The 144,179-nt window shown below is 43.2% G+C and overlaps 18 non-coding genes across 18 annotated transcripts; 16 read left to right on the top strand and 2 right to left on the bottom strand.

Moving 5' to 3' along the window:
* The first annotated feature begins 6,728 nt into the window (after positions 1-6,728).
* On the top strand, positions 6,729-6,801 carry TRNAV-CAC (transfer RNA valine (anticodon CAC)). The gene has a single exon. It is a non-coding gene; the product is annotated as a tRNA-Val (tRNA).
* Positions 6,802-39,945: 33,144 nt separating this feature from the next.
* TRNAV-UAC (transfer RNA valine (anticodon UAC)) lies at positions 39,946-40,018 on the top strand. The gene has a single exon. It is a non-coding gene; the product is annotated as a tRNA-Val (tRNA).
* A 1,652-nt stretch (positions 40,019-41,670) lies between these two features.
* TRNAA-AGC (transfer RNA alanine (anticodon AGC)) lies at positions 41,671-41,743 on the top strand. Its single transcript has one exon. It is a non-coding gene; the product is annotated as a tRNA-Ala (tRNA).
* Positions 41,744-59,541: 17,798 nt separating this feature from the next.
* Positions 59,542-59,614, top strand: TRNAV-UAC (transfer RNA valine (anticodon UAC)). The gene has a single exon. It is a non-coding gene; the product is annotated as a tRNA-Val (tRNA).
* Positions 59,615-60,279: 665 nt separating this feature from the next.
* Positions 60,280-60,352, top strand: TRNAF-AAA (transfer RNA phenylalanine (anticodon AAA)). The gene has a single exon. It is a non-coding gene; the product is annotated as a tRNA-Phe (tRNA).
* A 1,404-nt stretch (positions 60,353-61,756) lies between these two features.
* Positions 61,757-61,829, top strand: TRNAV-AAC (transfer RNA valine (anticodon AAC)). The gene has a single exon. It is a non-coding gene; the product is annotated as a tRNA-Val (tRNA).
* Positions 61,830-67,688: 5,859 nt separating this feature from the next.
* TRNAV-UAC (transfer RNA valine (anticodon UAC)) lies at positions 67,689-67,761 on the top strand. Its single transcript has one exon. It is a non-coding gene; the product is annotated as a tRNA-Val (tRNA).
* Positions 67,762-68,177: 416 nt separating this feature from the next.
* On the top strand, positions 68,178-68,250 carry TRNAV-AAC (transfer RNA valine (anticodon AAC)). Its single transcript has one exon. It is a non-coding gene; the product is annotated as a tRNA-Val (tRNA).
* A 1,406-nt stretch (positions 68,251-69,656) lies between these two features.
* On the top strand, positions 69,657-69,729 carry TRNAV-AAC (transfer RNA valine (anticodon AAC)). Its single transcript has one exon. It is a non-coding gene; the product is annotated as a tRNA-Val (tRNA).
* Positions 69,730-74,838: 5,109 nt separating this feature from the next.
* TRNAV-AAC (transfer RNA valine (anticodon AAC)) lies at positions 74,839-74,911 on the top strand. Its single transcript has one exon. It is a non-coding gene; the product is annotated as a tRNA-Val (tRNA).
* Positions 74,912-82,069: 7,158 nt separating this feature from the next.
* TRNAV-AAC (transfer RNA valine (anticodon AAC)) lies at positions 82,070-82,142 on the top strand. The gene has a single exon. It is a non-coding gene; the product is annotated as a tRNA-Val (tRNA).
* A 916-nt stretch (positions 82,143-83,058) lies between these two features.
* On the top strand, positions 83,059-83,131 carry TRNAV-UAC (transfer RNA valine (anticodon UAC)). The gene has a single exon. It is a non-coding gene; the product is annotated as a tRNA-Val (tRNA).
* Positions 83,132-84,784: 1,653 nt separating this feature from the next.
* On the top strand, positions 84,785-84,857 carry TRNAI-UAU (transfer RNA isoleucine (anticodon UAU)). Its single transcript has one exon. It is a non-coding gene; the product is annotated as a tRNA-Ile (tRNA).
* Positions 84,858-97,669: 12,812 nt separating this feature from the next.
* Positions 97,670-97,742, top strand: TRNAV-AAC (transfer RNA valine (anticodon AAC)). The gene has a single exon. It is a non-coding gene; the product is annotated as a tRNA-Val (tRNA).
* Positions 97,743-99,011: 1,269 nt separating this feature from the next.
* Positions 99,012-99,084, top strand: TRNAV-AAC (transfer RNA valine (anticodon AAC)). Its single transcript has one exon. It is a non-coding gene; the product is annotated as a tRNA-Val (tRNA).
* Positions 99,085-109,797: 10,713 nt separating this feature from the next.
* Positions 109,798-109,870, top strand: TRNAL-CAA (transfer RNA leucine (anticodon CAA)). Its single transcript has one exon. It is a non-coding gene; the product is annotated as a tRNA-Leu (tRNA).
* An 18,192-nt stretch (positions 109,871-128,062) lies between these two features.
* TRNAV-CAC (transfer RNA valine (anticodon CAC)) lies at positions 128,063-128,135 on the bottom strand. The gene has a single exon. It is a non-coding gene; the product is annotated as a tRNA-Val (tRNA).
* Positions 128,136-129,050: 915 nt separating this feature from the next.
* Positions 129,051-129,123, bottom strand: TRNAV-UAC (transfer RNA valine (anticodon UAC)). The gene has a single exon. It is a non-coding gene; the product is annotated as a tRNA-Val (tRNA).
* Between the last annotated feature and the right edge of the window lie 15,056 nt (positions 129,124-144,179).

The raw sequence follows: 144,179 nt of genomic DNA, 5'->3' as shown, positions 1-144,179 counted from the left end.
CATGACTTGTTCATCTTGGTTCTTTTAGAAACACAGCGAGGGGACTCCAACCACAGTCTCCCTCGTTGCCACTCACTGGGCCACACACACCCCACTTGACTGGCATCGGTTGAGCCCCCTTTTGAAAAATAAAAAGATGCTTTGCATGAAGCACTCTCAAAAATACGCGTGCCTTTCCCGTCCCCTGGCTGACCCCGGGGAAGAAAAGTCCTCTGAGAGCCATGACTTGTTCATCTTGGTTCTTTTAGAAACACAGCGAGGGGACTCCAACCACAGTCTCCCTCGTTGCCACTCACTGGGCCACACACACCCCACTTGACTGGCATCGGTTGAGCCCCCTTTTGAAAAAGAAAAAGATGCTTTGCATGAAGCACTCTCAAAAATACGCGTGCCTTTCCCGTCCCCTGGCTGACCCCGGGGAAGAAAAGTCCTCTGAGAGCCATGACTTGTTCATCTTGGTTCTTTTAGAAACACAGCGAGGGGACTCCAACCACAGTCTCCCTCGTTGCCACTCACTGGGCCACACACACCCCACTTGACTGGCATCGGTTGAGCCCCCTTTTGAAAAAGAAAAAGATGCTTTGCATGAAGCACTCTCAAAAATACGCGTGCCTTTCCCGTCCCCTGGCTGACCCCGGGGAAGAAAAGTCCTCTGAGAGCCATGACTTGTTCATCTTGGTTCTTTTAGAAACACAGCGAGGGGACTCCAACCACAGTCTCCCTCGTTGCCACTCACTGGGCCACACACACCCCACTTGACTGGCATCGGTTGAGCCCCCTTTTGAAAAAGAAAAAGATGCTTTGCATGAAGCACTCTCAAAAATACGCGTGCCTTTCCCGTCCCCTGGCTGACCCCGGGGAAGAAAAGTCCTCTGAGAGCCATGACTTGTTCATCTTGGTTCTTTTAGAAACACAGCGAGGGGACTCCAACCACAGTCTCCCTCGTTGCCACTCACTGGGCCACACACACCCCACTTGACTGGCATCGGTTGAGCCCCCTTTTGAAAAAGAAAAAGATGCTTTGCATGAAGCACTCTCAAAAATACGCGTGCCTTTCCCGTCCCCTGGCTGACCCCGGGGAAGAAAAGTCCTCTGAGAGCCATGACTTGTTCATCTTGGTTCTTTTAGAAACACAGCGAGGGGACTCCAACCACAGTCTCCCTCGTTGCCACTCACTGGGCCACACACACCCCACTTGACTGGCATCGGTTGAGCCCCCTTTTGAAAAAGAAAAAGATGCTTTGCATGAAGCACTCTCAAAAATACGCGTGCCTTTCCCGTCCCCTGGCTGACCCCGGGGAAGAAAAGTCCTCTGAGAGCCATGACTTGTTCATCTTGGTTCTTTTAGAAACACAGCGAGGGGACTCCAACCACAGTCTCCCTCGTTGCCACTCACTGGGCCACACACACCCCACTTGACTGGCATCGGTTGAGCCCCCTTTTGAAAAAGAAAAAGATGCTTTGCATGAAGCACTCTCAAAAATACGCGTGCCTTTCCCGTCCCCTGGCTGACCCCGGGGAAGAAAAGTCCTCTGAGAGCCATGACTTGTTCATCTTGGTTCTTTTAGAAACACAGCGAGGAGACTCCAACCACAGTCTCCCTCGTTGCCACTCACTGGGCCACACACACCCCACTTGACTGGCATCGGTTGAGCCCCCTTTTGAAAAAGAAAAAGATGCTTTGCATGAAGCACTCTCAAAAATACGCGTGCCTTTCCCGTCCCCTGGCTGACCCCGGGGAAGAAAAGTCCTCTGAGAGCCATGACTTGTTCATCTTGGTTCTTTTAGAAACACAGCGAGGGGACTCCAACCACAGTCTCCCTCGTTGCCACTCACTGGGCCACACACACCCCACTTGACTGGCATCGGTTGAGCCCCCTTTTGAAAAAGAAAAAGATGCTTTGCATGAAGCACTCTCAAAAATACGCGTGCCTTTCCCGTCCCCTGGCTGACCCCGGGGAAGAAAAGTCCTCTGAGAGCCATGACTTGTTCATCTTGGTTCTTTTAGAAACACAGCGAGGGGACTCCAACCACAGTCTCCCTCGTTGCCACTCACTGGGCCACACACACCCCACTTGACTGGCATCGGTTGAGCCCCCTTTTGAAAAAGAAAAAGATGCTTTGCATGAAGCACTCTCAAAAATACGCGTGCCTTTCCCGTCCCCTGGCTGACCCCGGGGAAGAAAAGTCCTCTGAGAGCCATGACTTGTTCATCTTGGTTCTTTTAGAAACACAGCGAGGGGACTCCAACCACAGTCTCCCTCGTTGCCACTCACTGGGCCACACACACCCCACTTGACTGGCATCGGTTGAGCCCCCTTTTGAAAAAGAAAAAGATGCTTTGCATGAAGCACTCTCAAAAATACGCGTGCCTTTCCTGTCCCCTGGCTGACCCCGGGGAAGAAAAGTCCTCTGAGAGCCATGACTTGTTCATCTTGGTTCTTTTAGAAACACAGCGAGGGGACTCCAACCACAGTCTCCCTCGTTGCCACTCACTGGGCCACACACACCCCACTTGACTGGCATCGGTTGAGCCCCCTTTTGAAAAAGAAAAAGATGCTTTGCATGAAGCACTCTCAAAAATACGCGTGCCTTTCCCGTCCCCTGGCTGACCCCGGGGAAGAAAAGTCCTTTGAGAGCCATGACTTGTTCATCTTGGTTCTTTTAGAAACACAGCGAGGGGACTCCAACCACAGTCTCCCTCGTTGCCACTCACTGGGCCACACACACCCCACTTGACTGGCATCGGTTGAGCCCCCTTTTGAAAAAGAAAAAGATGCTTTGCATGAAGCACTCTCAAAAATACGCGTGCCTTTCCCGTCCCCTGGCTGACCCCGGGGAAGAAAAGTCCTCTGAGAGCCATGACTTGTTCATCTTGGTTCTTTTAGAAACACAGCGAGGGGACTCCAACCACAGTCTCCCTCGTTGCCACTCACTGGGCCACACACACCCCACTTGACTGGCATCGGTTGAGCCCCCTTTTGAAAAAGAAAAAGATGCTTTGCATGAAGCACTCTCAAAAATACGCGTGCCTTTCCCGTCCCCTGGCTGACCCCGGGGAAGAAAAGTCCTCTGAGAGCCATGACTTGTTCATCTTGGTTCTTTTAGAAACACAGCGAGGGGACTCCAACCACAGTCTCCCTCGTTGCCACTCACTGGGCCACACACACCCCACTTGACTGGCATCGGTTGAGCCCCCTTTTGAAAAAGAAAAAGATGCTTTGCATGAAGCACTCTCAAAAATACGCGTGCCTTTCCCGTCCCCTGGCTGACCCCGGGGAAGAAAAGTCCTCTGAGAGCCATGACTTGTTCATCTTGGTTCTTTTAGAAACACAGCGAGGGGACTCCAACCACAGTCTCCCTCGTTGCCACTCACTGGGCCACACACACCCCACTTGACTGGCATCGGTTGAGCCCCCTTTTGAAAAAGAAAAAGATGCTTTGCATGAAGCACTCTCAAAAATACGCGTGCCTTTCCCGTCCCCTGGCTGACCCCGGGGAAGAAAAGTCCTCTGAGAGCCATGACTTGTTCATCTTGGTTCTTTTAGAAACACAGCGAGGGGACTCCAACCACAGTCTCCCTCGTTGCCACTCACTGGGCCACACACACCCCACTTGACTGGCATCGGTTGAGCCCCCTTTTGAAAAAGAAAAAGATGCTTTGCATGAAGCACTCTCAAAAATACGCGTGCCTTTCCCGTCCCCTGGCTGACCCCGGGGAAGAAAAGTCCTCTGAGAGCCATGACTTGTTCATCTTGGTTCTTTTAGAAACACAGCGAGGGGACTCCAACCACAGTCTCCCTCGTTGCCACTCACTGGGCCACACACACCCCACTTGACTGGCATCGGTTGAGCCCCCTTTTGAAAAAGAAAAAGATGCTTTGCATGAAGCACTCTCAAAAATACGCGTGCCTTTCCCGTCCCCTGGCTGACCCCGGGGAAGAAAAGTCCTCTGAGAGCCATGACTTGTTCATCTTGGTTCTTTTAGAAACACAGCGAGGGGACTCCAACCACAGTCTCCCTCGTTGCCACTCACTGGGCCACACACACCCCACTTGACTGGCATCGGTTGAGCCCCCTTTTGAAAAAGAAAAAGATGCTTTGCATGAAGCACTCTCAAAAATACGCGTGCCTTTCCCATCCCCTGGCTGACCCCGGGGAAGAAAAGTCCTCTGAGAGCCATGACTTGTTCATCTTGGTTCTTTTAGAAACACAGCGAGGGGACTCCAACCACAGTCTCCCTCGTTGCCACTCACTGGGCCACACACACCCCACTTGACTGGCATCGGTTGAGCCCCCTTTTGAAAAAGAAAAAGATGCTTTGCATGAAGCACTCTCAAAAATACGCGTGCCTTTCCCGTCCCCTGGCTGACCCCGGGGAAGAAAAGTCCTCTGAGAGCCATGACTTGTTCATCTTGGTTCTTTTAGAAACACAGCGAGGGGACTCCAACCACAGTCTCCCTCGTTGCCACTCACTGGGCCACACACACCCCACTTGACTGGCATCGGTTGAGCCCCCTTTTGAAAAAGAAAAAGATGCTTTGCATGAAGCACTCTCAAAAATACGCGTGCCTTTCCCGTCCCCTGGCTGACCCCGGGGAAGAAAAGTCCTCTGAGAGCCATGTCCACATTGTCAGTGGACAGACACGTGTGCTTATCTGCCAGCAGACCCACAGCAGCACTGAAGACAAGTTCCGAGAGAACGCTGGCTGCAGGACACGACAAGATCCCCAAGACGTACTTGGCGAGCTCAGGCAATTTATCAAGATTGGAAGCCAAGAATGAGCAGGGCTCAAGTTGCACAATAATGGCATGTTTCCTTGCATATACTCATATATCTGTGTGTCCTCCTCTTTTTCCTTGTCCAGCTCTTTTGTTTTCGCATGAGTATATGTCCTTGTCACTTTCCCATGTGTTGTGAGTTGTTTGTGACCTTTTGGACACCTTTGAGGGTGTTTTCTAGGTGTTTTTCTGTGTTTGTGATTGCCTGCCATTGTTTCCTATGCAGTTCGAGTTCGGTTCGTCGAACCGAACTCGAACAGGAGGTCCGTTCGGCGAACCAACCTCGAGCCGAACCGCGACCGGTTCGCTCATCTCTAGTCACCACCCCTCCTTGGTCTGATGAAGGGTTATACTAACAAGACCTGAAAGGTGCGTTATCTTGCTTCTGAGGGGGATCTTTTGGTCTCTGGCTCCGGCACTTATCTGGCACTTTATATCATTGCTGGTGAGCGGTGTTTACATTTTTTTAGCCACTGGTATATATCATTGTTTGCATATACTGACAAACCCAGTGTGCTGTATAACTTTATCTTATCTTGCACACCAGCTATTGTTCTCTGGTATCACCTGGCATGCTGGTGAGCAGTGTTGCATATATTTAGCTACTGATATGTATCATTGCTTGCATATACTGACAAACCCAGTGTGCTGTATAACTTTATCTTATCTTGCACACCAGCTATTGTTCTCTGGTATCACCTGGCATGTAACTTTGTATTTTTTGCCATCTGTGCTGTATACTTGTTGTCTTATGTATTCTACTTGCCTTGTTAATTCTGATTAACTCTTTATGTGCCAAGGTGCCCTCTGTTGTTGCACCTATATGTATTTTTCTGTGCTACATCTAAAAACTGTTTTTTATGATGTAATAAAATTTGTCATTCTCTTTTGCATTTCAACCACATCTGCTCTCCTGTTTCTTTTGCATTATGAAAATCCTGTATGTTTCAAAATATATAGTTCCCATAAATACAAAAGCAAAAGACCAAACTATGGAGAAAAAAGTAACACATTCAATATAAACTTCAATTTAAGCAAAATCCCTTTGTAGGAATAAAACTGGTAAAATATGTAATACAAATTGTAAATGTTTCATTAACCAAAAATACTTTCCTTCAGCAATAAAAAGGCCCCGTCAGTCACAATTCTGCTCTGCTAGCCAATACACAGTAACATTTCTTCAGGTTTCACAGTGTAGTGGTCATCACGTCTGCATCACACGCAGAAGGTACTGGGTTCAATCCCCAGTAAAAACAAGCTGTTTTTGCTGTTGAAGTATTTTGCTATCAACCTGTAATATATGAAATTCTTGGTTTTGTTGCCAACTGTTAATATATTTTGGCTTCCCTCACCAAGAGAACTATGATTTTGGGTTTCTAATTTATTGACCATTTTAGCAGAAAACATAATCCCATATTATAAAAATCCTGTTTGTTTCAAAATATATAGTTCCTTTAAATACAAAAGCAAACGACTAAAAAATGTAGAAAAAAGTAACACATTCAATGTAAACTTCCATTTAAGCAAAATCTTTTTGTAGGAATAAAACTGGTAAAATATGTAATAACAATTGTAAATGTTTCATTAACCAATGGGACGTTTTGGCTTCCATCACCAACAGAGCTACGAATTTGTTTTTTTTTTCCCTGGTGGTCAAAACTCGTCTCTAATTGCCATTACTTTGCAGGATTTCAAAGGTTTCATAGTGTAGTGGTCATCACGTCTGCTTAACACGCAGAAGGTCCTGCGTTCAATCCCCAGTAAAACCAATCTGTTCTTGGTGTTGAAATAATACCCAATTAAACTACAATATATGAAGTTCTTGGCTTTGTTGCCGAATAACGGGATGTTTTAGCTTCCATCACCAACAGAGCTACAAATTTGTTTTTTTTTTCCCTGGCGGTCAAAACTCGTCTCTAATTGCCATTACTTTGCAGGATTTCAAAGGTTTCATAGTGTAGTGGTCATCACGTCTGCTTCACACGCAGAAGGTCCTGGGTTCAATCCCCAGTGAAACCAATCTGTTCTTAGTATTGAAATAATACGCTATCCAACTACAATATATGAAGTTCTCGGCTTTGTTGCCGAATGACGGGATGTTTTGGCTTCCATCACAAACAGAACTACAAATTATTTTTTTTTTTCCCCTGGCGGTCAAAACTCGTCTCTAAATGCCATTACTTTGCAGGATTTCACAGTTTTCATAGTGGAGTGGTCATACATCTACTTCACACGCAGAAGGTCCTGGGTTCAATCCCCAGTAAAAACAAGCCGTTTTCGCTGTTGAAGTAATTTGCTATCAACCTGTAATATTTGAAATTCTTGGTTTTGTTGCCAACTGATAATATATTTTGGCTTCCATCACCAAGAGAACTACGATTTTGAGTTTCTTTTTTATTGACCATTTTAGCAGAAAACATAATCCCATATTATAAAAATCCTGTTTGTTTCAAAATATATAGTTCCTTTAAATACAAAAGCAAACGACTAAACGATGTAGAAAAAAGTAACACATTCAATGTAAACTTTAGTGATGAGCGAGCATGCTTGTTACTACTCGGTATTCGCACGAGTATCACTGTACTCGGGCTACTCGGCGGGGACCGAGTAATCTCGCGATACTCGTGCTGTACTCGTGGTCTTCATCCCTGCATGTTGGCGCTCTTTTGAGAGCCAGCCCTCATGCAGGGATTGGCTGGCAGACCACTGCAATGCCACAGCCCTGTTAGTTGTGGAATTGCAGTGATTGGCCGGCCCGCACAGCGTGACCGAGCCTTTATACCGGCCGGCGCGCTGTGCTCTGCTCACAGCTATCCAGACAGTCAGTGCAGGGAGAGTGTCGCTGCTTCAGGGAAAGGTTTGCGGCCCTTTATAGTTAGTTCCGGAGCAGGGCTGCAAACAGTGTGACCAGAAGTCCTTCTCAGGACTATTCTAGTTGTATACAGGCTTTCAAGGTATAGCCAGGTCGGAGTACAGTAGCAGAGTCCTTCTCAGGACTATTGTTGCTATATACAGGCAGGGTATAGCCAGGTCGGAATACAGGCTAGTGACCAGAAGAGTCCTTGTCAGGACTATTGTAGCAGTATACAGGCAGGCAGGCAGGCAGGGTATATAGCCATTCCTAGCGGTGACCGTATACCAGCCTTCATCATATCTGGGGCTGGTGTACACAGTCTAAAACAGTCCAGATAGTGTCAGACTTCTCAGTAATTGTCGCTCCTAAAAACCTGTTAGGTTCTTATTGCGTCCATGCTTGCATTTAAAAACCGCACGTGTGTGCCTGTCGGTGGCAGCGTACAGGTGCACGTTTTGCACAAACTATTATATAACGCACAAGTCTAGTGAATAATACACGTCAGTCAGCAGTGGCTGATAGTGTCAGACTTCTCAGTAATTGTCGCTCCTAAAAACCTGTTAGGTTCTTATTGCGTCCATGCTTGCATTTAAAAACCGCACGTGTGTGCCTGTCGGTGGCAGCATACAGGTGCACGTTTTGCACAAACTATTATATAACGCACAAGTCTAGTGTATAATACACGTCAGTCAGCAGTGGCTGATAGTGTCAGACTTCTCAGTAATTGTCGCTCCTAAAAACCTGTTAGGTTCTTATTGCGTCCATGCTTGCATTTAAAAACCGCACGTGTGTGCCTGTCGGTGGCAGCGTACAGGTGCACGTTTTGCACAAACTATTATATAACGCACAAGTCTAGTGTATAATACACGTCAGTCAGCAGTGGCTGATAGTGTCAGACTTCTCAGTAATTGTCGCTCCTAAAAACCTGTTAGGTTCTTATTGCGTCCATGCTTGCATTTAAAAACCGCACGTGTGTGCCTGTCGGTGGCAGCGTACAGGTGCACGTTTTGCACAAACTATTATATAACGCACAAGTCTAGTGAATAATACACGTCAGTCAGCAGTGGCTGATAGTGTCAGACTTCTCAGTAATTGTCGCTCCTAAAAACCTGTTAGGTTCTTATTGCGTCCATGCTTGCATTTAAAAACCGCACGTGTGTGCCTGTCGGTGGCAGCGTACAGGTGCACGTTTTGCACAAACTATTATATAACGCACAAGTCTAGTGTATAATACACGTCAGTCAGCAGTGGCTGATAGTGTCAGACTTCTCAGTAATTGTCGCTCCTAAAAACCTGTTAGGTTCTTATTGCGTCCATGCTTGCATTTAAAAACCGCACGTGTGTGCCTGTCGGTGGCAGCGTACAGGTGCACGTTTTGCACAAACTATTATATAACGCACAAGTCTAGTGTATAATACACGTCAGTCAGCAGTGGCTGATAGTGTCAGACTTCTAAGTAATTGTCGCTCCTAAAAACCTTTTAGGTTCTTATTGCGTCCATGCTTGCATTTAAAAAACACACGTGTGTGCCTGTCGGTGGCAGCGTACAGGTGCACGTTTTGCACAAACTATTATATAACGCACAAGTCTAGTGTATAATACACGTCAGTCAGCAGTGGCTGATAGTGTCAGACTTCTCAGTAATTGTCGCTCCTAAAAACCTGTTAGGTTCTTATTGCGTCCATGCTTGCATTTAAAAACCGCACGTGTGTGCCTGTCGGTGGCAGCGTACAGGTGCACGTTTTGCACAAACTATTATATAACGCACAAGTCTAGTGTATAATACACGTCAGTCAGCAGTGGCTGATAGTGTCAGACTTCTCAGTAATTGTCGCTCCTAAAAACCTGTTAGGTTCTTATTGCGTCCATGCTTGCATTTAAAAACCGCACGTGTGTGCCTGTCGGTGGCAGCGTCAGGCTCCACATTGTCCCTGGATAGAGATGTGCATAAGGGCCTCAAAACATTGTTCTCATTGCAAAGGAGCGGGTCTCCTGTCGTTGTAATGTCCATTCTGAAAGAATGGTCGAAAAAATTTACCACTGGGGGTATACCAGAAACAACGGTTTAACTATTGTAACGGTCATCATGATGGCGCATGAGGAGAAGGAGGAGCAGTCCAGCGATTAGCCAAAGTCCAGAAGTGTGTACCCATGGGTGAGTGTAGGTACATGGCAAACTTTAAATTCTGCTCTCATTTGCTGTTGGTGTGGTGAAGTCTGGCCCAATCCAACCCTTGTTCATCTTGATCAGAGTCAGCCTGTCAGCATTTACAGTTGACAGGCGGGTGCGTTTATCTGTAATGATTCCACCTGCGGCACTAAAAACACGCTCTGACAAAACGCTAGCGGCAGGGCAGGCCAGGACTTCCAAGGCGTAGAGAGCCAATTCATGCCACGTGTCCAGCTTGGATACCCATTAATTGTAAGGCACAGAGGAATGTCGGAGTACAGTTGTTTGATCTGCAAGGTACTCCTTGAGCATCTGGGCAAACTTAGGATTTTTTGTGGCACTACCCCGCACCTCAGGGGCTGTGGTATGTGAGGGCCTGAGAAAACTGTCCCACATCTTAAAGACTGTTCCCCTACCTCTGGCAGATTGGACTTTTGCCCCTCTCGGCTGTACGCCTTGGTTGTCCACTGATTCCTGACCTATGCCGCTAGCGTTTTGTGAGGGGAATGCTTTGCCTACTTCCGTGACTATGGCCTTCTGGAACTGCTGCATTTTGCCTGACCTCTTCGACTCGGGAATAAGAGACATAAAGTTCTCCTTGTAGCGTGGGTCTAACAGTGTTACCAACCAGTAATGATTGTCGGCAAAGATGTTCTTAACGCGAGGGTCACGAGACAGGCAGCTTACCATAAAGTCAGCCATGTGTGCCAGACTCTTAACAGCCATCACTTCAGTATCCTGACCAACACGATGACTGAACATGCTGTCCTCCTCCTCCTCCTCCTCCTCATCTACCCTGTCCTCTGGCCAGCCACGCTGAACCGAGGATATGACTGCATGTCATATCCTCAATTTGGCCAGAGAGTTGCTCCATGTCTTCATCCTCCTCCTCGTCATAGTCCTCCACTGCACGTTGTGATGAGACGAGGCTGTGCTGTGTGTTATCACCCACACCCACTACTGTTTCTTGCTCAAACTCATCGCGCTCCGCCTGAAATGCATCATAGTTGTTTTTTGAGCAGAGACCATTTTAGAAGGCAGAGAAGCGGTATGGTGACGCTAATAATGTCGTCATCGCCGCTCACCATCTTGGTGGAGTCCTCAAACTTTTGGCGGATGGTACATAGGTCGGACATCCATCTCCACTCCTCAGGTGTTATGTGTGGAGTTTGACCCATTTCCTGACGGCTTAGGTAATGCAGGTACTCAACAACTGCCCTCTTCTGCTCACATATCATGACCAACATGTGCAGAGTTGAATTCCAACGCGTGGGGACATCACACACCAGTCTGTGAGCCGGAAGATGCAAATGGTGCTGAAAGCCGGCAAGGCCGGCTGAAGCAGTAGGTGACTTTCGAAAATGTACAGACAGGCGGCGAACTTTTACCAGCAGATCAGACAGCTCTGGGTATGACTTTAGAAAACGCTGAACCACAAGGTTGAGCACATGGGCCACGAATGGAACATGTGTCAGCTGGCCTCGCCTCAAAGCCGCCACCAGGTTCCGGCCATTGTCACACACAACCTTTCCTGGCTTTAGGTTCAGAGGTGTGAGCCAGTGATCTGCCTGCTGTTTCAGAGCTGTCCACACCTCTTCTGCATTGTGGGGTTTGTCACCTATGCAGATTAGCTTCAGCACAGCCTGTTGCTGCTTCGCCGAGGCAGTGCTGCAGTGCTTCTGTGTCGCCCTGGACAAGCCAGGGGCCACAGAGCACAACACTTACACACCCCACACTCCCTGCAGGCATATCATAGTCAAAACACAAAATCCTTGTTGCCTTCCCCAGGGGCTGTTGTCCACACCAGGGGGTGGAGCCAGGCGGTTGGTCTCCACCCACCAAGGAGGAGGGAAAACACAGGCAGTGAGAGTTAAGCTAAGGAAGTGGAAGGAGGAAAGTAGTAGAGAGGAGAAAAGTGACAGCAAAGAGCCTGAAGTTGGTCCGGGTGTGTGGCCCGGACAGGACAGCAAGGTTGGCAGGATGTGGTGACCGTCTGCAGTGGAGGCCGATTGGAATCTGCCGTAAGGACCGTGGACGGGTGGTGACCCGGCCGTACCGGACCGGTATACAAAGAGAAGACAGCACCATTGGCAGGGGCCTTTCGGATCCCGGCAAGGCTTGGTGTCGCCGTGAATTTGCCAAATCCGTTAGTGAAGGGGACCTCAGGGTTTCCAAACAGCCAAGTCATGATAGAAGGCAACCGTCCAACTGTGAAGGGGAGACACCGCCACCGCCAAGGGCAACCGTCTCCCAGGGCCAGCGCCTGTGGGCAAAAGGGGCTCCTCCGGCCCATATCCAGGTCGGGGAACGGGTTACCGGTGGGAAACCATCACTACCAACACTGAACTTAGGTGCAGGGAGAGACAGTCATCACTAACCTGCAGGGAGGAACAACCGCAGCCGTCCGAGGGACCCGTCCATCCAGCCACTTGTTTTACCGTGAACTGTGTCATCATCATTGGGCTGAGTGAGTACCTCCGTGCCGTGCGGCACAGCGCTGCCCCTGCGACCCTGCACCTCATCAGGCCCCGCTACCCGCCTGTCATCCATCTCTACCCCATCACCGGGCCCCGGGACAACCAACCCCCCTACCCACGGAGGGGAGAAATAACAACAAAGCTGCTCCCTGTCACAGGCTCCCGGGATCCCCGTCCAGAGCAGCGGTGGTGTCCACACAATCACCACAACCGTGGGTGGCGTCACGGAAAATATCCCCAAAACCCAAACCACCCCTTTTCACTCACGGGCGAGGAGCGCCGCTCGAGCCTCCGGGATCCGGCCATCGCTCGAGCCACCGAGCAGCAGCAGCCGTAGAGCAGCGGCAGCCGGACCCGAGCAGTGGGAGAGCGCAGCGTCCCCTCCTCCGCCCGCGACAATTCCAGCTTGGGACTGGTGTGGAGGGTAAAGTGGATGAGGATGCACAGGAGGAGGAGGAGGCTGAGGAGCATGACATTCCGGAGCTGTAGAGTGTGGGTGAAACCCTGACTGAGGTAGGGCCTGCAAAACTTGGTGTGTGAAGGACGTGTTCCGTCCCTCGCTCAGACTGGGTCCCAGCTTCCACAATATTAACCCAGTGTGACGTCAACGAGATGTAGCGGCCTTGCCCACATGCACTTGTCCACGTGCCTGTGGTTAGGTGGACTTTGGGTGAAACAGCGTTGTTCAGGGCACGTGTGATGTTTTGTGACACGTGGTTATGCAATGCGGGGACGGCACACCGGGAGAAATAGTGGCGGCTGGGGACCAAGTAACGTGGGACAGCTGCCACCATCAGGTCGCGGAATGCTTCTGTCTCAACCAGCCTAAAAGGCAACATTTCCAGCGCAAGCAGTCGCGAAATGTTAGCATTTAGAAGTGTGGCATGTGGGGCGTTGGCAGTGTATTTGCGCCTGCGTTCAAAGGTTTGCTGAATGGATAACTGAACGCTGCGCTGGGACAAGGACGTGCTTGATGATGGTGTTATTTCTGCGTGGGCAACTGCAGGTGCAGGGCCGGAGGAGGCTTGTTCGCGGGCAGCATGGACAGGGGATTGGCTCGCATGCACAACAAGCGAAGATGTAGCAGTGACATCAGCAAGCACTGCTCCTCGACTCTGTTGTACATCCCACAAAGTCGGGTGCTTGGCTGACATGTGCCTGATCATTCTGGTGGTGGTCAGGCTGCTAGTTTTGGTACCCTTGCTGATGCTGGCACGGCAGGTGTTGCAAATGGCCTTTTTAGAATCATCTGGAGCCAACTTAAAAAACTGCCAGACTCGGGAAGACCTAACATTTGTACAGGCACCTTGTGTCGTGTTGTTCCGGGGAACAGTTGCCTGACGTCTGCCTGGGGCCACCACCCTGCTTCTTACTGCCTGTTGGGATGCTACGCCTCCCTCCCCCTGTGCACTGCTGTCCTCGCTCTGCATATCCTCCTGCCAGGTTGGGTCAGTTACTGGATCATCCACCACGTCGTCTTCCTCTTCCGCACCCTGCTCCTCCTGACTTCCTGACAATTGTGTCTCATCATCTTCCACCCCTTGTTGAGACACGTTGCCAACTTCGTGAGAACGTGGCTGCTCAAATATTTGGGCATCTGTACATACAATCTCGTCATGGCCCACTTCAACAGGAGCTGGCGAGAGGCCAGAATGTGTGAATGGAAACGTGAACGAACAGCTCTTCCGAGTGTCCAAGTGTGGGATCAGTAATGTCCGTGGACGTGTACTCGGCCTGGTGGTAGGAAGGAGGATCAGGTTCTAAAATGTGCGGTGCAGTATCACGGCTACTGACACTTGACCGTGTGGAAGACAGAGTGTTTGTGGTGGTGCCAATCTGACTGGAAGCATTATTCGCTATCCAACTAACAACCTGTTGACACTGGTCTTGGTTCAAGAGCGGTGTACTGCTGCGGTCCCCAAGAATTTGGGACAGGACGTGCGAGCGAGTAGATGTGGCCCTTTGTTGTGGCGAAATTAGAGCTTGCACACGACCTCGGTTTCTGCCTGCACCACCATCACGTCCACTTCCTTGTTCGTTGCCAACGCCCTTGCGCATTTTGCAATGCTGTGCTGATGTGTATTCACTAGACTTGTGCGTTATATCCAAGTTTTTGCAAAACGCACACAAGTGCAGCGGAAAGCTGCCACCAACAGGCACACACGTGCGGTTTTTAAATGCAAGCACGGAGGCACTAAGAACCTAACAGGTCTCTATCCAGGGACAACGTGGAGCCTCCCAATTTTTGGCTGCCCTGCCTAAGGGCTATACTACAATAGACCCACTTCCTTACAATGGGCACTTCATGTTTACAGGCCCTCATGCACGTCTCTATCCAGGGACAACGTGGAGCCTCCCAATTTTTGGCTGCCCTGCCAAAGGGCTATACTACAATAGACCCACTTCCTTACAATGGGCACTTCAGGTTTACAGGCCCTCATGCACGTCTCTATGCAGGGGCATTGGTGAACCTCACAATTTTGGACTGCCCTGGCAAAGGAAAATACTACAAAGACTCACTTCCTCAAAATGGGCACATTAGACTCAAGAGGCCTTCATGTACGTCTCTTCTCAGGGACATCGGAGTGCCACACAATGTTTTACGTAAAATCTTTCATGTATTAATCTCAAAAAGTAACATACACCAGCTCTATCTCACTATTGGGTATGTGCCCTTAACATTTCTGCCATGAAAAATCATTTTGGGGTCATTTTGGAAGGTTTTCTGATGAGTCCGTAAAAATGGCGTAAAACGCGGACAAAATTGTTCACAGCTGTGACTTTTGAGTGATAAATGCTTCAAGATGTCTTCCCCATGCTGTTGCCATGTCATTTGAGCACTCTTCTGAGACGTTTGTGACATTTTTAGGGTTTCTCCATGCTGCCGGGGGTCATTTCACAAAAATACTCGGGTCTCCCATAGGATAACATTGGGCTCGGTGCTCGGGCCGAGTACAAGAGTATCTTGGGATGCTCGGCCCGAGCCTCGAGCACCCGAGCTTTTTAGTACTCGCTCATCACTAGAGTTGAGCGCGGTTCGTGGTTCGTGGTTCTCCAGTTCTAGGCTCGAGTGATTTTGGGGCCTGTTCTAGATCGAACTAGAACTCGAGCTTTTTGCAAAAGCTCGATAGTTCTAGAAACGTTCGAGAACGGTTCTAGCAGCAAAAAAACAGCTAAATCCTAGCTTGGTTTCTGCTGTAATAGTGTAAGTCACTCTGTGAATCACACTATTATGACATTTCAGTGTATAGTGTGCGTGAACAGCGCCTTCAGATCACTGCTGTTTCTATAATGGCGATCGCCATTTTTTTTTTTTTTTTTTTCTTGTCTTCCTTCCCTAAGCGCGCGCGTCTTGTGGGGCGGGCCAGCATGTCAGCCAATCCCAGACACACACACAGCTAAGTGGACTTTGAGCCAGAGAAGCAACTGCATGTGTGATAGGATGTCCATGTCACATGTCCCTGCATTATAAAACCGGACATTTTCTTCCAGGACGCCATTATCTGCCTTCTGCATCTTTGGTGTCAGACATCACTGTCGCAGCTTCGTCCTCCTGAGTCCTATCGCCGATACAGCTGTATGCGCTGCATACACAGCGTTAGACAGCTTAGGGAGAGCACTTTATAGCAGTCCTTTTAAGGGCTCGAACCGGCAGGGTCAGAGAGCCATAGGTGACAGGTCCCGAAAACAGCGCCAGCGTCTGTGTAGCCAAGGTCAGGGATTTCCTCCCTGCATTTCACCATTAGGAGGGAATAGAAAGGCAGGCTTCCATTCCTCTACTCAGAGCACCACAATCCTGCCACTGTACCCTCCTGTCCTCTGCACACTCCAACTCATTATAACTAAGCCATTATACTAGCAAACACTCAGTGTACCTAGTGGCATCCTAAACGTGGCTATTGGACTTTGCTATCGTCCCACTAGTGCAAAGATATTTGCAGAGCACGTCTGCCTGCATTGCACACTCCAACTTTTTTAAACTAAGCAATTTTATTAGCAAACACTCAGTGTACCTAGTGGCATCCTATACGTGGCTATTGGACTTTGCTATAGTCCCACTAGTGCAAAGACATTTGCAGAGCACGTCTGCCTGCATTGCACACTCCAACTTTTTTAAACTAAGCCATTATACTAGCAAACACTCAGTGTACCTAGTGGCATCCTAAACGTGGCTATTGGACTTTGCTATAGTCCCACTAGTGCAAAGACATTTGCAGAGCACGTCTGCCTGCATTGCACACTCCAACTTTTTTAAACTAAGCCATTATACTAGCAAACACTCAGTGTACCTAGTGGCATCCTAAACGTGGCTATTGGACTTTGCTATAGTCCCACTAGTGCAAAGACATTTGCAGAGCACGTCTGCCTGCATTGCAGACTCCAACTCTTTTTAACTAAGCCATTATACTAGCAAACAGTCAGTGTACCTAGTGGCATCCTAAACGTGGCTATTGGACTTTGCTATAGTCCCACTAGTGCAAAGACATTTGCAGAGCACGTCTGCCTGCATTGCAGACTCCAACTCTTTTTAACTAAGCCATTATACTAGCAAACAGTCAGTGTACCTAGTGGCATCCTAAACGTGGCTATTGTACTTTTGTCTATTCACACTATTGGAACGATATTTGCAGCACGTCTGCCTGCATTGCACACTCAAACTTTTTTAAACTCAGCCATTATACTAGCAAACACTCAGTGTACCTACTGGCATCCTAAACGTGGCTATTGTACTTTTGTCTATTCACACTATTGGAACGATATTTGCAGCACGTCTGCCTGCATTGCACACTCAAACTTTTTTAAACTCAGCCATTATACTAGCAAACACTCAGTGTACCTAGTGGCATCCTAAACGTGGCTATTGTACTTTTGTCTATTCACACTATTGGAACGATATTTGCAGCACGTCTGCCTGCATTGCACACTCAAACTTTTTTAAACTCAGCCATTATACTAGCAAACACTCAGTGTACCTACTGGCATCCTAAACGTGGCTATTGTACTTTTGTCTATTCACACTATTGGAACGATATTTGCAGCACGTCTGCCTGCATTGCACACTCAAACTTTTTTAAACTCAGCCATTATACTAGCAAACACTCAGTGTACCTAGTGGCATCCTAAACGTGGCTATTGTACTTTTGTCTATTCACACTATTGGAACGATATTTGCAGCACGTCTGCCTGCATTCCACACTCAAACTTTTTTAAATTCAGCCATTATACTAGCAAACACTCAGTGTACCTACTGGCATCCTAAACGTGGCTATTGGACTTTTGTCTATTCACACTACTGCAAATCTATGTGCAGCACCTCTGCATGACAACCTCCTGCTCTGTTTTTAATAAGCTATAATGATAGCACAAAATACTGCCATTTAGTGGCATCATAGAACTGGCTGTTTTATTCCATTAGTGCCCCACTGGTGACAAGCTATTTCTAGCACCTCTACATCACACCCTCATGCACATTTTGCTACGCTAATGTTATAGCAAACTCATGGAATTCATTGCTGCATTTCATAATTCGGAGGGATAGAAAGTCAGGCTTCCTTTAGCTTTTCCTTCTGTTCATAGACAGCATCTCCAAGAGCAATTTCCCCTCCACGTCTAAGTGTGGAGAGGCAGCTAGTGTGCATGCGTGTGCCGATGTACCCCAGCTGCAGCATAATTACAGTGTTTTGCGTAGTGAGTATGCTCAGCCTGACTGTGTTATTCCTGACGCTAAGTCTTCTTTTCGGGATACAGCGCATGCTCCCACACTAAGTGTGAAAAGCCTCTTTGCACAGGTGCTTGCATTCCGTGCCGGGTCTAAGTCCTGTTTTGTGCCTAGACACCATGCTAAAGCTGATAGTCTTTTTTCAGAGACTGTATTTCATGCTACTGAGCATGCTCAGGCACTTCCTGCATCAGAGACTAGGTCCGGTAATGAACTCTTTGGCCCTGGCCCTGATGTGGGGGTCCCATATAGACCACAGGGCATCAGGTGTCCTCCCAAATGGCTTGCAGAGGCCCACACCTATGACTTGTCACCGCATTATTGATGGTCAGACGATGACTGGTGAGGTGTTTGGGTCATGGCAGCCATGAGGTCATCATTGAAGTTGCGTTTCCAAATAGGACGCTAGTTATGCCACTCATGACGTGTCACTCTACTTTTGTCTCCAGGAGGTGCATTGTGGTTCACCCTGGTTTGGGGCGGACCCAGGTTATAAAAGGGGCTGGAGCCAACAAGGAGGTGCGCAGTCTTCTATTATGCTCCGAAAGAGCACACCTCCATGTGTTGAACCCATTGCGGCTTTAGGCCAGAGGTAGGCAGGGATAGGGTGGTGGATGCAGGCCACCACCACAGTTGGTAACGCAGAACGGTTAAGACCAGCTCCTGTCCTACCAGTCCTGCTTGTGCAGCCCAGTGGCATTAACAGGCCTGCTGCTGCTGATGCGCCTGCTGTCCACAGGTGTGGCCCCTACGCACACGGTCAGCGTACTCAATGGCCCCTGTGTTGTTAACAGGGAGTTCCTGGGCTGGGTGGGCATGTGGACCCTGTGACGCTAACAGGGCTCACAGTCTCCAGATCCGAATGGCGTCTAACTCGTTTCAGGCTACTATTAGTTTCATAGCCACACAGCTCTGTATCCTCCACCAAACCTTCCAGTTGCCAACCTCTCCTTTTCCAACTGGGAGCACGGTGGACACTGACTGCTGATGGGGATATATACCTTTCTCTTTCTTTTCTTATTAATTTTCGTTATATAGCGGTCACAGATTAAATACCACTTTATCCAAATCTGCCAGTCCCACTGTAACAGATGGTGTTTCTTCAGCAAATGTTACTGTTGCTTAACCACCAAATCCACGGACCAAAACTTTTTTCCCCTTTCCAACACACCTGTTCCCCTTTCCAACAGCATCTGTCCTTTTTAAACTCATTTTGGGATATGACCAAAAGTGCAACTGTGCAGGGACACCGTACTCAACGCCATCTCAGCACAGCAGCCATCCCTCGGTCCCTTCGATGTGGACAAGTAAAAGACCATTTCCTCCTATCCATGACAAAGCGTTGAGATTCACTCTGTGCAGCACTGGTGTTTAGTGGAAAAGTAGATCTAAGATTGCGTACCACATTCTGCAGATACTCCTGTATACGTGCGTCCATTTCTATGGCAGGAATTAGTTCGCCAAATTTTGTCTTGTACCGGGGATCTAACAGTGTGGCAACCCAGTATTCAGGATTACTTCAAATTCATACAATCCGAGGGTCATGTAGGTAGTGCAGCAAGAAGGCGCTCATGTGTCTTGTGCATCCAGGAGGACCAAGTCCTTAGTGTGTTGGTGGCAGAGATTTGAGAATCGTGCATCCTTCCTCTGCCCTCTCCCCACAACCTCGCACAACCGAAATGTGAGCAAGCTCTCACTCATCTGCTGAGTCTTCCATGCCCATCGCCAGTTCGTCCTCCATTTCTTCATGGGCTCCTGCACTTTCATCAACACTTTTTGCTGATACTATGCGCCCTTGTTAATCCCTCTCCCTCACCATGACTGCCGCATAGGTGCCGCTGACCATCTGGACCTCGTAGATCTTGTTATCCCTTCCGCATATGACTCCTCCTGTACTTCCTCCCCTTCCTCTTGTCCCAACACCTGACTCCGAATAATAATTACAGTGTGCTCCATCATGTAGATGACCAGAATTGTCACGCTGAGAATGACATTGCCAGTGCAAAACATCTTCGTCGACATTTGTGAACTGTGTAGCAGGGTGCATAGGTCCTTGATCTGACACCACTCCAGCAGCGTGATCTGCACCACCTCTTGATCAAGTTATCCCAGGATATATGTCATACCGTATTTCAGCAGGGCTCTGCGGTGCTGCCACACATGCTGCAACATGTGCAGATTCCAATTCCTGCGTGTCGGAACATCGCATTTCCGGCGTTTAACTGCCAGACCCTAAGACTTCCGGAGTGATGAAAGTTGTTGAGCTGCTATGTGCGCACGATGGAAGTGAGCACATAGCGAGCGTGCCCGCTGCACAAGGCCATGTAGGCCGTGATGGTGTTTTAAAAATTGCTGGAGAATTCGGTTCAACACATGAGCCATACAAGGCACGTGTGTCACATTGCCCTGAGGATGGCCCGCAGCCAGGTTTGCATCATTGCCGCACACGGCTGTTAAGTCACCAACGGAGTCCGCTCCGTCAATTTGTACTCCGGTCGCCAGGTGACAACGTGTTCCTTTCATGAATAGTGCTGATGATGGGAGAGGAGTCGATGCCAGCGGCGCAGGTGGATGCAGGTTATGCTCACCCACTGGGCTGCATTACCTTGACAGATGCAGAATCTCTGGCTGAATGTAGCTGGTGGGTATCTCACAGATGAAATACCATCATTCAGCTACAACCAATGGGAAGACACCACACCCTTTTTTATGCCCATCCTGTCTGCAGACCACTGCCAGACATAGCTATGAACCTCTGGTTAATTTTACCCCCAGTTCAGTTTTAGGATTTTGTGTGCTTGTTACCTGACTACTTTTCCTGCTTGCTGTTTATGTACCTTGTTGGCCGATCCGCATTTCACCTCTGCTTGTTTTCTGATTAAGTCCTGGCCGTCCCATTGTGTTCCTGTTCCTCAATTAATGTTTTGACCCTGCCTGACTACTATTCTCTGGAATAGCGGTGTGACTCACATTTCCCATACATTTCAAAGTAAAACTTTGACCGCCTGATGGCATTGAGCTCTGCTGCCAGCATAGTAAGGAGGTGTGTGGTAGTCCTTGTGCGCAGTTGCAAGGAAGGGTGGCCTGACCACACAGGGTTTGCGCCAAGGTGGAGGACCCACATGAGGTTGAAGAGGCTGAAGCAGTGTATTAACTTCTACATACAGAAGAAGGATTGAAACAACTCGTGGGGACGGCAAGACTTGTACAGCAGACCCTTCTCCATCTCTCACCATAGTTTGCCAGTGCCCAGTCAGTGACATGTAATGACCCTGTCTATGCTTACTTGTCCAAGTATCTGTGTTGAAATGCACCCTGTCGCACACAGAGTTTCTCAAGGAAGTGGTGATGTTGTGTGCGACATGCTGGTGTAGCGCGGGCATGCTTTTCTTGGAGAAGCAGTGGTGATTGGGCATCTGGTACTGGGGCACAGCGACAGACATAAGGTCTGTAAAATCCTGTGTGTCCACTAGGCGTAAAGGCAGCATTTCGGTAGCCAACAGCTTACAGAGGGATAGAGTCAACCACTTAGCTTTGTCATGGGTCGCAGTAAGTGGCCTTTTATTTGACCACATCTGAGGGACAGAGATCTGGCTGCTGTCTGTAGACGGTGTTGAGTAGGGTGTCCCTGGAAAAATGCAGGTTTGTGAGGAAAGTGCAGGCGGAGACATGATGTTGCCTTCATCTTGCCTTCAGATCTGTTCATCTTGTATCATTTTTAAAAAACACAGCAAGCAAGGGTTACTCCAAGCGGAGTCTACCTTTTTTCCAAAAATTGGGCACACAGACACCCCATCAGTGGCAGCACTTGTGCCCTAGTTGCAAACAGGATGTTTTGATTTGCATCAAGCACATTCAAAAATACGCCATAATTAACCATCCCCAGCATGACACCGGGGTAGGTAGATAAAGTCTTTGCTGAACCATGACTTGGTCATCTTGGCTCCTTTTAAAAACAATGTAAGCAAGGGTTACTCAAAGCGGAGCCTCCCTTTTTTCCAAAAATTGTGCCCCACACACACCCACCCATTCAGTGGCAGCAGTTGTGCCATAGTTGTACACTTCACAGCTAGATTTGCATCAAGCACATTCCAAATCCACAAGCATTTACTCTCCCCAGGATGACACAGGGGTTGTAAATTCCTTCTGGATCCATGACTTGTTAATTTGGATGAACGTCAGTCTGTCCACATTGTCACTGGACAGACGCGTGCGCTTATCTGTCAGCACACACCCAGCAGCACCGAAGACACGTTCAGAGACAACGCTGGCAGCTGGACACGACAAAATCTCCAAGGCGTAACTGAATAGCTCTGGCCATTTTTCTAGATTTGAAGCCCAAAATGAGCAAGGCTCTATTTGCAAAGTCATGGCATCGATGTTCATTTGTAGATACTCCTGTATCATCCTCTCCAGCCGTTGACTATGTGTCAGACTTGTTGTCTCTGGTGGCCTTGCAAAGGAGGGTCTAAAAAAATTATGAAAAGATTCCATTAAATTGCTGTTACCAGCACCAGATACGGTCCTACTGGTACGTGTAGACTGTTGAAGCTGACGAGACCGTCCCATGTTTGTCAAGTTACAACTGGGAGATTCCCTCCCTGCACCTGCACGGTTGTTTGGTGGAAAAGCGGATCTAAGATCGAGTAACAGCTTCTGCTGATACTCCTGCATAAGTGCGTACCTTTCTATGGCTGGAATTATGTCACAAAATTTGGACTTGTACCGGGGATCTAATAGTGTGGCAAGCCAGTAGTCATCATCACTTCTAATTTTGACAATATGAGGGTCATGTTGGAGGTAGTGCAACAAGAAGGCACTCATGTGTCTTGCGCAGCCATGCGGACCAAGTCCACGCTGTGTTTGTGGCATAGAGGTGCTACCCGTTCTTTCTTCCTCTGACATCTCCCCCCAACCTCTTTCAACTGAAATTTGACCAAGGTCTCCCTCATCTGCTGAGTCTTCCATGTCCATGGACAGTTCATCCTCCATATCTTCATGTCCTCCTGCACCTTCCTCAACATCTCGCCTGCTACCATGCGCCCTTGTTGATCCCTGTCCCCCATGGTCCCATGCCTGCCGCGTTGGTGATGATGAACGTCTGGACCTTGGTGATGTTGTTGTATCTTGCGCATATGAATCCTCCTGTAGTTCCTCCCCTTCCTGTTGTCCCACCCCCTGACTCCGAATAGTGTTTAGCGTGTGCTCCAGCATGTAAATGACTGGAATCGTCATGCTGATAATGGCATTGTCAGCGCTAAACATATTCGTCGCCATGTCGAAACTGTGCAGAAGGGTGCATAGGTCCTTGATCTGAGACCACTCCATCAGGGTGATCTGCCCCACCTCTGCATCTCGTTGGCCCAGGCTATACGTCATGACGTATTGCACCAGGGCTCTGCGGTGCTGCCACAGTCGCTGTAACATGTGGAGAGTTGAATTCCAGCGTGTCGCCACATCGCATTTCAGGCGATGAACCGGCAGGCCGAAAGACTTCTGGAGCGATGCAAGTCGCTCAGCTGCGGCGCTTGAACGGCGGAAGTGAGCAGACAGTTTTCGTGCCCTGTTCAGAAGGCCATCTAGGCCGGGATAGTGTGTTAAAAATTGCTGGACGACAAGGTTCAACACGTGAGCCATACAAGGTACGTGTGTCACCTTGCCCAGGGGAAGGGCCGCACCCAGGTTTGCAGCATTGTCGCACACGGCCTTACCAGGCTGCAGGTTGAGTGGAGACAACCATTTATTAAACTCGGACCGCAGAGCTGACCACAACTCCTCAGCTGTGTGACTCTTATTCCCAAGACATGTCAAGCTAAAGACCGCCTGATGCCGTTGCGCTCTGCTGCCAGCATAGTAATGAGGGGTGCGTGATTCCTTCTGCGCAGTGAGAACGCTGGTGGCCTGACCAGGCAGGCTTGGGGCGGAGGTGGAGGACCCAGATGAGGTGGAGGATGCAGAAGCAGTGGCGGAACTTGGACAGACAGAGGATTGACACACAAGTCGTGGGGACGGCAAGACTTGTGCAGCAGACCCTTCACCATCTATCACCATAGTTACCCAGTGCCCAGTCAGCGACATGTAACGTCCCTGTCCATGCTTACTGGTCCAAGTATCGGTGGTGAAATGCACCCGTTCACACACAGAGTTTCTCAAGGAAGCGGTGATGTTGTGTGCGACATGCTGGTGTAGCGCGGGCACACCTTTCTTAGAGAAGTAGTGGCGACTAGGCATCTGGTACTGGGGCACAGCGACAGACATAAGGTCTCTAAAATCCTGTGTGTCCACTAGGCGGAAAGGCAGCATTTCGGTAGCCAACAGCTTACAGAGGGATAGAGTCAACCTCTTAGCTTTGTCATGGGTCGCAGGAAGTGGCCTTTTATTTGACCACATCTGAGGGACAGAGATCTGGCTGCTGTGTGTAGACGGTGTTGAGTAGGGTGTCCCTGGAAAAATGCAGGTTTGTGAGGAAAGTGCAGGCGGAGACATGATGTTGCCTTCATCCAACGTTGGTGCTATCGATGTTTGAGAGAGCTGTACACAATCACTTGTTTCCCCTTCCAAACCAACTGACGATCTACCAAGCAAACTGCCTGTTGCGGTTACAGTGGTGGAAGTTGTGGGTGGAAAAACAGGTGTGACAGCTGTCCCCACAGTCCTAGAAGATGACGAGCGCGCGGATGCACTGGAAGGGGCAGGCGGTGGATGGTTGGCTCCGCTAGGCCGCATTGCAGCACGGTGAGCTTCCCACCAGGCCATATGATATTTATTCATGTGACGATTCATGGAAGAAGTTGTCAAACTGCTGAGGTTTTGACCTCTAGTAAGATAACCATGCCAAATGTTACAGATCACATAATTTGGGCGATCTTTTTTTATGTCAAAAAAGGACCAGGCTAAGCAAGGCTTAGAGGCCATGCGACCTGTTGATCCACCCCGAATAATGCTCAGAGGCAGAGTGGTGGCTGAGGATGCAGTTGTAGACGTGCTACCAGTGCTCCGACTGTGTCCAGGAAGGCGCAAGGTTACTTCGACGTCGGTTGCATCCTCCTCCACCGCCTCTGTTGACCTCCTCGAGTGTCTGACTGTGGGTTGACAGTAGGTGGGATCTAGAACTTAATCATCAATTGTTGTGTTTGCACTCCCCTCCCCCTCAGACCGAGCATCTTCTTGCCCTGACCGAATATTTAAGTTGTCATCCCAATCGGGTATCTGTGTCTCATCTTCATCAGTATGTTCCTCATTGTCTATAACCACAGTTGTTGGAAAGGCAGCATTTTGGTAGCCAACAGTTTGCAGATGATGAAAGTCAACCTCCAAGCCATGTCATGACCTTCTAAAAGCATGTAAAACACAGAGAGGGGACTCCAACCACAGTCTCCCTCGTTTCCACTAACTGGGCCACACACACCCCACTTGACTGGCATCGGTTGACCCCCCCTTTTGAAAAAGAAAAAGATGCTTTGCATGAAGCACTCTCAAAAATACGCGTGCCTTTCCCGTCCCCTGGCTGACCCAGGGGAAGAAAAGTCCTCTGAGAGCCATGACTTGTTCATCTTGGTTCTTTTAGAGACACAGCAAGGGGACTCCAACCACAGTCTCCCTCGTTTCCACTAACTGGGCCACACACACCCCACTTGACTGGCATCGGTTGACCCCCCCTTTTGAAAAAGAAAAAGATGCTTTGCATGAAGCACTCTCAAAAATACGCGTGCCTTTCCCGTCCCCTGGCTGACCCAGGGGAAGAAAAGTCCTCTGAGAGCCATGACTTGTTCATCTTGGTTTTTTTAGAGACACAGCAAGGGGACTCCAACCACAGTCTCCCTCGTTTCCACTAACTGGGCCACACACACCCCACTTGACTGGCATCGGTTGACCCCCCCTTTTGAAAAAGAAAAAGATGCTTTGCATGAGCACTCTCAAAAATACGCGTGCCTTTCCCGTCCCCTGGCTGACCCAGGGGAAGAAAAGTCCTCTGAGAGCCATGACTTGTTCATCTTGGTTCTTTTAGAGACACAGCGAGGGGACTCCAACCACAGTCTCCCTCGTTTCCACTAACTGGGCCACACACACCCCACTTGACTGGCATCGGTTGACCCCCCCTTTTGAAAAAGAAAAAGATGCTTTGCATGAAGCACTCTCAAAAATACGCGTGCCTTTCCCGTCCCCTGGCTGACCCAGGGGAAGAAAAGTCATCTGAGAGCCATGACTTGTTCATCTTGGTTCTTTTAGAGACACAGCAAGGGGACTCCAACCACAGTCTCCCTCGTTTCCAATAACTGGGCCACACACACCCCACTTGACTGGCATCGGTTGACCCCCCCTTTTGAAAAAGAAAAAGATGCTTTGCATGAAGCACTCTCAAAAATACGCGTGCCTTTCCCGTCCCCTGGCTGACCCAGGGGAAGAAAAGTCCTCTGAGAGCCATGACTTGTTCATCTTGGTTCTTTTAGAGACACAGCGAGGGGACTCCAACCACAGTCTCCCTCGTTTCCACTAACTGGGCCACACACACCCCACTTGACTGGCATCGGTTGAGCCCCCTTTTGAAAAAGAAAAAGATGCTTTGCATGAAGCACTCTCAAAAATACGCGTGCCTTTCCTGTCCCCTGGCTGACCCAGGGGAAGAAAAGTCCTCTGAGAGCCATGACTTGTTCATCTTGGTTCTTTTAGAGACACAGCGAGGGGACTCCAACCACAGTCTCCCTCGTTTCCACTAATTGGGCCACACACCCCCCACTTGACTGGCATCAGTTGATCCCCTATAGAATGTAAGCCCGCAAGGGTAGGGCCCTCTTCCCTCTGTACTAGTCTGTCTACTGTAACTTGTATATGTATTTTGTATGTAACCCCCTTCGCATGTACAGCACCATGGAATTAATGGTGCTCTATAAATAAATAATCCCCCTTTTCAAAATGAAAAAGATGCTTTGCATGAAGCACTCTCAAAAATACGCGTGCCTTTCCCGTCCCCTGGCTGACCCAGGGGAAGAAAAGTCCTCTGAGAGCCATGTCCACATTGTCAGTGGACAGACATGTGTGCTTATCTGCCAGCAGACCCCCAGCAGCACTGAAGACAGGTTCCGAGAGAACGCTGGCTGCAGGACACAACAAGATCCCCAAGGCGTACGTGGCGAGCTCAGGCAATTTATCAAGATTGGAAGCCTAAAATGAGCAGGGCTCAAGTTGCACAATAATGGAATCGATGTTTCCTTGCATATACTCATATATCTGTGTGTCCTCCTCTTTTTCCTTGTCCTGCTCTTTTGTTTTCACATGAGTATATGTCCTTGTCACTTTCCCATGTGTTGTGAGTTGTTTGTCACCTTTTGGACACCTTTGAGGGTGTTTTCTAGGTGTTTTTCTGTGTTTGTGATTGCCTGCCATTGTTTCCTATGCAGTTCGAGTTCGGTTCGTCAAACGTTCGACGAACCGAACTTGAACGGGACCTCCGTTCGGCGAACCGACCTCGAGCCGAACCGGGACCGGTTCGCTCAGGTCTAGTCCTGGGTTCAATCCCCAGTGAAACCCATGTGTTCTTGGTGTTGAAATAATCCCCTATCAACCTGCAGTATATAAAGTTCTTGTCTTTGTTGCCGAATAACGGGATGTTTTAGCTTCCATCACCAACAGAGCTACGAATTTGTTTTTTTTTCCCCTGGCGGTCAAATCTCGTCTCTAATTGCCATTACTTTGCAGGATTTCAAAGGTTTCATAGTGTAGTGGATTTAAGCTAAATCCCTTTGTAGGAATAAAACTGGTAAAATATGTAATAACTAGAGATGAGCGAACTGGTCCCGGTTCGGCTCGAGGCGGTTCGCCGAACGGAGGTCCCGTTCGAGTTCAGTTCGTCGAACGTTCGACGAACCGAACTCGAACGTATAGGCTATAATGGGAGGCAATCACAAACATATAAAAATGCATGATAAATGTACACAAACAGTTAATAAACATTGCCATAACACTTACCGGTCCCCGCGATCCCTTCTGCACTCTGTCTCCTGCCGCTATTCCATCCGATGATCGCTGAATCCTCCCGGCGACCGGCACTGCCAGCAGAGATGCAGGACCTATCGTGACGTCAAAATAGCCATGTGACCAGTCACGTGGCTATTATCTCATTGGCTACAGACTGGTCACATGACTATGACACGTCATGTAGGACCTGCGAGTGCATCTCTCCGGTACACGGTGCACAAATGTGTATCGCCGTGTACCGGCGACATGCTCTACCACACGGTCGACTCCCCGTTCCGTTAGGGACCGGCTGACACAGCCGGTCATTAACGGAGATCACCGTTGCCATAGCAACGCAGTTAGCGGTGACGTCACCGCTAACCGCGGCTCCGAGAGCACCATTGCTATGGTAACGCGTCTGTCAGCGGTACCGCTGTTACCGCTGACAGCCAGCACTGATCACTCACGGAGTGAAGGCTGCACGATTGTAGTGAGCATTGTAGTGAGGATGAGGTTCCCCAGCCCCAAGTGATGAGCTGGTGCACATCATCCTTCCTCACTACAATCGTCACTACTACTACACTAGAAAGAAGACAGAAGAGCAGGATCGTGGAGGGCTGACAGGGGGTAATAAAGATGGAGTCTCTAATGTGTCTGTGTATTTATTTCTATTAAAGTATTTTTTCTCAGTGTGGTGTTTTTTTTTAACCCTTTATTGGAGATTCTTAATGACCGGGTCAAACGTGCCTGACATTAAGAATCTCTGGCTTAATACTGGCTAGTAAAACAAAGCCAGTATTAACTCATGATTACCCAACAAGCCACCCGGCTCCAGGGCTGTTGGAAGAGTTGGATACAGCGCCAGATGATGGCGCTTCTATGAGAGCGCCATTTTCTGGGACGGCTGCGGACTGAAATCCGCAGCAGAGGCGCCCAGAAACCTCGGGTTAGCCTGTGCTGCGGATTCCAATCCCCAGCTGCCTAGTTGTACCCGGCTGGACACAAAAATGGGGCGAAGCCCACGTCATTTGTTTTTTAATTATTTCATGAAATAAGTGAAATAATTAAAAAAAAACGGGTTTCCCTATATTTTTGGTTCCCAGCCGGGTACAAATAGGCAACTGGGGGTTGGAGGCAGCCCGTGGCTGCCTGCTGTACCTGGCAAGCATACAAAAATATGGCGAAGCCCACGTCATTTTTTTGGTGGGCAAAAAATTCTGCATACAGTCCTGGATGGAGTATGCAGAAGTTTTTTGCCCCCTGAAAAAATTATGTGGGCTTCGCCATATTTTTGTATGCTAGCCAGGTACAGCAGGCAGGTACAGCTGCCCCCAACCCCCAGTTGCCTATTTGTACCCGGCTGGGAACCAAAAATAAAGGGAAGCCCTTTTTTTATTATTTCATGAATTTCACAACTAGGCAGCTGGGGATTGGAATCCGCAGCACAGGTTGGCCTGAGCTTTCTGGGCCCCACTGCTGCGAATTGCAGTCTGCAGCCGCCTCAGAAAATGGCATTTTCATAAAAGCGCCATCTTCTGGCGCTGTATCCAACTCTTCCAGCACCTGCCTGCTATACCTGGCTAGCATACAAAAATATGGCGAAGCTCACGTCCTTTTTTTGTAGTTTTTTGGCAAAAAAAATAAAAAATGCTTCCCTGGATTTTCCAATGCCATTGAAGGTAACATCAAGCAGTGGGGGTTAGCAGCCAGTAGCTGCTTGGATTACCCTTAGCTAGCAATACAAAAAATGCAGCAGGAGCCCATATATATTTTTTTTAATTATTTATTTAAATAACTAAAAACAAAATGGGCTTCCCTGTATTTTGATTGCTGGACATCACAGTGCTGTAAAAATAAATATTTAAAAAAATGACGTAGCGCTCCGCGGTATTTTTGATTCTCAGCGCAGATAAAGCAGACAGCTATGGGTTGCCACCCCCATCTGCCTGCCGTTACCTTGTTTGGCAATCAAAATACAGGGAAGCACATTAATTTTTTCTATTTAAAAAATAGTTAAAAAAAAAATGACGTTGGGTCCCCCCATTTTTGATAGCCAGCTAGGGTAAAGCAGACGGCTGTAGCCTGAAAACCACAGCTGGCAGCTTTACCGTGGTTGGGGATCCAATGTGGAGGTCCCCTCCGGCTCTTTTTTATAATTATTTTATAAATATTAATAATTACACAATAAAAGTAGGGTCCCCCCCAAATTGGATCACCAGCCAAGGTAAAGCGGACAGCTGTGGTCTGGTATTCTCAGGGTGGGAAGGTCCATAGTTATTGGGCCTTCACAGCCTAAAAATAGCAGGCCGCAGGCACCCCAGACGTGGCGCATCCACTAGATGCGCCAATCCTGGCGCTTCACCCCAGCTCATCCCGTGCCCTGGTGCAGTGGCAAACGGGGTAATAAATCGGGTTGATACTAGCTGTAAAGTCACCTGAGATCAAGCCCAGCAGTTTGTGATGTCATGGCGTCTATTAGATACCCAACATCATAAACTGTCAGTACTAACAAAAAAAAAAAATCGACAAAAGAAATTTATTTGAAAAAACAGTCCCCAAAACATTTCCTCTTTCACCAATTTATTGTAAGAAAAAAAATAAAGGGGTCCCACGACGACTCTGGACCGTCTAGAATATGGGGGGAGACACTCAGGGAACGTATCCCCCATTTTCTAGGAGTGCGGACCCTTCATGTGAGGAGTGTGGGTGCAATGAATCTGCACTCACTCTTCTCGTGTCCACAGCAGCAGAGTCCATGTCGTAATGGTTGCTACCAAAGCTGCAATGCCCTGCTCATGAGGTAAGGGCATGCCTAATCAGGAGAACTACTGTAGAGGAAGCTCTGCTCACTGGTATATAGGTGCTCAGAGGTAATAATAGATAAAATTAGTGCGTAACCTCGGCACTCTAAATCTCCCAGACTAAGTCAGTAAGTCACAACGGATAGTAATGCAAAATCACTCTTTATTGGTCCGTATTAAGAAAAACATTTTTTTTCATAAGCATATATGTTTTTGTCCAAAACAAGTTACAAATGACGTTTCGGCCTGAGCCTTCGTCAGATTGGACTTATCTGCATGTAATCATGAAAAATGACAATATTCAGTATCACATAAGAGTGAGAGAACAATAACATAAACTCGAACAATGTAGAGGTACAATTGGGATGCAGCAAAAAAATTGCAACACAGCAAGAAATGAAACACATGATACAAATGTCATAATACAGTACAAGGACAATATAGTAATGACAAATATGGGGTCAGAGTAGGCTTAGACAGCTCTGGTACGAAAGAGATGTCAATCATAAAGTAACATGTGCAGTAGGTGTAGAGCTACAGTATGCGCGGCAGAGCTAATGGGTAGACCGACCATAGAAAAAGTAGAGAAAAAGTGGAGAAAAAATGTAGAAAAAGTGGAGAAAAAGTGGAGAAAAAGTGGAAAAAACAATGGAGAAAACAATGGAGAAAAAGTGGAGAAAACAATGGAGAAAAAAGTGGAGAAAAAAGTGGAGAAAAAAGTGGAGAAAAAGTGGAGCACCCTTTGGTGCCTTTCATGTGGCACTAAGGGGTGCTTAGCTTTGTATTTAGCCAAAAAAATGAAAACAAAAATGACGTAGGATTCCCCCTAGTTTTGTAGCCAGCTAGGGTAAAGCAGACGGCTGCAGACCACAGCTGGCAACCTCACCTTGGCTGGTAATCCAAAACTGAGGGCACCCCACGCTGTTATTTTAAATTAAATAAATAATTTAAAAAAAAAAACACGTAGGGGTCCCCCCAAAATTGGATCACCAGCCAAGGTAAAGCAGACAGCTGGGGCCTGATATTCTCAGACTAGGGAGGTCCATGGTTATTGGACTCTCCCCAGCCTAAAAATAGCAGGCCGCAGCCGCCCCAGAAGTGGCGCATCCATTAGATGCGCCAATCCTGGTGCTTCGCCCCAGCTCATCCCGCGCCCTGGTGCGGTGGCAAACGGGGTAATATATGGGGTTAATACCAGATGTGTAAGTCACCTGGCATCAAGCCCTGGGGTTGGTGAGGTCAGGCGTCTATCAGATACCCGACATCACCAACCCAGTCAGTAATAAAAAAAAATAGACGACAAACACATTTTTATTTGAAAAAACACTCCCCAAAACATTCCCTCTTTAACCAATTTATTAGAATGAAAAACAAATCCAGGTCTGCTGTAATCCAAGGGGTTGCCATGACGATCCACACTGTCCCAGTCAATGAAGAGCAGGATGTTCCCCATTGGCTGGGAGAGCAATGCAGTGACCTGAGCTAACATCAATGGGTCAGCCCAGGTCACTGCAGGGGATGACAAGTGCTGCTGTCAGCGAGGTACATTACCTGCACTGATCTCCAGCACACTGACAGCCCCTGTCACTGAGTTCAATGACCGGCGCCTTCACAGCAAGTCTCGCGAGAGGTCCGTGACGTCACCGCTAGTCAGTCTCGGGTCGGAAGCGAGAGGTGATGTGACAAGCGGCGGCCATGGAGGACAGTGACAGCGCTGAGGTCGGGATGGCGGGACTTCATCACCGCAGGTAAGCCGAGCGGGACCGTGTGTGTGTGTGTATGTGTATGTGTACGTGTGTGTGTATGTGAGTGTGTGTATGTGAGTGTGTACATGCCGCGGGCAGGAGGGGGCGGAGCGAGCTGAGCGGGGAAGTGTGGGCTTCCTGCACGTAACTAGGATAAATATCGGGTTACTAACCAAAGCGCTTTGCTTGGATACCCGATGTTTATCTTGGTTACCAGCTTCTGGCAGGCTGCCAGCGATGGCTCCTGCACACTGTAGCTGTAAAAAGCCCTGCTTTTTGCTGCTAGAACCGTTCTCAAACGTTTCTAGAACTACCGAGCTTTTGCAAAAAAGCTCGAGTTCTAGTTCGATCTAGAACACCCCCAAAAATCACTCGAGCCCCGAACTGGAGAACCTCGAACCACGAACCGCGCTCAACTCTAGTAATAACAAATGTAAATGTGTCATTAACCAAAAATACTTTCCTTCAGCAATAAAGAGGCCCCGTCAGTCACAATTCTGCTCTGCTAGCCAATACACAGTAACTTTCCATCAGGTTTCATAGAGTAGTGGTCATCACGTCTGTTTAACACGCAGAAGGTCCTGCGTTCAATCCCCAGTAAAACCAATCTGTTCTTGGTGTTGAAATAATACCCAATTAAACTACAATATATGAAGTTCTTGGCTTTGTTGCCGAATGATGGGATGTTTTGGCTTCCATCACCAACAGAGCTACGAATTTCTTTTTTTTTTCCCTGGCGGTCAAAACTCGTCTCTAATTGCCATTACTTTGCAGGCTTTCAAAGGTTTCATAGTGTAGTGGAAATCACGTCTGCTTTACGCGCAGAAGGCCTAGGTTCAATCCCCAGTGAAACCCATGTGTTCTTGGTGTTGAAATAATATCCCATCAACCTGCAATCTATAAAGTTCTTGGCTTTGTTGCTGAATAACAGGATGTTTTAGCTTTAATCAACAACAGAGCTACGAATTTGTTTTGTTTCCCCTGGCGGTCAAAACTCGTCTATAATTGCCATTACTGTGCAGGATTTCAAAGGTTTCATAGTGTAGTTTTCATCACGTCTGCTTCACACGCAGAAGGTCCTGGGTTCAATCCCCAGTAAAAACAAGCCGTTTTCGCTGTTGAATTAATATGCTATACACCTGTAATATATGAAATTCTTGGTTTTGTTGCCACTGATAATATATTTTGGCTTCCATCACCAAAAGAACTACGATTTTGGGTTTCTTTTTTATTGACCATTTTAGCAGAAAACATAATCCCATATTATAAAAATCCTGTTTGTTTCAAAATATATAGTTCCTTTAAATACAAAAGCAAACGACTAAACTATGTAAAAAAAAGTAACACATTCAATGTAAACTTCCATTTAAGCAAAATCCCTTTGTAGGAATAAAACTGGTAAAATATGTAATAAAAATTGTAAATATTTCATTAACCAAAAATACTTTCCTTCAGCAATAAAAAGGCCCCGTCAGTCACAATTCTGCTCTGCTAGCCAATACACAGTAACTTTCCATCAGGTTTCATAGAGTAGTGGTCATCACGTCTGCTTAACACGCAGAAGGTCCTGCGTTCAATCCCCAGTAAAACCAATCTGTTCTTGGTGTTGAAATAATACCCAATTAAACTACAATATATAAAGTTCTTGGCTTTGTTGCCGAATAACGGGATGTTTTAGCTTCCATCACCAACAGAGGTACGAATTTGCTTTTTTTCCCCTGGCGGTCAAAACTCGTCTCTAATTGCCATTACTTTGTAGGATTTCAAAGGTTTCATAGTGTAGTTTTCATCACGTCTGCTTCACACGCAGAAGGTCCTGGGTTCAATCCCCAGTAAAAACAAGCCGTTTTCGCTGTTGAATTAATATGCTATACACCTGTAATATATGAAATTCTTGGTTTTGTTGCCACTGATAATATATTTTGGCTTCCATCATCAAAAGAACTACGATTTTGGGTTTCTTTTTTATTGACCATTTTAGCAGAAAACATAATCCCATATTATAAAAATCCTGTTTGTTTCAAAATATATAATTCCTTTAAATACAAAAGCAAACGACTAAACTATGTAAAAAAAAAGTAACACATTCAATGTAAAATTCCATTTAAGCAAAATCCCTTTGAAGGAATAAAACTGGTAAAATATGTAATAAAAATTGTAAATATTTCATTAACCAAAAATACTTTCCTTCAGCAATAAAAAGGCCCCGTCAGTCACAATTCTGCTCTGCTAGCCAATACACAGTAACTTTCCATCAAGTTTCATAGAGTAGTGGTCATCACGTCTGCTTAACACGCAGAAGGTCCTGCGTTCAATCCCCAGTAAAACCAATCTGTTCTTGGTGTTGAAATAATACCCAATTAAACTACAATATATAAAGTTCTTGGCTTTGTTGCCGAATAACGGGATGTTTTAGCTTCCATCACCAACAGAGGTACGAATTTGCTTTTTTTCCCCTGGCGGTCAAAACTCGTCTCTAATTGCCATAACTTTGCAGGATTACAAAAATTTCATAGTGTAGTGGTCATCACGTCTGCTTCACACGCAGAAGGTCCTGGGTTCAATCCCCAGTGAAACCAATCTGTTTTTGGTGTTGAAGTAATTTCCTATCGACTTGTAATATGTGAAATTCTTGGTTTCATTGCCAAATGACAATACATTTTGGCTTCCATCACAAAGAGAACTACGATTTTGGGTTTCTTTTTTATTGACCATTTTAGCAGAAAACATAATCCCATATTATAAAATTCCTGTTTGTTTCAAAATATATAGTTCCTTTAAATACAAAAGCAAACAAGTAAACTATGGAGAAAAAAGTAACACATTCAATATAAACTTCAATTTAAGCAAAATCCCTTTCTAGGAATAAAACTGGTAAAATATGTAATAATAATTGTAAATGTTTCATTAACCAAAAATACTTTCCTTCATCAATAAAATGGCCCCGTCAGTCACAATTCTGCTCTGCTAGCCAATACACAGTAACTTTTCGTCAGGTTTCATAGTGTAGTGGTCATCACGTCTGCTTAACATGCAGAAGGTCCTGGGCTCAATCCCCAGTGAAACCAATCTGTTCTTAGTGTTGAAATAATATGCTATCCAACTACAATATATGAAGTTCTCGGCTTTGTTGCCGAATGACGGTATGTTTTGGCTTCCATCACCAACAGAGCTACGAATTTGTTTTTTTTTTTCCCTGGCGGTCAAAACTCGTCTCTAATTGCCATTATTTTGCAGGATTTCAAAGGTCTCATAGTGTAGTGGTCATCACGTCTGCTTCACACGCAGAAAGTCCTGGGTTCAATCCCCAGTGAAACCAATCTGTTTTTGGTGTTGAAGTAATTTCCTATCGACTTGTAATATGTGAAATTCTTGGTTTCGTTGCCAAATGACAATACATTTTGGCTTCCATCACAAAGAGAACTACGATTTTGGGTTTCTTTTTTATTGATTATTTTAGCAGAAAACATAATCCCATATTATAAAAATGCTATTTGTTTCAAAATATATAGTTCCCATAAATACAAAAGCAAAAGACCAAACTATGGAGAAAAAAGTAACACATTCAATATAAACTTCAATTTAAGCAAAATCCCTTTGTAGGAATAAAACTGGTAAAATATGTAATAATAATTGTAAATGTTTCATTAACCAAAAATACTTTCCTTCAGCAATAAAAAGGCCCCGTCAGTCACAATTCTGCTCTGCTAGCCAATACACAGTAACTTTTCGTCAGGTTTCTTAGTGTAGTGGTCATCATTTCTGCTTAACACGCAGAAGGTCCTGGGTTCAATCCCAAGTGAAACCAATCTGTTCTTAGTGTTGAAATAATACGCTATCCAACTCCAATATATGAAGTTCTCGGCTTTGTTGCCGAATGACGGGGTGTTTTGGCTTCCATCACAAACAGAACTACAAATTATTTTATTTTTTTCCCCTGGCGGTCAAAACTCGTCTCTAAATGCCATTACTTTGCAGGATTTCACAGGTTTCATAGTGGAGTCGTCATCACGTCTACTGCACACGCAGAAGGTCCTGGGTTCAATCCCCAGTAAAAACAAGCCGTTTTCGCTGTTGAAGTAATTTGCTATCAACCTGTAACATGTGAAATTCTTTGTTTTGTTGCCAACTGATAATATATTTTGGCTTCCATCACCAAGAGAACTACGAATTTGGGTTTCTTTTTTATTGACCATTTTAGCAGAAAACATAATCCCATATTATAAAAATCCTGTTTGTTTCAAAATATATAGTTCCTTTAAATACAAAAGCAAACAACTAAACTATGTGGAAAAAAGTAACACATTCAATGTAAACTTCCTTTTAAGCAAAATCCCTTTGTAGGAATAAAACTGGTAAAATATGTAATAAAAATTGTAAATGTTTCATTAACCAAAAATACTTTCCTTCAGCAATAAAAAGGCCTCGTCAGTCACAATTCTGCTCTGCTAACCAATACACAGTAACTTTCCATCTGGTTTCATAGAGTAGTGGTCATCACGTCTGCTTAACAGGCAGAAAGTTCTGCGTTCAATCCCCAGTAAAACCAATCTGTTCTTGGTGTTGAAATAATACTTGATTAAACTACAAAATATGAAGTTCTGGGCTTTGTTGCCGAATGATGGTATGTTTTGGCTTCCATCCCCAACAGAGCTACGAATTTGTTTTTTTTTTCCCTGGCGGTCAAAACTCGTCTCTAATTGCCATTACTTTGCAGGCTTTCAAAGGTTTCATAGTGTAGTGGAAATCACATCTGCTTTACACGCAGAAGGTCCTGGATTCAATCCCCAGTGAAACCCATGTGTTCTTGGTGTTGAAATAATCCCCTATCGACCTGCAGTATATAAAGTTCTTGGCTTTGTTGCCGAATAACGGGATGTTTTAGCTTCCATCACCAACAGAGCTACGAATTTGTTTTTTTTCCCCTGGTGGTCAAAACTCGTCTCTAATTGCCATTACTTTTCAGGATTTCACAGGTTTCATAGTGTAGTGGTCATCACGTCTGCTTCACACACAGAAGGTCCTGGGTTCAATCCCCAGTGAAACCAATCTGTTTTTGGTGTTGAAGTAATTTCCTATCGACTTGTAATATGTGAAATTCTTGGTTTCGTTGCCAAATGACAATACATTTTGGCTTCCATCACAAAGAGAACTACGATTTTGGGTTTCTTTTTTATTGACCATTTTAGCAGAAAACATAATCCCATATTATAAAAATCCTATTTGTTTCAAAATATATAGTTCCCATAAATACAAAAGCAAAAGACCAAACTATGGAGAAAAAAGTAACACATTCAATATAAACTTCAATTTAAGCAAAATCCCTTTGTAGGAATAAAACTGGTAAAATATGTAATAATAATTGTAATTGTTTCATTAACCAAAAATACTTTCCTTCTGCAATAAAAAGGCCCCGTCAGTCACAATTCTGCTCTGCTAGCCAATACACAGTTACTTTTTGTCAGGTTTCATAGTGTAGTGGTCATCACGTCTGCTTAACACGCAGAAGGTCCTGGGTTCAATCACCAGTGAAACAAATCTGTTCTTAGTGGTGAAATAATATGCTATCCAACTACAATATATGACGTTCTCGGCTTTGTTGCCGAATGATGGGATGTTTTGGCTTCCATCACAAACAGAACTACAAATTATTGTTTTTTTCCCTTGGCGGTCAAAACTCGTCTCTAAATGCCATGACTTTGCAGGATTTCACAGGTTTCATAGTGGAGTCGTCATCACGTCTACTTCACACGCAGAAGGTCCTGGGTTCAATCCCCAGTAAAATCAAGCCGTTTTCACTGTTGAAGTAATTTGCTATCAACCTGTAACATATGAAATTCTTTGTTTTGTTGCCAACTGATAATATATTTTGGCTTCCATCACCAAGAGAACTACGATTTTGGGTTTCTTTTTTATTGACCATTTTAGCAGAAAACATAATCCCATATTATAAAAATCCTGTTTGTTTCAAAATATATAGTTCTTTTAAATACAACAGCAAACAACTAAACTATGTGGAAAAAAGTAACACATTCAATGTAAACTTCCTTTTAAGCAAAATCCCTTTGTAGGAATAAAACTGGTAAAATATGTAATAAAAATTGTAAATGTTTCATTAACCAAAAATACTTTCCTTCAGCAATAAAAAGGCCCCGTCAGTCACAATTCTGCTCTGCTAGCCAATACACAGTAACTTTCCATCAGGTTTCATAGAGTAGTGGTCATCGCATCTGCTTAACACGCAGAAGGTCCTGCGTTCAATCCACAGTAAAACCAATCTGTTCTTGGTGTTGAAATAATACTCAATTAAACTACAATATATGAAGTTCTTGGCTTTGTTGCTGAATGATGGGATGTTTTGCCTTCCATCCCCAACAGAGCTACGAATTTGTTTTTTTTTTCCCTGGCGGTCAAAACTCGTCTCTAATTGCCATTACTTTGCAGGCTTTCAAAGGTTTCATAGTTTAGTAGAAATCACGTCTGCTTTACATGCAGAAGGTCCTGGGTAAAATCCCCAGTGAAACCCATGTGTTCTTGGTGTTGAAATAATACGCTATCCAACTCCAATATATGAAGTTCTCGGCTTTGTTGCCGAATGACGGGATGTTTTGGCTTCCATCACAAACAGAACTACAAATTATTTTTTTTTTTCCCCTGGCGGTCAAAACTCGTCTCTAAATGCCATTACTTTGCAGGATTTCACAGGTTTCATAGTGGAGTGGTCATCACGTCTACTTCACACGCAGAAGGTCCTGGGTTCAATCCCCAGTAAAAACAAGCCGTTTTCGCTGTTGAAGTAATTTTCTATCAACCTGTAATATATGAAATTCTTGGTTTTATTGCCAACTGATAATATATTTTGGCTTCCCTCACCAAGAGAACTACGATTTTGGGTTTCTTTTTTATTGACCATTTTAGCAGAAAACATAATCCCATATTATAAAAATCCTGTTTGTTTCAAAATATATAGTTCCTTTAAATACAAAAGCAAACAACTAAACTATGTGGAAAAAAGTAACACATTCAATGTAAACTTCCTTTTAAGCAAAATCCCTTTGTAGGAATAAAACTGGTAAAATATGTAATAAAAATTGTAAATGTTTCATTAACCAAAAATACTTTCCTTCAGCAATAAAAAGGCCCCGTCAGTCACAATTCTGCTCTGCTAGCCAATACACAGTAACTTTCCATCAGGTTTCATAGAGTAGTGGTCATCACATCTGCATAACACGTAGAAGGTCCTGCGTTCAATCCCCAGTAAAACCAATCTGTTCTTGGTGTTGAAATAATACTCAATTAAACTACAATATATGAAGTTCTTGGCTTTGTTGCCGAATGATGGGATGTTTTGGCTTCCATCCCCAACAGAGCTACGAATTTGTTTTTTTTTTCCCTGGCGGTCAAAACTCGTCTCTAATTGCCATTACTTTGCAGGCTTTCAAAGGTTTCATAGTGTAGTGGTCATCACGTCTGCTTTACACGCAGAAGGTCCTGGGTTCAATCCCCAGTGAAACCCATGTGTTCTTGGTGTTGAAATAATCCCCTATCAACCTGCAGTATATAAAGTTCTTGGCTTTGTTGCTGAATAACGGGATGTTTTAGCTTCCATCACCAACAGAGCTACAAATTTGTTTTTTTTTCCCCTGGCGGTCAAAACTCGTCTCTAATTGCCATTACTTTGCAGGATTTCAAAGGTTTCATAGTGTAGTGGTCATCACACCTGCTTCACACGCAGAAGGTCCTGGGTTCAATCCCCAGTGAAACCAATCTGTTTTTGGTGTTGAAGTAATTTCCTATCGACTTGTAATATGTGAAATTCTTGATTTCGTTGCCAAATGACAATACATTTTGGCTTCCATCACAAAGAGAACTACGATTTTGGGTTTCTTTTTTATTAACCATTTTAGCAGAAAACATAATTCCATATTATAAAAATCCTATTTGTTTCAAAATATATAGTTTACATAAATACTAAAGCAAAAGACCAAACTATGTAGAAAAAAGTAACACATTCAATATAAACTTCAATTTAAGCAAAATCCTTTTGTAGGAATAAAACTGGTAAAATATGTAATAATATTTGTAAATGTTTCATTAACCAAAAATACTTTCCTTCAGCAATAAAAAGGCCCCGTCAGTCACAATTCTGCTCTGCTAGCGAATACACAGTAACTTATCATCAGGTTTCATAGTGTAGTGGTCATCACGTCTGCTTAACACGCAGAAGGTCCTGCGTTCAATCCCCAGTAAAACCAATCTGTTCTTGGTGTTGAAATAATACTCAGTTAATCTACGATATATGAAGTTCTTGGCTTTGTTGCCGAATAACGGGATGTTTTAGCTTCCATCACCAACAGAGCTACGAATTTGTTTTTTTTCCCTGGCGGTCAAAACTCGTCTCTAATTGCCATTACTTTGCAGGCTTTCAAAGGTTTCATAGTGTAGTGGAATTCACGTCTGCTTTACACGCAGAAGGTCCTGGGTTCAATCCCCAGTAAAACCCATGTTTTCTTGGTGTTGAAATAATCCCCTATCAACCTGCAGTATATAAAGTTCTTGGCTTTGTTGCTGAATAACGGGATGTTTTAGCTTCCATCACCAACAGAGCTACGAATTTGTTTTTTTTCCCCTGGCGGTCAAAACTCGTCTCTAGTTGCCATTATTTTGCAGGATTTCAAAGGTTTCATAGTGTAGTGGTCATCACGTCTGCTTCACACGCAGAAAGTCCTGGGTTCAATCCCCAGTGAAACCAATCTGTTTTTGGTGTTGAAGTAATTTCCTATCGACTTGTAATATGTGAAATTCTTGGTTTCGTTGCCAAATGACAATACATTTTGGCTTCCATCACAAAGAGAACTACGATTTTGGGTTTCTTTTTTATTGACCATTTTAGCAGAAAACATAATCCCATATTATAAAAATCCTATTTGTTTCAAAATATATAGTTCCCATAAATACAAAAGCAAAAGACCAAACTATGGAGAAAAAAGTAACACATTCAATATAAACTTCAATTTAAGCAAAATCCCTTTGTAGGAATAAAACTGGTAAAATATGTAATAATAATTGTAAATGTTTCATTAACAAAAAATACTTTCCTTTAGCAATAAAAAGGCCCCGTCAGTCACAATTCTTCTCTGCTAGCCAATACACAGTAACTTTTCGTCAGGTTTCATAGTGTAGTGGTCATCACGTCTGCTTAGCATGCAGAAAGTGCTGGGTTCAATCCCCAGTGAAACCAATCTGTTCTTAGTGTTGAAATATTACGCTATCCAACTACAATATATGAAGTTCTCGGCATTGTTGCCGAATGACGGTATGTTTTGGCTTCCATCACAAACAGAACTACAAATTATTTTATTTTTTTCCCCTGGCGGTCAAAACTCGTCTCTAAATGCCATTACTTTGCAGGATTTCACAGGTTTCATAGTGGAGTGGTCATCACGTCTACTTCACACGCAGAAGGTCCTGGGTTCAATCCCCAGTAGAGTTGAGCGCGGTTCGTGGTTCGTGGTTCTCCAGTTCTAGGCTCGAGTGATTTTGGGGCATGTTCTAGATCGAACTAGAACTCGAGCTTTTTGCAAAAGCTCGATAGTTCTAGAAACGTTCGAAAACGGTTCTAGCAGCAAAAAAACAGCTAAATCCTAGCTTGGTTTCTGCTGTAATAGTGTAAGTCACTCTGTGAATCACACTATTATGACATTTCAGGGTATAGTGTGCGTGAACAGCGCCTTCAGATCACTGCTGTTTGTATAATGGCGATCGCCATTTTTTTTTTTTTTCTTGTCTTCCTTCCCTAAGCGCGCGCGTCTTGTGGGGCGGGCCAGCATGTCAGCCAATCCCAGACACACACACAGCTAAGTGGACTTTGAGCCAGAGAAGCAACGGCATGTGTGATAGGATGTCCATGTCACATGTCCCTGCATTATAAAACCGGACATTTTTTTCCAGGACGGCATTATCTGCCTTCTGCGTCTTTGGTGTCAGACATCACTGTCGCAGCTCCGTCCTTCTGAGTCCTATAGCCGATACAGCTGTATGCGCTGCATACACAGCGTTAGACAGCATAGGGAGAGCACTTTATAGCAGTCCTTTTAAGGGCTCAAACCAGCAGGGTCAGAGTTAAGGTGACAGGTCCTGAAAACAGCGCCAGCGTCTGTGCAGCCAAGGTCAGGGATTTCCTCCCTGCATTTCACCATTAGGAGGGAATAGAAAGGCAGGCTTCCATTCCACTACCCAGAGCACCAAAATCCTGCCACTGTACCCTCTTGTCCTCTGCACACTCCAACTCATAACTAAGCCATTATACTAGCAAACACTCAGTGTACCTAGTGGCATCCTATCTGTGGCTATTGGACTTTGCTATAGTCCCACTAGTGCAAAGACATTTGCAGAGCGCGTCTGCCTGCATTGCACACTCCAACTTTTTTAAACTAAGCAATTTTACTAGCAAACACTCAGTGTACCTAGTGGCATCCTAAACGTGGCTATTGGACTTTGCTATAGTCCCACTAGTGCAAAGACATTTGCAGAGCACGTCTGCCTGCATTGCACACTCCAACTTTTTTAAACTAAGCCATTATACTAGCAAACACTCAGTGTACCTAGTGGCATCCTAAACGTGGCTATTGGACTTTGCTATAGTCCCACTAGTGCAAAGACATTTGCAGAGCACGTCTGCCTGCATTGCACACTCAAACTTTTTTAAACTAAGCAATTTTACTAGCAAACACTCAGTGTACCTAGTGGCATTCTAAACATGGCTATTGGACTTTGCTATAGTCCCACTAGTGCAAAGACATTTGCAGAGCACGTCTGCCTGCATTGCACACTCAAACTTTTTTAAACTAAGCAATTTTACTAGCAAACACTCAGTGTACCTAGTGGCATCCTAAACGTGGCTATTGGACTTTGCTATAGTCCCACTAGTGCAAAGACATTTGCAGAGCACGTCTGCCTGCATTGCACACTCAAACTTTTTTAAACTAAGCAATTTTACTAGCTAACACTCAGTGTACCTAGTGGCATCCTAAACGTGGCTATTGGACTTTGCTATAGTCCCACTAGTGCAAAGACATTTGCAGAGCACGTCTGCCTTCATTGCACACTCAAACTTTTTTAAACTCAGCCATTATACAAGCAAACACTCAGTGTACCTAGTGGCATCCTAAACGTGGCTATTGTACTTTTGTCTATTCACACTATTGTAAACATATTTGCAGCATGTCTGCCTGCATTGCACACTCAAACTTTTTTAAACTAAGCAATATTACTAGCAAACACTCAGTGTACCTAGTGGCATCCTAAACGTGGCTATTGGACTTTGCTATAGTCCCACTAGTGCAAAGACATTTGCAGAGCACGTCTGCCTGCATTGCACACTCAAACTTTTTTAAACTCAACCATTATACTAGCAAACACTCAGTGTACCTAGTGGCATCCTAAACGTGGCTATTGTACTTTTGTCTATTCACACTATTGTAAACATATTTGCAGCATGTCTGCCTGCATTGCACACTCTAACTTTTTTAAACTCAGCCATTATACTAGCAAACACTCAGTGTACCTAGTGGTATCCTAAACGTGGCTATTGTACTTTTGTCAATTCACAGTATTGGAACGTTATTTGCAGCACATCTGCCTGCATTGCACACTCAAACTTTTTTAAACTCAGCCATTATACTAGCAAACACTCAGTGTACCTAGTTGTATCCTAAACGTGGCTATTGTACTTTTGTCTATTCACAGTATTGGAACGTTATTTGCAGCACATCTGCCTGCATTGCACACTCAAACTTTTTTAAACTCAGCCATTATACTAGCAAACACTCAGTGTACCTAGTTGTATCCTAAATGTGGCTATTGTACTTTTGTCTATTCACAGTATTGGAACGTTATTTGCAGCACGTCTGCCTGCATTGCACACTCAAACTTTTTTAAACTCAGCCATTATACTAGCAAACACTCAGTGTACCTAGTTTTATCCTATTCGTGGCTATTGTACTTTTGTCTATTCACAGTATTGGAACGTTATTTGCAGCACGTCTGCCTGCATTGCACACTCAAACTTTTTTAAACTCAGCCATTATACTAGCAAACACTCAGTGTACCTAGTTGTATCCTAAACGTGGCTATTGTACTTTTGTCTATTCACAGTATTGGAACGATATTTGCAGCACGTCTGCCTGCATTGCTCACTCTAACTTTTTTAAACTCAGCCATTATACTAGCAAACACTCAGTGTACCTAGTTGTATCCTAAACGTGGCTATTGTACTTTTGTCAATTCACAGTATTGGAACGTTATTTGCAGCACATCTGCCTGCATTGCACACTTAAACTTTTTTAAACTCAGCCATTATACTAGCAAACACTCAGTGTACCTAGTTGTATCCTAAACGTGGCTATTGTACTTTTGTCTATTCACAGTATTGGAACGATATTTGCAGCACGTCTGCCTGCATTGCACACTCTAACTTTTTTAAACTCAGCCATTATACTAGCAAACACTCAGTGTACCTAGTTGTATCCTAAACGTGGCTATTGTACTTTTGTCAATTCACAGTATTGGAACGTTATTTGCAGCACATCTGCCTGCATTGCACACTCAAACTTTTTTAAACTCAGCCATTATACTAGCAAACACTCAGTGTACCTAGTTGTATCCTAAACGTGGCTATTGTACTTTTGTCTATTCACAGTATTGGAACGTTATTTGCAGCACATCTGCCTGCATTGCACACTCAAACTTTTTTAAACTCAGCCATTATACTAGCAAACACTCAGTGTACCTAGTTGTATCCTAAACGTGGCTATTGTACTTTTGTCTATTCACAGTATTGGAACGTTATTTGCAGCACGTCTGCCTGCATTGCACACTCAAACTTTTTTAAACTCAGCCATTATACTAGCAAACACTCAGTGTACCTAGTTGTATCCTAAACGTGGCTATTGTACTTTTGTCTATTCACAGTATTGGAACGATATTTGCAGCACGTCTGCCTGCATTGCACACTCTAACATTTTTAAACTCAGCCATTATACTAGCAAACACTCAGTGTACCTAGTTGTATCCTAAACGTGGCTATTGTACTTTTGTCAATTCACAGTATTGGAACGTTATTTGCAGCACATCTGCCTGCATTGCATACTTAAACTTTTTTAAACTCAGCCATTATACTAGCAAACACTCAGTGTACCTAGTTGTATCCTAAACGTGGCTATTGTACTTTTGTCTATTCACAGTATTGGAACGATATTTGCAGCACGTCTGCCTGCATTGCACACTCTAACTTTTTTAAACTCAGCCATTATACTAGCAAACACTCAGTGTACCTAGTTGTATCCTAAACGTGGCTATTGTACTTTTGTCAATTCACAGTATTGGAACGTTATTTTCAGCACATCTGCCTGCATTGCACACTCAAACTTTTTTAAACTCAGCCATTATACTAGCAAACACTCAGTGTATCTAGTTGTATCCTAAACGTGACCTATTGTACTTTTGTCAATTCACAGTATTGGAACGTTATTTGCAGCACATCTGCCTGCATTGCACACTCAAACTTTTTTAAACTCAGCCATTATACTAGCAAACACTCAGTGTACCTAGTTGTATCCTAAACGTGGCTATTGTACTTTTGTCTATTCACAGTATTGGAACGTTATTTGCAGCACGTCTGCCTGCATTGCACACTCAAACTTTTTTAAACTCAGCCATTATACTAGCAAACACTCAGTGTACCTAGTTGTATCCTAAACGTGGCTATTGTACTTTTGTCTATTCACAGTATTGGAACGATATTTGCAGCACGTCTGCCTGCATTGCACACTCTAACTTTTTTAAACTCAGCCATTATACTAGCAAACACTCAGTGTACCTAGTTGTATTCTAAACGTGGCTATTGTACTTTTGTCAATTCACAGTATTGGAACGGTATTTGCAGCACGTCTGCCTGCATTGCACACTCTAACTTTTTTAAACTCAGCCATTATACTAGCAAACACTCAGTGTACCTAGTTGTATCCTAAACGTGGCTATTGTACTTTTGTCAATTCACAGTATTGGAACGTTATTTGCAGCACATCTGCCTGCATTGCACACTCAAACTTTTTTAAACTCAGCCATTATACTAGCAAACACTCACTATACCTAGTTGTATCCTAAACGTGGCTATTGTACTTTTGTCAATTCACAGTATTGGAACGTTATTTGCAGCACATCTGCCTGCATTGCACACTCAAACTTTTTTAAACTCAGCCATTATACTAGCAAACACTCAGTGTACCTAGTTGTATCCTAAACGTGGCTATTGTACTTTTGTCTATTCACAGTATTGGAACGATATTTGCAGCACGTCTGCCTGCATTGCACACTCTAACTTTTTTAAACTCAGCCATTATACTAGCAAACACTCAGTGTACCTAGTTGTATCCTAAACGTGGCTATTGTACTTTTGTCAATTCACAGTATTGGAACGTTATTTGCAGCACATCTGCCTGCATTGCACACTCAAACTTTTTTAAACTCAGCCATTATACTAGCAAACACTCAGTGTACCTAGTTGTATCCTAAACGTGGCTATTGTACTTTTGTCTATTCACAGTATTGGAACGATATTTGCAGCACGTCTGCCTGCATTGCACACTCTAACTTTTTTAAACTCAGCCATTATACTAGCAAACACTCAGTGTACCTAGTTGTATCCTAAACGTGGCTATTGTACTTTTGTCAATTCACAGTATTGGAACGTTATTTGCAGCACATCTGCCTGCATTGCACACTCAAACTTTTTTAAACTCAGCCATTATACTAGCAAACACTCACTGTACCTAGTTGTATCCTAAACGTGGCTATTGTACTTTTGTCAATTCACAGTATTGGAACGATATTTGCAGCACGTCTGCCTGCATTGCACACTCTAACTTTTTTAAACTCAGCCATTATACTAGCAAACACTCAGTGTACCTAGTTGTATCCTAAACGTGGCTATTGTACTTTTGTCTATTCACACTACTGCAAATCTATGTGCAGCACCTCTGCATGACAACCTCCTGCTCTGTTTTTAATAAGCTATAATGATAGCACAAAATACTGCCATTTAGTGGCATCATAAAACTGGCTGTTGTATTCCATTAGTGCCCCACTTGTGACAAGCAATTTCTAGCACCTCTACATCACACCCTCATGCACATTTTGCTACGCTAATGTTATAGCAAACTCATGGAATTCATTGCTGCATTTCATAATTCGGAGGGATAGAATGTCAGGCTTCCTTTAGCTTTTCCTTCTGTTCATAGACAGCATCTCCAAGACAAATTTCCCCTCCACGTCTAAGTGTGGAGAGGCAGCGAGTGCGCAAGCGTGTGCCGATGTACCCCAGCTGCAGCCTAATTACAGTGTTTCGCGTAGTGAGTATGCTCAGCCTGACTGTGTTATTCCTGACGCTAAGTCTTCTTTTCGGGATACAGCGCATGCTCCCACACTAAGTGTGAAAAGCCTCTTTGCACAGGTGCTTGCATTCCGTGCCGGGTCTAAGTCCTGTTTTGTGCCTAGACACCATGCTAAAGCTGATAGTCTTTTTTCAGAGACTGCATTTCATGCTACTGAGCATGCTCAGGCACTTCCTGCATCAGAGACTAGGTCCGGTAATGAACTCTTTGGCCCTGGCACTGATGTGGGGGTCCCATATAGACCACAGGGCATCAGGTGTCCTCCCAAATGGCTTGCAGAGGCCCACACCTATGACTTGTCACCGCATTATTGATGGTCAGACGATGACTGGTGAGGTGTTTGGGTCATGGCAGCCATGAGGTCATCATTGAAGTTGCGTTTCCAAATAGGACGCTAGTTATGCCACTCATGACGTGTCACTCTACTTTTGTCTCCAGGAGGTGCATTGTGGTTCACCCTGGTTTGGGGCGGACCCAGGTTATAAAAGGGGCTGGAGCCAACAAGGAGGTGCGCAGTCTTCTATTATGCTCCGAAAGAGCACACCTCCATGTGTTGAACCCATTGCGGCTTTAGGCCAGAGGTAGGCAGGGATAGGGTGGTGGATGCAGGCCACCACCACAGTTGGTAACGCAGAACGGTTAAGACCAGCTCCTGTCCTAACAGTCCTGCTTGTGCAGCCCAGTGGCATTAACAGGCCTGCTGCTGCTGATGCACCTGCTGTCCACAGGTGTGGCCCCTACGCACACGGTCAGCGTACTCAATGGCCCCTGTGTTGTTAACAGGGAGTTCCTGGGCTGGGTGGGCATGTGGACCCTGTGACGCTAACAGGGCTCCCAGTCTCCAGATCCGAATGGCGTCTAACTCGGTTCAGGCTACTATTAGTTTCATAGCCACACAGCTCTGTATCCTCCACCAAAACTTCAAGTTGCCAACCTCTCCTTTTCCAACTGGGAGCACGGTGGACACTGACTGCTGATGGGGATATATACCTTTGTCTTTCTTTTCTTATTAATTTTCGTTATATAGCGGTCACAGATTATATACCACTTTATCCAAATCTGCCAGTCCCACTGTAACAGATGTTGTTTCTTCAGCAAATGTTACAGTTGCTTAACCACCAAATCCACGGACCAAAACTTTTTTCCCCTTTCCAACACACCTGTTCCCCTTTCCAACAGCATCTGTCCTTTTTCAACTCATTTTGGGATATGACCAAAAGTGCAACTGTGCAGGGACACCGTACTCAACGCCATCTCAGCACAGCAGCCATCCCTCGGTCCCTCCGATGTGGACAAGTAAAAGACCATTTCCTCCTATCCATGACAAAGCGTTGAGATTCACTCTGTGCAGCACTGGTGTTTAGTGGAAAAGTAGATCTAAGATTGCGTACCACATTCTGCAGATACTCCTGTATACGTGCGTCTATTTCTATGGCAGGAATTAGTTCGCCAAATTTTGTCTTGTACCGGGGATCTAACAGTGTGGCAACCCAGTATTCAGGATTACTTCAAATTCATACAATCCGAGGGTTATGTAGGTAGTGCAGCAAGAAGGCGCTCATGTGTCTTGTGCATCCAGGAGGACCAAGTCCTTGGTGTGTTGGTGGCAGAGAGGTGAGAATCGTGCATCCTTCCTCTGCCCTCTACCCACAACCTCGCACAACCGAAATGTGAGCAAGCTCTCACTCATCTGCTGAGTCTTCCATGCCCATCGCCAGTTCGTCCTCCATTTCTTCATGGGCTCCTGCACTTTCATCAACACTTTTTGCTGATACTATGCGCCCTTGTTAATCCCTCTCCCTCACCATGACTGCCGCCTAGGTGCCGCTGACCATCTGGACCTCGTAGATCTTGTTATCCCTTCCGCATATGACTCCTCCTGTACTTCCTCCCCTTCCTCTTGTCCCAACACCTGACTCCGAATAATAATTACAGTGTGCTCCATCATGTAGATGACCAGAATTGTCACGCTGAGAATGACATTGCCAGTGCTAAACATCTTCGTCGACATTTGTGAACTGTGTAGCAGGGTGCATAGGTCCTTGATCTGACACCACTCCAGCAGCGTGATCTGCACCACCTCTTGATCAAGTTATCCCAGGCTATATGTCATACCGTATTTCAGCAGGGCTCTGCGGTGCTGCCACACACGCTGCAACATGTGCAGATTCAAATTCCTGCGTGTGGGCACATCGCAATTCAGGCGTTTAACCACCAGACCTAAAGACTTCTGTAGCGACGAAAGTTGTTGAGCTGCTGTGTACGCACGATGGAAGTGAGCAGATAGCGAGCGTGCACGCTGCACAAGGCCATGTAGGCCGTGATGGTGTTTTAAAAATTGCTGGAGAATTAGGTTCAACACGTGAGCCATACAAGGCACGTGTGTCACATTGCCCTGACGATGGCCCGCAGCCAGGTTTGCATCATTGCCGCACACGGCTGTTAAGTCACCAACAGAGTCCGCTCCGTCAATTTGTACTACGGTCGCCAGGTTACAACGTGTTCCTTTCATGAATAGTGCTGATGATGGGAGAGGAGTCGATGCCAGCGGCGCAGGTGGACGCAGGTTATGCTCACCCACTGGGCTGCATTACCTTGACAGATGCAGAATCTCTGGCTGAATGTAGCTGGTGGGTATCTCACAGATGAAATACCATCATTCAGCTACAACCAATGGGAAGACACCACACCCTTTTTTATGCCCATCCTGTCTGCAGACCACTGCCAGACATAGCTATGAACCTCTGGTTAATTTTACCCCCAGTTCAGTTTTATGATTTTGTGTGCTTGTTACCTGACTACTTTTCCTGCTTGCTGTTTATGTACCTTGTTGGCCGATCCGCATTTCACCTCTGCTTGTTTTCTGATTAAGTCCTGGCCGTCCCATTCTGTTCCTGTTCCTCAATTAATGTTTTGACCCTGCCTGACTCCTATTCTCTGGAATAGCGGTGTGACTCACATTTCCCATACATTTCAAAGTAAAACTTTGACCGCCTGATGGCATTGAGCTCTGCTGCCAGCATAGTAAGGAGGTGTGTGGTAGTCCTTGTGCGCAGTTGCTTGGAAGGGTGGCCTGACCACACAGGGTTTGCGCCAAGGTGGAGGACTCACACGAGGTTGAAGAGGCAGAAGCAGTGTATTAACTTCTACATACAGAACAAGGATTGAAACAACTCGTGGGGACGGCAAGACTTGTACAGCAGACCCTTCTCCATCTCTCACCATAGTTTGCCAGTGCCCAGTCAGCGACATGTAACCCTATCCATGCTTACTGGTCCAAGTATCGGTGGTGAAATGCACCTGTTCACACACAGAGTTTCTCAAGGAAGCGGTGATGTTGTGTGCGACATGCTGGTGTAGCGCAGGCACACCTTTCTTAGAGAAGTAGTGGCGACTGGGCATTTGGTACTGGGGCACAGTGACAGACATAAGGTCTCTAAAATCCTGTGTGTCCACCATGCGGAAAGGCAGCATTTCCGTAGCCAAGAGCTTACAGAGGGATAAAGTAAACCTCTTAGCTTTGTCATGGGTCGCAGGAAATGGCCTTTTATTTGTCCACATCTGAGGGACAGAGATCTGGCTGCTGTCTGTAGACGGTGTTGAGTAGGGTGTCCCTTGAAAAATGCAGGTTTGTGAGGAAAGTGCAGGCGGAGACATGATGTTGCCTTCATCTTGCCTTCAGATTTGTTCATCTTGTATCATTTTTAAAAAACACAGCAAGCAAGGGTTACTCCAAGCGGAGCCTCCCTTTTTTCCAAAAATTGTGCCCCACACACACCCACCCATTCAGTGGCAGCACTTGTGACCTAGTTGCAAACAGGATGTTTTGATTTGCATCAAGCACATTCCAAATCCACAAGCATTTACTCTCCCCAGGATGACACAGGGGTAGTAAATTCCTTGTGGATCCATGACTTGTTCATTTTGATGAACGTCAGTCTGTCCACATTGTCACTGGACAGACGCGTGCGCTTATCTGTCAGCACACACCCAGCAGCACTGAAGACATGTTCAGAGACAACGCTGGCAGCTGGACACGACAAAATCTTCAAGGCGTAACTGAAGAGCTCTGGACATTTTTCTAGATTTGAAGCCCAAAAGGAGCAAGGCTCCATTTGAAAAGTCATTGCATCGATGTTCATTTGGAGATACTCCTGTATCATCCTCTCCATCCGTTGACTATGTGTCAGACTTGTTGTCTCTGGTGGCCTTGCAAAGGAGGGTCTAAAAAAATTATTAAAAGATTCCATAAAATTGCTGTTACCAGCAACAGATCCGGTCCTACTGGTACGGGTAGGCTGTTGAAGATGACGAGGCCGTCCCATGTTTGTCAAGTTACAACTGGAAGAATCATGCCCTTCACCTGCACGGTTGTTTGGTGGAAAAGCCGAGCTAAGATCGAGTAACAGCTTCTGCTGATACTCCTGCATACGTGCGTCCCTTTCTATGGGTGGAATTATGTCACAAAATTTGGACTTGTACCGGGGATCTAATAGTGTGGCAAGCTAGTAGTCATCATCACTTCTAATTTTGACAATACGAGGGTCATGTTGGAGGTAGTGCAACAAGAAGGCACTCATGTGTCTTGCGCAGCCATGCGGACCAAGTCCACGCTGTGTTTGTGGCATAGAGGTGCTAACCGTTCTTTCTTCCTCTGACATCTCCACCCAACCTCTTTCAACCGAAATTTGACCAAGCTCCCCCACATCTGCTGAGTCTTCCATGTCCATGGACAGTTCCTCCTCCATATCTTCATGTCCTCCTGCACCTTCCTCAACATCTCGCCTGCTACCATGCGCCCTTGTTGATCCCTGTCCCCCATGGTCCCATGCCTGCCGCGTTGGTGATGATGAACGTCTGGACCTTGGTGATGTTGTTGTGTCTTGCGCATATGAATCCTCCTGTAGTTCCTCCCCTTCCTGTTGTCCCACCCCCTGACTCCGAATAGTGTTTAGCGTGTGCTCCAGCATGTAAATGACTGGAATCGTCATGATGATAATGGCATTGTCAGCGCTAAACATATTCGTCGCCATGTCGAAACTGTGCAGAAGGGTGCATAGGTCCTTGATCTGAGATCACTCCATCAGGGTGATCTGCCCCACCTCTGCATCTCGTTGGCCCAGGCTATACGTCATGACGTATTGCACCATGGCTCTGCGGTGCTGCCACAGTCGCTGTAACATGTGGAGAGTTGAATTCCAGCGTGTCGCCACATCGCATTTCAGGCGATGAACCGGCAGGCCGAAAGACTTCTGGAGCGATGCAAGTCCCTCAGCTGCGGCGCTTGAACGGCGGAAGTGAGCAGACAGTTTTCGTGCCCTGTTCAGAAGGCCATCTAGGCCGGGATAGTGTGTTAAAAATTGCTGGACGACAAGGTTCAACACGTGAGCCATACAAGGTACGTGTGTCACCTTGCCCAGGCGAAGGGCCGCACCCAGGTTTGCAGCATTGTCGCACACGGCCTTACCAGGCTGCAGGTTGAGTGGAGACAACCATTTATTAAACTCGGACCGCAGAGCTGACCACAACTCCTCAGCTGTGTGACTCTTATTCCCAAGACATGTCAAGCTAAAGACCGCCTGATGCCGTTGCGCTCTGCTGCCAGCATAGTAATGAGGGTTGCGTGATTCCTTCTGCGCAGTGAGAACGCTGGTGGCCTGACCAGGCAGGCTTGGGGCGGAGGTGGAGGACCCAGATGAGGTGGAGGATGCAGAAGCAGTGGCGGAACTTGGACAGACAGAGGATTGACACACAAGTCGTGGGGACGGCAAGACTTGTGCAGCAGACCCTTCACCATCTATCACCATAGTTACCCAGTGGCCAGTCAGCGACATGTAACGTCCCTGTCCATGCTTACTGGTCCAAGTATCGGTGGTGAAATGCACCCGTTCACACACCCAGTTTCTCAAGGAAGCGGTGATGTTGTGTGTGACATGCTGGTGTAGCGCGGGCACACCTTTCTTAGAGAAGTAGTGGCGACTAGGCATCTGGTACTGGGGCACAGCGACAGACATAAGGTCTCTAAAATCCTGTGTGTCCACTAGGCGGAAAGGCAGCATTTCGGTAGCCAACAGCTTACAGAGGGATAGAGTCAACCTCTTAGCTTTGTCATGGGTCGCAGGAAGTGGCCTTTTATTTGACCACATCTGAGGGACAGAGATCTGGCTGCTGTGTGTAGACGGTGTTGAGTAGGGTGTCCCTTGAAAAATGCAGGTTTGTGAGGAAATTGCAGGCGGAGACATGATGTTGCCTTCATCCAACGTTGGTGCTATCGATGTTTGAGAGAGCTGTACACAATCACTTGTTTCCCCTTCCAAACCAACTGACGACCTACCAAGCAAACTGCCTGTTGCGGTTACAGTGGTGGAAGTTGTGGGTGGAAAAACAGGTGTGACAGCTGTCCCCACAGTCCTAGAAGATGACGAGCGCGCGGATGCACTGGAAGGGGCAGGCGGTGGATGGTTGGCTCCGCTAGGCCGCATTGCAGCACGGTGAGCTTCCCACCAGGCCATATGATATTTATTCATGTGACGATTCATGGAAGAAGTTGTCAAACTGCTGAGGTTTTGACCTCTAGTAAGATAACCATGCCAAATGTTACAGATCACATAATTTGGGCGATCTTTTTTTATGTCAAAAAAGGACCAGGCTAGGCAAGGCTTAGAGGCCATGCGACCTGTTGATCCACCCCGAATAATGCTCAGAGGCAGAGTGGTGGCTGAGGATGCAGTTGTAGACGTGCTACCAGTGCTCCGACTGTGTCCAGGAAGGCGCAAGGTTACTTCGACGTCGGTTGCATCCTCCTCCACCGCCTCTGTTGACCTCCTCGAGTGTCTGACTGTGGGTTGACAGTAGGTGGGATCTAGGACTTCATCATCAATTGTTGTGTTTGCACTCCCCTCCCCCTCAGACCGAGCCTCTTCTTGCCCTGACCGAATATTTAAGTTGTCATCCCAATCGGGTATCTGAGTCTCATCTTCATCAGTATGTTCCTCATTGTCTATAACCACAGTTGTTGGAAAGGCAGCATTTTGTTAGCCAACAGTTTGCAGATGATGAAAGTCAACCTCCAAGCCATGTCATGCCCTTCTAAAAGCATGTAAAACACAGCGAGGGGACTCCAACCACAGTCTCCCTCGTTTCCACTAACTGGGCCACACACACCCCACTTGACTGACATCAATTGAGCCCCCTTTTGAAAAAGAAAAAGATTTTTTGCATGAAGCACTCTCAAAAATACACGTGCCTTTCCCGTCCCCTGGCTGACCCAGGGGAAGAAAAGTCCTCTGAGAGCCATGACTTGTTCATCTTGGTTCTTTTACAAACACAGCGAGGGGACTCCAACCACAGTCTCCCTCGTTGCCACTAACTGGGCCACACACACCCCACTTGACTGGCATCGGTTGACCCCCCCTTTTGAAAAAGAAAAAGATGCTTTGCATGAAGCACTCTCAAAAATACGCGTGCCTTTCCCGTCCCCTGGCTGACCCAGGGGAAGAAAAGTCCTCTGAGAGCCATGATTTGTTCATTTTGGGTCTTTTAGAAACACAGCGAGGGGACTCCAACCACAGTCTCCCTCGTTTCCACTAACTGGGCCACACACACCCCACTTGACTGACATCAGTTGAGCCCCCTTTTGAAAAAGAAAAAGATGCTTTGCATGAAGCACTCTCAAAAATACACGTGCCTTTCCCGTCCCATGGCTGACCCAGGGGAAGAAAAGTCCTCTGAGAGCCATGACTTGTTCTTCTTGGTTCTTTTAGAAACACAGCGAGGGGACTCCAACCACAGTCTCCCTCGTTTCCACTAACTGGGCCACACACACCCCACTTGACTGGCATCGGTTGACCCCCCCTTTTGAAAAAGAAAAAGATGCTTTGCATGAAGCACTCTCAAAAATACGCGTGCCTTTCCCGTCCCCTGGCTGACCCAGGGGAAGAAAAGTCCTCTGAGAGCCATGATTTGTTCATTTTGGGTCTTTTAGAAACACAGCGAGGGGACTCCAACCACAGTCTCCCTCGTTTCCACTAACTGGGCCACACACACCCCACTTGACTGACATCAGTTGAGCCCCCTTTTGAAAAAGAAAAAGATGCTTTGCATGAAGCACTCTCAAAAATACACGTGCCTTTCCCGTCCCCTGGCTGACCCAGGGGAAGAAAAGTCCTCTGAGAGCCATGACTTGTTCATCTTGGTTCTGTTAGAAACACAGCGAGGGGACTCCAACCACAGTCTCCCTCGTTTCCACTAACTGGGCCACACACACCCCACTTGACTGACATCAGTTGAGCCCCCTTTTGAAAAAGAAAAAGATGCTTTGCATGAAGCACTCTCAAAAATACACGTGCCTTTCCCGTCCCCTGGCTGACCCAGGGGAAGAAAAGTCCTCTGAGAGCCATGACTTGTTCATCTTGGTTCTTTTAGAAACACAGCGAGGGGACTCCAACCACAGTCTCCCTCGTTGCCACTAACTGGGCCACACACACCCCACTTGACTGGCATCGGTTGACCCCCCCTTTTGAAAAAGAAAAAGATGCTTTGCATGAAGCACTCTCAAAAATACACGTGCCTTTCCCGTCCCCTGGCTGACCCAGGGGAAGAAAAGTCCTCTGAGAGCCATGATTTGTTCATTTTGGGTCTTTTAGAAACACAGCGAGGGGACTCCAACCACAGTCTCCCTCGTTTCCACTAACTGGGCCACACACACCCCACTTGACTGACATCAGTTGAGCCCCCTTTTGAAAAAGAAAAAGATGCTTTGCATGAAGCACTCTCAAAAATACACGTGCCTTTCCCGTCCCCTGGCTGACCCAGGGGAAGAAAAGTCCTCTGAGAGCCATGACTTGTTCATCTTGGTTCTTTTAGAAACACAGCGAGGGGACTCCAACCACAGTCTCCCTCGTTGCCACTAACTGGGCCACACACACCCCACTTGACTGGCATCGGTTGACCCCCCCTTTTGAAAAAGAAAAAGATGCTTTGCATGAAGCACTCTCAAAAATACACGTGCCTTTCCCGTCCCCTGGCTGACCCAGGGGAAGAAAAGTCCTCTGAGAGCCATGACTTGTTCATCTTGGTTCTTTTAGAAACACAGCGAGGGGACTCCAACCACAGTCTCCCTCGTTGCCACTAACTGGGCCACACACACCCCACTTGACTGGCATCGGTTGACCCCCCCTTTTGAAAAAGAAAAAGATGCTTTGCATGAAGCACTCTCAAAAATACACGTGCCTTTCCCGTCCCCTGGCTGACCCAGGGGAAGAAAAGTCCTCTGAGAGCCATGATTTGTTCATTTTGGGTCTTTTAGAAACACAGCGAGGGGACTCCAACCACAGTCTCCCTCGTTTCCACTAACTGGGCCACATACACCCCACTTGACTGACATCAGTTGAGCCCCCTTTTGAAAAAGAAAAAGATGCTTTGCATGAAGCACTCTCAAAAATACATGTGCCTTTCCCGTCCCCTGGCTGACCCAGGGAAAGAAAAGTCCTCTGAGAGCCATGACTTGTTCATCTTGGTTCTTTTAGAAACACAGCGAGGGGACTCCAACCACAGTCTCCCTCGTTGCCACTAACTGGGCCACACACACCCCACTTGACTGGCATCGGTTGACCCCCCTTTTGAAAAAGAAAAAGATGCTTTGCATGAAGCACTCTCAAAAATACGCGTGCCTTTCCCGTCCCCTGGCTGACCCAGGGGAAGAAAAGTCCTCTGAGAGCCATGACTTGTTCATCTTGGTTCTTTTAGAAACACAGCGAGGGGACTCCAACCACAGTCTCCCTCATTGCCACTAACTGGGCCACACACACCCCACTTGACTGGCATCGGTTGACCCCCCCTTTTGAAAAAGAAAAAGATGCTTTGCATGAAGCACTCTCAAAAATACACGTGCCTTTCCCGTCCCCTGGCTGACCCAGGGGAAGAAAAGTCCTCTGATAGCCATGATTTGTTCATTTTGGGTCTTTTAGAAACACAGCGAGGGGACTCCAACCACAGTCTCCCTCGTTTCCACTAACTGGGCCACACACACCCCACTTGACTGACATCAGTTGAGCCCCCTTTTGAAAAAGAAAAAGATGCTTTGCATGAAGCACTCTCAAAAATACACGTGCCTTTCCCGTCCCCTGGCTGACCCAGGGGAAGAAAAGTCCTCTGAGAGCCATGTCCACATTGTCAGTGGACAGACACGTGTGCTTATCTGCCAGCAGACCCCCAGCAGCACTGAAGACAGGTTCCGAGAGAACGCTGGCTGCAGGACACGACAAGATCCCCAAGACGTACGTGGCGAGCTCAGGCAATTTATCAAGATTGGAAGCCTAAAATGAGCAGGGCTCAAGTTGCACAATAATGGAATCGATGTTTCCTTGCATATACTCATATATCTGTGTGTCCTCCTCTTTTTCCTTGTCCAGCTCATTTGTTTTCACATGAGTATATGTCCTTGTCACTTTCCCATGTGTTGTGAGTTGTTTGTGACCTATTGGACACCTTTGAGGGTGTTTTCTAGGTGTTTTTCTGTGTTTGTGATTGCCTCCCATTGTTTCCTATTGGCTCGAGTTCGGTTCGTCGAACGTTCGACGAGCCGAACTCGAACGGGAGCTCCGTTCGACGAACCGACCTCGAGCCGAACCGGGACCGGTTCGCTCATCTCTAATCCCCAGTGAAACCAATCTGTTCTTAGTGTTGAAATAATACGCTATCCAACTACAATATATGAAGTTCTCGGCTTTGTTGCCGAATGACGGGATGTTTTGGCTTCCATCACAAACAGAACTACAAATTATTTTTTTTTTTCCCCTAGCGGTCAAAACTCGTCTCTAAATGCCATTACTTTGCAGGATTTCACAGGTTTCATAGTGGAGTCGTCATCACGTCTACTTCACACGCAGAAGCTCTTGGGTTCAATCCCCAGTAAAAACAAGCTGTTTTCGCTGTTGAAGTAATTTGCTATCAACCTGTAACATATGAAATTCTTTTTTTTATTGCCAACTGATAATATATTTTGGCTTCCATCACCAAGAGAACTACGATTTTGGGTTTCTTTTTTATTGACCATTTTAGCAGAAAACATAATCCCATATTATAAAAATCCTATTTGTTTCAAAATATATAGTTCCTTTCAATACCAAAGCAAACAACTAAACTATGTGGAAAAAAGTAACACATTCAATGTAAACTTCCTTTTAAGCAAAATCCCTTTGTAGGAATAAAACTGGTAAAATATGTAATAAAAATTGTAAATGTTTCATTAACCAAAAATACTTTCCTTCAGCAATAAAAAGGCCCCGTCAGTCACAATTCTTCTCTGCTAGCCAATACACAGTAACTTTCCATCAGGTTTCATAGAGTAGTGGTCATCATGTCTGCTTAACATGCAGAAGGTCCTGCGTTCAATCCCCAGTAAAACCAATCTCTTCTTGGTGTTGAAATAATACTCAATTAAACTACAATATATGAAGTTCTTGGCTTTGTTGCCGAATGATGGGATGTTTTGGCTTCCATCCCCAACAGAGCTACGAATTTGTTTTTTTTTTTCCCTGGCGGTTAAAACTCGTCTCTAATTGCCATTACTTTGCAGGCTTTCAAAGGTTTCATAGTGTAGTGGAAATCATGTCTGCTTTACACGCAGAAGGTCCTGGGTTCAATCCCCAGTGAAACCCATGTGTTTTTGGTGTTGAAATAATCCCCTATCAACCTGCAGTATATAAAGCTCTTGGCTTTGTTGCCGAATAACGGGATGTTTTAGCTTCCATCACCAACAGAGCTACGAATTTGTTTTTTTTCCCCTGGCAGTCAAAACTCATCTCTAATTGCCATTACTTTGCAGGATTTCAAAGGTTTCATAGTGTAGTGGTCATCACGTCTGCTTCACACGCAGAAGATCCTGAGTTCAATCCCCAGTGAAACCAATCTGTTTTTGGTGTTGAAGTAATTTCCTATCGACTTGTAATATGTAAAATTCTTGGTTTTGTTGCCAAATGACAATACATTTTGGCTTCCATCACAAAGAGAACTACGATTTTGGGTTTCTTTTTTATTGACAATTTTAGTAGAAAACATAATCCCATATTATAAAAATCCTATTTGTTTCAAAATATATAGTTCCCATAAAAACAAAAGCAAAAGACCAAACTATGGAGAAAAAAGTAACACATTCAATATAAACTTCAATTTAAGCAAAATCCCTTTGTAGGAATAAAACTGGTAAAATATGTAATAATAATTGTAAATGTTTCATTAACCAAAAATACTTTCCTTCAGCAATAAAAAGGCCCCGTCAGTCACAATTCTGCTCTGCTAGCCAATACACAGTAAATTTTTGTCAGGTTTCATAGTGTAGTGGCCATCACGTCTGCTTAAAATGCAGAAGGTCCTGGGTTCAATCCCCAGTGAAACCAATCTGTTCGTAGTGTTGAAATAATACGCTATCCAGCTACAATATATGACGTTCTCGGCTTTGTTGCCGAATGACGGGATGTTTTGGCTTCCATCACAAACAGAACTACAAATTATTTTTTTTTTTCCCCTAGCGGTCAAAACTCGTCTCTAAATGCCATTACTTTGCAGGATTTCACAGGTTTCATAGTGGAGTCGTCATCACGTCTACTTCACACGCAGAAGGTCTTGGGTTCAATCCCCAGTAAAAACAAGCTGTTTTCGCTGTTGAAGTAATTTGCTATCAACCTGTAACATATGAAATTCTTTGTTTTATTGCCAACTGATAATATATTTTGGCTTCCATCACCAAGAGAACTACGATTTTGGGTTTCTTTTTTATTGACCATTTTAGCAGAAAACATAATCCCATATTATAAAAATCCTGTTTGTTTCAAAATATATAGTTCCTTTTAATACCAAAGCAAACAACTAAACTATGTGGAAAAAAGTAACACATTCAATGTAAACTTCCTTTTAAGCAAAATCCCTTTGTAGGAATAAAACTGGTAAAATATGTAATAAAAATTGTAAATGTTTCATTAACCAAAAATACTTTCCTTCAGCAATAAAAAGGCCCCGTCAGTCACAATTCTGCTCTGCTAGCCAATACACAGTAACTTTCCATCAGGTTTCATAGAGTAGTGGTCATCCCGTCTGCTTAACATGCAGAAGGTCCTGCGTTCAATCCCCAGTAAAACCAATCCGTTCTTGGTGTTGAAATAATACTCAATTAAACTACAATATATGATGTTCTTGGCTTTGTTGCCGAATAACGGGATGTTTTAGCTTCCATCACCAACAGAGCTACGAATTTGTTTTTTTTCCCCTGGCAGTCAAAACTCATCTCTAATTGCCATTACTTTGCAGGATTTCAAAGGTTTCATAGTGTAGTGGTCATCACGTCTGCTTCACACGCAGAAGGTCCTGGGTTTAATCCCCAGTGAAACCAATCTGTTTTGGTGTTGAAGTAATTTCCTATCGACTTGTAATATGTGAAATTCTTGGTTTTGTTGCCAAATGACAATACATTTTGGCTTCCATCACAAAGAGAACTACGATTTTGGGTTTCTTTTTTATTGACAATTTTAGCAGAAAACATAATCCCATATTATAAAAATCCTATTTGTTTCAAAATATATAGTTCCCATAAATACAAAAGCAAAAGACCAAACTATGGAGAAAAAAGTAACACATTCAATATAAACTTCAATTTAAGCAAAATCCCTTTGTAGGAATAAAACTGGTAAAATATGTAATAATAATTGTAAATGTTTCATTAACCAAAAATACTTTCCTTCAGCAATAAAAAGGCCCCGTCAGTCACAATTCTGCTCTACTAGCCAATACACAGTAACTTTTTGTCAGGTTTCATAGTGTAGTGGCCATCACGTCTGCTTAACATGCAGAAGGTCCTGGGTTCAATCCCCAGTGAAACCAATCTGTTCTTAGTGTTGAAATAATACGCTATCCAGCTACAATATATGACGTTCTCGTCTTTGTTGCCGAATGACGGGATGTTTTGGCTTCCATCACAAACAGAACTGCAAATTATTTTTTTTTTCCCCTGGCGGTCAAAACTCGTCTCTAAATGCCATTACTTTGCAGGATTTCACAGGTTTCATAGTGGGGTCATCATCACGTCTGCTTCACATGCAGAAGGTCCTGGGTTCAATCCCCATTAAAAACAAGCCGTTATCGCTGTTGAAGTAATTTGCTATCAACCTGTAATATTTGAAATTCTTGATTTTGTTGCCAACTGATAATATATTTTGGCTTCCATCACCAAGAGATCTACGATTTTGGGTTTCTTTTTTATTGACCATTTTAGCAGAAAACATAATCCCATATTATAAAAATCCTGTTTGTTTCAAAATATATAGTTCCTTTAAATACAAAAGCAAACGACTAAACTATGTAGAAAAACAGTAACACATTCATTGTAAACTTCCATTTAAGCAAAATTCCTTAGTAGGAATAAAACTGGTAAAATATGTAATAACAATTGTAAATGTTTCATTAACCAAAAATACTTTCCTTCAGCAATAAAAAGGCCCCATCAGTCACAATTCTGCTCTGCTAGCCAATACACAGTAACTTTCCATCAGGTTTCATAGAGTAGTGGTCATCACGTCTGCTTAACACGCAGAAGGTCCTGTGTTCAATCCCCAGTGAAACCAATCTGTTCTTAGTGTTGAAATAATACCCAATTAAACTACAATATATGAAGTTCTTGGCTTTGTTGCCGAATGATGGGATGTTTTGGCTTCCATCACCAACAGAGCTACGAATTTGTTTTTTTTTTTTCCCTGGCGGTCAAAACTCGTCTCTAATTGCCATTACTTTGCAGGCTTTCAAAGGATTCATAGTGTAGTGGAAATCACGTTTGCTTTACACGCAGAAGCCCCTGGGTTCAATCCCCAGTGAAACCCATGTGTTCTTGGTGTTGAAATAATATCCTATCAACCTGCAATCTATAAAGTTCTTGGCTTTGTTGCCGAAACACGGGATGTTTTAGCTTCCATCACCAACAGAGCTACAAATTTGTTTTTTTTACCCTGGCGGTCAAAACTCGTCTGTAATTGCCATTACTTTGCAGGTTTTCAAAGGTTTCATAGTGTAGTTTTCATCACGTCTGCTTCACACGCAGAAGGCCACTGGGTTCAATCCCCAGTAAAAACAAGCCGTTTTCGCTGTTGAATTAATATGCTATACACCTGTAATATATGAAATTCTTGGTTTTGTTGCCAACTGATAATATATTTTGGCTTCCATCACCAAAAGAACTACGATTTTGGGTTTCATTTTTATTGACCATTTTAGCAGAAAACATAATCTTATATTATAAAAATCCTGTTTGTTTCAAAATATATAGTTCCTTTAAATACAAAAGCAAACGACTAAACTATGTAGAAAAAAGTAACACATTCAATGTAAACTTCCATTTAAGCAAAATCCCTTTGCAGGAATAAAACTGGTAAAATATGTAATAAAAATTGTAAATGTTTCATTAACCAAAAATACTTTCCTTCAGCAAAAAAAAGGCCCGTCAGTCACAATTCTGCTCTGCTAGCCAATACACAGTAACTTTACATCAGGTTTCATAGAGTAGTGGTCATCACGTCTGCTTAACACGCTGAAGGTCCTGTGTTCAATCCCCAGTAAAACCAATCTGTTCTTGGTGTTGAAATAATACCCAATTAAACTACAATATATGAAGTTCTTGGCTTTGTTGCCGAATGATGGGATGTTTTGGCTTCCATCACCAACAGAGCTACGAATTTGTTTCTTTTTTCCCCTGGCGGTCAAAACTCGTCTCTAACTGCCATTACTTTGCAGGATTTCAAAGGTTTCATAGTGTAGTTTTTATCACGTCTGCTTCACACGCAGAAGGTCCTGGGTTTAATCCCCAGTGAAACCAATCTGTTTTGGTGTTGAAGTAATTTCCTATCGACTTGTAATATGTGAAATTCTTGGTTTCGTTGCCAAATGACAATACATTTTGGCTTCCATCACAAAGAGAACTACGATTTTGGGTTTCTTTTTTATTGACCATTTTAGCAGAAAACATAATCCCAAATTATAAAAATCCTATTTGTTTTAAAATATATAGTTCACATAAATACAAAAGCAAACGACTAAACTATGTAGAAAAAATAACACATGCAATGTAAACTTCAATTTAAGCAAAATCCCTTTGTAGGAATAAAACTGGTAAAATATGTAATAATAATTGTAAATGTTTCATTAACCAAAAATACTTTCCTTCAGCAATTAAAAGGCCCCGTCAGTCACAATTCTGCTCTGCTAGCCAAAACACAGTAACTTACCATCAGGTTTCAAAGTGTAGTGCTCATAACGTCTGCTAAACACGCAGAAGGTCCTAGGTTGAATCCCCAGTAAAACCTATCTGTTCATGGTGTTGAAATAAAACCCTATCAACCTGCAGTATATGATGTTCTTGGCTTTGTTGCCGAATGACCGGATGTTTTAGCTTACATCACCAACAGAGCTACAAATTTGTTTTTTTTCCCCTGGCGGTCAAAACTCGTCTCTAATTGCCATTACTTTGCAGGATTTCAAAGGTTTCATAGTGTAGTGGTCATCACGTCTGCTTCACACGCAGAAGGTCTTGGGTTCAATCCCCAGTGAAACCCATGTGTTCATGGTGTTGTAATAATTCCATATCAACCTGCAATATATAAAGTTCTTGGCTTTGTTGCCGAATAATGGGATGTTTTAGCTTCCATCACCAACAGAGCTACGAATTTGTTTTTTTTCCACCTGGCGGTCAAAACTCGTCTCTAATTGCCATTACTTTGCAGGATTTCAAAGGTTTCATAGTGTAGTGTTCATCACGTCTGCTTCACACGCAGAAGGTCCTGGGTTCAATCCCCAGTGAAACAAATCTGTTTTTGGTGTTGATGTAATTTCCTATTGACTTGTAATATGTGAAATTCTTGGTTTCGTTGCCAAATGACAATACATTTTGGCTTCCATCACCAAGAGAACTTCAATTTTGGGTTTCTTTTTTATTGACCATTTTAGCAGAAAACATAATCCCGTATTATAAAAATCCTATTTGTTTTAAAATATATAGTTCCCATAAATACAAAAGCAAACGACTAAACTATGTAGAAAAAAGTAACACATTCAATGTAAACTTCAATTTAAGCAAAATCCCTTTGTAGGAATAAAACTGGTAAAATATATAATAAAAATTGTAAATGTTTCATTAACCAAAAATACTTTCCTTCAGCAATAAAAAGGACCCATCAGTCACAATTCTGCTCTGCTATCCAATACACAGTAACTTTCCATCAGGTTTCATAGTGTAGTGCTCATCACGTCTGCTTAACACGCAGAAGGTCCTAGGTTGAATCCCCAGGAAAACAAATCTGTTCATGGTGTTGAAATAAAACCCTATCAACCCGCAGTATATGATGTTCTTGGCTTTGTTGCCGAATGACGGGATGTTTTGGCTTCCATCACCAACAGAGCTACAAATTTGTTTTTTTTCCCCTGGCGGTCAAAACTCGTCTCTAATTGCCATTTCTTGGCAGAATTCCAAAGGTTTCATAGTGTAGTGGTCATCACGTCTGCTTCACATGCAGAAGGTTCTGGGTTCAATCCCCATTAAAAACAAACCGTTATCGCTGTTGAAGTAATTTGCTATCAACCTGTAATATATGAAATTCTTGGTTTTGTTGCCAACTGATATTATATTTTGGCTTCCATCACCAAGAGAACTACGATTTTGGGTTTCTTTTTTATTGACCATTTTAGCAGAAAACATAATCCCATATTATAAAAATCCTGTTTGTTTCAAAATATATAGTTCCTTTAAATACAAAAGCAAACGACTAAACTATGTAGAAAAAAGTAACACATTCATTGTAAACTTCCATTTAAGCAAAATTCCTTAGTAGGAATAAAACTGGTAAAATATGTAATAACAATTGTAAATGTTTCATTAACCAAAAATACTATCCTTCAGCAATAAAAAGGCCCCGTCAGTTACAATTCTGCTCTGCTAGCCAATACACAGTAACTTTCCATCAGGTTTCATAGAGTAGTGGTCATCATGTCTGCTTAACACGCAGAAGGTCCTGCGTTCAATCCCCAGTGAAACCAATCTGTTCTTGGTGTTGAAATAATACCCAATTAAACTACAATATATGAAGGTCTTGGCTTTGTTGCCGAATGATGGGATGTTTTGGCTTCCATCACCAACAGAGCTACGAATTTGTTTTTTTTTTTCCCTGGCGGTCAAAACTCGTCTCTAATTGCCATTACTTTGCAGGCTTTCAAAGGTTTCATAGTGTAGTGGAAATCACGTTTGCTTTACACGCAGAAGGCCCTGGGTTCAATCCCCAGTGAAATCCATGTGTTCTTGGTGTTGAAATAATATCCTATCAACCTGCAATCTATAAAGTTGTTGGCTTTGTTGCTGAATAACGGGATGTTTTAGCTTCCATCACCAACAGAGCTACAAATTTGTTTTTTTTTCCCTGGCGGTCAAAACTCGTCTGTAATTGCCATTACTTTGCAGGATTTCAAAGGTTTCATAGTGTAGTTTTCATCACGTCTGCTTCACACGCAGAAGGCCACTGGGTTCAATCCCCAGTAAAAACAAGCCGTTTTCGCTGTTGAATTAATATGCTATACACCTGTAATATATGAAATTCTTGGTTTTGTTGCCAACTGATAATATATTTTGGCTTCCATCACCAAAAGAACTACGATTTTGGGTTTCTTTTTTATTGACCATTTTAGCAGAAAACATAATCCCATATTATAAAAATCCTGTTTGTTTCAAAATATATAGTTCCTTTAAATACAAAAGCAAACGACTAAACTATGTAGAAAATAGTAACACATTCAATGTAAACTTCCATTTAAGCAAAATCCCTTTGTAGGAATAAAACTGGTAAAATATGTAATAAAAATTGTAAATGTTTCTTTAACCAAAAATACTTTCCTTCAGAAATAAAAAAGGCCCGTCAGTCACAATTCTGCTCTGCTAGCCAATACACAGTAACTTACCATCAGGTTTCAAAGTGTAGTGCTCATAACGTCTGCTTAACACGCAGAAGGTCCTAGGTTGAATCCTTAGTAAAACCTATCTGTTCATGGTGTTGAAATAAAACCCTATCAACCTGCAGTATATGATGTTCTTGGCTTTGTTGCCGAATGACCGGATGTTTTAGCTTACATCACCAACAGAGCTACAAATTTGTTTTTTTTCCCCTGGCGGTCAAAACTCGTCTCTAATTGCCGTTACTTTGCAGGCTTTCAAAGGTTTCATAGTGTAGTAGAAATCACATCTGCTTTACACGCAGACGGTCCTGGGTTCAATCCCCAGTGAAACCCATGTGTTCTTGGTGTTGAAATAATCCCCTATCAACCTGCAGTATATAAATTTCTTGGCTTTGTTGCCGAATAACGGGATGTTTTAGCTTCCATCACCAACAGAGCTACGAATTTGTTTTTTTTCCCCTGGCGGTCAAAACTCGTCTCTAATTGCCATTACTTTGCAGGATTTCAAAGGTTTCATAGTGTAGTGGAAATTACGTCTGCTTTACACGCAGTAGGTCCTGGGTTCAATCCCCAGTAAAACCAATCTGTTCTTGGTGTTGAAATAATTCTCAATTAAACTACAATATATGAAGTTCTTGGCTTTGTTGCCGAATGATGGGATGTTTTGGCTTCCATCCCCAAAAGAGCTACGAATTTGTTTTTTTTTTCCCTGGCGGTCAAAACTCGTCTCTAATTGCCATTACTTTGCAGGTTTTCAAAGGTTTCATAGTGTAGTGGAAATCACATCTGCTTTACACGCAGAAGGTCCTGGGTTCAATCCCCAGTGAAACCGAACTGTTTTTGGTGTTGAAGTAATTTCCTATCGACTTGTAATATGTGAAATTCTTAGTTTCGTTGCCAAATGACAATACATTTTGGCTTCCATCACAAAGAGAACTACGATTTTGGGTTTCTTTTTTTTTGACCATTTTAGCAGAAAACATAATCCCATATTATAAAAATCCTATTTGTTTCAAAATATATAGTTCCCATAAATACAAAAGCAAAAGACCAAACTATGGAGAAAAAAGTAACACATTAAATATAAACTTCAATTTAAGCAAAATCCCTTTCTAGGAATAAAACTGGTAAAATATGTAATAATAATTGTAAATGTTTCATTAACCAAAAATACTTTCCTTCAGCAATAAAAAGGCCCCGTCAGTCACAATTCTGCTCTGCTAGCCAATACACAGTAACTTTTCGTCAGGTTTCATAGTGTAGTGGTCATCACGTCTGCTTAACACGCAGAAGGTCCTGGGTTCAATCCCCAGTGAAACCAATCTGTTCTTAGTGTTGAAATAATACGCTATCCAACTACAATATATGAAGTTCTCGGCATTGTTGCCGAATGACGGTATGTTTTGGCTTCCATCACAAACAGAACTACAAATTATTTTTTTTTTTTTCCCCTGGCTGTCAAAACTCGTCTCTAATTGCCATTACTTTGCAGGATTTCACAGGTTTCATAGTGGAGTGGTCATCACGTCTACTTCACATGCAGAAGGTTCTGGGTTCAATCCCCAGTAAAAACAAGCCGTTTTCCCTGTTGAAGTCATTTGCTATCAACCTGTAATATATGAAATTCTTGCTTTTGTTGCCAACTGATAATATATTTTGGCTTCCCTCACCAAGAGAACTACGATTTTGGGTTTCTTTTTTATTGACCATTTTAGCAGAAAACATAATCCCATATTATAAAAATCCTGTTTGTTTCAAAATATATAGTTCCTTTTAATACCAAAGCAAACAACTAAACTATGTGGAAAAAAGTAACACATTCAATGTAAACTTCCTTTTAAGCAAAATCCCTTTGTAGGAATAAAACTGGTAAAATATGTAATAAAAATTGTAAATGTTTCATTAACCAAAAATACTTTCCTTCAGCAATAAAAAGGCCCCGTCAGTCACAATTCTGCTCTGCTAGCCAATACACAGTAACTTTCCATCAGGTTTCATAGAGTAGTGGTCATCCCGTCTGCTTAACATGCAGAAGGTCCTGCGTTCAATCCCCAGTAAAACCAATCCGTTCTTGGTGTTGAAATAATACTCAATTAAACTACAATATATGATTTTCTTGGCTTTGTTGCCGAAAAACGGGATGTTTTAGCTTCCATCACCAACAGAGCTACGAATTTGTTTTTTTTCCCCTGGCAGTCAAAACTCATCTCTAATTGCCATTACTTTGCAGGATTTCAAAGGTTTCATAGTGTAGTGGTCATCACGTCTGCTTCACACGCAGAAGGTCCTGGGTTTAATCCCCAGTGAAACCAATCTGTTTTGGTGTTGAAGTAATTTCCTATTGACTTGTAATATGTGAAATTCTTGGTTTTGTTGCCAAATGACAATACATTTTGGCTTCCATCACAAAGAGAACTACGATTTTGGGTTTCTTTTTTATTGACAATTTTAGCAGAAAACATAATCCCATATTATAAAAATCCTATTTGTTTCAAAATATATAGTTCCCATAAATACAAAAGCAAAAGACCAAACTATGGAGAAAAAAGTAACACATTCAATATAAACTTCAATTTAAGCAAAATCCCTTTGTAGGAATAAAACTGGTAAAATATGTAATAATAATTGTAAATGTTTCATTAACCAAAAATACTTTCCTTCAGCAATAAAAAGGCCCCGTCAGTCACAATTCTGCTCTACTAGCCAATACACAGTAACTTTTTGTCAGGTTTCATAGTGTAGTGGCCATCACGTCTGCTTAACATGCAGAAGGTCCTGGGTTCAATCCCCAGTGAAACCAATCTGTTCTTAGTGTTGAAATAATACGCTATCCAGCTACAATATATGACGTTCTCGTCTTTGTTGCCGAATGACGGGATGTTTTGGCTTCCATCACAAACAGAACTGCAAATTATTTTTTTTTTCCCCTGGCGGTCAAAACTCGTCTCTAAATGCCATTACTTTGCAGGATTTCACAGGTTTCATAGTGGGGTCATCATCACGTCTGCTTCACATGCAGAAGGTCCTGGGTTCAATCCCCATTAAAAACAAGCCGTTATCGCTGTTGTAGTAATTTGCTATCAACCTGTAATATTTGAAATTCTTGATTTTGTTGCCAACTGATAATATATTTTGGCTTCCATCACCAAGAGATCTACGATTTTGGGTTTCTTTTTTATTGACCATTTTAGCAGAAAACATAATCCCATATTATAAAAATCCTGTTTGTTTCAAAATATATAGTTCCTTTAAATACAAAAGCAAACGACTAAACTATGTAGAAAAAAGTAACACATTCATTGTAAACTTCCATTTAAGCAAAATTCCTTAGTAGGAATAAAACTGGTAAAATATGTAATAACAATTGTAAATGTTTCATTAACCAAAAATACTTTCCTTCAGCAATAAAAAGGCCCCGTCAGTCACAATTCTGCTCTGCTAGCCAATACACAGTAACTTTCCATCAGGTTTCATAGAGTAGTGGTCATCACGTCTGCTTAACACGCAGAAGGTCCTGTGTTCAATCCCCAGTGAAACCAATCTGTTCTTAGTGTTGAAATAATACCCAATTAAACTACAATATATGAAGTTCTTGGCTTTGTTGCCGAATGATGGGATGTTTTGGCTTCCATCACCAACAGAGCTACGAATTTGTTTTTTTTTTTTCCCTGGCGGTCAAAACTCGTCTCTAATTGCCATTACTTTGCAGGCTTTCAAAGGTTTCATAGTGTAGTGGAAATCACGTTTGCTTTACACGCAGAAGCCCCTGGGTTCAATCCCCAGTGAAACCCATGTGTTCTTGGTGTTGAAATAATATCCTATCAACCTGCAATCTATAAAGTTCTTGGCTTTGTTGCCGAAACACGGGATGTTTTAGCTTCCATCACCAACAGAGCTACAAATTTGTTTTTTTTACCCTGGCGGTCAAAACTCGTCTGTAATTGCCATTACTTTGCAGGTTTTCAAAGGTTTCATAGTGTAGTTTTCATCACGTCTGCTTCACACGCAGAAGGCCACTGGGTTCAATCCCCAGTAAAAACAAGCCGTTTTCGCTGTTGAATTAATATGCTATACACCTGTAATATATGAAATTCTTGGTTTTGTTGCCAACTGATAATATATTTTGGCTTCCATCACCAAAAGAACTACGATTTTGGGTTTCATTTTTATTGACCATTTTAGCAGAAAACATAATCTTATATTATAAAAATCCTGTTTGTTTCAAAATATATAGTTCCTTTAAATACAAAAGCAAACGACTAAACTATGTAGAAAAAAGTAACACATTCAATGTAAACTTCCATTTAAGCAAAATCCCTTTGTAGGAATAAAACTGGTAAAATATGTAATAAAAATTGTAAATGTTTCATTAACCAAAAATACTTTCCTTCAGCAAAAAAAAGGCCCGTCAGTCACAATTCTGCTCTGCTAGCCAATACACAGTAACTTTACATCAGGTTTCATAGAGTAGTGGTCATCACGTCTGCTTAACACGCTGAAGGTCCTGTGTTCAATCCCCAGTAAAACCAATCTGTTCTTGGTGTTGAAATAATACCCAATTAAACTACAATATATGAAGTTCTTGGCTTTGTTGCCGAATGATGGGATGTTTTGGCTTCCATCACCAACAGAGCTACGAATTTGTTTCTTTTTTCCCCTGGCGGTCAAAACTCGTCTCTAACTGCCATTACTTTGCAGGATTTCAAAGGTTTCATAGTGTAGTTTTTATCACGTCTGCTTCACACGCAGAAGGTCCTGGGTTTAATCCCCAGTGAAACCAATCTGTTTTGGTGTTGAAGTAATTTCCTATCGACTTGTAATATGTGAAATTCTTGGTTTCGTTGCCAAATGACAATACATTTTGGCTTCCATCACAAAGAGAACTACGATTTTGGGTTTCTTTTTTATTGACCATTTTAGCAGAAAACATAATCCCAAATTATAAAAATCCTATTTGTTTTAAAATATATAGTTCACATAAATACAAAAGCAAACGACTAAACTATGTAGAAAAAATAACACATGCAATGTAAACTTCAATTTAAGCAAAATCCCTTTGTAGGAATAAAACTGGTAAAATATGTAATAATAATTGTAAATGTTTCATTAACCAAAAATACTTTCCTTCAGCAATTAAAAGGCCCCGTCAGTCACAATTCTGCTCTGCTAGCCAAAACACAGTAACTTACCATCAGGTTTCAAAGTGTAGTGCTCATAACGTCTGCTAAACACGCAGAAGGTCCTAGGTTGAATCCCCAGTAAAACCTATCTGTTCATGGTGTTGAAATAAAGCCCTATCAACCTGCAGTATATGATGTTCTTGGCTTTGTTGCCGAATGACCGGATGTTTTAGCTTACATCACCAACAGAGCTACAAATTTGTTTTTTTTCCCCTGGCGGTCAAAACTCGTCTCTAATTGCCATTACTTTGCAGGATTTCAAAGGTTTCATAGTGTAGTGGTCATCACGTCTGCTTCACACGCAGAAGGTCTTGGGTTCAATCCCCAGTGAAACCCATGTGTTCATGGTGTTGTAATAATTCCATATCAACCTGCAATATATAAAGTTCTTGGCTTTGTTGCCGAATAATGGGATGTTTTAGCTTCCATCACCAACAGAGCTACGAATTTGTTTTTTTTCCACCTGGCGGTCAAAACTCGTCTCTAATTGCCATTACTTTGCAGGATTTCAAAGGTTTCATAGTGTAGTGTTCATCACGTCTGCTTCACACGCAGAAGGTCCTGGGTTCAATCCCCAGTGAAACAAATCTGTTTTTGGTGTTGATGTAATTTCCTATTGACTTGTAATATGTGAAATTCTTGGTTTCGTTGCCAAATGACAATACATTTTGGCTTCCATCACCAAGAGAACTTCAATTTTGGGTTTCTTTTTTATTGACCATTTTAGCAGAAAACATAATCCCGTATTATAAAAATCCTATTTGTTTTAAAATATATAGTTCCCATAAATACAAAAGCAAACGACTAAACTATGTAGAAAAAAGTAACACATTCAATGTAAACTTCAATTTAAGCAAAATCCCTTTGTAGGAATAAAACTGGTAAAATATATAATAAAAATTGTAAATGTTTCATTAACCAAAAATACTTTCCTTCAGCAATAAAAAGGACCCATCAGTCACAATTCTGCTCTGCTATCCAATACACAGTAACTTTCCATCAGGTTTCATAGTGTAGTGCTCATCACGTCTGCTTAACACGCAGAAGGTCCTAGGTTGAATCCCCAGGAAAACAAATCTGTTCATGGTGTTGAAATAAAACCCTATCAACCCGCAGTATATGATGTTCTTGGCTTTGTTGCCGAATGACGGGATGTTTTGGCTTCCATCACCAACAGAGCTACAAATTTGTTTTTTTTCCCCTGGCGGTCAAAACTCGTCTCTAATTGCCATTTCTTTACAGAATTCCAAAGGTTTCATAGTGTAGTGGTCATCACGTCTGCTTCACATGCAGAAGGTTCTGGGTTCAATCCCCATTAAAAACAAACCGTTATCGCTGTTGAAGTAATTTGCTATCAACCTGTAATATATGAAATTCTTGGTTTTGTTGCCAACTGATATTATATTTTGGCTTCCATCACCAAGAGAACTACGATTTTGGGTTTCTTTTTTATTGACCATTTTAGCAGAAAACATAATCCCATATTATAAAAATCCTGTTTGTTTCAAAATATATAGTTCCTTTAAATACAAAAGCAAACGACTAAACTATGTAGAAAAAAGTAACACATTCATTGTAAACTTCCATTTAAGCAAAATTCCTTAGTAGGAATAAAACTGGTAAAATATGTAATAACAATTGTAAATGTTTCATTAACCAAAAATACTTTCCTTCAGCAATAAAAAGGCCCCGTCAGTTACAATTCTGCTCTGCTAGCCAATACACAGTAACTTACCATCAGGTTTCATAGAGTAGTGGTCATCATGTCTGCTTAACATGCAGAAGGTCCTGCGTTCAATCCCCAGTGAAACCAATCTGTTCTTGGTGTTGAAATAATACCCAATTAAACTACAATATATGAAGGTCTTGGCTTTGTTGCCGAATGATGGGATGTTTTGGCTTCCATCACCAACAGAGCTACGAATTTGTTTTTTTTTTTCCCTGGCGGTCAAAACTCGTCTCTAATTGCCATTACTTTGCAGGCTTTCAAAGGTTTCATAGTGTAGTGGAAATCACGTTTGCTTTACACGCAGAAGGCCCTGGGTTCAATCCCCAGTGAAATCCATGTGTTCTTGGTGTTGAAATAATATCCTATCAACCTGCAATCTATAAAGTTGTTGGCTTTGTTGCTGAATAACGGGATGTTTTAGCTTCCATCACCAACAGAGCTACAAATTTGTTTTTTTTTCCCTGGCGGTCAAAACTCGTCTGTAATTGCCATTACTTTGCAGGATTTCAAAGGTTTCATAGTGTAGTGGAAATTACGTCTGCTTTACACGCAGTAGGTCCTGGGTTCAATCCCCAATAAAACCAATCTGTTCTTGGTGTTGAAGTAAATTCCTATCGACTTGTAATATGTGAAATTCTTAGTTTCGTTGCCAAATGACAATACATTTTGGCTTCCATCACAAAGAGAACTACGATTTTGGGTTTCTTTTTTATTGACCATTTTAGCAGAAAACATAATCCCATATTATAAAAATCCTATTTGTTTCAAAATATATAGTTCCCATAAATACAAAAGCAAAAGACCAAACTATGGAGAAAAAAGTAACACATTAAATATAAACTTCAATTTAAGCAAAATCCCTTTCTAGGAATAAAACTGGTAAAATATGTAATAATAATTGTAAATGTTTCATTAACCAAAAATACTTTCCTTCAGCAATAAAAAGGCCCCGTCAGTCACAATTCTGCTCTGCTAGCCAATACACAGTAACTTTTCGTCAGGTTTCATAGTGTAGTGGTCATCACGTCTGCTTAACACGCAGAAGGTCCTGGGTTCAATCCCCAGTGAAACCAATCTGTTCTTAGTGTTGAAATAATACGCTATCCAACTACAATATATGAAGTTCTCGGCATTGTTGCCGAATGACGGTATGTTTTGGCTTCCATCACAAACAGAACTACAAATTATTTTTTTTTTTTCCCCTGGCTGTCAAAACTCGTCTCTAATTGCCATTACTTTGCAGGATTTCACAGGTTTCATAGTGGAGTGGTCATCACGTCTACTTCACATGCAGAAGGTTCTGGGTTCAATCCCCAGTAAAAACAAGCCGTTTTCCCTGTTGAAGTCATTTGCTATCAACCTGTAATATATGAAATTCTTGCTTTTGTTGCCAACTGATAATATATTTTGGCTTCCCTCACCAAGAGAACTACGATTTTGGGTTTCTTTTTTATTGACCATTTTAGCAGAAAACATAATCCCATATTATAAAAATCCTGTTTGTTTCAAAATATATAGTTCCTTTAAATACAAAAGCAAACAACTAAACTATGTGGAAAAAAGTAACACATTCAATGTAAACTTCCTTTTAAGCAAAATCCCTTTGTAGGAATAAAACTGGCAAAAATATGTAATAAAAATTGTAAATGTTTCATTAACCAAAAATACTTTCCTTCAGCAATAAAAAGGCCCCGTCAGTCACAATTCTGCTCTGCTAGCCAATACACAGTAACTTTCCATCAGGATTCATAGAGTAGTGGTCATCACGTCTGCTTAACTCGCAGAAGGTCCTGCGTTCAATCCCCAGTAAAACCAATCTGTTCTTGGAGTTGAAATAATACTAAATTAAACTACTATATATGAAGTTCTTGGCTTTGTTGCCGAATGACCAGATGTTTTGGCTTCCATCCCCAACAGAGCTACGAATTTGGTTTTTTTTTCCCTGGCGGTCAAAACTCATCTCTAATTGCCATTACTTTGCAGGCTTTCAAAGGTTTCATAGTGTAGTGGAAATCACGTCTGCTTTACACACAGAAGGTCCTGGGTTCAATCCCCAGTGAAACCCATGTGTTCTTGGTGTTGAAATAATCCCCTATCAACCTGCAGTATATAAATTTCTTGGCTTTGTTGCCGAATAACGGGATGTTTTAGCTTCCATCACCAACAGAGCTACGAATTTGTTTTTTTTCCCCTGGCGGTCAAAACTCGTCTCTAATTGCCATTACTTTGCAGGATTTCAAAAGTTTCATAGTGTAGTGGTCATCACGTCTGCTTCACACGCAGAAGGTCCTGGGTTCAATCCCCAGTGAAACCAATCTGTTTTTGGTGTTGAAGTAATTTCCTATCGACATGTAATATGTGAAATTCTTGGTTTCGTTGCCAAATGACAATACATTTTGGCTTCCATCACAAAGAGAACTACGATTTTGGGTTTCTTTTTTATTGACCATTTTAGCAGAAATCATAATCCCATATTATAAAAATCCTATTTGTTTCAAAATATATAGTTCCCATAAATACAAAAGCAAAAGACCAAACTATGGAGAAAAACGTAACACATTCAATATAAACTTCAATTTAAGCAAAATCCCTTTGTAGGAATAAAACTGGTAAAATATGTAATAATAATTGTAAATGTTTCATTAACCAAAAATACTTTCCTTCAGCAATAAAAAGGCCCCGTCAGTCACAATTCTGCTCTGCTAGCCAATACACAGTAACTTATCGTCACGTTTCATAATGTAGTGGTCATCACGTCTGCTTAACACGCAGAAGGTCCTGGGTTCAATCCCCAGGGAAACCAATCTGTGCTTAGTGTTGAAAAAATAATACGCTATCCAACTACAATATATGAAGTTATCGGCATTGTTGCCGAATGACGGTATGTTTTTGCTTCCATCACAAACAGAACTACAAATTATTATTTTTTTTTCCCCTGGCGGTCAAAACTCGTCTCTAAATGCCATTACTTAGTTGGCTACAAAACTAGGGGGAACCCTACGTCATTTTCTTTTCATTGTTTTGGCTGAATACAAAGCTAAGCACCCCTTAGTGCCACATGAAAGGCACCAAAGGGTGCTCCACTTTTTCTCCACTTTTTCTCCACTTCTCCACTTTTTCTCCACTTTTTCTCCACTTTTTATCCATTTTTTTCTCCACTTTTTCTCCATTTTTTTCTCCACTTTTTCTCCATTTTTTTCTCCACTTTTTCTCTACTTTTTCTCCATTTTTTCTCCACTTTTTCTCCGTTCTTTATGTATTAGTCGGTCTACCCATTAGCTCTGCCATGCATACTGTAGCTCTACACCTACTGCACATGTTACTTTATGATTGACATCTTTTTCGTACCAGAGCTGTCTAAGCCTACTCTGACCCCATATTTGTCATTACTATATTGTCCTTGTACTGTATTATGACATTTGTATCATGTGTTTCATTTCTTGCTGTGTTGCAATTTTTTTGCTGCATCCCAATTGTACCTCTACATTGTTCGAGTTTATATTATTGTTCTCTCACTCTTATGTGATACTGATTATTGTCATTTTTCATGATTACATGCAGATAAGTCCAATCTGACGAAGGCTCAGGCCGAAACGTCATTTGTAACTTGTTTTGGACAAAAACATATATGCTTATGAAAAATTTTTTTTTCTTAATACGGACCAATAAAGAGTGATTTTGCATTACTATCCGTTGTGACTTACTGACTTAGTCTGGGAGATTTAGAGTGCCGAGGCTACTCTCTAATTTTATCTATTATTACCTCTGAGCACCTATATACCAGTGAGCAGAGCTTCCTCTACAGTAGTTCCCCTGATTAGGCATGCCCTTACCTCATGAGCAGGGCATTGCAGCTTTGGTAGCAACCATTACGACATGGACTCTGCTGCTGTGGACCCAGGGAGAGTGAGTGCAGATTCATTGCACCCACACTCCTCACATGAAGGGTCCGCACTCCTAGAAAATGGGGGATACGTTCCCTGAGTGTCTCCCCCCCATATTCTAGACGGTCCAGAGTCGTCGTGGGACCCCTTTATTTTTTTTCTTACAATAAATTGGTGAAAGAGGAAATGTTTTGGGGACTGTTTTTTCAAATAAATTTCTTTTGTCGATTTTTTTTTTTTTGTTAGTACTGACAGTTTATGATGTTGGGTATCTAATAGACGCCATAACATCACAAACTGCTGGGCTTGATCTCAGGTGACTTTACAGCTAGTATCAACCCGATTTATTACCCCGTTTGCCACTGCACCAGGGCACGGGATGAGCTGGGGTGAAGCACCAGGATTGGCGCATTTAGTGGATGCGCCACGTCTGGGGTGCCTGCGGCCTGCTATTTTTAGGCTGTGAAGGCCCAATAACTATGTACCTTCCCACCTTGAGAATACCAGACCACAGCTGTCCGCTTTACCTTGGCTGGTGATCCAATTTGGGGGGGACCCTACTTTTATTGTGTAATTATTAATATTTATAAAATAATTATAAAAAAGAGCCTGAGGGGACCTCCACATTGGATCCCCAACCACGGTAAAACTGCCAGCTGTGGTTTTCAGGCTACAGCCGTCTGCTTTACCTTAGCTGGCTATCAAAAATGGGGGGACCCAACGTCATTTTTTTTTTTAACTATTTTTTAAATAGAAAAAATTAATGGGCTTCCCTGTATTTTGATTGCCAACCAAGGTAACGGCAGGCAGACTGGGGTGGCAACCCATAGCTGTCTGCTTTATCTGCACTGAGAATCAAAAATACCGCGGAGCGCTAGGTCATTTTTTTAAAGATTTATTTTTACAGCACTGTGATGTCCAGCAATCAAAATACAGGGAAGCCCAATTTGTTTTTAGTTATTTAAATAAATAATTAAAAAAAAATATATATGGGCTCCCGCTGCATTTTTTGTATTGCTAGGTAAGGGTAATCCAAGCAGCTACTGGCTGCTAACCCCCACTGCTTGGTGTTACCTTCACTGGCAATGGAAAATCCAGGGAAGCATTTTTTATTTTTTTTGCCAAAAAACTACAAAAAAAGGACGTGAGCTTCGCCATATTTTTGTATGCTAGCCAGGTATAGCAGGCAGGTGCTGGAAGAGTTGGATACAGCGCCAGAAGATGGCGCTTCTTTGAAAATGCCATTTTCTGAGGCAGCTGCAGACTGCAATTCGCAGCAGTGGGGCCCAGAAAGCTCAGGCCAACCTGTGCTGCGGATTCCAATCCCCAGCTGCCTAGTTGTACCTGGCTGGACACAAAAATGGGGCGAAGCCTACGTCATTTGTTTTCTAATTATTTAATGAAATTCATGAAATAATAGAAAAAGGGCTTCCCTTTATTTTTGGTTCCCAGCCGGGTACAAATAGGCAACTGGGGGTTGGGGGCCTGCCGTACCTGCCTGCTGTACCTGGCTAGCATACAAAAATATGGCGAAGCCCACATAATTTTTTCAGGGGGCAAAAAACTTCTGCATACAGTCCTGGATGGAGTATGCTGAGCCTTGTAGTTCTGCAGCTGCTGTGTGTCTGTATGGAGAAGAGCAGACAGCAGCTGCAGAACTACAAGGCTCAGCATACTCCATCCAGGACTGTATGCAGAATTTTTTTGCCCACCAAAAAAATGACGTGGGCTTCGCCATATTTTTGTATGCTAGCCAGGTACAGCAGGCAGCCACGGGCTGCCTCCAACCCCCAGTTGCCTATTTGTACCCGGCTGGGAACCAAAAATATAGGGAAGCCCGTTTTTTTTAATTATTTCACTTATTTCATGAAATAATTAAAAAACAAATGACGTGGGCTTCGCCCCATTTTTTGTGTCCAGCCGGGTACAACTAGGCAGCTGGGGATTGGAATCCGCAGCACAGGTTAGCCCGAGGTTTCTGGTCGCCTCTGCTGCGAATTTCAGTCCGCATCCGTCCCAGAAAATGGCGCTCTCATAGAAGCGCCATCATCTGGCGCTGTATCCAACTCTTCCAACAGCCCTGAAGCCGGGTGGCTTGTTGGGTAATCATGCGTTAATACTGGCGTTGTTTTACTAGCCAGTATTAAGCCAGAGATTCTTAATGTCAGGCACGTTTGACCCGGCCATTAAGAATCTCCAATAAAGGGTTAAAAAAAAACACCACACAGAGAAAAAAATACTTTAATAGAAATAAATACACAGACACATTAGAGACTCCATCTTTATTACCCCCTGTCAGCCCTCCACGATCCTGCTCTTCTGTCTTCTTTCTTTCTAGTGTAGTAGTAGTGATGATTGTAGTGAGGATGAGGTTCACCAACTCATCACTTGGGGCTGAGGAACCTCATCCTCACTACAATCCTCACTAGTGTAGTAGTAGTGATGATTTTAGTGAGGATGAGTTTACCCAGCTCATCACTTGGGGCTGAGGAACCTCATCCTCACTACAATCTTCACTAGTGTAGTAGTAGTGACGATTGTAGTGAGGATGAGTTTACCCAGCTCATCACTTGGGGCTGAGGAACCTCATCCTCACTACAATCATCACTAGTGTAGTAGTAGTGATGATTGTAGTGAGGATGAGTTTACCCAGCTCATCACTTGGGGCTGAGGAACCTCATCCTCACTACAATGATCACTATTGTAGTAGTAGTGACGATTGTAGTGAGGATGAGTTTACCCAGCTCATCACTTGGGGCTGAGGAACCTCATCCTCACTACAATCATCACTAGTGTAGTAGTAGTGACGATTGTAGTGAGGATGAGTTTACCCAGCTCATCACTTGGGGCTGAGGAACCTCATCCTCACTACAATCCTCACTAGTGTAGTAGTAGTGACGATTGTAGTGAGGATGAGTTTACCCAGCTCATCACTTGGGGCTGAGGAACCTCATCCTCACTACAATCCTCACTACAATCGGGAAGCAGCGTGCAGCCTTCACTCCGTGAGTGATCAGTGCTGGCTGTCAGCGGTAACAGCAGTAACGCTGACAGACGCGTTACCATAGCAACGGTGCTCTCGGAGCCGCGGTTAGCGGTGACGTCACCGCTAACTGCGTTGCTATGGCAACGGTGATCTCCGTTAATGAACGGCTGTGTCAGCCGGTCCCTAACGGAACGGGTAGTCGACCGTGTGGGAGAGCATGTCGCCGGTACACGGCGATACACATATGTGCACCATGTACCGGAGAGATGCACTCGCAGGTCCTACATGATGCGTCATAGTCATGTGACCAGTCTGTAGCCAATGAGATAATAGCCACGTGACTGGTCACATGGCTATTTTGACGTCATGATAGGTCCTGCATCTCAGCTGGCAGTGCTGGTCACGGGGAGGATTCAGCGATCATCGGATGGAATAGCGGCAGGAGACAGAGTACAGGAGGGATCGCGGGGACTGGTAAGTGTTATGGCAATGTTTATTAACTGTTTGTGTACATTTATAATGCATTTTTATGTGTTTGTGATTGCCTCCCATTATAGCCTATTGGTTCGAGTTCGGTTCGTCGAACGTTCGACGAACCGAACTCGAACGGGACCCCCGTTCGGCGAACCGACTCGAGCCGAACCGCGACCGGTTCGCTCATCTCTAGTCCTGGGTTCAATTCCCAGTGAAACCAATCTGTTCTTAGTGTTGAAATAATACGCTATCCAACTCCAATATATGAAGTTCTCGGCTTTGTTGCCGAATGACGGGATGTTTTGGCTTCCATCACAAACAGAACTACAAATTATTTTTTTTTTTCCCCTGGCGGTCAAAACTCGTCTCTAAATGCCATTACTTCGCAGGATTTCACAGGTTTCATAGTGGAGTCGTCATCACGTCTACTTCACACGCAGAAGTTCCTGGGTTCAATCCCCAGTAAAAACAAGCCATTTTAGCTCTTAAAGTAATTTGCTATCAACCTGTAACATATGAAATTCTTTGTTTTGTTGCCAACTGATAATATATTTTGGCTTCCATCACCAAGAGAACTATGATTTTGGGTTTCTTTTTTATTGACCATTTTAGCAGAAAACATAATCCCATATTATAAAAATCCTATTTGTTTCAAAATATATAGTTCCCATAAATACAAAAGCAAAAGACCAAACTATGGAGAAAAAAGTAACACATTCAATATAAACTTCAATTTAAGCAAAATCCCTTTGTAGGAATAAAACTGGTAAAATATGTAATAATAATTGTAAATGTTTCATTAACCAAAAATACTTTCCTTCAGCAATAAAAAGGCCCCGTCAGTCACAATTCTGCTCTGCTAGCCAATACACAGTAACTTTTCGTCAGGTTTCATAGTGTAGTGGTCATCACGTCTGCTTAACACGCAGAAGGTCCTGGGTTCAATCCCCAGTGAAACCAATCTGTTCTTAGTGTTGAAATAATACGCTATCCAACTACAATATATGAAGTTCTCGGCTTTGTTGCCGAATGACGGGATGTTTTGGCTTCCATCACAAACAGAACTACAAATTATTTTTTTTTTTCCCCTGGCGGTCAAAACTCGTCTCTAAATGCCATTACTTTGCAGGATTTCACAGGTTTCATAGTGGAGTCGTCATCACGTCTACTTCACATGCAGAAGGTCCTGGGTTCAATCCCCAGTAAAAACAAGCAGTTTTCGCTGTTCAAGTAATTTGCTAACAACCTGTAATTATGAAATTCTTGGTTTTGTTGCCAACTGATAATATATTTTGGCTTCCCTCACCAAGAGAACTACGATTTTGGGTTTCTTTTTTATTGACCATTTTAGCAGAAAACATAATCCCATATTATAAAAATCCTGTTTGTTTCCAAAAATATAGTTCCTTTAAATACAAAAGCAAACAACTAAACTATGTGGAAAAAAGTAACACATTCAATGTAAACTTCCTTTTAAGCAAAATCCCTTTGTAGGAATAAAACTGGTAAAATATGTAATAAAAATTGTAAATGTTTCATTAACCAAAAATACTTTCCTTCAGCAATAAAAAGGCCCCGTCAGTCACAATTCTGCTCTGCTAGCCAATACACAGTAACTTTCCATCAGGTTTCATAGAGTAGTGGTCATCACGTCTGCTTAACACGCAGAAGGTCCTGCGTTCAATCCCCAGTAAAACCAATCTGTTCTTGGTGTTGAAATAATACTCAATTAAACTACAATATATGAAGTTCTTGGCTTTGTTGCCGAATGATGGGATGTTTTGGCTTCCATCCCCAACAGAGCTACGAATTTGTTTTTTTTTTCCCTGGCGGTCAAAACTCGTCTCTAATTGCCATTACTTTGCAGGCTTTCAAAGGTTTCATAGTGTAGTGGAAATCACGTCTGCTTTACACGCAGAAGGACCTGGGTTCAATCCCCAGTGAAACCCATGTGTTCTTGGTCTTGAAATAATCTCCTATCAACCTGCAGTATATAAAGTTCTTGGCTTTGTTGCTGAATAACGGGATGTTTTAGCTTCCATCACCAACAGAGCTACGAATTTGTTTTTTTTCCACTGGCGGTCAAAACTCGTCTCTAATTGCCATTACTTTGCAGGATTTCAAAGGTTTCATAGTGTAGTGGTCATCACATCTGCTTCCACGCAGAAGGTCCTGGGTTCAATCCCCAGTGAAACCAATCTGTTTTTGGTGTTGAAGTAATTTCCTATCGACTTGTAATATGTGAAATTCTTGGTTTCGTTGCCAAATGACAATACATTTTGGCTTCCATCACAAAGAGAACTACGATTTTGGGTTTCTTTTTTATTGACCATTTTAGCAGAAAACATAATCCCATATTATAAAAATCCTATTTGTTTCAAAATATATAGTTCCCATAAATACAAAAGCAAAAGACCAAACTATGGAGAAAAAAGTAACACATTCAATATAAACTTCAATTTAAGCAAAATCCTTTTGTAGGAATAAAACTGGTAAAATATGTAATAATAATTGTAAATGTTTCATTAACCAAAAATACTTTCCTTCAGCAATAAAAAGGCCCCGTCAGTCACAATTCTGTTCTGCTAGCGAATACACAGTAACTTTTCGTCAGGTTTCATAGTGTAGTGGTCATCACGTCTGCTTAACACGCAGAAGGTCCTGGGTTCAATCCCCAGAGAAACCAATCTGTTCTTAGTGTTGAAATAATACGCTATCCAACTACAGTATATGAAGTTCTCGGCATTGTTGCCGAATGACGGTATGTTTTGGCTTCCATCACAAACAGAACTAAAAATTTTTATTTTTTTTTCCCCTGGCGGTCAAAACTCGTCTCTAAATGCCATTACTTTGCAGGATTTCGCAGGTTTCATAGTGGAGTCGTCATCACGTCTACTTCACACGCAGAAGGTCCTGGGTTCAATCCCCAGTAAAAACAAGCCGTTTTCGCTGTTGAAGTAATTTGCTATCAACCTGTAATATATGAAATTCTTGGTTTTGTTGCCAACTGATAATATATTTTGGCTTCCCTCACCAAGAGAACTACGATTTTGGGTTTCTTTTTTATTGACCATTTTAGCAGAAAACATATCCCATATTATAAAAATCCTGTTTGTTTCCAAATATATAGTTCCTTTAAATACAAAAGCAAACAAGTAAACTATGTGTAAAAAAGTAACACATTCAATGTAAACTTCCTTTTAAGCAAAATCCCTTTGTAGGAACAAAACTGGTAAAATATGTAATAAAAATTGTAAATGATTCATTAACCAAAAATACTTTCCTTCAGCAATAAAAAGGCCCCGTCAGTCACAATTCTGCTCTGCTGGCCAATACACAGTAACTTTCCATTAGGTTTCATAGAGTAGTGGTCATCATGTCTGCTTAACACGCAGGAGGTCCTGCGTTCAATCCCCAGTAAAACCAATCTGTTCTTGGTGTTGAAATAATACTCAATTAAACTACAATATATGAAGTTCTTGGCTTTGTTGCCGAATGATGGGATGTTTTGGCTTCCATCCCCAACAGAGCTACGAATTTGTTTTTTTTTTCATGGCGGTCAAAACTCATCTCTAATTGCCATTACTTTGCAGGCTTTCAAAGGTTTCATAGCGTAGTGGAAATCATGTCTGCTTTATACGCAGGAGGTCCTGGGTTCAATCCCCAGTGAAACCCATGTGTTCTTGGTGTTGAAATAATCCCCTATCAACCTGCAGTATATATAGTTCTTGGCTTTGTTTCCGAATAACGGGATGTTTTAGCTTCCATCACCAACAGAGCTACGAATTTGTTTTTTTTCCCCTGGCGGTCAAAACTCGTCTCTAATTGCCATTACATTGCAGGATTGCAAAGGTTTCATAGTGTAGTGGTCATCATGTCTGCTTCACACGCTGAAGGTCCTGGGTTCAATCCCCAGTGAAACCAATCTGTTTTTGGTGTTGAAGTAATTTCCTATCGACTTGTAATATGTGAAATTCTTGGTTTCGTTGCCAAATGACAATACATTTTGGCTTCCATCACAAAGAGAACTACGATTTTGGATTTCTTTTTTATTGACCATTTTAGCAGAAAACATAATCCCATATTATAAAAATCCTATTTGTTTCAAAATATATAGTTCCCATAAATACAAAAGCAAAAGACCTAACTATGGAGAAAAAAGTAACACATTCAATATAAACTTCAATTTAAGCAAAATCCCTTTGTAGGAATAAAACTGGTAAAATATTTAATAATAATTGTAAATGTTTCATTAACAAAAAATACTTTCCTTCAGCAATAAAAAGGCCCCGTCAGTTACAATTCTGCTCTGCTAGCCAATACACAGTAACTTTCCATCAAGTTTCATAGAGTAGTGGTCATCACGTCTGCTTAACACGCAGACGGTCATGCGTTCAATCCCCAGTAAAACCAATCTGTTCTTGGTGTTGAAATAATACTCAATTAATCTACAATCTATGAAGTTCTTGGCTTTGTTGCCGAATAACGGGATGTTTTAGCTTCCAGCACCAACAGAGCTACGAATTTGTTTTTTTTTCCCCTGGCGGTCAAAACTCGTCTCTAAATGCCATTACTTTGCAGGATTTCACAGGTTTCATAGTGGAGTCGTCATCACGTCTACTTCACACGCAGAAGGTCCTGGGTTCAATCCCCAGTAAAAACAAGCCGTTTTCGCTGTTGAAGTAATTTGCTATCAACCTGTAACATATGAAATTCTTTGTTTTGTTGCCAACTGATAATATATTTTGGCTTTTATCACCAAGAGAACTACGATTTTGGGTTTCTTTTTTATTGACCATTTTAGCAGAAAACATAATCCCATATTATAAAAATCCTGTTTGTTTCAAAATATATAGTTCCTTTAAATACAAAAGCAAACAACTAAACTATGTGGAAAAAAGTAACACATTCAATGTAAACTTCCTTTTAAGCAAAATCCCTTTGTAGGAATAAAACTGGTAAAATATGTAATAAAAATTGTAAATGTTTCATTAACCAAAAATACTTTCCTTCAGCAATAAAAAGGCCCTGTCAGTCACAATTCTGCTCTGCTGGCCAATACACAGTAGCTTTCCATCAGGTTTCATAGAGTAGTGGTCATCACTAGAGTTGAGCGCGGTTCGCGGTTCGAGGTTCTCCAGTTCGGGGCTCGAGTGATTTTTGGGGCTGTTCTAGATCGAACTAGAACTCGAGCTTTTTTGCAAAAGCTCGATAGTTCTAGAAACGTTCGAGAACGGTTCTAGCAGTAAAAAGCAGGGCTTTTTACGGCTACAGTGTGCAGGAGCCATCACTGGCAGCCTGCCACAAGCTGGTAACCAAGAAAAACATCGGGTATCCAACCAAAGCGCTTTGGTTAGTAACCCGATGTTTATCCTAGTTACATGCAGGAAGCCCACACTTCCCCGCTCAGCTCGCTCCTCCCCCTCCTGCCCGCGGCATGTACACATACACTCACACACACATTCCCGCTCGGCTTACCTGCGGTGATGAAGTCCTGCCATCCCGACCTCAGCGCTGTCACTGTCCTCCATGGCCGCCGCTTGTCACATCACCTCTCACTTCCGACCCGAGACTGACTAGCGGTGACGTCACGGGCCTCTCGCGAGACTTGGTGTGAAGGCTCCGGTCATTGAACTCAGTGACAGGGGTTGTCGGCAGTGCTGGAGATCAGCGCAGGTAATGTACCTCGCTGACAGCAGCACTTGTCATGCCCTGCAGTGACCTGGGCTGACCCATTGATGTTAGCTCAGGTCACTGCACTGCTCTCCCAGCCAATGGGGAACATTCTGTTCTTCATTGACTGGGACAGTGTGGATCGTCATGGCAACCCCTTGGATTACACCAGACCTGGATTTATTTTTCATTCTAATAAATTGGTTAAAGAGGGAATGTTTTGGGGAGTGTTTTTTCAAATAAAAATGTGTTTGTCGTCTATTTTTTTTTATTAATGACTGGGTTGGTGATGTCGGGTATCTGATAGACGCCTGACCTCATCAACCCCAGGGCTTAATGCCAGGTGACATTACACATCTGGTATTAACCCCATATATTACCCCGTTTGCCACCGAACCAGGGCGCGGGATGAGCTGGGGCGAAGCACCAGGATTGGCGCATCTAATGGATGCGCCACTTCTGGGGCGGCTGCGGCCTGCTATTTTTAGGCTGGGGAGAGTCCAATAACCATGGACCTCCCTAGTCTGAGAATATCAGGCCCCAGCTGTCTGCTTTACCTTGGCTGGTGATCCAATTTTGGGGGACCCCTACGTGTTTTTTTTTTAAATTATTTATTTAATTTAAAATAACAGCGTGGGGTGCCCTCAGTTTTGGATTACCAGCCAAGGTGAGGTTGCCAGCTGTGGTCTGCAGGCTGCAGCCGTCTGCTTTACCCCAGCTGGCTACAAAACTAGGGGGAACCCTACGTCATTTTTTTTTTCATTTTTTTGGCTAAATAAAAAGCTAAGCACCCCTTAGTGCCACATGAAAGGCACCAAAGGGTGCTCCACTTTTTCTCCATTTTTTCTCCACTTTTTCAACATTTTTTCTCCACTTTTTCTCCATTTTTTTCTCCACTTATTCTCCACTTTTTCTCCACTTATTCTCCACTTATTCTCCACTTTTTCTCCACTTATTCTCCATTTTTTCTCCACTTTTTCTACATTTTTTCTCCACTTATTCTCCACTTATTCTCTACTTTTTCTCCACTTTTTCTCCACTTTTTCTCTATTTTTTTCTCCACTTTTTTCTCCACTTTTTTCTCCACTTTTTCTCCACTTTTTCTCTATTTTTTTCTCCACTTTTTTCTCCACTTTTTCTCCACTTTTTCTCCACTTTTTCTCTATTTTTTTCTCCACTTTTTTCTCCACTTTTTCTCCACTTTTTCTCCACTTTTTCTCCACTTTTTCTCTATTTTTTTCTCAACTTTTTTCTCCACTTTTTCTCCACTTATTCTCCACTTTTTCTCCACTTTTTCTACATTTTTTCTCCACTTTTTCTACATTTTTTTCTCCACTTTTTCTCCACTTTTTCTCCACTTTTTCTCCATTTTTTTCTCCACTTTTTCTCCTCTTATTCTCCACTTTTTCCCGATTTATTACCCTGTTTGCCACTGCACCAGGGCACGGGATGAGCTGGGGTGAAGCGCCAGGATTGGCGCATCTAGTGGATGCGCCACGTCTGGGGTGCCTGCGGCCTGCTATTTTTAGGCTGTGAAGGCCCAATAACTATGGACCTTCCCACCCTGAGAATACCAGACCACAGCTGTCCGCTTTACCTTGGCTGGTGATCCAATTTGGGGGGTCCCCTACTTTTATTGTGTAATTATTAATATTTATAAAATAATTATAAAAAAGAGCCTGAGGGGACCTCCACATTGGATCCCCAACCACGGTAAAGCTGCCAGCTGTGGTTTTCAGGCTACAGCCGTCTGCTTTACCCTAGCTGGCTATCAAAAATGGGGGGACCCAACGTAATTTTTTTTTTTTAACTATTTTTTAAATAGAAAAAATTAATGGGCTTCCCTGTATTTTGATTGCCAACCAAGGTAACGGCAGGCAGATGGGGGTGGCAACCCATAGCTGTCTGCTTTATCTGCGCTGAGAATCAAAAATACCGCGGAGCGCTACGTCATTTTTTTAAAGATTTATTTTTACAGCACTGTGATGTCCAGCAATCAAAATACAGGGAAGCCCATTTTATTTTTAGTTATTTAAATAAATAATTAAAAAAAATATATGTTAGCTCCCACTGCATTTTTTGTATTGCTAGCTAAGGGTAATCCAAGCAGCTACTGGCTGCTAACCCCCACTGCTTGGTGTTACCTTCACTGGCAATGGAAAATCCAGGGAAGCATTTTTTTTTTTTTTTGCCAAAAAGCTACAAAAAAAGGACGTGAGCTTCGCCATATTTTTGTATGCTAGCCAGGTATAGCAGGCAGGTGCTGGAAGAGTTGGATACAGCGCCAGAAGATGGCGCTTCTATGAAAATGCCATTTTCTGAGGTGGCTGCAGACTGCAATTCGCAGCAGTGGGGCCCAGAAAGCTCAGGCCAACCGGTGGTGCGGATTCCAATCCCAGCTGCCTAGTTGTACCTGGCTGGACACAAAAATGGGGCAAAGCCTACGTCATTTGTTTTCTAATTATTTCATGAAATTCATGAAATAATAAAAAAAGGGCTTCCCTTTATTTTTGGTTCCCAGCCGGGTACAAATAGGCAACTGGGGGTTGGGGGCAGCCGTACCTGCCTGCTGTACCTGGCTAGCATACAAAAATATGGCGAAGCCACATAATTTTTTCAGGGGGCAAAAAACTTCTGCATACAGTCCTGGATGGAGTATGCTGAGCCTTGTAGTTCTGCAGCTGCTGTCTGTCTGTATGGAGAAGAGCAGACAGCAGCTGCAGAACTACAAGGCTCAGCATACTCCATCCAGGACTGCATGCAGAAGTTTTTTGCCCACCAAAAAAATGACGTGGGCTTCGCCATATTTTTGTATGCTAGCCAGGTACAGCTGGCAGCCACGGGCTGCCTCCAACCCCCAGTTGCCTATTTGTACCCGGCTGGGAACCAAAAATATAGGGAAGCCCGTTTTTTTTAATTATTTCACTTATTTCATGAAATAATTAAAAAACAAATGACGTGGGCTTCGCCCTATTTTTGTGTCCAGCCGGGTACAACTAGGCAGCTGGGGATTGGAATCCGCAGCACAGGTTAGCCCGAGGTTTGTGGGCGCCTCTGCTGCGGATTTCAGTCCGCAGCCGTCCCAGAAAATGGCGCTCTCATAGAAGCGCCATCATCTGGCGCTGTATCCAACTCTTCCAACAGCCCTGGAGCCGGGTGGCTTGTTGGGTAATCATGAGTTAATACTGGCTTTGTTTTACCAGCCAGTATTAAGCCAGAGATTCTTAATGTCAGGCACGTTTGACCCGGCCATTAAGAATCTCCAATAAAGGGTTAAAAAAAGACACCACACAGAGAAAAAATACTTTAATAGAAATAAATACACAGACACATTAGAGACTCCATCTTTATTACCCCCTGTCAGCCCTCCACGATCCTGCTCTTCTGTCTTCTTTCTTTCTAGTGTAGTAGTAGTGACGATTGTAGTGAGGGGCATCACTTGGGGCTGGGGAACCTCCATCCTAACTACAATGCTCACTACAATCGGGAAGCAGCGTGCAGCCTTCACTCCGTGAGTGATCACTGCTGGCTGCTAGCGGTAACAGCGGTAATGCTGACAGACGCGTTACCATAGCAACGGTGCTCCCGGAGCCGCGGTTAGCGGTGACGTCACCGCTAACTGCGTTGCTATGGCAACGGTGATCTCCGTTAATGACCGGCTGTGTCAGCCGGTCCCTAACGGAACGGGGAGTCGACCGTGTGCTAGAGCATGTCGCCGGTACACGGCGATACACATATGTGCACCGTGTACCGGAGAGATGCACTCGCAGGTCCTACATGACGTGTCATAGTCATGTGACCAGTCTGTAGCCAATGAGACAATAGCCACGTGACTGTCCACATGGCTATTTTGACGTCACGATAGGTCCTGCTTCTCTGCTGGCAGTGCAGGTCACCGGGAGGATTCAGCGATCATCGGATGGAATAGCGGCAGGAGACAGAGTGCAGAAGGGATCGCGAGGACCGGTAAGTGTTATGGCAATGTTTATTAACTGTTTGTGTACATTTATAATGCATTTTTATGTGTTTGTGATTGCCTCCCATTATAGCCTATTGGTTCTAGTTCGGTTCGTCGAATGTTCGACGAACCGAACTCGAACGGGACCCCCGTTCGGCGAACCGGCCTCGAGCCGAACCGGGACCGGTTCGCTCATCTCTAGTAATTTCCTATTGACTTGTAATATGTGAAATTCTTGGTTTCGTTGAAAAAATGACAATACATTTTGGCTTCCATCACAAAGAGAACTTCGATTTTGGGTTTCTTTTTCATTGACCATTTTAGCAGAAAACATAATCCCATATTATAAAAATCCTATTTGTTTTAAAATATATAGTTCCCATAAATACAAAAGCAAACGACTAAACTATGTAGAAAAAAGTAACACATTCAATGTAAACTTCAATTTAAGCAAACTCCCTTTGTAGGAATAAAACTGTTGAAATATATAATAAAAATTGTAAATGTTTCATTAACCAAAAATACTTTCCTTCAGCAATAAAAAGGCCCCATCAGTCACAATTCTGCTCTGCTAGCCAATACACAGTAACTTTCCATCAGGTTTCATAGTGTAGTGCTCATCACGTATGCTTAACACGCAGAAGGTCCTAGGTTGAATCCCCAGGAAAACCTATCTGTTCATGGTGTTGAAATAAAACCCTATCAACCCGCAATATATGAAGTTCTCGGCTTTGTCGCCGAATGATGGGATGTTTTGGCTTCCATCACCAACAGAGCTACGAATTTGTTTTTTTTTTTCCCCTGGCGGTGAAAACTCATCTCTAATTGCCATTACTTTGATGGATTTCAAAGGTTTTATAGTGTAGAGGTCATCACGTCTGCTTCATACGCAGAAGGTCCTGGGTTCAACCCCAGTGAAACCAATCCATTTTTGGTGTTGAAGTATTTTCCTATCGACTTGTAATATATGAAATTCTTGGTTTCGTTGCCAAATGACAATACATTTTGGCTTCCATCACCAAGAGAACTACGATTTTGGGTTTCTTTTTTATTGACCATTTTAGCAGAAAACATAATCCCATATTATAAAAATCCTTTTTGTTTCAAAATATATAGTTCCCATAAATACAAAAGCAAAAGACAAAACTATAGAGAAAAAAAGTAACACATTGAATATAAACTTCAATTTAAGCAAAATCCCTTTGTAGGAATAAAACTGGTAAAATATGTAATAAAAATTGTAAATGTTTCATTAACCAAAAATACTTTCCTTCAGCAATAAAAAGGCTCCGTCAGTCACAATTCTGCTCTGCTAGCCAATACACAGTAAATTTTCGTCAGGTTTCATAGTGTAGTGGTCATCACGTCTGCTTAACACGCAGAAGGTCCTGGGTTCAATCCCCATTGAAACCAATCTGTTCTTAGTGTTGAAATAATACGCTATCCAACTACAATATATGAAGTTCTCGACTTTGTTGCCGAATGACGGGATGTTTTGGCTTCCATCACAAACAGAACTACAAATTATTTTTTTTTTTTTCCCCTGGCGGTCAAAACTCGTCTCTAAATGCCATTACTTTGCAGGATTTCACAGCTTTCATAGTGGAGTGGTCATCACGTCTACTTCACACGCAGAAGGTCCTGGGTTCAATCCCCAGTAAAAACAAGCCATTTTCGCTGTTGAAGTAATTTGCTATCAACCTGTAATATTTGAAATTCTTAATTTTGTTGCCAACTGATAATATATTTTGGCTTCCATCACCAAGAGAACTACGATTTTGGGTTTCTTTTTTATTGACCATTTTAGCAGAAAACATAATCCCATATTATAAAAATCCTGTTTGTTTCAAAATATATAGTTCCTTTAAATACAAAAGCAAACGACTAAACTATGTAGAAAAAAGTAACACATTCAATGTAAACTTTAGTGATGAGCGAGCATGCTTGTTACTACTCGGTACTCGCACGAGTATCACTGTACTCGGGCTACTCGGCGGGGACCGAGTAATCTCGCGATACTCGTGCTGTACTCGTGGTCTTCATCCCTGCATGTTGGCGCTCTTTTGAGAGCCAGCCCTCATGCAGGGATTGGCTGGCAGACCACTGCAATGCCACAGCCCTGTTAGTTGTGGAATTGCAGTGATTGGCCGGCCCGCACAGCGTGACCGAGCCTTTATACCGGCCGGCGCGCTGTGCTCTGCTCACAGCTATCCAGACAGTCAGTGCAGGGAGAGTGTCGCTGCTTCAGGGAAAGGTTTGCGGCCCTTTATAGTTAGTTCCGGAGCAGGGCTGCAAACAGTGTGACCAGAAGTCCTTCTCAGGACTATTCTAGTTGTATACAGGCAGACAGGGTATAGCCAGGTCGGAGTACAGTAGCAGAGTCCTTCTCAGGACTATTGTTGCTATATACAGGCAGGGTATAGCCAGGTTGGAATACAGGCTAGTGACCAGAAGAGTCCTTGTCAGGACTATTGTAGCAGTATACAGGCAGGCAGGCAGGCAGGCAGGGTATATAGCCATTCCTAGCGGTGACCGTATACCAGCCTTCATCATATCTGGGGCTGGTGTACACAGTCTAAAACAGTCCAGATAGTGTCAGACTTCTCAGTAATTGTCGCTCCTAAAAACCTGTTAGGTTCTTATTGCGTCCGTGCTTGCATTTAAAAACAGCACGTGTGTGTCTGTCGGTGGCAGCGTGCAGGTGCACGTTTTGCACAAACTATTATATAATGCACAAGTCTAGTGAATAATACACGTCAGTCAGCAGTGGCTGATAGTGTCAGACTTCTCAGTAATTGTCGCTCCTAAAAACCTGTTAGGTTCTTATTGCGTCCATGCTTGCATTTAAAAACCGCACGTGTGTGCCTGTCGGTGGCAGCGTACAGGTGCACGTTTTGCACAAACTATTATATAACGCACAAGTCTAGTGTATAATACACGTCAGTCAGCAGTGGCTGATAGTGTCAGACTTCTCAGTAATTGTCGCTCCTAAAAACCTGTTAGGTTCTTATTGCGTCCATGCTTGCATTTAAAAACCGCACATGTGTGCCTGTCGGTGGCAGCGTACAGGTGCACGTTTTGCACAAACTATTATATAACGCACAAGTCTAGTGTATAATACACGTCAGTCAGCAGTGGCTGATAGTGTCAGACTTCTCAGTAATTGTCGCTCCTAAAAACCTGTTAGGTTCTTATTGCGTCCATGCTTGCATTTAAAAACCGCACGTGTGTGCCTGTCGGTGGCAGCGTACAGGTGCACGTTTTGCACAAACTATTATATAACGCACAAGTCTAGTGTATAATACACGTCAGTCAGCAGTGGCTGATAGTGTCAGACTTCTCAGTAATTGTCGCTCCTAAAAACCTGTTAGGTTCTTATTGCGTCCATGCTTGCATTTAAAAACCGCACGTGTGTGCCTGTCGGTGGCAGCGTACAGGTGCACGTTTTGCACAAACTATTATATAACGCACAAGTCTAGTGTATAATACACGTCAGTCAGCAGTGGCTGATAGTGTCAGACTTCTCAGTAATTGTCGCTCCTAAAAACCTGTTAGGTTCTTATTGCATCCATGCTTGCATTTAAAAACCGTACGTGTGTGCCTGTCAGTGGCAGCGTACAGGTGCACGTTTTGCACAAACTATTATATAACGCACAAGTCTAGTGTATAATACACGTCAGTCAGCAGTGGCTGATAGTGTCAGACTTCTCAGTAATTGTCGCTCCTAAAAACCTGTTAGGTTCTTATTGCGTCCATGCTTGCATTTAGAAACCGCACGTGTGTGCCTGTCGGTGGCAGCGTCAGGCTCCACATTGTCCCTGGATAGAGATGTGCATAAGGGTCTCAAAACATTGTTCCCATTGCAAAGGAGCGGGTCTCCTGTCGTTGTAATGTCCATTCTAAAAGAATGGTCGAAAAAATTTACCACTGGGGGTATACCAGAAACAACGGCCTAACTATTGTAACGGTCATCATGATGGCGCATGAGGAGAAGGAGGAGCAGTCCAGCGATTAGCCAAAGTCCAGAAGTGTGTACCCATGGGTGAGTGTAGGTACATGGCAAACTTTAAATTCCGCTCTCATTTGCTGGTGGTGTGGTGAAGTCTGGCCCAATCCAACCCTTGTTCATCTTGATCAGAGTCAGCCTGTCAGCATTTACAGTTGACAGGCAGGTGCGTTTATCTGTAATGATTCCACCTGCGGCACTAAAAACACTCTCTGACAAAACGCTAGCGGCAGGGCAGGCCAGGACTTCCAAGGCGTAGAGAGCCAATTCATGCCACGTGTCCAGCTTGGATACCCATTAATTGTAAGGCACAGAGGAATCTCGGAGTACAGTTGTTTGATCTGCAAGGTACTCCTTGAGCATCTGGGCAAACTTAGGATTTTTTGTGGCACTACCCCGCACCTCAGGGGCTGTGGTATGTGAGGGCCTGAGAAAACTGTCCCACATCTTAAAGACTGTTCCCCTACCTCTGGCGGATTGGACTTGTGCCCCTCTCGGCTGTACGCCTTGGTTGTCCACTGATTCCTGACCTACGCCGCTAGCGTTTTGTGAGGGGAATGCTTTGCCTACTTCCGTGACTATGGCCTTCTGGAACTGCTGCATTTTGCCTGACCTCTTCGCCTCGGGAATAAGAGACATAAAGTTCTCCTTGTAGCGTGGGTCTAACAGTGTTACCAACCAGTAATGATTGTCGGCAAAGATGTTCTTAACGCGAGGGTCACGAGACAGGCAGCTTACCATAAAGTCAGCCATGTGTGCCAGACTCTTAACAGCCATCACTTCAGTATCCTGACCAACACGATGACTGAACATGCTTTCCTCCTCCTCCTCCACCCTGTCCTCTGGCCAGCCACGCTGAACCGAGGATATGACTGCATGTCATATCCTCAATTTGGCCGGAGAGTTGCTCCATGTCTTCATCCTCCTCCTCGTCATAGTCCTCCACTGCACGTTGTGATGAGACGAGGCTGGGCTGTGTGTTATCACCCACACCCACTACTTTTTCTTGCTCAAACTCATCGCGCTCCGCCTGAAATGCATCATGGTTGTTTTTTGAGCAGAGACCATTTTAGAAGGCAGAGAAGCGGTATGGTGACGCTAATAATGTCGTCATCGCCGCTCACCATCTTGGTGGAGTCCTCAAACTTTTGGCGGATGGTACATAGGTCGGACATCCATCTCCACTCCTCAGGTGTTATGTGTGGAGTTTGACCCATTTCCCGACGGCTTAGGTGATGCAGGTACTCAACAACTGCCCTCTTCTGCTCACATATCATGACCAACATGTGCAGAGTTGAATTCCAACGCGTGGGGACATCACACACCAGTCTGTGAGCCGGAAGATGCAAATGGCGCTGAAAGCCGGCAAGGCTGGCTGAAGCAGTAGGTGATTTTCGAAAATGTACAGACAGGTGGCGAACTTTTACCAGCAGATCAGACAGCTCTGGGTATGACTTTAGAAAACGCTGAACCACGAGGTTGAGCACATGGGCCACGCATGGAACATGTGTCAGCTGGCCTCGCCTCAAAGCCGCCACCAGGTTCCAGCCATTGTCACACACAACCTTTCCTGGCTTTAGGTTCAGAGGTGTGAGCCAGTGATCTGCCTGCTGTTTCAGAGCTGTCCACACCTCTTCTGCATTGTGGGGTTTGTCACCTATGCAGATTAGCTTCAGCACAGCCTGTTGCCGCTTCGCTGAGGCAGTGCTGCAGTGCTTCTGTGTCGCCCTGGACAAGCCAGGGGCCACAGAGCACAACACTTACACACCCCACACTCCCAGAATGATGGGAAGTAATTTGATATCAACCTGTAACATATGAAATTCTTTCTTTTGTTGCCAACTGATAATATATTTTGGCTTCCATCACCAAGAGAACTACGATTTTGGGTTTCTTTTTTATTGACCATTTTAGCAGAAAACATAATCCCATATTATAAAAATCCTGTTTGCTTCAAAATATATAGTTCCTTTAAATACAAAATCAAACAACTAAACTATGTGGAAAAAAGTAACACATTCAATGTAAACTTCCTTTTAAGCAAAATCCCTTTGTAGGAATAAAATTGGTAAAATATGTAATAAAAATTGTAAATGTTTCATTAACCAAAAATACTTTCCTTCAGCAATAAAATGGCCCCGTCAGTCACAATTCTGCTCTGCTAGCCAATACACAGTAACTTTCCATCAGGTTTCATAGAGTAGTGGTCATCACGTCTGCTTAACACGCAGAAGGTCCTGGATTCAATCCCCAGTGAAACCAATCTGTTCTTAGTGTTGAAATAATACGCTATCCAACTACAATATATGAAGTTCTCGGCTTTGTTGTTGAATGACGGGATGTTTTGGCTTCCATCACAACCAGAACTACAAATTTTTTTTTTTTTTCCCCTGGCGGTCAAACCTCGTCTCTAAATGCCATTACTTTGCAGGATTTCACAGGTTTCATAGTGGATTCGTCATCACGTCTACTTCACACGCAGAAGGTCCTGGGTTCAATCCCCAGTAAAAACAATCCGTTTTCGCTGTTGAAGTAATTTGCTATCAACCTGTAATATATGAAATTCTTTGTTTTGTTTCCAACTGATAATATATTTTGGCTTCCATCACCAAGAGAACTACGATTTTGGGTTTCTTTTTTATTGACCATTTTAGCAGAAAACATATTCCCATGTTATAAAAATCCTGTTTGTTTCAAAATATATAGTTCCCATAAATACAAAAGCAAAAGACCAAACTATGGAGAAAAAAGTAACACATTCAATATAAACTTCAATTTAAGCAAAATCCCTTTGTAGGAATAAAACTGGTAAAATATGTAATAACAATTGTAAATGTTTCATTAACGTCAGGTTTCATAGTGTAGTGGTCATCACGTCTGCTTAACACGCAGAAGGTCCTGGGTTCAATCCCCAGTGAAACCAATCTGTTCTTAGTTTTGAAATAATACGCTATCCAACTACAATATATGAAGTTCTCGGCATTGTTGCCGAATGACGGTGTGTTTTGGCTTCCATCACAAACAGAACTACAAATTATTATTTTTTTTCCCCTGGCGGTCAAAACTCATCTCTAAATGCCATTACTTCGGAAGATTTCACAGGTTTCATAGTGGAGTCGTCATCACGTCTACTTCACACGCAGAAGGTCCTGGGTTCAGTCCCCAATAAAAATAAGCCGTTTTCGCTGTTGTAGTAATTTGCTATAAACCTGTAATATATGAAAATCTTGGTTTAGTTGCCAACTGATAATATATTTTGGCTTCCCTCACCAAGAGAACTACGATTTTGGGTTTCTTTTTTATTGACCATTTTAGCAGAAAACATAATCCCATATTATAAAAATCCTGTTTGTTTCCAAATATATAGTTCCTTTAAATACAAAAGCAAACAACTAAACTATGTGGAAAAAAGTAACACATTCAATGTAAACTTCCTTTTAAGCAAAATCCCTTTGTAGGAATAAAACTGGTAAAATATGTAATAAAAATTGTAAATGTTTCATTAACCAAAAATACTTTCCTTCAGCAATAAAAAGGCCCCGTCGGTCACAATTCTGCTCTGCTAGCCAATACACAGTAACTTTTCGTCAGGTTTCATAGTGTAGTGGTCATCACGTCTGCTTTTCACGCAGAAGGTCCTGGGTTCAATCCTTAGTGAAACCCATGGGTTCTTGGTGTCGAAATAATCCCCTATCAACCTGCAGTATATAAAGTTCTTGGCTTTGTTGCTGAATAATGGGATGTTTTAGCTTCCATCACCAACAGAGCTACGAATTTGTTTTTTTTCCCCTGGCGGTCAAAACTCGTCTATAATTGCCATTACTTTGCAGGATTTCAAAGGTTTCTTAGTGTAGTGGTCATCTCGTCTGCTTCTAACGCAGAAGGTCCTGGGTTCAATCCCCTGTGAAACCAAGCTGTTTTTGGTGTTGAAGTAATTTCCTATCGACTTGTAATATGTGAAATTCTTGGTTTTGTTGTCAAATGACAATTCATTTTGGCTTCCATCACAAAGAGAACTACGATCAATATAAACTTCAATTTAAGCAAAATCCCTTTGTAGGAATAAAACTGGTAAAATATGTAATAATAATTGTAAATGTTTCATTAACCAAAAATACTTTCCTTCAGCAATAAAAAGGCCCCGTCAGTCACAATTCTGCTCTGCTAGCCAATACACAGTAACTTTTTGTCAGGTTTCATAGTGTAGTGGCCATCACGTCTGCTTAACATGCAGAAGGTCCTGGGTTCAATCCCCAGTGAAACCAATCTGTTCTTAGTGTTGAAATAATACGCTATCCAGCTACAATATATGAAGTTCTCGGCTTTGTTTCCGAATGACGGGATGTTTTGGCTTCCATCACAAACAGAACTACAATTTATTTTTTTTTCCCCTGGCGGTCAAAACTCGTCTCTAAATGCCATTAGTTTGCAGGATTTAACAGGTTTCATAGTGGAGTTGTCATCACTTCTACTTCACACGCAGAAGGTCCTGGGTTCAATCCCCAGTAAAAACAAGCCGTTTTTGCTGTTGAAGTAATTTGCAATCAACCTGTAACATATGAAATTCTTGGTTTTGTTGCCAACTGATAATATATTTTGGCTTCCATCACCAAGAGAACTACGATTTTGGGTTTCTTTTTTATTGACCATTTTAGCAGAAAACATAATCCCATATTATAAAAATCCTGTTTGTTTCAAAATATATAGTTCCTTTAAATACAAAAGCAAACAACTAAACTGTGTGGAAAAAAGTAACACATTCAATGTAAACTATCTTTTAAGCAAAATCCCTTTGTAGGAATAAAACTGGTAAAATATGTAATAAAAATTGTAAATGTTTCATTAACCAAAAATACTTTCCTTTAGCAATAAAAAGGCCCCGTCAGTCACAATTCTGCTCTGCTAGCCAATACACAGTAACTTTCCATCAGGTTTCTTAGTGTAGTGGCCATCACGTCTGCTTAACATGCAGAAGGTCCTGGGTTCAATCCCCAGTGAAACCAATCTGTTCTTAGTGTTGAAATAATACGCTATCCAGCTACAATATATGAAGTTCTCGGCTTTGTTGCCGAATGACGGGATGTTTTGGCTTCCATCACAAACAGAACTACAATTTATTTTTTTTTTTTTCCCCTGGCGGTCAAAACTCGTCTCTAAATGCCATTACTTTGCAGGATTTAACAGGTTTCATAGTGGAGTCGTCATCACGTCTACTTCACACGCAGAAGGTCCTGGGTTCAATCCCCAGTAAAAACAAGCCGTTTTTGCTGTTGAAGTAATTTGCTATCAACCTGTAACATATGAAATTCTTGGTTTTGTTGCCAACTGAGAATATATTTTGGCTTCCATCACCAAGAGAACTACGATTTTGGGTTTCTTTTTTATTGACCATTTTAGCAGAAAACATAATCCCATATTATAAAAATCCTGTTTGTTTCAAAATATATAGTTCCTTTAAATACAAAAGCAAACAACTAAACTGTGTGGAAAAAAGTAACACATTCAATGTAAACTATCTTTTAAGCAAAATCCCTTTGGAGGAATAAAACTGGTAAAATATGTAATAAAAATTGTAAATGTTTCATTAACCAAAAATACTTTCCTTCAGCAATAAAAAGGCCCCGTCAGTCACAATTCTGCTCTGCTAGCCAATACACAGTAACTTTCCATCAGGTTTCATAGAGTAGTGGTCATCACGTCTGCTTAACACGCAGAAGGTCCTGCGTTCAATCCCCAGTAAAACCAATCTGTTCTTGGCGTTGAAATAATACTCAATTAAACTACAATATATGAAGTTCTTGGCTTTGTTGCGGAATGATGGGATGTTTTAGCTTCCATCACCAACAGAACTACAAATTATTTTTTTTCCCCTGGCGGTCAAAACTCGTCTCTAAATGCCATTACTTTGCAGGATTTCACAGCTTTCATAGTTGAGTGGTCATCACGTCTACTTCACACGCAGTAGGTCCTTGGTTCAATCACCAGTAAAAACAATCCGTTTTCGCTGTTGAAGTAATTTGCTATCAACCTGTAATATATGAAATTCTTTGTTTTGTTGCCAACTGATAATATATTTTGGCTTCCATCACCAAGAGAACTACGATTTTGGGTTTCTTTTTTATTGACCATTTTAGCAGAAAACATATTCCCATGTTATAAAAATCCCGTTTGTTTCAAAATATATAGTTCCCATAAATACAAAAGCAAAAGACCAAACTATGGAGAAAAAAGTAACACATTCAATATAAACTTCAATTTAAGCAAAATCCCTTTGTAGGAATAAAACTGGTAAAATATGTAATAAAAATTGTAAATGTTTCATTAACCAAAAATACTTTCCTTCAGCAATAAAAAGGCCCCGTCAGTCACAATTCTGCTCTGCTAGCCAATACACAGTAACTTTCCATCAGGTTTCATAGAGTAGTGGTCATCACGTCTGCTTAACACGCAGAAGGTCCTGCGTTCAATCTCCAGTAAAACCAATCTGTTCTTGGTGTTGAAAAAAAATACCCAATTAAACTACAATATTTGAAGTTCTTGGCTTTGTTGCCGAATGATGGGATGTTTTGGCTTCCATCAAAAACAGAACTACAAATTATTTTTCTTTTTTTTCCCCTGGCGGTCACAACTCGTCTCTAAATGCCATTACTTTACAGGGTTTCACAGCTTTCATAGTTGAGTGGTCATCACGTCTGCTTAACACGCAGAAGGTCCTGCGTTCAATCCCCAGTAAAACCAATCTGTTCTTGGTGCTGAAATAATACCCACTTAAACTACAATATATGAAGTTCTAGGCTGTGTTGCCGAAAGATGGGATGTTTTGGCTTCCATCACCAACAGAGCTACGAATTTTTTTTTTTTTTCCCTGGCGGTCAAAATTCGTCTCTAATTGCCATTACTTTGCAGGATTTCAAAGGTTTCATAGTGTAGTGGTCATCACGTCTGCTTCACATGCAGAAAGTCCTGGGTTTTATCCCCAGTGAAACCCATGTGTTCATGGTGTTGTAATAATTCCATATCAACCTGCAATATATTAAGTTCTTGGCTTTGTTGCCGAATAATGGGAGGTTTTAGCTTCCATCACCAACAGAGCTACGAATTTGTTTTTTTTCCACCTGGCGGTCAAAACTCGTCTCTAATTGCCATTACTTTGCAGGAATTCAAAGGTTTCATAGTGTAGTGGTTATCACGTCTGCTTCACACGCAGAAGGTCCTGGGTTCAATCCCCTGTGAAACCAATCTGTTTTTGGTGTTGATGTAATTTCCTATTGACTTGTAATATGTGATATTCTTGGTTTCGTTGCCAAATGACAATACATTTTGGCTTCCATCACAAAGAGAACTTCGATTTTGGGTTTCTTTTTTATTGACCATTTTAGCAGAAAACATAATCCCATATTATAAAAATCCTATTTGTTTTAAAATATATAGTTCCCATAAATACAAAAGCAAACGACTAAACTATGTAGAAAAAAGTAACACATTCAATGTAAACTTCAATTTAAGCAAAATCCCTTTGTAGGAATAAAACTGGTAAATATATAATAAAAATTGTAAATGTTTCATTAACCAAAAATACTTTCCTTCAGCAATAAAAAGGCCCCATCAGTCACAATTCTGCTCTGCTAGCCAATACACAGTAACTTTCCATCAGGTTTCATAGTGTAGTGCTCATCACGTCTGCTTAACACGCAGAAGGTCCTAGGTTGAATCCCCAGGAAAACCAATCTGTTCATGGTGTTGAACTAAAACCTTATCAACCTGCAATATATAAAGTTCTTGGCTTTGTCGCCGAATGACGGGATGTTTTGGCTTCCATCACCAACAGAGCTACAAATTTGTTTTTTTTCCCCTGGCGGTGAAAACTCGTCTCTAATTGCCATTACTTTGCAGGATTTTACAGCTTTCATAGTGGAGTGGTCATCACGTCTACTTCACACGCAGAAGATCATGGGTTCAATCCCCAGTAAAAACAGGCCGTTTTCGCTGTTGAAGTAATTTGCTATCAACCTGTAATATATGAAATTCTTGGTTTTGTTGCCAACTGATAATATATTTTGGCTTCCATCACCAAGAGAACTACGATTGTGGGTTTCTTTTTTATTGACCATTTTAGCAGAAAACATAATCCCATATTATAAAAATCCTGTTTGTTTCAAAATATATAGTTCCTTTAAATACAAAAGCAAACGACTAAACTATGTAGAAAAAAGTAACACATTCATTGTAAACTTCCATTTAAGCAAAATCCCTTAGTAGGAATAAAACTGGTAAAATATGTAATAACAATTGTAAATGTTTCATTAACCAAAAATACTTTCCTTCAGCAATAAAAAGGCCCCGTCAGTCACAATTCTGCTCTGCTAGCCAATACACAGTAACTTTCCATCAGGTTTCAAAGAGTAGTGGTCATCATGTCTGCTTAACACGCAGAAGGTCCTGCGTTCAATCCCCAGTGAAACCAATCTGTTCTTGGTGTTGAAATAATACCCAATTAAACTACAATATATGAAGTTCTTGGCTTTGTTGCCGAATGATGGGATGTTTTGTCTTCCATCACCAACAAAGCTACGAATTTGGTTTTTTTTTTCCCTGGCGGTCAAAACTTGTCTCTAATTGCCATTACTTTGCAGGCTTTCAAAGGTTTCATAGTGTAGTGGAAATCACATCTGCTTTACAAGCGGAAGGCCCTGGGTTCTATCCCTAGTGAAACCCATGTGTTCTTGGTGTTGAAATAATATCCTATCAACCTGCAAACTATAAAGTTCTTGGCTTTGTTGCCGAATAACGGGATGTTTTAGCTTCCATCACCAACAGAGCTACGAATTTGTTTTTTTTCCCCTGGCGGTCAAAACTCGTCTCTAATTGCCATTACTTTGCAGGATTTCAAAGGTTTCATAGTGTAGTTTTCATCACGTCTGCTTCACACGCAGAAGGTCTTGGGTTCAATCCCCAGTAAAAACAAGCCGTTTTCGCTGTTGAATTAATATGCTATACACCTGTAATATATGAAATTCTTGGTTTTGTTGCCAACTGATAATATATTTTGGCTTCCATCACCAAAAGAACTACTATTTTGGGTTTCTTTCTTATTGACCATTTTAGCAGAAAACATAATCCCATATTATAAAAATCCTGTTTGTTTCAAAATATATAGTTCCTTTAAATACAAAAGCAAATGACTAAACTATGTAGAAAAAAGTTACACATTTAATGTAAACTTCCATTTAAGCAAAATCCCTTTGTAGGAATAAAACTTGTAAAATATGTAATAAAAATTGTAAATGTGTCATTAACCAAAAATACTTTCCTTCAGCAATAAAAAGGCCCGTCAGTCACAATTCTGCTCTGCTAGCCAATACACAGTAACTTTCCATTAGGTTTCATAGAGTAGGGGTCATCACGTCTGCTTAACACGCAGAAGGTCCTGCGTTCAATCCCCAGTAAAACCAATCTGTTCTTGGTGTTGAAATAATACCCAATTAAACTACAATTTATGAAGTTCTTGGCTTTGTTGCCGAATGATGGGATGTTTTGGCTTCCATCACCAACAGAGCTATGGATTTGTTTCTTTTTTCCCCTGGCGGTCAAAACTCGTCTCTAATTGCCATTACTTTACAGGATTTCAAAGGTTTCATAGTGTAGTGGTCATCACGTCAGCTTCACATGCAGAAGGACCTGGGTTCAATCCCCAGTGAAACCAATCTGTTCTTAGTGTTGAAATGATTCGCTATCCACCTACAATATATGAAGTTCTCGGCTTTGTTGCCGAATGACGGGATGATTTGGCTTCCATCACAAACAGAACTACAAATTATTTTTTTTTTCCCTGGCGGTCAAAACTCATCTCTAAATGCCATTACTTTGCAGGATTTCACAGGTTTCATAGTGGAGTGGTCATCACGTCTACTTCACACGCAGAAGGTCCTGGGTTCAATCCCCAGTAAAAACAAGCCGTTTTCGCTGTTGAAGTAATTTGCTATAAACCTGTAATATATGAAATTCTTGGTTTTGTTGCCAACTGATAATATATTTTGGCTTCCATCACCAAGAGAACTACGATTTTGGGTTTCTTTTTTATTGACCATTTTAGCAGAAAACATAATCCCATATTATAAAAATCCTGTTTGTTTCAAAATATATAGTTTCTTTAAATACAAAAGCAAACGACTAAACTATGTAGAAAAAAGTAACACATTCAATGTAAACTTCAATTTAAGCAAAATCCCTTTGTAGGAATAAAACTGGTAAAATATATAATAAAAATTATAAATGTTTCATTAACCAAAAATACTTTCCTTCAGCAATAAAAAGGCCCCGTCAGTCACAATTCTGCTCTGCTAGCCAATACACAGTAACTTTCCATCAGGTTTCATAGTGTAGTGCTATCAACCTGCCATATATGAAGTTCTTGGCTTTGTTGCCGAATGACAGGATGTTTTGGCTTCCATCACCAACAGAGCTACGAATTTGTTTTTTTTCCCCTGGCGGTGAAAACTCGTCTCTAATTGACATTACTTTACAGGTTTTCAAAGGCTTCATAGTGTAGAGGTCATCACGTCTGCTTCATACGCAGAAGGTCCTGGGTTCAACCCGAGTGAAACCAATCTATTTTTGGTGTTGAAGTATTTTCCTATCGACTTGTAAAATATGAAATTCTTGGTTTCATTGCCAAATGACAATACATTTTGGCTTCCATCACCAAGAGAACTACGATTTTGGGTTTCTTTTTTATTGACCATTTTAGCAGAAAACATAATCCAATATTATAAAAATCCTATTAAACATACATTCCCCTTCTCAGATTTGCTATACCGGATCTTGCAGGGGGCTTTGGATGAAGGAATTATAACAAAGAAGGTTTTTGATGGCCTCTTCGTTGCATCTCCCAAAATCCCCACCTTTTATCTCCTGCCCATGATCCACAAGAATCCCAAACACCCTCCGGGGCGCCCTATCGTATCCGGCATAGATGGCTTATGCGACCCATTCTGTCGCTTTATCGACTATTATTTAAAACCTCTTGTGGAAACATTGCCATCTTATGTTAAGGATATGACGGACGTCCTGAATAGGGTCGACGGGATTTTTGTGGATTCTGATACCCTTCTTGTCACGTCGGACATAGAGTCACTTTATACCAATATTAACCATGATGATGGTCTGGAGGCAGTCCGCTTCTTTCTGAGCAATACCAACCGTGATGGCCATTTGTGTGAGCTGATCCTGGAGCTGCTCCACTTTATCCTGACACACAATTTCTTCATTTTCAAAGACCGGTTTTAATTTACAGACCAGAGGCACTGCGATGGGCGTGGCCTGTGCGCCTTCGTACGCTAATATGTTCCTCGGCCATTGGGAGAGGGGCATTTTTGGCGACGAGGGCGTGCCGGCCGCTACCCATGCGCAGTGCTGGTTAAGATATATTGATGATGTTTTTGTTTTGTGGCAGGGTACCGTGGAGCAGCTCTCGGACTTTATGGGTGTTTTAAACCATAATTCATTGAACCTTAAGCTCACTTTTAGATATGATTTACAGTCTATTGATTTTTTGGATATTATGATTGGAGTTGACCGTGGTCGGCAACTACAGACGAATGTCTTTAGGAAGCCTACCTCGGTCAACTCCCTTTTACATGCCTCATCTTCTCATCCTGTTAGTACCATCCAAGCCATCCCGGTTGGGCAATTTCTCAGAATGAGGCGGATATGCTCTACATCTGATAATTTTCAGTCCCAGGCCAATGATCTAACATCGAGTTTGGTTAATAGGGGATATAGCCGTCGTGTCATAAAGAAGGGGTACAATAGGGCAAAGAATACTAATCAACAGGAGCTTCTGCAGCCATCTAGTCAGGCGAATACGGGGGCAGGAGAGGCTCGATTCATATCTGCGTGCAACCATGAATGGCATAACATGCGTGCCATATTAAACAAACACTGGCCGATACTAAAATCTGATCCTACCCTAAGGGATTTGGTCCCTGATTATCCTCTAATGACGGCACGCCGTTCCAAAAATCTACGAGATTTTCTCGTACATAGTCATTACGTTCCTGTGATTTCCCATCCCTTTGGTTCTACTAATCCTATTCGTGGGTGTTTTCCCTGCGGTCGCTGTCTTGCGTGCACCAATGTCTCTCGCAGTAAGACCTTTTCCACCGCAGATGGTAGTCGGACATTTGATATTAGGTGTTACATCTCATGCGCAACTTCCTATGTTATCTATTATGCTAAATGTAGTTGCCCTAAGATATACATAGGTTTAACTTCTAGGGAATTGCGGGTGAGAGTGCGTGAACATGTGAGAGATATTGGTGCTGCCAAGACGGTGACCGATATTTCTACTCTTAAGACCCTTCCTAGGCATTTTCGGAACCATCACGGATGTAATGCGAGATCATTGCGTGTCATAGGGATAGATGTCGTACATGGCGGCACTAGGGGCGGAAACCTTAAAAAGATCCTCGCCCAAAAAGAAACCAAATGGATCACCCTACTGGGTACTATGGCTCCGTCTGGTCTGAATGAGTCCCTTAGCTTTGCCCCCTTCCTTTAGACCCCTGTCCTCCTCCCCCCCTTTTTTTGCTAGATATGGTTTTTTACCACCTATGCAATTTTTTACCTCTGTTTTTATATTCTAATTTTATTGCTGCAAGTGTTTTATGCCATTTTGTGCCCTTTTCTTTGCAGCTTCCATCTTCTGCTCCCTATGGATCACTGCCTCTGTTAATATGACTACCTGAATACATCGTGCATCTGGACTATGATTACAAGGTGGCTTCCCCCATGACAGCCGGGATTATATACTGCTTGGTCGAGGGCTAACTACTGTTATTCTTGTGATTCCTGCCATTTTATTATTTCTTTGCCCTCTTTCCTTGGCGTTCCTATACTGCTGTTTGTGTGGGAGCCCGTATATCTGTATCTTTGTATGTTCCAGTATGTGTGGTGTGCACATGCCTGGTCTTTCTTCTCTCCCTGGCATGCTTAGCGATGTCTCAAGGGCGGAGTTTTGCTCGTGGGGGGGCGTTGCCTTAGCCCTCTCCCCTGCACTCCTCGGCTTGACTTCGCTCGCATCTGCTAGTGGGATTAGCAATGACCGCGCATGTGCCAGCTTAAACCTGCACTGACTGGCCTGTCCGATCCATGTGATGAACCATATGGTCTATTAAAGCTTCTGGGAACAGATGAGTCACCACCCCTCCTTGGTCTGATGAAGGGTTATACTAACAAGACCTGAAACGCGCGTTATCTTGCTTCTGAGGGGGATCTTTTGGTCTCTGGCTCCTGCACTTATCTGGCACTTTATATCATTGCTGATGAGCGGTGTTTACATTTTTTTAGCCACTGGTATATATCATTGTTTCCATATACTGACAAACCCAGTGTGCTGTATAACTTTATCTTATCTTGCACACCAGCTATTGTTCTCTGGTATCACCTGGCATGCTGGTGAGCAGTGTTGCATATATTTAGCTACTGATATGTATCATTGCTTGCATATACTGACAAACCCAGTGTGCTGTATAACTTTATCTTATCTTGCACACCAGCTATTGTTCTCTGGTATCACCTGGCATGCTGGTGAGCAGTGTTTGCATATATTTAGCCACTGATATGTATCATTGCTTGCATATACTGACAAACCCAGTGTGCTGTATAATTTTATCTTATCTTGCACACCAGCTATTGTTCTCTGGTATCACCTGGCATGTAACTTTGTATTTTTTGCCATCTGTGCTGTATACTTGTTGTCTTATGTATTCTACTTGCCTTGTTAATTCTGATTAACTCTTTATGTGCCAAGGTGCCCTCTGTTGTTGCACCTATATGTATTTTTCTGTGCTACATCTAAAAACTGTTTTTTATGATGTAATAAAATTTGTCATTCTCTTTTGCATTTCAACCACATCTGCTCTCCTGTTTCTTTTGCATTATAAAAATCCTGTTTGTTTCAAAATATATAGTTCCCATAAATACAAAAGCAAAAGACCAAACTATGGAGAAAAAAGTAACACATTCAATATAAACTTCAATTTAAGCAAAATCCCTTTGTAGGAATAAAACTGGTAAAATATGTATTTTGCTATCAACCTGTAATATATGAAATTCTTGGTTTTGTTGATAACTGTTAATATATTTTGGCTTCCATCACCAAGAGAACTACGATTTTGGGTTTCTAATTTATTGACCATTTTAGCAGAAAACATAATCCCATATTATAAAAATCCTGTTTGTTTCAAAATATATAGTTCCTTTAAATACAAAAGCAAACGACTAAAAAATGTAGAAAAAAGTAACACATTCAATGTAAACTTCCATTTAAGCAAAATCCCTTTGTAGGAATAAAACTGGTAAAATATGTAATAACAATTGTAAATGTTTCATTAACCAAAAATACTTTCCTTCAGCAATAAAAAGGCCCCGTCAGTCACAATTCTGCTCTGCTAGCCAATACACAGTAACTTTCCATCAGGTTTCATAGAGTAGTGGTCATCACGTCAGCTTAACACGCAGAAGGTCCTGCGTTCAATCCCCAGTAAATCCAATCTGTTCTTGGTGTTGAAATAATACCCAATTAAACTACAATATATGAAGTTCTTGGCTTTGTTGCCGAATGATGGGATGTTTTGGCTTCCATCACCAACAGAGCTACGAATTTGTTTTTTTTTTCCCTGGTGGTCAAAACTCGTCTCTAATTGCCATTACCTTGCAGGATTTCAAAGGTTTCATAGTGTAGTGGTCTTCATGTCTGCTTAACACGCAGAAGGTCCTGCGTTCAATCCCCAGTAAAACCAATCTGTTCTTGGTGTTGAAATAATACCCAATTAAACTACAATATATGAAGTTCTTGGCTTTGTTGCCGAATAACGGGATGTTTTAGCTTCCATCACCAACAGAGCTACGAATTTGTTTCTTTTTTCCCTGGCGGTCAAAACTCGTCTCTAATTGCCATTACTTTGCAGGATTTCAAAGGTTTCATAGTGTAGTGGTCATCACGTCTGCTTCAAACGCTGAAGGTCCTGGGTTCAATCACCAGTGAAACCAATCTGTTTTTGGTGTTGATGTAATTTCCTATTGACTTGTAATATGTGAAATTCTTGGTTTCGTTGAAAAAATGACAATACATTTTGGCTTCCATCACAAAGAGAACATCGATTTTGGGTTTCTTTTTTATTGACCATTTTAGCAGAAAACATAATCCCATATTATAAAAATCCTATTTGTTTTAAAATATATAGTTCCCCTAAATACAAAAGCAAACGACTAAACTATGTAGAAAAAAGTAACACATTCAATGTAAACTTCAATTTAAGCAAAATCCCTTTGTAGGAATAAAACTGTTAAAATATATAATAAAAATTGTAAATGTTTCATTAACCAAAAATACTTTCCTTCAGCAATAAAAAGGCCCCATCAGTCACAATTCTGCTCTGCTAGCCAATACACAGTAACTTTCCATCAGGTTTCATAGTGTAGTGCTCATCACGTCTGCTTAACACGCAGAAGGTCCTAGGTTGAATCCCCAGGAAAACCTATCTGTTCATGGTGTTGAAATAAAACCCTATCAACCCGCAATATATGAAGTTCTCGGCTTTGTCGCCGAATGATGGGATGTTTTGGCTTCCATCACCAACAGAGCTACGAATTTGTTTTTTTTTCCCCTGGCGGTGAAAACTCATCTCTAATTGCCATTACTTTGCAGGATTTCAAAGGTTTTATAGTGTAGAGGTCATCACGTCTGCTTAATACGCAGAAGGTCCTGGATTCAACCCCAGTGAAACCAATCCATTTTTGGTGTTGAAGTATTTTCCTATCGACTTGTAATATATGAAATTCTTGGTTTCGTTGCCAAATGACAATACATTTTGGCTTCCATCACCAAGAGAACTACGATTTTGGGTTTCTTTTTTATTGACCATTTTAGCAGAAAACATAATCCCATATTATAAAAATCCTGTTTGTTTCAAAATATATAGTTCCCATAAATACAAAAGCAAAAGACAAAACTATGGAGAAAAAAGTAACACATTGAATATAAACTTCAATTTAAGCAAAATCCCTTTGTAGGAATAAAACTGGTAAAATATGTAATAAAAATTGTAAATGTTTCATTAACCAAAAATACTTTCCTTCAGCAATAAAAAGGCCCCGTCAGTCACAATTCTGCTCTGCTAGCCAATACACAGTAAATTTTCGTCAGGTTTCATAGTGTAGTGGTCATCACATCTGCTTAACACGCAGAAGGTCTTGGGTTCAATCCCCATTGAAACCAATCTGTTCTTAGTGTTGAAATAATATGCTATCCAACTACAATATATGATGTTCTCGGCTTTGTTGCCGAATGACGGGATGTTTTGGCTTCCATCACAAACAGAACTACAAATTATTTTTTTTTTTCCCCTGGCGGTCAAAACTCATCTCTAAATGCCATTACTTTGCAAGATTTCACAGCTTTCATAGTGGAGTGGTCATCACGTTTACTTCACACGCAGAAGGTCCTGGGTTCTATCCCCAGTAAAAACAAGCCGTTTTCGCTGTTGAAGTAATTTGCTATCAACCTGTAATATATGAAATTCTTGGTTTTGTTGCCAACTGATAATATATTTTGGCTTCCATCACCAAGAGAACTACGATTTTGGGTTTCTTTTTTATTGACCATTTTAGCAGAAAACATAATCCCATATTTTAAAAATCCTGTTTGTTTCAAAATATATAGTTCCTTTAAATACAAAAGCAAACGACTAAACTATGTAGAAAAAAGTTACACATTCAATGTAAACCTTAGTGATGAGCGAGCATGCTTGTTACTACTCGGTACTCGCACGAGTATCACTGTACTCGAGCTACTCGGCGGGGACCGAGTAATCTCGCGATACTCGTGCTGTACTCGTGGTCTTCATCCCTGCATGTTGGCGCTCTTTTGAGAGCCAGCCCTCATGCAGGGATTGGCTGGCAGACCACTGCAATGCCACAGCCCTGTTAGTTGTGGAATTGCAGTGATTGGCCGGCCCGCACAGCGTGACCGAGCCTTTATACCGGCCGGCGCGCTGTGCTCTGCTCACAGCTATCCAGACAGTCAGTGCAGGGAGAGTGTCGCTGCTTCAGGGAAAGGTTTGCGGCCCTTTATAGTTAGTTCCGGAGCAGGGCTGCAAACAGTGTGACCAGAAGTCCTTCTCAGGACTATTCTAGTTGTATACATGCAGGCAGGGTATAGCCAGGTCGGAGTACAGTAGCAGAGTCTTTCTCAGGACTATTGTTGCTATATACAGGCAGGGTATAGCCAGGTCGGAATACAGGCTAGTGACCAGAAGAGTCCTTGTCAGGACTATTGTAGCAGTATACAGGCAGGCAGGCAGGCAGGCAGGGTATATAGCCATTCCTAGCGGTGACCGTATACCAGCCTTCATCATATCTGGGTCTGGTGTACACAGTCTAAAACAGTCCAGATAGTGTCAGACTTCTCAGTATTTTTTTCTCCTAAAAACCTGTTAGGTTCTTATTGCGTCCGTGCTTGCATTTAAAAACCGCACGTGTGTGCCTGTCGGTGGCAGCGTACAGGTGCACGTTTTGCACAAACTATTATATAACGCACAAGTCTAGTGAATAATACACGTCAGTCAGCAGTGGCTGATAGTGTCAGACTTCTCAGTAATTGTCGCTCCTAAAAACCTGTTAGGTTCTTATTGCGTCCATGCTTGCATTTAAAAACCGCACGTGTGTGCCTGTCGGTGGCAGCGTACAGGTGCACGTTTTGCACAAACTATTATATAACGCACAAGTCTAGTGTATAATACACGTCAGTCAGCAGTGGCTGATAGTGTCAGACTTCTCAGTAATTGTCGCTCCTAAAAACCTGTTAGGTTCTTATTGCGTCCATGCTTGCATTTAAAAACCGCACGTGTGTGCCTGTCGGTGGCAGCGTACAGGTGCACGTTTTGCACAAACTATTATATAACGCACAAGTCTAGTGTATAATAAACGTCAGTCAGCAGTGGCTGATAGTGTCAGACTTCTCAGTAATTGTCGCTCCTAAAAACCTGTTAGGTTCTTATTGCGTCCATGCTTGCATTTAAAAACCGCACGTGTGTGCCTGTCGGTGGCAGCGTACAGGTGCACGTTTTGCACAAACTATTATATAACGCACAAGTCTAGTGTATAATACACGTCAGTCAGCAGTGGTTGATAGTGTCAGACTTCTCAGTAATTGTCGCTCCTAAAAACCTGTTAGGTTCTTATTGCGTCCATGCTTGCATTTAAAAACCGCACTTGTGTGCCTGTCGGTGGCAGCGTACAGGTGCACGTTTTGCACAAACTATTATATAACGCACAAGTCTAGTGTATAATACACGTCAGTCAGCAGTGGCTGATAGTGTCAGACTTCTCAGTAATTGTCGCTCCTAAAAACCTGTTAGGTTCTTATTGCGTCCATGCTTGCATTTAAAAACCGCACGTGTGTGCCTGTCGGTGGCAGCGTACAGGTGCACGTTTTGCACAAACTATTATATAACGCACAAGTCTAGTGTATAATACACGTCAGTCAGCAGTGGCTGATAGTGTCAGACTTCTCAGTAATTGTCGCTCCTAAAAACCTGTTAGGTTCTTATTGCGTCCATGCTTGCATTTAAAAACCGCACGTGTGTGCTTGTCGGTGGCAGCGTCAGGCTCCACATTGTCCCTGGATAGAGATGTGCATAAGGGCCTCAAAACATTGTTCTCATTGCAAAGGAGCGGGTCTCCTGTCGTTGTAATGTCCATTCTGAAAGAATGGTCGAAAAAATTTACCACTGGGGGTATACCAGAAACAACGGCCTAACTATTGTAACGGTCATCATGATGGCGCATGAGGAGAAGGAGGAGCAGTCCAGCGATTAGCCAAAGTCCAGAAGTGTGTACCCATGGGTGAGTGGAGGTACATGGCAAACTTTAAATTCCGCTCTCATTTGCTGGTGGTGTGGTGAAGTCTGGCCCAATCCAACCCTTGTTCATCTTGATCAGAGTCAGCCTGTCAGCATTTACAGTTGACAGGCAGTTGCGTTTATCTGTAATGATTCCACCTGCGGCACTAAAAACACGCTCTGACAAAACGCTAGCGGCAGGGCAGGCCAGGACTTCCAAGGCGTAGAGAGCCAATTCATGCCACGTGTCCAGCTTGGATACCCATTAATTGTAAGGCACAGAGGAATGTCGGAGTACAGTTGTTTGATCTGCAAGGTACTCCTTGAGCATCTGGGCAAACTTAGGATTTTTTGTGGCACTACCCCGCACCTCAGGGGCTGTGGTATGTGAGGGCCTGAGAAAACTGTCCCACATCTTAAAGACTGTTCCCCTACCTCTGGCGGATTGGACTTGTGCCCCTCTCGGCTGTACGCCTTGGTTGTCCACTGATTCCTGACCTATGCCGCTAGCGTTTTGTGAGGGGAATGCTTTGCCTACTTCCTTGACTATGGCCTTCTGGAACTGCTGCATTTTGCCTGACCTCTTCGCCTCGGGAATAAGAGACATAAAGTTCTCCTTGTAGCGTGGGTCTAACAGTGTTACCAACCAGTAATTATTGTCGGCAAAGATGTTCTTAACGCGAGGGTCACGAGACAGGCAGCTTACCATAAAGTCAGCCATGTGTGCCAGACTCTTAACAGCCATCACTTCAGTATCCTGACCAACACGATGACTGAACATGCTGTCCTCCTCCTCCTCCTCATCTACCCTGTCCTCTGGCCAGCCACGCTGAACCGAGGATATGACTGCATGTCATATCCTCAATTTGGCCAGAGAGTTGCTCCATGTCTTCATCCTCCTCCTCGTCATAGTCCTCCACTGCACGTTGTGATGAGACGAGGCTGGGCTGTGTGTTATCACCCACACCCACTACTTTTTCTTGCTCAAACTCATCGCGCTCCGCCTGAAATGCATCATGGTTGTTTTTTGAGCAGAGACCATTTTAGAAGGCAGAGAAGCGGTATGGTGATGCTAATAATGTCGTCATCGCCGCTCACCATCTTGGTGGAGTCCTCAAACTTTTGGCGGATGGTACATAGGTCGGACAACCATCTCCACTCCTCAGGTGTTATGTGTGGAGTTTGACCCATTTCCCGACGGCTTAGGTGATGCAGGTACTCAACAACTGCCCTCTTCTGCTCACATATCATGACCAACATGTGCAGAGTTGAATTCCAACGCGTGGGGACATCACACACCAGTCTGTGAGCCGGAATATGCAAATGGCGCTGAAAGCCGGCAAGGCCGGCTGAAGCAGTAGGTGACTTTCGAAAAAGTACAGACAGGCGGCGAACTTTTACCAGCAGATCAGACAGCTCTGGTTATGACTTTAGAAAACGCTGAACCACGAGGTTGAGCACATGGGCCACGCATGGAACATGTGTCAGCTGGCCTCGCCTCAAAGCCGCCACCAGGTTCCGGCCATTGTCACACACAACCTTTCCTGGCTTTAGGTTCAGAGGTGTGAGCCAGTGATCTGCCTGCTGTTTCAGAGCTGTCCACACCTCTTCTGCATTGTGGGGTTTGTCACCTATGCAGATTAGCTTCAGCACAGCCTGTTGCTGCTTCGCCGAGGCAGTGCTGCAGTGCTTCTGTGTCGCCCTGGACAAGCCAGGGGCCACAGAGCACAACACTTACACACCCCACACTCCCTGCAGGCATATCATAGTCAAAACACAAAATCCTTGTTGCCTTCCCCAGGGGCTGTTGTCCACACCAGGTGGTGGAGCCAGGCGGTTGGTCTCCACCCACCAAGGAGGAGGGAAAACACAGGCAGTGAGAGTTAAGCTAAGGAAGTGGAAGGAGGAAAGTAGTAGAGAGGAGAAAAGTGACAGCAAAGAGCCTGAAGTTGGTCCGGGTGTGTGGCCCGGACAGGACAGCAAGGTTGGCAGGATGTGGTGACCGTCTGCAGTGGAGGCCGATTGGAGTCTGCCGTAAGGACCGTGGACGGGTGGTGACTAGAGTTGAGCGCGGTTTGTGGTTCGTGGTTCTCCAGTTCTAGGCTCGAGTGATTTTGGGGCATGTTCTAGATCGAACTAGAACTCGAGCTTTTTGCAAAAGCTCGATAGTTCTAGAAACGTTCGAGAACGGTTCTAGCAGCAAAAAAACAGCTAAATCCTAGCTTGGTTTCTGCTGTAATAGTGTAAGTCACTCTGTGAATCACACTATTATGACATTTCAATGTATAGTGTGCGTGAACAGCGCCTTCAGATCACAGCTGTTTCTATAATGGCGATCGCCATTTTTTTTTTTCTTGTCTTCCTTCCCTAAGCGCGCGCGTCTTGTGGGGCGGGCCAGCATGTCAGCCAATCCCAGACACACACACAGCTAAGTGGACTTTTAGCCAGAGAAGCAACGGCATGTGTGATAGGATGTCCATGTCACATGTCCCTGCATTATAAAACCGGACATTTTCCTCCAGGACGCCATTATCTCTTCTGCGTCTTTGGTGTCAGACATCACTGTCGCAGCTCCTTCCTGAGTCCTATCGCTGATACAGCTGTATGCGCTCCATACACAGCGCTGGACAGCTTAGGGAGAGCACTTTCTAGCAGTCCTTTTAAGGGCTCAAACCGGCAGGGTCAGAGTTAAGGTGACAGGTCCTGAAAACAGCGCCAGCGTCTGTGTAGCCAAGGTCAGGGATTTCCTCGCTGCATTTGCCTATTAGGAGGGATAGAAAGGCAGGCTTCCATTCCTCTATCCAGAGCCCCAAAATCCTGGCACTGTACCCTCCTGTCCTCTGCACACTCCAACTCATAACTAAGCCATTATACTAGCAAACACTCAGTGTACCTAGTGGCATCCTATACGTGGCTATTGGACTTTGCTATAGTCCCACTAGTGCAAAGACATTTGCAGAGCGCGTCTGCCTGCATTGCACACTCCAACTCATTATAACTAAGCCATTATACTAGCAAACACTCAGTGTACCTAGTGGCATCCTATACGTGGCTATTGGACTTTGCTATAGTCACACTAGTGCAAAGACATTTGCAGCACCTCTACCTGCATTGCACACTCCAACTCATGATAACTAAGCCATTATACTAGCAAACACTCAGTGTACCTAGTGGCATTCTATACGTGGCTATTGGACTTTGCTATAGTCACACTAGTGCAAAGACATTTGCAGAGCGCGTCTGCCTGCATTGCACACTCCAACTCATTATAACTAAGCCATTATACTAGCAAACACTCAGTGTACCTAGTGGCATTCTATACGTGGCTATTGGACTTTGCTATAGTCACACTAGTGCAAAGACATTTGCAGAGCGCGTCTGCCTGCATTGCACACTCCAACTCATTATAACTAAGCCATTTTACTAGCAAACACTCAGTGTACCTAGTGGCATCCTATACGTGGCTATTGGACTTTGCTATAGTCACACTAGTGCAAAGACATTTGCAGCACCTCTACCTGCATTGCACACTCCAACTCATGATAACTAAGCCATTATACTAGCAAACACTCAGTGTACCTAATGGCATCCTATACGTGGCTATTGGACTTTGCTATAGTCACACTAGTGCAAAGACATTTGCAGCACCTCTACCTGCATTGCACACTCCAACTCATGATAACTAAGCCATTATACTAGAAAACACTCAGTGTACCTAGTGGCATTCTATACGTGGCTATTGGACTTTGCTATAGTCACACTAGTGCAAAGACATTTGCAGAGCGCGTCTGCCTGCATTGCACACTCCAACTCATTATAACTAAGCCATTATACTAGCAAACACTCAGTGTACCTAGTGGCATCCTATACGTGGCTATTGGACTTTGCTATAGTCACACTAGTGCAAAGACATTTGCAGGACCTCTACCTGCATTGCACACTCCAACTCATGATAACTAAGCCATTATACTAGCAAACACTCAGTGTACCTAGTGGCATCCTATACGTGGCTATTGGACTTTGCTATAGTCACACTAGTGCAAAGACATTTGCAGCACCTCTACCTGCATTGCACACTCCAACTCATGATAACTAAGCCATTATACTAGCAAACACTCAGTGTACCTAGTGGCATTCTATACGTGGCTATTGGACTTTGCTATAGTCACACTAGTGCAAAGACATTTGCAGAGCGCGTCTGCCTGCATTGCACACTCCAACTCATTATAACTAAGCCATTATACTAGCAAACACTCAGTGTACCTAGTGGCATCCTATACGTGGCTATTGGACTTTGCTATAGTCACACTAGTGCAAAGACATTTGCAGCACCTCTACCTGCATTGCACACTCCAACTCATGATAACTAAGCCATTATACTAGCAAACACTCAGTGTACCTAGTGGCATTCTATACGTGGCTATTGGACTTTGCTATAGTCACACTAGTGCAAAGACATTTGCAGAGCGCGTCTGCCTGCATTGCACACTCCAACTCATTATAACTAAGCCATTATACTAGCAAACACTCAGTGTACCTAGTGGCATTCTATACGTGGCTATTGGACTTTGCTATAGTCACACTAGTGCAAAGACATTTGCAGAGCGCGTCTGCCTGCATTGCACACTCCAACTCATGATAACTAAGCCATTATACTAGCAAACACTCAGAGTACCTAGTGGCATTCTATACGTGGCTATTGGACTTTGCTATAGTCACAATAGTGCAAAGACATTTGCAGAGCGCGTCTGCCTGCATTGCACACTCCAACTCATTATAACTAAGCCATTATACTAGCAAACACTCAGTGTACCTAGTGGCATTCTATACGTGGCTATTGGACTTTGCTATAGTCACACTAGTGCAAAGACATTTGCAGAGCGCGTCTGCCTGCATTGCACACTCCAACTCATTATAACTAAGCCATTATCCTAGCAAACACTCAGTGTACCTAGTGGCATTCTATACGTGGCTATTGGACTTTGCTATAGTCACACTAGTGCAAAGACATTTGCAGAGCGCGTCTGCCTGCATTGCACACTCCAACTCATTATAACTAAGCCATTATACTAGCAAACACTCAGTGTACCTAGTGGCATTCTATACGTGGCTATTGGACTTTGCTATAGTCACACTAGTGCAAAGACATTTGCAGAGCGCGTCTGCCTGCATTGCACACTCCAACTCATGATAACTAAGCCATTATACTAGCAAACACTCAGTGTACCTAGTGGCATTCTATACGTGGCTATTGGACTTTGCTATAGTCACACTAGTGCAAAGCCATTTGCAGAGCGCGTCTGCCTGCATTGCACACTCCAACTCATTATAACTAAGCCATTATACTAGCAAACACTCAGTGTACCTAGTGGCATTCTATACGTGGCTATTGGACTTTGCTATAGTCACACTAGTGCAAAGACATTTGCAGAGCGCGTCTGCCTGCATTGCACACTCCAACTCATTATAACTAAGCCATTATACTAGCAAACACTCAGTGTACCTAGTGGCATCCTATACGTGGCTATTGGACTTTGCTATAGTCACACTAGTGCAAAGACATTTGCAGCACCTCTACCTGCATTGCACACTCCAACTCATGATAACTAAGCCATTATACTAGCAAACACTCAGTATACCTAGTGGCATTTAAAGTTTGCCATGTACCTACACTCACCCATGGGTACACACTTCTGGACTTTGGCTAATCGCTGGACTGCTCCTCCTTCTCCTCATGCGCCATCATGATGACCGTTACAATAGTTAGGCCGTTGTTTCTGGTATACCCCCAGTGGTAAATTTTTTCGACCATTCTTTCAGAATGGACATTACAACGACAGGAGACCCGCTCCTTTGCAATGAGAACAATGTTTTGAGGCCCTTATGCACATCTCTATCCAGGGACAATGTGGAGCCTGACGCTGCCACCGACAGGCACACACGTGCGGTTTTTAAATGCAAGCATGGACGCAATAAGAACCTAACAGGTTTTTAGGAGCGACAATTACTGAGAAGTCTGACACTATCAGCCACTGCTGACTGACGTGTATTATACACTAGACTTGTGCGTTATATAATAGTTTGTGCAAAACGTGCACCTGTACGCTGCCACCGACAGGCACACACGTGCGGTTTTTAAATGCAAGCATGGACGCAATAAGAACCTAACAGGTTTTTAGGAGCGACAATTACTGAGAAGTCTGACACTATCAGCCACTGCTGACTGACGTGTATTATACACTAGACTTGTGCGTTATATAATAGTTTGTGCAAAACGTGCACCTGTACGCTGCCACCGACAGGCACACACGTGCGGTTTTTAAATGCAAGCATGGACGCAATAAGAACCTAACAGGTTTTTAGGAGCGACAATTACTGAGAAGTCTGACACTATCAGCCACTGCTGACTGACGTGTATTATACACTAGACTTGTGCGTTATATAATAGTTTGTGCAAAACGTGCACCTGTGTGCTGCCACCGACAGGCACACACGTGCGGTTTTTAAATGCAAGCATGGACGCAATAAGAACCTAACAGGTTTTTAGGAGCGACAATTACTGAGAAGTCTGACACTATCAGCCACTGCTGACTGACGTTTATTATACACTAGACTTGTGCGTTATATAATAGTTTGTGCAAAACGTGCACCTGTACGCTGCCACCGACAGGCACACACGTGCGGTTTTTAAATGCAAGCATGGACGCAATAAGAACCTAACAGGTTTTTAGGAGCGACAATTACTGAGAAGTCTGACACTATCAGCCACTGCTGACTGACGTGTATTATACACTAGACTTGTGCGTTATATAATAGTTTGTGCAAAACGTGCACCTGTACGCTGCCACCGACAGGCACACACGTGCGGTTTTTAAATGCAAGCATGGACGCAATAAGAACCTAACAGATTTTTAGGAGCGACAATTACTGAGAAGTCTGACACTATCAGCCACTGCTGACTGACGTGTATTATTCACTAGACTTGTGCGTTATATAATAGTTTGTGCAAAACGTGCACCTGTACGCTGCCACCGACAGGCACACACGTGCGGTTTTTAAATGCAAGCACGGACGCAATAAGAACCTAACAGGTTTTTAGGAGAAAAAAATACTGAGAAGTCTGACACTATCTGGACTGTTTTAGACTGTGTACACCAGCCCCAGATATGATGAAGGCTGGTATACGGTCACCGCTAGGAATGGCTATATACCCTGCCTGCCTGCCTGCCTGCCTGCCTGTATACTGCTACAATAGTCCTGACAAGGACTCTTCTGGTCACTAGCCTGTATTCCGACCTGGCTATACCCTGCCTGTATATAGCAACAATAGTCCTGAGAAAGACTCTGCTACTGTACTCCGACCTGGCTATACCCTGCCTGCCTGTATACAACTAGAATAGTCCTGAGAAGGACTTCTGGTCACACTGTTTGCAGCCCTGCTCTGGAACTAGCTATAAAGGGCCGCAAACCTTTCCCTGAAGCAGCGACACTCTCCCTGCACTGACTGTCTGGATAGCTGTGAGCAGAGCACAGCGCGCCGGCCGGTATAAAGGCTCGGTCACGCTGTGCGGGCCGGCCAATCACTGCAATTCCACAACTAACAGGGCTGTGGCATTGCAGTGGTCTGCCAGCCAATCCCTGCATGAGGGCTGGCTCTCAAAAGAGTGCCAACATACAGGGATGAAGACCACGAGTACAGCACGAGTATCGCGAGATTACTCGGTCCCCGCCGAGTAGCTCGAGTACAGTGATACTCGTGCGAGTACCGAGTAGTAACAAGCATGCTCGCTCATCACTAAAGTTTACATTGAATGTGTTACTTTTTTCTACATAGTTTAGTCGTTTGCTTTTGTATTTAAAGGAACTATATATTTTGAAACAAACAGGATTTTTATAATATGGGATTATGTTTTCTGCTAAAATGGTCAATAAAAAAGAAACCCAAAATCGTAGTTCTCTTGGTGATGGAAGCCAAAATATATTATCAGTTGGCAACAAAACCAAGAATTTCAAATATTACAGGTTGATAGCAAATTACTTCAACAGCGAAAACGGCTTGTTTTTACTGGGGATTGAACCCAGGACCTTCTGCGTGTGAAGTAGACGTGATGACCACTCCACTATGAAAGCTGTGAAATCGTGCAAAGTAATGGCATTTAGAGACGAGTTTTGACCGCCAGGGGAAAAAAAAAAATAATTTGTAGTTCTGTTTGTGATGGAAGCCAAAACATCCCGTCATTCGGCAACAAAGCCGAGAACATCATATATTGTAGTTGGATAGCGTATTATTTCAACACTAAGAACAGATTGGTTTCAATGGGGATTGAACCCAGGACCTTCTGCGTGTTAAGCAGATGTGATGACCACTACACTATGAAACCTGACGAAAATTTACTGTGTATTGGCTAGCAGAGCAGAATTGTGACTGACGGGGCCTTTTTATTGCTGAAGGAAAGTATTTTTGGTTAATGAAACATTTACAATTTTTATTACATATTTTACCAGTTTTATTCCTACAAAGGGATTTTGCTTAAATTGAAGTTTATATTCAATGTGTTACTTTTTTCTCCATAGTTTTGTCTTTTGCTTTTGTATTTATGGGAACTATATATTTTGAAACAAACAGGATTTTTATAATATGGGATTATGTTTTCTGCTAAAATGGTCAATAAAAAAGAAACCCAAAATCGTAGTTCTCTTGGTGATGGAAGCCAAAATGTATTGTCATTTGGCAACGAAACCAAGAATTTCATATATTACAAGTCGATAGGAAAATACTTCAACACCAAAAATGGATTGGTTTCACTGGGGTTGAATCCAGGACCTGCTGCATATTAAGCAGACGTGATGACCTCTACACTATAAAACCTTTGAAATCCTGCAAAGTAATGGCAATTAGAGATGAGTTTTCACCGCCAGGGGAAAAAAAAAAAATTCGTAGCTCTGTTGGTGATGGAAGCCAAAACATCCCATCATTCGGCGACAAAGCCGAGAACTTCATATATTGCGGGTTGATAGGGTTTTATTTCAACACCATGAACAGATACGTTTTCCTGGGGATTCAACCTAGGACCTTCTGCGTGTTAAGCAGACGTGATGAGCACTACACTATGAAACCTGATGAAAGTTACTGTGTATTGGCTAGCAGAGCAGAATTGTGACTGATGGGGCCTTTTTATTGCTGAAGGAAAGTATTTTTGGTTAATGAAACATTTACAATTTTTATTATATATTTTAACAGTTTTATTCCTACAAAGGGATTTTGCTTAAATTGAAGTTTATATTGAATGTGTTACTTTTTTCTCCATAGTTTAGTCGTTTGCTTTTGTATTTAGGGGAACTATATATTTTAAAACAAATAGGATTTTTATAATATGGGATTATGTTTTCTGCTAAAATGGTCAATAAAAAAGAAACCCAAAATCGATGTTCTCTTTGTGATGGAAGCCAAAATGTATTGTCATTTTTTCAACGAAACCAAGAATTTCACATATTACAAGTCAATAGGAAATTACATCAACACCAAAAACAGATTGGTTTCACTGGTGATTGAACCCAGGACCTTCAGCATGTGAAGCAGACGTGATGACCACTACACTATGAAACCTTTGAAATCCTGCAAGGTAATGGCAATTAGAGACGAGTTTTGACCACCAGGGAAAAAAAAAACAAATTCGTAGCTCTGTTGGTGATGGAAGCCAAAACGTCCCATCATTCGGCAACAAAGCCAAGAACTTCATATATTGTAGTTTAATTGGGTATTATTTCAACACCAAGAACAGATTGGATTTACTGGGGATTGAACGCAGGACCTTCTGCGTATTAAGCAGACGTGATGACCACTACTCTATGAAACCTGATGGAAAGTTACTGTGTATTGGCTAGCAGAGCAGAATTGTGACTGACGGGGCCTTTTTATTGCTGAAGGAAAGTATTTTTGGTTAATGAAACATTTACAATTGTTATTACATATTTTACCAGTTTTATTCCTACAAAGGGATTTTGCTTAAATGGAAGTTTATATTGAATGTGTTACTTTTTTCTCCATAGTTTGGTCTTTTGCTTTTGTATTTATGGGAACTATATATTTTGAAACAAACAGGATTTTTATAATGCAAAAGAAACAGGAGAGCAGATGTGGTTGAAATGCAAAAGAGAATGACAAATTTTATTACATCATAAAAAACAGTTTTTAGATGTAGCACAGAAAAATACATATAGGTGCAACAACAGAGGGCACCTTGGCACATAAAGAGTTAATCAGAATTAACAAGGCAAGTAGAATACATAAGACAACAAGTATACAGCACAGATGGCAAAAAATACAAAGTTACATGCCAGGTGATACCAGAGAACAATAGCTGGTGTGCAAGATAAGATAAAATTATACAGCACACTGGGTTTGTCAGTATATGCAAGCAATGATACATATCAGTGGCTAAATATATGCAAACACTGCTCACCAGCATGCCAGGTGATACCAGAGAACAATAGCTGGTGTGCAAGATAAGATAAAGTTATACAGCACACTGGGTTTGTCAGTATATGCAAGCAATGATACATATCAGTAGCTAAATATATGCAACACTGCTCACCAGCATGCCAGGTGATACCAGAGAACAATAGCTGGTGTGCAAGATAAGATAAAGTTATACAGCACACTGGGTTTGTCAGTATATGGAAACAATGATATATACCAGTGGCTAAAAAAATGTAAACACCGCTCACCAGCAATGATATAAAGTGCCAGATAAGTGCAGGAGCCAGAGACCAAAAGATCCCCCTCAGAAGCAAGATAACGCGCGTTTCAGGTCTTGTTAGTATAACCCTTCATCAGACCAAGGAGGGGTGGTGACTCATCTGTTCCCAGAAGCTTTAATAGACCATATGGTTCATCACATGGATCGGACAGGCCAGTCAGTGCAGGTTTAAGCTGGCACATGCGCGGTCATTGCTAATCCCACTAGCAGATGCGAGCAAAGTCAAGCCGAGGAGTGCAGGGGAGAGGGCTAAGGCAACGCCCCCCCACGAGCAAAACTCCGCCCTTGAGACATCGCTAAGCATGCCAGGGAGAGAAGAAAGACCAGGCATGTGCACACCACACATACTGGAACATACAAAGATACAGATATACGGGCTCCCACACAAACAGCAGTATAGGAACGCCAAGGAAAGAGGGCAAAGAAATAATGAAATGGCAGGAATCACAAGAATAACAGTAGTTAGCCCTCGACCAAGCAGTATATAATCCCGGCTGTCATGGGGGAAGCCACTTTGTAATCATAGTCCAGATGCACGATGTATTCAGGTAGTCATATTAACAGAGGCAGTGATCCATAGAGAGCAGAATATGGAAGCTGCAAAGAAAAGGGCACAAAATGGCATAAAACACTTGCAGCAATAAAATTAGAATATAAAAACAGAGGTAAAAAATTGCATAGGTGGTAAAAAACCATATCTAGCAAAAAAAGGGGGGGAGGAGGACAGGGGTCTAAAGGAAGGGGGCAAAGCTAAGGGACTCATTCAGACCAGACGGAGCCATAGTACCCAGTAGGGTGATCCATTTGGTTTCTTTTTGGGCGAGGATCTTTTTAAGGTTCCCGCCCCTATTGCCGCCATGTACGACATCTATCCCTATGACACGCAATGATCTCGCATTACATCCGTGATGGTTCCGAAAATGCCTAGGAAGGGTCTTAAGAGTAGAAATATCGGTCACCGTCTTGGCAGCACCAATATCTCTCACATGTTCACGCACTCTCACCCGCAATTCCCTAGAAGTTAAACCTATGTATATCTTAGGGCAACTACATTTAGCATAATAGATAACATAGGAAGTTGCGCATGAGATGTAACACCTAATATCAAATGTCCGACTACCATCTGCGGTGGAAAAGGTCTTACTGCGAGAGACATTGGTGCACGCAAGACAGCGACCGCAGGGAAAACACCCACGAATAGGATTAGTAGAACCAAAGGGATGGGAAATCACAGGAACGTAATGACTATGTACGAGAAAATCTCGTAGATTTTTGGAACGGCGTGCCGTCATTAGAGGATAATCAGGGACCAAATCCCTTAGGGTAGGATCAGATTTTAGTATCGGCCAGTGTTTGTTTAATATGGCACGCATGTTATGCCATTCATGGTTGCACGCAGATATGAATCGAGCCTCTCCTGCCCCCGTATTCGCCTGACTAGATGGCTGCAGAAGCTCCTGTTGATTAGTATTCTTTGCCCTATTGTACCCCTTCTTTATGACACGATGGCTATATCCCCTATTAACCAATCTCGATGTTAGATCATTGGCCTGGGACTGAAAATTATCAGATGTAGAGCATATCCGCCTCATTCTGAGAAATTGCCCAACCGGGATGGCTTGGATGGTACTAACAGGATGAGAAGATGAGGCATGTAAAAGGGAGTTGACCGAGGTAGGCTTCCTAAAGACATTCGTCTGTAGTTGCCGACCACGGTCAACTCCAATCATAATATCCAAAAAATCAATAGACTGTAAATCATATCTAAAAGTGAGCTTAAGGTTCAATGAATTATGGTTTAAAACACCCATAAAGTCCGAGAGCTGCTCCACGGTACCCTGCCACAAAACAAAAACATCATCAATATATCTTAACCAGCACTGCGCATGGGTAGCGGCTGGCACGCCCTCGTCGCCAAAAATGCCCCTCTCCCAATGGCCGAGGAACATATTAGCGTACGAAGGCGCACAGGCCGCGCCCATCGCAGTGCCTCTGGTCTGTAAATTAAAACCGGTCTTTGAAAATGAAGAAATTGCGTGTCAGGATAAAGTGGAGCAGCTCCAGGATCAGCTCACACAAATGGCCATCACGGTTGGTATTGCTCAGAAAGAAGCGGACTGCCTCCAGACCATCATCATGGTTAATATTGGTATAAAGTGACTCTATGTCCGACGTGACAAGAAGGGTATCAGAATCCACAAAAATCCCGTCGACCCTATTCAGGACGTCCGTCATATCCTTAACATAAGATGGCAATGTTTCCACAAGAGGTTTTAAATAATAGTCGATAAAGCGACAGACAGGGTCGCATAAGCCATCTATGCCGGATACGATAGGGCGCCCCGGAGGGTGTTTGGGATTCTTGTGGATCATGGGCAGGAGATAAAAGGTGGGGATTTTGGGAGATGCAACGAAGAGGCCATCAAAAACCTTCTTTGTTATAATTCCTTCATCCAAAGCCCCGTGCAAGATCCGGTATAGCAAATCTGAGAAGGGGAATGTATGTTTAATAGGATATTGGATTATGTTTTCTGCTAAAATGGTCAATAAAAAAGAAACCCAAAATCGTAGTTCTCTTGGTGATGGAAGCCAAAATGTATTGTCATTTGGCAATGAAACCAAGAATTTCATATATTACAAGTCGATAGGAAAATACTTCAACACCAAAAATAGATTGGTTTCACTCGGGTTGAACCCAGGACCTTCTGCGTATGAAGCAGACGTGATGACCTCTACACTATGAAGCCTTTGAAATCCTGCAAAGTAATGTCAATTAGAGACGAGTTTTCACCGCCAGGGGAAAAAAAAACAAATTCGTAGCTCTGTTGGTGATGGAAGCCAAAACATCCTGTCATTCGGCAACAAAGCCAAGAACTTCATATATGGCAGGTTGATAGCACTACACTATGAAACCTGATGGAAAGTTACTGTGTATTGGATAGCAGAGCAGAATTGTGACTGACGGGGCCTTTTTATTGCTGAAGGAAAGTATTTTTGGTTAATGAAACATTTATAATTTTTATTATATATTTTACCAGTTTTATTCCTACAAAGGGATTTTGCTTAAATTGAAGTTTACATTGAATGTGTTACTTTTTTCTACATAGTTTAGTCGTTTGCTTTTGTATTTAAAGAAACTAAATATTTTGAAACAAACAGGATTTTTATAATATGGGATTATGTTTTCTGCTAAAATGGTCAATAAAAAAGAAACCCAAAATCGTAGTTCTCTTGGTGATGGAAGCCAAAATATATTATCAGTTGGCAACAAAACCAAGAATTTCATATATTACAGGTTGATAGCAAATTACTTCAACAGCGAAAACGGCTTGTTTTTACTGGGGATTGAACCCAGGACCTTCTGCGTGTGAAGTAGACGTGATGACCACTCCACTATGAAACCTGTGAAATCCTGCAAAGTAATGGCATTTAGAGACGAGTTTTGACCGCCAGGGAAAAAAAAAAAATAATTTGTAGTTCTGTTTGTGATGGAAGCCAAAACATCCCGTCATTCGGCAACAAAGCCGAGAACTTCATATATTGTAGGTGGATAGCGAATCATTTCAACACTAAGAACAGATTGGTTTCACTGGGGATTGAACCCAGGTCCTTCTGCATGTGAAGCAGACGTGATGACCACTACACTATGAAACCTTTGAAATCCTGTAAAGTAATGGCAATTAGAGACGAGTTTTGACCGCCAGGGGAAAAAAGAAACAAATCCGTAGCTCTGTTGGTGATGGAAGCCAAAACATCCCATCATTCGGCAACAAAGCCAAGAACTTCATATATTGTAGTTTAATTGGGTATTATTTCAACACCAAGAACAGATTGGTTTTACTGGGGATTGAACGCAGGACCTTCTGCGTGTTAAACAGACGTGATGACCCCTACTCTATGAAACCTAATGGAAAGTTACTGTGTATTGGCTAGCAGAGCAGAATTGTGACTGACGGGCCTTTTTATTGCTGAAGGAAAGTATTTTTGGTTAATGACACATTTACAATTTTTATTACATATTTTACAAGTTTTATTCCTACAAAGGGATTTTGCTTAAATGGAAGTTTACATTAAATGTGTTACTTTTTTCTACATAGTTTAGTCATTTGCTTTTGTATTTAAAGGAACTATATATTTTGAAACAAACAGGATTTTTATAATATGGGATTATGTTTTCTGCTAAAATGGTCAATAAGAAAGAAACCCAAAATAGTAGTTCTTTTGGTGATGGAAGCCAAAATATATTATCAGTTGGCAACAAAACCAAGAATTTCATATATTACAGGTGTATAGCATATTAATTCAACAGCGAAAACGGCTTGTTTTTACTGGGGATTGAACCCAAGACCTTCTGCGTGTGAAGCAGACGTGATGAAAACTACACTATGAAACCTTTGAAACCCTGCAAAGTAATGGCAATTAGAGACGAGTTTTGACCGCCAGGGGAAAAAAAACAAATTCGTAGCTCTGTTGGTGATGGAAGCTAAAACATCCCGTTATTCGGCAACAAAGCCAAGAACTTTATAGATTGCAGGTTGATAGGATATTATTTCAACACCAAGAACACATGGGTTTCACTGGGGATTGAACCCAGGGCCTTCTGCGTGTAAAGCAGATGTGATTTCCACTACACTATGAAACCTTTGAAAGCCTGCAAAGTAATGGCAATTAGAGACAAGTTTTGACCGCCAGGGAAAAAAAAAACCAAATTCGTAGCTTTGTTGGTGATGGAAGCCAAAACATCCCATCATTCGGCAACAAAGCCAAGAACTTCATATATTGTAGTTTAATTGGGTATTATTTCAACACCAAGAACAGATTGGTTTCACTGGGGATTGAACGCAGGACCTTCTGCGTGTTAAGCAGACATGATGACCACTACTCTTTGAAACCTGATGGAAAGTTACTGTGTATTGGCTAGCAGAGCAGAATTGTGACTGACGGGGCCTTTTTATTGCTGAAGGAAAGTATTTTTGGTTAATGAAACATTTACAATTGTTATTACATATTTTACCAGTTTTATTCCTACTAAGGGATTTTGCTTAAATGGAAGTTTACAATAAATGTGTTACTTTTTTCTACATAGTTTAGTCGTTTGCTTTTGTATTTAAAGGAACTATATATTTTGAAACAAACAGGATTTTTATAATATGGGATTATGTTTTCTGCTAAAATGGTCAATAAAAAAGAAACCCACAATCGTAGTTCTCTTGGTGATGGAAGCCAAAATATATTATCAGTTGGCAACAAAACCAAGAATTTCATATATTACAGGTTGATAGCAAATTACTTCAACAGCGAAAATGGCCTGTTTTTACTGGGGATTGAACCCAGGATCTTCTGCGTGTGAAGTAGACGTGATGACCACTCCACTATGAAAGCTGTGAAATCCTGCAAAGTAATGGCAATTAGAGACGAGTTTTCACCGCCAGGGGAAAAAAAACAAATTTGTAGCTCTGTTGGTGATGGAAGCCAAAACATCCCGTTATTCGGCGACAAAGCCAAGAACTTTATATATTGCGGGGTGATAAGGTTTTAGTTCAACACCATGAACAGGTTGGTTTTCCTGGGGATTCAACCTAGGACCTTCTGCGTGTTAAGCAGACGTGATGAGCACTACACTATGAAACCTGATGGAAAGTTACTGTGTATTGGCTAGCAGAGCAGAATTGTGACTGATGGGGCCTTTTTATTGCTGAAGGAAAGTATTTTTGGTTAATGAAACATTTACAATTTTTATTATATATTTTACCAGTTTTATTCCTACAAAGGGATTTTGCTTAAATTGAAGTTTACATTGAATGGACAAGCCAGAGGCCACAGAGCACAACACTTACACACCCCACACTCTCTGCAGGCATATCATAGTCAAAACACAAAATCCTTGTTGCCTTCCCCAGGGGCTGTTGTCCACACCAGGTGGTGGAGCCAGGAGGTTGGTCTCCACCCACCAAGGAGGAGGGAAAACACAGGCAGTGAGAGTTAAGCTAAGGAAGTGGAAGGAGGAAAGTAGTAGAGAGGAGAAAAGTGACAGCAAAGAGCCTGAAGTTGGTCCGGGTGTGTGGCCCGGACAGGACAGCAAGGTTGGCAGGATGTGGTGACCGTCTGCAGTGGAGGCCGATTGGAGTCTGCCGTAAGGACTGTGGACGGGTGGTGACTAGAGTTGAGCGCGGTTTGTGGTTCGTGGTTCTCCAGTTCTAGGCTCGAGTGATTTTGGGGCATGTTCTAGATCGAACTAGAACTCGAGCTTTTTGCAAAAGCTCGATAGTTCTAGAAACGTTCGAGAACGGTTCTAGCAGCAAAAAAACAGCTAAATCCTAGCTTGGTTTCTGCTGTAATAGAGTAAGTCACTCTGTGAATCACACTATTATGACATTTCAATGTATAGTGTGCGTGAACAGCGCCTTCAGATCACAGCTGTTTCTATAATGGCGATCGCCATTTTTTTTTTTTTTTCTTGTCTTCCTTCCCTAAGCGCGCGCGTCTTGTGGGGCGGGCAAGCATGTCAGCCAATCCCAGACACACACACAGCTAAGTGGACTTTTAGCCAGAGAAGCAACGGCATGTGTGATAGGATGTCCATGTCACATGTCCCTGCATTATAAAACCGGACATTTTCCTCCAGGACACCATTATCTCTTCTGCGTCTTTGGTGTCAGACATCACTGTCACAGCTCCTTCCTGAGTCCTATCGCTGATACAGCTGTATGCGCTCCATACACAGCGCTGGACAGCTTAGGGAGAGCACTTTCTAGCAGTCCTTTTAAGGGCTCAAACCGGCAGGGTCAGAGTTAAGGTGACAGGTCCTGAAAACAGCGCCAGCGTCTGTGTAGCCAAGGTCAGGGATTTCCTCGCTGCATTTGCCTATTAGGAGGGATAGAAAGGCAGGCTTCCATTCCTCTATCCAGAGCCCCAAAATCCTGGCACTGTACCCTCCTGTCCTCTGCACACTCCAACTCATAACTAAGCCATTATACTAGCAAACACTCAGTGTACCTAGTGGCATCCTATACGTGGCTATTGGACTTTGCTATAGTCACACTAGTGCAAAGACATTTGCAGCACCTCTATCTGCATTGCACACTCCAACTCATGATAACTAAGCCATTATACTAGCAAACACTCAGTGTACCTAGTGGCATCCTATACGTGGCTAATGGACTTTGCTATAGTCACACTAGTGCAAAGACATTTGCAGCACCTCTACCTGCATTGCACACTCCAACTCATGATAACTAAGCCATTATACTAGCAAACACTCAGTGTACCAAGTGGCATCCTATACGTGGCTATTGGACTTTGCTATAGTCACACTAGTGCAAAGACATTTGCAGCACCTCTACCTCCATTGCACACTCCAACTCATGATAACTAAGCCATTATACTAGAAAACACTCAGTGTACCTAGTGGCATTCTATACGTGGCTATTGGACTTTGCTATAGTCACACTAGTGCAAAGACATTTGCAGAGTGCGTCTGCCTGCATTGCACACTCCAACTCATGATAACTAAGCCATTATACTAGCAAACACTCAGTGTACCTAGTGGCATCCTATACGTGGCTATTGGACTTTGCTATAGTCACACTAGTGCAAAGACATTTGCAGCACCTCTACCTGCATTGCACACTCCAACTCATGATAACTAAGCCATTATACTAGCAAACACTCAGTGTACCTAGTGGCATTCTATACGTGGCTATTGGACTTTGCTATAGTCACACTAGTGCAAAGACATTTGCAGAGCGCGTCTGCCTGCATTGCACACTCCAACTCATTATAACTAAGCCATTATACTAGCAAACACTCAGTGTACCTAGTGGCATTCTATATGTGGCTATTGGACTTTGCTATAGTCACACTAGTGCAAAGACATTTGCAGAGCGTGTCTGCCTGCATTGCACACTCCAACTCATTATAACTAAGCCATTATACTAGCAAACACTCAGTGTACCTAGTGGCATCCTATACGTGGCTATTGGACTTTGCTATAGTCACACTAGTGCAAAGACATTTGCAGGACCTCTACCTGCATTGCACACTCCAACTCATGATAACTAAGCCATTATACTAGCAAACAGTCAGTGTACCTAGTGGCATCCTATACGTGGCTATTGGACTTTGCTATAGTCACACTAGTGCAAAGACATTTCCAGAGCGCGTCTGCCTGCATTGCACACTCCAACTCATTATAACTAAGCCATTATACTAGCAAACACTCAGTGTACCTAGTGGCATCCTATACGTGGCTATTGGACTTTGCTATAGTCACACTAGTGCAAAGACATTTGCAGAGCGCGTCTGCCTGCATTGCACACTCCAACTCATTATAACTAAGCCATTATACTAGCAAACAGTCAGTGTACCTAGTGGCATCCTATACGTGGCTATTGGACTTTGCTATAGTCACACTAGTGCAAAGACATTTGCAGCACCTCTACCTGCATTGCACACTCCAACTCATGATAACTAAGCCATTATACTAGCAAACACTCAGTGTACCTAGTGGCATTCTATACATGGCTATTGGACTTTGCTATAGTCACACTAGTGCAAAGACATTTGCAGAGCGCGTCTGCCTGCATTGCACACTCCAACTCATGATAACTAAGCCATTATACTAGCAAACACTCAGTGTACCTAGTGGCATCCTATACGTGGCTATTGGACTTTGCTATAGTCACACTAGTGCAAAGACATTTCCAGAGCGCGTCTGCCTGCATTGCACACTCCAACTCATTATAACTAAGCCATTATACTAGCAAACACTCAGTGTACCTAGTGGCATCCTATACGTGGCTATTGGACTTTGCTATAGTCACACTAGTGCAAAGACATTTGCAGAGCGCGTCTGCCTGCATTGCACACTCCAACTCATTATAACTAAGCCATTATACTAGCAAACAGTCAGTGTACCTAGTGGCATCCTATACGTGGCTATTGGACTTTGCTATAGTCACACTAGTGCAAAGACATTTGCAGCACCTCTACCTGCATTGCACACTCCAACTCATGATAACTAAGCCATTATACTAGCAAACACTCAGTGTACCTAGTGGCATTCTATACGTGGCTATTGGACTTTGCTATAGTCACACTAGTGCAAAGACATTTGCAGAGCGCGTCTGCCTGCATTGCACACTCCAACTCATTATAACTAAGCCATTATACTAGCAAACACTCAGTGTACCTAGTGGCATCCTATACGTGGCTATTGGACTTTGCTATAGTCACACTAGTGCAAAGACATTTGCAGAGCGCGTCTGCCTGCATTGCACACTCCAACTCATGATAACTAAGCCATTATACTAGCAAACACTCAGTGTACCTAGTGGCATCCTATACGTGGCTATTGGACTTTGCTATAGTCACACTAGTGCAAAGACATTTGCAGAGCGCGTCTGCCTGCATTGCACACTCCAACTCATTATAACTAAGCCATTATACTAGCAAACACTCAGTGTACCTAGTGGCATCCTATACGTGGCTATTGGACTTTGCTATAGTCACACTAGTGCAAAGACATTTGCAGCACCTCTACCTGCATTGCACACTCCAACTCATGATAACTAAGCCATTATACTAGCAAACACTCAGTGTACCTAGTGGCATCCTATACGTGGCTATTGGACTTTGCTATAGTCACACTAGTGCAAAGACATTTGCAGCACCTCTACCTGCATTGCACACTCCAACTCATGATAACTAAGCCATTATACTAGCAAACACTCAGTGTACCTAGTGGCATTCTATATGTGGCTATTGGACTTTGCTATAGTCACACTAGTGCAAAGACATTTGCAGAGCGCGTCTGCCTGCATTGCACACTCCAACTCATTATAACTAAGCCATTATACTAGCAAACACTCAGTGTACCTAGTGGCATTCTATACGTGGCTATTGGACTTTGCTATAGTCACACTAGTGCAAAGACATTTGCAGCACCTCTACCTGCATTGCACACTCCAACTCATGATAACTAAGCCATTATACTAGCAAACACTCAGTGTACATAGTGGCATTCTATACGTGGCTATTGGACTTTGCTATAGTCACACTAGTGCAAAGACATTTGCAGAGCGCGTCTGCCTGCATTGCACACTCCAACTCATTATAACTAAGCCATTATACTAGCAAACACTCAGTGTACCTAGTGGCATCCTATACGTGGCTGTTGGACTTTGCTATAGTCACACTAGTGCAAAGACATTTGCAGAGCGCGTCTGCCTGCATTGCACACTCCAACTCATTATAACTAAGCCATTATACTAGCAAACACTCAGTGTACCTAGTGGCATCCTATACGTGGCTATTGGACTTTGCTATAGTCACACTAGTGCAAAGACATTTGCAGGACCTCTACCTGCATTGCACACTCCAACTCATGATAACTAAGCCATTATACTAGCAAACACTCAGTGTACCTAGTGGCATCCTATACGTGGCTATTGGACTTTGCTATAGTCACACTAGTGCAAAGACATTTGCAGCACCTCTACCTGCATTGCACACTCCAACTCATGATAACTAAGCCATTATACTAGCAAACACTCAGTGTACCTAGTGGCATTCTATACGTGGCTATTGGACTTTGCTATAGTCACACTAGTGCAAAGACATTTGCAGAGCGCGTCTGCCTGCATTGCACACTCCAACTCATTATAACTAAGCCATTATACTAGCAAACACTCAGTGTACCTAGTGGCATTCTATACGTGGCTATTGGACTTTGCTATAGTCACACTAGTGCAAAGACATTTGCAGAGCGCGTCTGCCTGCATTGCACACTCCAACTCATTATAACTAAGCCATTATACTAGCAAACACTCAGTGTACCTAGTGGCATCCTATACGTGGCTATTGGACTTTGCTATAGTCACACTAGTGCAAAGACATTTGCAGGACCTCTACCTGCATTGCACACTCCAACTCATGATAACTAAGCCATTATACTAGCAAACAGTCAGTGTACCTAGTGGCATCCTATACGTGGCTATTGGACTTTGCTATAGTCACACTAGTGCAAAGACATTTCCAGAGCGCGTCTGCCTGCATTGCACACTCCAACTCATTATAACTAAGCCATTATACTAGCAAACACTCGGTGTACCTAGTGGCATCCTATACGTGGCTATTGGACTTTGCTATAGTCACACTAGTGCAAAGACATTTGCAGAGCGCGTCTGCCTGCATTGCACACTCCAACTCATTATAACTAAGCCATTATACTAGCAAACAGTCAGTGTACCTAGTGGCATCCTATACGTGGCTATTGGACTTTGCTATAGTCACACTAATGCAAAGACATTTGCAGCACCTCTACCTGCATTGCACACTCCAACTCATGATAACTAAGCCATTATACTTGCAAACACTCAGTGTACCTAGTGGCATTCTATACGTGGCTATTGGACTTTGCTATAGTCACACTAGTGCAAAGACATTTGCAGAGCGCGTCTGCCTGCATTGCACACTCCAACTCATTATAACTAAGCCATTATACTAGCAAACACTCAGTGTACCTAGTGGCATCCTATACGTGGCTATTGGACTTTGCTATAGTCACACTAGCGCAAAGACATTTGCAGAGCGCGTCTGCCTGCATTGCACACTCCAACTCATGATAACTAAGCCATTATACTAGCAAACACTCAGTGTACCTAGTGGCATCCTATACGTGGCTATTGGACTTTGCTATAGTCACACTAGTGCAAAGACATTTGCAGAGCGCGTCTGCCTGCATTGCACACTCCAACTCATTATAACTAAGCCATTATACTAGCAAACACTCAGAGTACCTAGTGGCATCCTATACGTGGCTATTGGACTTTGCTATAGTCACACTAGTGCAAAGACATTTGCAGGACCTCTACCTGCATTGCACACTCCAACTCATGATAACTAAGCCATTATACTAGCAAACACTCAGTGTACCTAGTGGCATTCTATACGTGGCTATTGTACTTTGCTATAGTCACACTAGTGCAAAGACATTTGCAGAGCGCGTCTGCCTGCATTGCACACTCCAACTCATTATAAGTAAGCCATTATACTAGCAAACACTCAGTGTACCTAGTGGCATTCTATACGTGGCTATTGGACTTTGCTATAGTCACACTAGTGCAAAGACATTTGCAGAGCGCGTCTGCCTGCATTGCACACTCCAACTCATTATAACTAAGCCATTATACTAGCAAACACTCAGTGTACCTAGTGGCATTCTATACGTGGCTATTGGACTTTGCTATAGTCACACTAGTGCAAAGACATTTGCAGAGCGCGTCTGCCTGCATTGCACACTCCAACTCATGATAACTAAGCCATTATACTAGCAAACACTCAGTGTACCTAGTGGCATTCTATACGTGGCTATTGGACTTTGCTATAGTCACACTAGTGCAAAGACATTTGCAGAGCGCGTCTGCCTGCATTGCACACTCCAACTCATTATAACTAAGCCATTATACTAGCAAACACTCAGTGTACCTAGTGGCATCCTATACGTGGCTATTGGACTTTGCTATAGTCACACTAGTGCAAAGACATTTGCAGAGCGCGTCTGCCTGCATTGCACACTCCAACTCATGATAACTAAGCCATTATACTAGCAAACACTCAGTGTACCTAGTGGCATCCTATACGTGGCTATTGGACTTTGCTATAGTCACACTAGTGCAAAGACATTTGCAGAGCGCGTCTGCCTGCATTGCACACTCCAACTCATTATAACTAAGCCATTATACTAGCAAACACTCAGTGTACCTAGTGGCATCCTATACGTGGCTATTGGACTTTGCTATAGTCACACTAGTGCAAAGACATTTGCAGGACCTCTACCTGCATTGCACACTCCAACTCATGATAACTAAGCCATTATACTAGCAAACACTCAGTGTACCTAGTGGCATCCTATACGTGGCTATTGGACTTTGCTATAGTCACACTAGTGCAAAGACATTTGCAGCACCTCTACCTGCATTGCACACTCCAACTCATGATAACTAAGCCATTATACTAGCAAACACTCAGTGTACCTAGTGGCATTCTATACGTGGCTTTTGGACTTTGCTATAGTCACACTAGTGCAAAGACATTTGCAGAGCGCGTCTGCCTGCATTGCACACTCCAACTCATTATAACTAAGCCATTATACTAGCAAACACTCAGTGTACCTAGTGGCATTCTATACGTGGCTATTGGACTTTGCTATAGTCACACTAGTGCAAAGACATTTGCAGAGCGCGTCTGCCTGCATTGCACACTCCAACTCATTATAAATAAGCCATTATACTAGCAAACACTCAGTGTACCTAGTGGCATTCTATACGTGGCTATTGGACTTTGCTATAGTCACACTAGTGCAAAGACATTTGCAGAGCGCGTCTGCCTGCATTGCACACTCCAACTCATGATAACTAAGCCATTATACTAGCAAACACTCAGTGTACCTAGTGGCATCCTATACGTGGCTATTGGACTTTGCTATAGTCACACTAGTGCAAAGACATTTGCAGCACCTCTACCTGCATTGCACACTCCAACTCATGATAACTAAGCCATTATACTAGCAAACACTCAGTGTACCTAGTGGCATTCTATACGTGGCTATTGGACTTTGCTATAGTCACACTAGTGCAAAGACATTTGCAGAGCGCGTCTGCCTGCATTGCACACTCCAACTCATTATAACTAAGCCATTATACTAGCAAACACTCAGTGTACCTAGTGGCATTCTATACGTGGCTATTGGACTTTGCTATAGTCACACTAGTGCAAAGACATTTGCAGCACCTCTACCTGCATTGCACACTCCAACTCATTATAACTAAGCCATTATACTAGTATTTTTGCTGCCAGTTTAAGGGCTGTAGTTGCATTGTCAGGGATATTTATTCTTTATTATTCTGCTGTTAATAAAGCTAGACCACCACTGCAATCTACACTACCTCTCAATTTTTACTACCACATTTTCAGTGCACAATCTTGTCGCAATCAACATGAGTGGCAAAATGTCAGATGCTGGTGGAAAGGGGAAGAGGCGTGGTGGAAAAGGCAAAAAAGGTTTTGTCCGTGGGGAAGGTGGCAAAGCTCCATTATCATCTGCTGAAGATAGACCATCTACCAGCAAAAGTAAGATGTCTACTACTTACCGTGGATAATCCGATGTGCTCCCTTTTTTTACGGACACGAACAAGAGGAACAAAGGTAGATGATGGGCAAAAAAGGAAAATGCTTGAATGGATCTCAAGTGGTCCAACAAGTGCCCTCTCAGCCACTTCAAGTACCGCATCCAAAAAACACCAGTCCTCTGAGTTGTCATCCCAATCAAACTTGCTTTCTCCCAGCTCTGAAGTCTCCATCAGCCCTGCACAGTATGGTGGAACTGAGATGGCTGAGTCTGCAGAGCTGTTCAGTCACACTATAGCCTGGGAATCAGAGGTCTGCTCCCAAGCTACAGTGAGTACAGAACAGGAAATGGTCTGCAGTGATGCCCAGAACCTTTGTGACTCTGATTCAGGCCGTGAGGACCAAGTTTCTGAGCATAATGTTGACCCTTTGTCACAAACTGTAACACCTGTGGTTATAGACAATGAGGAACATACTGATGAAGATGAGACTCAGATACCCGATTGGGATGACAACTTAAATATTCGGTCAGGGCAAGAAGAGGCTCGGTCTGAGGGGGAGGGGAGTGCAAACACAACAATTGATGATGAAGTTCTAGATCCCACCTACTGTCAACCCACAGTCAGGCACTCGAGGAGGTCAACAGAGGTGGTGGAGGAGGATGCAACTGATGACGAAGTTACCTTGCGCCTTCCTGGACACAGTCGGAGTACTGGTAGCACGTCTACAACTGCATCCTCAGCCACCACTCTGCCTCTGAGCATTATTCGGGGTGGATCAACAGGTCGCATGGCCTCTAAGCCTTGCCTAGCCTGGTCCTTTTTTGACATAGAAAAAGATCGGCCAAATTATGTGATCTGTAAAATTTGTCAGGGTTCTCTTAGTAGAGGTCAAAACCTCAGCTGTTTGACAACTTCTTGCATGAATCGTCACATGAATAAATATCATTTGGCCCGGTGGGAAGCTCACCGTGCTGCAATGCGGCCTAGCGGAGCGAAACATCCACCGCCTGCCCATTCCATGGCATCCGCGCGCTCGTCATCTTCTAGGACTGTGGGGACAGCTGTCACACCTGTTTTTCCACCCACAACTTCCACCACTGTAACCGCAACAGGCAGTTTGCTTGGTAGGTCATCAGTTGGTTTGGAAGGGGAAACAAGTGAGTGTGTACAGCTCTCTCAGACATCAATTGCACCAACGTTGGATGAAGGCAACATCATGTCTCCGCCTGCACTTTCCTCACAAACCTGCATTTTTCCAGGGACACCCAACTCAACACCGTCTACACACAGCAGCCAGATCTCTGTCCCTCAGATGTGGTCAAATAAAAGGCCACTTCCTGCGACCCATGACAAAGCTAAGAGGTTGACTCTATCCCTCTGTAAGCTGTTGGCTACCGAAATGCTGCCTTTCCGCATAGTGGACACACAGGATTTTAGAGACCTTATGTCTGTCGCTGTGCCCCAGTACCAGATGCCTAGTCGCCACTACTTCTCTAAGAAAGGTGTGCCCGCGCTACACCAGCATGTCGCACACAACATCACCGCTTCCTTGAGAAACTCTGTGTGTCAACGGGTGCATTTCACCACCGATACTTGGACCAGTAAGCATGGATAGGGACGTTACATGTCGCTGACTGGGCACTGGGTAACTATGGTGATAGATGGTGAAGGGTCTGCTGCACAAGTCTTGCCGTCCCCACGACTTGTGTGTCAATTCTCTGTCTGTCCAAGTTCCGCCACTGCTTCTGCATCCTCCACCTCATCTGGGTCCTCCACCTCCGCCCCATGCCTGCCTGGTCAGGCCACCAGCGTTCTCACAGCGCAAAAGGAATCACGCACCCCTCATTACTATGCTGGCAGAAGAGCGCAACGGCAACAGGCGGTCTTTAGCTTGACATGTCTTGGTAATAAGAGTCACACAGCTGAGGAGTTGTGGTCAGCTCTGCGGTCCGAGTTTAATAAATGGTTGTCTCCACTCAACCTGCAGCCTGGTAAGGCCGTGTGCGACAATGCTGCAAACCTGGGTGCGGCCCTTCGCCTGGGCAAGGTGACACACGTGCCTTGTATGGCTCACGTGTTGAACCTTGTCGTCCAGCAATTTTTAACACAGTATCCCGGCCTAGATGGCCTTCTGAACAGGGCACGAAAACTGTCTGCTCACTTCCGCCGTTCAAGCGCCGCAGCTGAGCGACTTGCATCGCTCCAGAAGTCTTTCGGCCTGCCGGTTCATCGGCTGAAATGCGATGTGGCGACACGCTGGAATTCAACTCTCCACATGTTACAGCGACTGTGGCAGCACCGCCGTGCCCTGGTGCAATACGTCATGACGTATAGCCTGGGCCAACGAGATGCAGAGGTGGGTCAGATCACCCTGATGGAGTGGTCTCAGATCAAGGACCTATGCACCCTTCTGCACAGTTTCGACATGGCGATGAATATGTTTAGCGCTGACAATGCCATTATCAGCATGATGATTCCAGTCATTTACATGCTGGAGCAGACGCTAAACACTATTCGGATTCAGGGGGTGGGACAACAGGAAGGGGAGGAACTACAGGAGGATTCACATGCGCAAGACACAACAACATCACCAAGGTCCAGACGTTCATCATCACCAAGGCGCCAGGCATGGGACCATGGGGGACAGGGATCAACAAGGGCGCATGGTAGCAGGCGAGAGGTTGAGGAAGGTGCAGGAGGACATGAAGAAATGGAGGACGAAGTGTCCATGGACATGGAAGACTCAGCGGATGAGGGAGACCTTGGTCAAATTTCAGTTGAAAGAGGTTGGGGGGAGATGTCAGAGGAAGAAAGAACGGTTAGCACCTCTATGCCACAAACACAGCGTGGACTTGGTCCGCATGGCTGCGCAAGACACATGAGTGCCTTCTTGTTGCACTACCTCCAACATGACCCTCGTATTGTCAAAATTAGAAGTGATGATGACTACTGGCTTGCCACACTATTAGATCCCCGGTACAAGTCCAAATTTTGTGACATAATTCCAGCCATAGAAAGGGACGCACGTATGCAGTAGTATCAGCAGAAGCTGTTACTCGATCTTAGATCGGCTTTTCCACCAAACAACCGTGCAGGTTCAGGGAGTGATTCTCCCAATTGTAACTTGACAAACATGGGACGGTCTCGTCATCTTCAACAGTCTACCCGTACCAGTAGGACCGTATCTGGTGCTGGTAACAGCAATTTTATGGAATTTTTTCATAATTTTTTTAGACCCTCCTTTGCAAGGCCACCAGAGACAACAAGTCTGACACATAGTCAACGGCTGGAGAGGATGATACAGGAGTATCTCCAATTGAACATCGATGCCATGACTTTGCAAATGGAGCCTTGCTCCTTTTGGGCTTCAAATCTAGAAAAATGGCCAGAGCTCTCCAGTTACGCCTTGGAGATTTTGTCGTGTCCAGCTGCCAGCGTTGTCTCTGAACGTGTCTTCAGTGCTGCTGGGTGTGTGCTGACAGATAAGCGCACGCGTCTGTCCAGTGACAATGTGGAAAGACTGACGTTCATCAAAATGAACAAGTCATGGATCCAGAAGGAATTTACTACCCCTGTGTCATCCTGGGGAGAGTAAATGCTTGTGGATTTGGAATGTGCTTGATGCAAATCAAAACATCCTGTTTGCAACTAGGGCACAACTGCTGCCACTGAAGGGGTGGGTGTGTGTGGGGCCCAATTTTTGGAAAAAAGGGAGACTCCGCTTGGAGTAACCCTTGCTTGATGTGTTTTTAAAAGAAGCCAAGATGAACAGAGCTGAGATCAGGAAAGACTTTGCTACCTATCCCGGTGTCATGCTGGGGACGGTTAAGAATAGCGTATTTTTGAATGTGCTTGATGCAAATCTAGCTGTGAAGTGTACAACTGGGGCACAACTGCTGCCACTGAAGGGGTGGGTGTGTGTGGGGCCCAATTTTTGGAAAAAAGGGAGACTCCGCTTGGAGTAACCCTTGCTTGATGTGTTTTTAAAAGAAGCCAAGATGAACAGAGCTGGGATCAGGAAAGACTTTGCTACCTATCCCGGTGTCATGCTGGGGACGGTTAAGAATAGCGTATTTTTGAATGTGCTTGATGCAAATCTAGCTGTGAAGTGTACAACTGGGGCACAACTGCTGCCACTGAAGGGGTGGGTGTGTGTGGGGCCCAATTTTTGGAAAAAAGGGAGACTCCGCTTGGAGTAACCCTTGCTTACATTGTTTTTAAAAGAAGCCAAGATGAACAAGTCATGGTTCAGCAAAGACTTTGCTACCTACCCTGGTGTCATCCTGGGGACGGTTAATTATGGCGTATTTTTGAATGTGCTTGATGCAAATCTAGCTGTGAAGTGTACAACTGGGGCACAACTGCTGCCACTGAAGGGGTGGGTGTGTGTGGGGCCCAATTTTTGGAAAAAAGGGAGACTCCGCTTGGAGTAACCCTTGCTTGATGTGTTTTTAAAAGAAGCCAAGATGAACAGAGCTGGGATCAGGAAAGACTTTGCTACCTATCCCGGTGTCATGCTGGGGACGGTTAAGAATAGCGTATTTTTGAATGTGCTTGATGCAAATCTAGCTGTGAAGTGTACAACTGGGGCACAACTGCTGCCACTGAAGGGGTGGGTATGTGTGGGGCCCAATTTTTGGAAAAAAGGGAGACTCCGCTTGGAGTAACCCTTGCTTGATGTGTTTTTAAAAGAAGCCAAGATGAACAGAGCTGGGATCAGGAAAGACTTTGCTACCTATCCCGGTGTCATGCTGGGGACGGTTAAGAATAGCGTATTTTTGAATGTGCTTTATGCAAATCTAGCTGTGAAGTGTACAACTGGGGCACAACTGCTGCCACTGAAGGGGTGGGTGTGTGTGGGGCCCAATTTTTGGAAAAAAGGGAGACTCCGCTTGGAGTAACCCTTGCTTACATTGTTTTTAAAAGAAGCCAAGATGAACAAGTCATGGTTCAGCAAAGACTTTGCTACCTACCGTGGTGTCATCCTGGGGACGGTTAATTATGGCGTATTTTTGAATGTGCTTGATGCAAATCTAGCTGTGAAGTGTACAACTGGGGCACAACTGCTGCCACTGAAGGGGTGGGTGTGTGTGGGGCCCAATTTTTGGAAAAAAGGGAGACTCCGCTTGGAGTAACCCTTGCTTGATGTGTTTTTAAAAGAAGCCAAGATGAACAGAGCTGGGATCAGGAAAGACTTTGCTACCTACCCCGGTGTCATCCTGGGGATGGATAAGAATGGCGTATTTTTGAATGTGCTTGATGCAAATCTAGCTGTGAAGTGTACAACTAGGGCACAAGTGCTGCCACTGAATGGGTGGGTGTGTGTGGGGCACAATTTTTGGAAAAAAGGGAGACTCCGCTTGGAGTAACCCTTGCTTGATGTGTTTTTAAAAGAAGCCAAGATGAACAGAGCTGGGATCAGGAAAGACTTTGCTACCTATCCCGGTGTCATCCTGGGGACGGTTAAGAATAGCGTATTTTTGAATGTGCTTGATGCAAATCTAGCTGTGAAGTGTACAACTGGGGCACAACTGCTGCCACTGAAGGGGTGGGTGTGTGTGGGGCCCAA

Source organism: Anomaloglossus baeobatrachus, chromosome 2 (genome assembly GCF_048569485.1).
Source record: "Anomaloglossus baeobatrachus isolate aAnoBae1 chromosome 2, aAnoBae1.hap1, whole genome shotgun sequence".
NCBI classification, from domain to species: Eukaryota; Metazoa; Chordata; class Amphibia; order Anura; family Aromobatidae; genus Anomaloglossus; species Anomaloglossus baeobatrachus.
Note: the sequence above shows the minus strand (reverse complement) of the source record. Positions and strands in the feature narration are given on the sequence as shown.